At 34.2% G+C, this 144,179-nt stretch overlaps 5 protein-coding genes, 2 long non-coding RNA genes and 6 other non-coding genes across 13 annotated transcripts; 3 read left to right on the forward strand and 10 right to left on the reverse strand.

Annotated features, from left to right (window-relative positions):
- Positions 1–22,617: 22,617 nt before the first annotated feature.
- On the reverse strand, positions 22,618–22,705 carry LOC132315490 (small nucleolar RNA Z122). The gene has a single exon (XR_009483677.1). It is a non-coding gene; the product is annotated as a small nucleolar RNA Z122 (small nucleolar RNA).
- Positions 22,706–22,910: 205 nt separating this feature from the next.
- Positions 22,911–24,878, reverse strand: LOC132312324 (uncharacterized). Its single transcript, XM_059810662.1, has one exon. The coding sequence runs from the start codon at positions 24,491–24,493 to the stop codon at positions 23,237–23,239; it is 1,257 nt and encodes a 418-aa protein (XP_059666645.1). The 5' UTR covers positions 24,494–24,878; the 3' UTR covers positions 22,911–23,236.
- A 5,603-nt stretch (positions 24,879–30,481) lies between these two features.
- On the reverse strand, positions 30,482–30,563 carry LOC132315491 (small nucleolar RNA Z122). Its single transcript, XR_009483678.1, has one exon. It is a non-coding gene; the product is annotated as a small nucleolar RNA Z122 (small nucleolar RNA).
- Positions 30,564–30,669: 106 nt separating this feature from the next.
- On the reverse strand, positions 30,670–30,759 carry LOC132315479 (small nucleolar RNA Z196/R39/R59 family). Its single transcript, XR_009483667.1, has one exon. It is a non-coding gene; the product is annotated as a small nucleolar RNA Z196/R39/R59 family (small nucleolar RNA).
- An 83-nt stretch (positions 30,760–30,842) lies between these two features.
- On the reverse strand, positions 30,843–30,923 carry LOC132315478 (small nucleolar RNA Z195/SNORD33/SNORD32 family). The gene has a single exon (XR_009483666.1). It is a non-coding gene; the product is annotated as a small nucleolar RNA Z195/SNORD33/SNORD32 family (small nucleolar RNA).
- A 97-nt stretch (positions 30,924–31,020) lies between these two features.
- LOC132315528 (small nucleolar RNA U31b) lies at positions 31,021–31,102 on the reverse strand. The gene has a single exon (XR_009483711.1). It is a non-coding gene; the product is annotated as a small nucleolar RNA U31b (small nucleolar RNA).
- Positions 31,103–31,421: 319 nt separating this feature from the next.
- TRNAH-GUG (transfer RNA histidin (anticodon GUG)) lies at positions 31,422–31,493 on the reverse strand. Its single transcript has one exon. It is a non-coding gene; the product is annotated as a tRNA-His (tRNA).
- Positions 31,494–33,568: 2,075 nt separating this feature from the next.
- On the reverse strand, positions 33,569–39,486 carry LOC132312325 (uncharacterized). Its single transcript, XM_059810664.1, has 4 exons — positions 38,986–39,486; positions 37,687–37,851; positions 35,017–35,070; positions 33,569–34,031 (listed from the first exon to the last, which is right to left on the reverse strand). Exons 1-3 carry the CDS (start codon positions 39,299–39,301, stop codon positions 35,036–35,038), a joined length of 516 nt encoding a protein of 171 aa, XP_059666647.1. The 5' UTR covers positions 39,302–39,486; the 3' UTR covers positions 33,569–34,031; positions 35,017–35,035.
- A 1,701-nt stretch (positions 39,487–41,187) lies between these two features.
- LOC132312326 (uncharacterized) lies at positions 41,188–43,325 on the forward strand. Its single transcript, XR_009483244.1, has 2 exons — positions 41,188–41,536; positions 42,978–43,325. It is a non-coding gene; the product is annotated as an uncharacterized LOC132312326 (long non-coding RNA).
- Positions 43,326–47,556: 4,231 nt separating this feature from the next.
- LOC132314966 (uncharacterized) lies at positions 47,557–48,123 on the forward strand. The gene has a single exon (XM_059813729.1). It carries the CDS (start codon positions 47,681–47,683, stop codon positions 48,044–48,046), a length of 366 nt encoding a protein of 121 aa, XP_059669712.1. The 5' UTR covers positions 47,557–47,680; the 3' UTR covers positions 48,047–48,123.
- A 29,573-nt stretch (positions 48,124–77,696) lies between these two features.
- On the reverse strand, positions 77,697–80,053 carry LOC132314430 (beta-amyrin 28-monooxygenase-like). Its single transcript, XM_059813297.1, has 3 exons — positions 79,048–80,053; positions 78,755–78,942; positions 77,697–78,169 (listed from the first exon to the last, which is right to left on the reverse strand). Exons 1-3 carry the CDS (start codon positions 80,051–80,053, stop codon positions 77,876–77,878), a joined length of 1,488 nt encoding a protein of 495 aa, XP_059669280.1. The 3' UTR covers positions 77,697–77,875.
- A 7,112-nt stretch (positions 80,054–87,165) lies between these two features.
- Positions 87,166–97,596, reverse strand: LOC132314431 (beta-amyrin 28-monooxygenase-like). The gene is made up of 4 exons (XM_059813298.1): positions 97,269–97,596; positions 96,393–96,487; positions 87,466–87,481; positions 87,166–87,350 (listed from the first exon to the last, which is right to left on the reverse strand). The coding sequence occupies exons 1-4, from the start codon at positions 97,594–97,596 to the stop codon at positions 87,166–87,168; spliced, it is 624 nt and encodes a 207-aa protein (XP_059669281.1).
- Positions 97,597–115,052: 17,456 nt separating this feature from the next.
- Positions 115,053–117,159, forward strand: LOC132312327 (uncharacterized). Its single transcript, XR_009483245.1, has 2 exons — positions 115,053–116,204; positions 116,326–117,159. It is a non-coding gene; the product is annotated as an uncharacterized LOC132312327 (long non-coding RNA).
- The last annotated feature ends 27,020 nt before the right edge of the window (positions 117,160–144,179 follow it).

A 144,179-nucleotide genomic window follows, 5' to 3' on the forward strand; every position in this document is an offset into this window, starting at 1 on the left:
GTAATCATAAAAGGACCCACAAAACGAGGCGATAACTTACCCTTTGACCCAAACCGCATTACTCCCTTCAGGGGAGAAACCTTAAGCAAAACCTGATCACTAACCTTAAACTCCAAAACACGAGTTCGACGGTCAGCATAACTTTTCTGTCTGCTTTGGGCTGTACGCATCCGATCCCTAATGATAGCGATCTTTTCTGACGTGTCCTTAATAAATTCAGGACCCAAAAAGCTGTTCTCACCAACTCCAAGCCAACAGACAGGAGACCTACACGATCTACCATACAAAGCCTCAAATGGTGCCATACCAATAGTTTTCTGATAACTATTGTTATAAGCAAACTCTGACAGTGGCAAATATTCATCCCAATTTCCCCTTAAAATCAAGAACACATGCCCGCAACATGTCTTCTAAAATCTGATTAACTCGCTCAGTCTGTCCATCTGTTTGAGGATGATAAGCAGTGCTAAGATAAAGTTCTGTACCCAAAGCCTGCTGAAAGCTCCTCCAAAATCCTGATACAAACTTCGGATCTCTATCTGATAAAATGGACAATGGTACGCCATGAAGTTTCACCATTTCTGCAATATACAGCTTAGCATACTATTCTGACGTAAAGTTTGAACGAACAGGCAGAAAATGAGCGGACTTGGTCAATCTATCAACAATGACCCAAATAGAGTTATGATTATGATGTGAAGTAGGTAATCCCTCTATAAAGTCCATAGAAATACTCTCCCATTTCCACTCTGGTATAGGAAGTGGCTGTAACGATCCTGGCGGTCTTTGATGATCAATCTTAATCATCTGACAGGTGCTACATTTAGAGACAAAGATAGCTATATCTCTTTTCATGCCGGCCCACCAAAACTGGCGTTTCATGTCCTGATACATCTTGTCTCCCCCTGGATGTACAAAGAACTGAGAAGTGTGTGTCTCTCTCATCACAACATTTCTCAAATTGTCAGCTGAAGGCACAATAAAACGTCCCTTGTACCTCAATCCTCCATCAGTCCCTATAGAATAAAAAGGAACATCTCCGGAGGCTAACTCCGAAACCCGATCAATACACTGTTGATCTGAGAGTTGCGCTTGAATGACTTGATGAATGATAGAAGGAGTTACTACCACACATGCCATAAAAGCGTCTGCTAACTCATCAACAGTCTTCAAAGCATCCCACTCTGTTGCAAACAAAGCTAAAAGGCTGATATAGGGTCGGCGGCTGAGTGCGTCTGCTACAACATTCGCTTTCCCTGGATGATACTGAATAGAGAAATGATAGTCTTTCACGAACTCCAACCATCTGCGCTGTCTCATATTCAATTCCCTCTGTGTGAACAAATACTGTAGACTTTTATGATCACTAAACAATCGAAAAGTCTCCCCCAAAAGATAATGTCTCCAAATACGCAAGGCAAAAACCACTGCTGCGAGCTCTAGATCGTGAGTCGGGTAATTAAGCTCATGAGGCTTAAGCTTCCTAGACCCATAAGAAACTGGTCGCTCTTTTTGCATCAACACACAACCCAAACCCTTCAGAGAAGCGTCGGTAAATACTAAATACTCGATTCCACTCTGAGGTGTGGCTAAGACAGGTGCAGAAGTTAACTTACTCTTCAATTCAGCAAAAGCAGTCTGACAAGAATCATCCCATACAAATGGTACATTCTTCTTAGTCAGATGAGTAAGTGGACTCGTAATTTTGGAAAACCCCTGGATGAACCTGCGATAATACCCCGCCAATCCCAGAAAACTGTGAATCTCTGTCGGTGAGGTAGGCTGTCCCCACTCCATAACGGCCGCAACCTTGGTTGGATCTATTGCTAACCCTTCTTCTGACACTACATGACCCAGAAATTTGACCTCTTTCTGCCAAAATTCACACTTCTCAAACTTCGCAAACAACTGATGTTCTCGAAGTGTCTGCAACACTGTGCATAAATGTCTGGCATGGTCCTTCTCCGACTTAGAGTAAACCAGAATATCATCAATGAAAACAATGACAAACTAATCTAAGTACTCTCTGAATACTCTATTCATCAAGTCCATAAAGACAGCTGGAGCGTTCGTTAAACCGAAAGGCATAACACGAAACTCATAAGATCCGTACCTTGTGAGAAATGCTGTCTTTGGAACATCTTGTTCTCTGACTCGTAGCTGATGATAACCAGACCTCAAATCGATCTTTGAGAAGTAAGTAGCTCCCTTCAACTGATCAAGCAGGTCATCAATTCTGGGCAACGGGTACTTGTTGCGAATAGTGACCTTGTTCAGTTCTCTGTAATCAATACAAAGACGAAGAGATCCATCCTTCTTCTTTACAAACAGTACTGGTGCTCCCCATGGTGAAGTACTCCTGCGAATAAATCCCTGGCTGAGCAACTGCTAAATTTGATCCTTCAACTCTCGCATCTCCACTGGTGCCATTCTGTACGGCGCCTTAGCAATAGGCGTAGTGCCTGGAGCTAAATCAATAGCGAAGTCTATCTCTCGATTCGGTGGCAAGCCTGGAATTTCCTGGAATACATCCTGGAATTCCTGTACTACCGGGATGCTGTCAAGAGATACCGCAGTCGCTTCCTGTGAGTCCTCCTCAAGAACGAATAAATAAGTGCTAGGCCCTCTATCAGGTTGTGGTACAACAAGAAGATACATCTCCTGTCCTGGTATAGAAAATACAATAGACTTTTCGTAACAGTTAACCTGAGCATGGTACTGAGATAACCAGTCCATCCCAAGTATAACATCATACGAATGCATATCTAACACTAACAAATTTGCAAGAAATCGAAGCCGGCCCATATCTATAAGGATATCACCGCTACACTCTCGTAAAATTACGCCAACTCCCAATGGTGTATAAATATTAAGAGGTTGGTCACATAACTGAGTCGTCATACCAGATAAGATAACAAAAGATCTAGACACAAAAGAATGTGATGCACCAGTGTCAAACAGTATACGAGCAGTTCTACCATGTATAGAAAACATACCCTCAATAGCCTGAGGAGCCTGCGCATTATGTGGCATGAAGTTATAAACTCTGCCATGATACAACTGCTGTGGAGGTTGTCCCGGAGGAAATGGTGGTGCTGGAAGTGCCGGAAAATTCTGAACTTGCCCACGTGGCATCGGCGGGGCCGGTAGAGGTAACGGCTGATTAGGTCTCGGCTGCCCATACTGTCCCTGCTTAGCTTTGGGACACATCTTGGCCGGATGCCCAATCTTTCTACAGTGATAACAACGTCCCGTAAAAGGACCTGCCTGCCTTCTCTGTTGATTTCCCGACCACTGTTCCTGTCCGGTCTGAGGTACCCCACCTTGTCTACCCTGATTAGGGACTCCATCCCTCTGCACATCTGGGTTTCCTTTGTTTTTCTTCCAAGGTTGATGTCCTTGAAATCTGCCCCGATCATTGGACTTGGTACCACTGCTGCTTCCTTTCTCCACTGTCTGGTAGTCTCGGTTAGCCCGCTTCTCTCCCTTGGACTTCCGGTAATCACTCCTCATCTGGCAATGCTGTAAAGCGGCATTAACCACCTGGATATAAGTAGTATATGCAGGACTACCTATGATCACCACTTTAATCGGCCATATCAACCCCTTCACAAAGCAGTCTCTCTTCTTTTCTTCCGTATTGACCTCCTCTGGTGCAAATAATGACAAATTAATGAACTTCTGTTCATACTCAGCCACAGTCATATCCTCCTGTTGCAGATCCAGAAATTCAGTCTTCATCGCTGATCTTACTGACATAGGAAAATACTTGTCATCAAAGCGAGTCTGAAATTCAGCATACGTCAATCTGGTCCTCTCATCGGCAGTAGTAATAGACTCCCACCACTGCAATGCATTGCCTATCAGCATAAACGTAGCTAGCATCTGTTTCTGCACTTCGGTACAGATTACAATCCAAAGATGACGCTCGCTCTCCTGTTTCCACTGATATGCTAACAAGACATCTGTGGACCCCGCAAATGTTGGTGGATTCCCTCTGATAAACGAGTGACGAGTTTTGTCCCATGACATTGGCTGCGCCACTGGTTCAGGAACAGGTACTATCGGAGGAGGTTGCTGGTTTCGTAGAGCAGATGCTACTCCTGCTGCTACAGCTCGTGCAATAATATCAGCAACTTGAGGGGAAAATTCCTGATTCTCATTTTAAGTTGGGGAAATACTGCGATGACGGTTCGCATTCCTTGTCCCACGCCGAGACATCTTTCTTTTAAATTCAGAAAAATCTAACGTCAGTATATTATAACGGACCGACTAAAAGAATACAAAGAACCCTAATACTTAGGCTCTAATTATCAGAATACACAACGCGGAAGTATAGTAATCACAGATCCCTAAGACACCCGAACCTGGAATGCTCTGATACCAACTGTAACACCCCCACATTTTCCACGCATAAGTTGATCAGGCTTATACACGAAAAACGAGGGATATCAAAAACAATTGGCAATATACAAGCATGGAATACAAAATGATGATAATAAAAGAATTTAGACAGGAAAGGAACACTAAATAATACAACATCCATCCATCCTTTATTTAATACAGTACTCCATTACAACTTGGAAATCCTATGTCAAGGATCCCTAAATATAACCCTGAGAGTTCAACGTCAAAAGTAAATAAAAACTGAAACTGAAGTAATACATAAAACTTCTACCCTGAACTGGATCGTAAGAGTAGATGGTTCGGATGGTGGTCCCTCACTGCTAACCTCAACCTTGGAACGGGTACTGACCGTATCCTGAAATAACAACAATGGTGGGTCAACCCCACGAGCAAGTCCTCTCTACTATGACCCAAATCAGAGAATCAAATAAATTAATCATTAAGAATCGGATGAGTACTATATCTGTATACATCCTAAGGGAACTATCCAATGTATAACATGACCTCAACCAGAATAGACGGTAATCACTTAGACTCACACTAGGTGGTTAAGTGTCGCCTTTCCCTACCCGGGAAATCAGCTATTATACATGGTGCACGGTACTGACAACACAGACTGTAAAGACTACACAGTAGTAACACATCTCAATGTACTAATGAGGTACTGAGCATAACAATTAGGCAATACATGCCAATAATAATACTAAATAAACTGAGTATGTCAATTAGGCAACACATGCCAATAATATTAAACCACATACCCCGACAGCCACACATTTGTCTATAGCAACGAATGCATAAGGTATAAATGAGTCTAAACTTATTAGCAAGCTCATATGGTTCTATATGGCAACTCATCCATATAATATAAATGTGACATAATTAAACAGTCCATTTATTTCCTGAAATGCACACAGCATAATAATCATGGTTGATATATGATTAACAGTATAAATATCCCATAATATATATTGGATAATTTATATGACTAAAACATGGCATTATTTAATTTAACAGTAATGTTTGATACCATTTAATAAGATATTAACACTATTTATATTTAACAATGTCATTAAATAAATCACATTAATATCCGTACCGTAAACGAGCCAATAGATGCTTAGAAAAGATTAATTGGCCATAAGCATAATTAACGGGTATTAAAATAATAATTTCGTGGCCCGTTAAACCCGTAAATACCAACACAGTACATAAAAATCCAAGTTTAAGGTTCTGGAATTTACAAAACAGGCCCTAGGGGTATTCTGGTAATTTCCAGCAGCTGACAAGGCCCCTCACGCGCCCCCACGCGCCGCCCTAAGCTTCCCCACGCGCAGTCCAACCTTCCCCACTCTCCCACGTGCCTCCACGCGCGTCTGGCATCAGCCACGCGCGCGCACGCGCTCCCACGCGCGTCTGGAGAGTTCCACGCGAGCGTTGATGGCTTCCTGCTGACGTGGCGTCCTCCGGTTGGTTGGCCGCATCAGCTTTTCTACATGCGTGCCACACCGGATCATCTATCATCTCATCTCACCTAATCCAAGGGTCAATGATCCGGGTGTACCGCGGTAACATGGACCGCGATGCACCGGATCAATCAGCTTCATCTAAGGCCCAGGATGCGCGCGCGCACTAACCTACAATGCGCCGCATCACACCGGATCACTTCGGTCATCTTCTTCACTGCCGGTGGCCAGAAACCTCGCCGGAGGCTCGCCAGAAATTGCAGAAAAGCCCCGGAAAAATCTAGAAAATTCTAGAAAAATCCCTAAAGCCTTATTTAATTATTTTCAGCTATATTTTAATTACATAGGCTAATAAATAAATATCTAACCTCTTTAATAATTAAAAACACATTATTTTAATAAACTAAAAATAATTTATTGAAATTCCTAGCATGGTTTCTAGTCTCTAAAAACCCGAAATAAATTAAATGAATAATTTATGGATTCAAAGGGGAAAAGTAGATAATAACTTGCCTTTTTGGATTTAAAATAAATTCGCCGGTTGCGCGTAGTCGGGTAAATTTCTCCTACACCGGTCCAAGCTCCTTTCTTTCTTTCTCTTCCTTTCCACACTTTTACAATGGCTTACTAAAATTTATAATTTGTTTCTAACTCCCTTTCCTTCCTTCTACGGTAGGCTAGCTAATTTATATACAATTTATATAATATAAATATTACAAATATCTATTTTTGCATTTAATTAACCACATTCCCAACCATAAGGCTTTAAGGCAAGCAAGCCAAGTCAAGCAAGATGTCTTAAGGTAAATCCTATCCTAAGATTTAATTTCTTCATCATTACATTGATTTAATACTATTATTATTTATTATAAATATTATTATTATAATTAATAAACTATTATAATTATTATTATTATAAATATTATTATTATAATATTATTATTATTCAATACAAATTAAATACTTTAATTAAATAATAATAATTAATCTAAAACATAACCAATAAAAAATTTCAAAACTAATCATTATACTATATAGAACATAAAATCAATATTACATGCACACTTAAATGAATAAATTGACTACTTTAACATACAAAATTAATTCACATGCACAATTAAATGAACTTAATATAATAATGTAGCATGCACAATAATAGGTAGAGAAATCTACACATAAATGAAAATAAACTAAGCTCTTTAATTAAATATGGGGTATTACATACATTACATATTTTCTCACAATTACATAAATAAAATAAATAAAAAAGACATTACATATTTTCTCACAATTACATAAATAACATAAAAAAAGACATTACATATTTTCTCACAATTAAATAACTAAAATAAAAAAACATTGCATATTTTCTCACAAATATAAATAAATTACATATGACCACCAGCTTCATTTAATTTATTTAAGATTTGATTTTGTTGTTGAATGATCCATGCCTTTGATGCTTCTATTGGAGCCTTCGATGGATCTTGACGCATTATATCTCTTTCAAACTCCATTTCAGTCATCCTTTCTCTCGTTTTTATTTCTAGTTGTTCAGTCCGTTTTTTCTCCAAATTTGATTCTTTCGCCAATTACTTAATCCGTTGTCTCTCCATGGAAAGTTGAAGTCTCATTCGCTCTCCTTCCACACCTGCTTCACCAAAGATGACGCCTTATGCTGTTACAACTTCCAATTGTTTAAGAATACTTGTTTCAAGAGATTGCGTTTTCTTTTTACGAATCTTCCTTACTTTTTGTCCCTCGGGACGTGACATATTCGAGCCTTCGGTATCGACTGGTGTGTCGTCATCACCAAGATTTACCGACCCTAGAGTTAATACTGTAGGAGTTGATGAACCTGGTGTTGTTAGAGTCGATTTAGAACAATTTCTTGGCTCATTAATATCAAGATCAACACCTATTTTCATTAGTGGTCTGGTTGGATTTTCGTTAACGTTGCAATGCATCTGCCATTTTTCCGAATCCCGAAGAACATTCCAACAATGCTCGTATTTAAATTTATGTTTCTGTTAAAGTTTATATAGTTCTCTAACAACATTCATCTATAAAAAATAAATAATCATGAAATTAATAAGTTGGATTAAAATTAAGAATAAAAAAATATTGTACAAAGTAAAAACTTACCAAATCATACTTGTTATAACCATTGATTGAATTGTCATGGACATTTTTGTAGTATCCTGAAAATTTGTTTACTTCACGTTGAAAGTTTGAAAAACGGTTCATAAGAGCAACGTGTGATCTTTTTCCCTTTGTCATGTCTCCCAATTGTCTAACCCGATGAGCATGAATTTGTTCCCACAATGTACCCTTACTTTGATCTACACCCGTCACTGGATCTTCACCAATCATGATCCATGCTTTGCATAATGCTATATCTTCTTCTTCGGACCAATTCCCACCCTTTTTCTTTGAGGGTGGTTGTGATTGAGAAGGTTGAGATGAATTTTGGAATTGAGGTGTGTATAGGGGTTGTTGAGATGGATTTTGTAATTGAGATGTGTAAGGGTGATAAAATGGATTTTGAAACTGAGGTGTGTATTCTGGATAAATTTGGTTTTGTATTTTTACAATAAAATTAAATTACATATAAAAGGAAATGGTAAAGAAAAAAAAAATCATTTCTAACAATATTAATTTTTTTTTAAAAAAATTCATATATATTTGTTGACAAATTTTTTAAAAAAAATTTCAAAAGACAAAGAAATAGAAATCATACATATTTATTTCAAAATAAAATAATCAAAATCATAAATTTTTTTTTTACAATAAAAATAAATTACATATAAAAGGAAATAGTAAAGAAAAAAAAAGAAAAAAAAAGAAGGGAAATGAGCAGTTGCCGCAGTTATGGGCCCAGTTATGCTCTCAACACCATTGTTATATGTTGCTATGTCCTTTGCTATTCTTTCTCTGGGTCCCACAAATTGCTAGCCTTATACCAAGCCAAACACTAGCAATACTGACTTCCTAGCTAGCAACAAAGGCCTTATACTGGTTACTCTTAAGCCTCTTCAAACCTAGCAAGAAGAGAAGCCTCTTGTATTAAGTTAGCACTTGTTATATAATATAATTATTTAAATAGGTGTAATCAAGTTAAACATGTTAAGTTCCAAAACATCAATGCGACGTTTTTAATCAAGAGTTAAACGAGATGATACGTCAAATTCAAATATGTTAATTTTGTGTTCCATTATATTGCATTTTGACACCCCTCACTCACCTTACATACTTCATTATTAAAAGTTTGGAGCACACGAATTCATTTGAATCGTCATTGATTCAAACTTATCCGAAACATGAAATTCAATTCGGTAATATGTCTCAATAATTGCAAATGTGATTTCAAAAATGGTGAAATTGATGGATATATTTGATTCATGGTTTAGAAATAAAAACTAAACCACAAACTACTATATCTATTTATTTGTATATTTGTGTTTTTTTTTTTTTTTAAATTATCACTAAAGTATTGTTTGATAACCGAATTAAATACTTAATTCTTAATTGATTTAAGTGTTTTTTGTTTGATTGGGCATTTTGAGTATCACGTAAAAAAATTGCAATTTAGAATAATGTAAAATTTTAGGGGGTTAATTTTATTGACGCTACCTTAAATTTGGCTAAATATCATATTGAAATGCCTTTCGAAAATTACTATCACTTAAGTTTGATTTTATTTTTTTCGTTAATGACACCGTTAAAAGCATGCAAAAAGACAATTTTATCCTTATTTTTTTAAATACTCTTTATTTCAAAATATCAACAATCTAAAAGGACAACATAGCCCTCATTATGTACTTTATGTCTCTCTCTCCCAAACAACATTTCTCCACACACGTGTGTGTATACATTTGTTCCCATAAATAACTTTCTCTTTCCTTGTAAATATATTATATATATATAAACACGCACCAAAGGGATTATCCTCTTTCCTTTTCTTTTTTTCGCAGTTATCCTCCCCTTTCCTTGTAAATTTGCACCAATGGGATCTCCTCTTTCCTGTTTTTTTTTTTTTCCCCGTAGTTACTCGAGACCAGAAAGTCATGAAAGATTCAATGTGTAACTCTATGTTTGCTTTCTTTTATCTGTTGTAAGGTTCATGAAATTGTTAATACTGTTTTTAAAGATTATATGACAGAACTATGAAAGTATTAATTACTTTGAAAACATTGGAGTTATGGGTAGTTGACTGACATGGTCAAAAGAAACAAGCAATATGTCAGTACCACCTTTTTTTGCTAATTTCTTCATGCGTGTGTATATACCCCACACACACACACACACACACACACACACATCAGGGACGGCTTAATATAATTTGAGATCTTAGACAAAAAAAAAAAAAAATGATCTTTTAATAAAGTCTATCCATATGTTTATGTTAATAATATGCTCATTATTTGTTTTGTGATTTTTAAGCGTAATACTAAAAAAATTTCAATTTCTAGTTGTATCATTAGCTATTTGACTATATATTTTCTAGAAGACATATTCAACAATATAAATAAAAAATGATGATAACTTACAAACAAAATAAATAATTTTATGATAACAAAATTTAATAAAACTATAAACTAATTGAAGTTATAAAATAATAGAAACTGATTTTGAAGAATTTGGTCCAATACTCCAAAAAATTCTTTAATAGAATAAAAGTTCATTCAAACTATTGTGAGGAGAAATATGTGAGGAATAAGAAAAAAGGAGAAAATAAATTTTAATAGGTGTCTTAAAAAAATATAGAAAGTTTCACAAGTCCTACCACAATGGATAATATTTATGGTTGGTGTAATGATAACGAGGAGTAATATACATGTATATGTGTGTGTATACACTCATGTAATAAGGATGAGAGAGATAAAAATAAAAAAGTAATATAAATATAGAAATATTTTGGGCTTGATTGAGATTTAATAATAGAAGAAAATAAAATTTTTAGGTAGCTTATAATATATAAGGAAAAAATTTTAGGAGCCTTGAAAAAAAGAAAGAAGAAGGCTATAAACAATAGAAATCTTTTAGGCCACCGTCTGTAAATCCCTCTATTGGTCAATGTTTCATAATTAACATAATTATTTTAAGAAAGTTATAGTATATAAAGAAATGAAAAATTATGAGGCTTTCTTATTGACGAAAGTTATAATATATGAAAAAATGAAAAATTATGAGGCCTTCTTATTGGCTTGGGGCTTAAGCTACTGTCTAACTCGCCTAAGAGTAAGGATGTTAATTTTTACCGCCCCATCCCGCCCCGTTAATAACGGATATAGGAACACTTTTTATACCGTTGGGGCTGGTATGGATACAAATTTTGTACCCATCGCGGGTCACGGGGCGGGTAAGGGTTCAGTATACATATCCTAGGGGCCCCGCCCCGCCCCGCTAAGCGTATAACTATATTATATATATATATATATGTAAACTTGGTATTAAATTTGCTTTTGTTTTGGTTATGGTGAAAGTTGGAGCTTAGAACTTCTTGTGATTTGGTTGTATTAAACTTTTATTTTTGTTTATTATGTTATCCGAATTATGTTATGTGCATGTTATTTTTTTATTTTTGTTGGGATACATAATTTCATTTATGTTGTGCCATTCCCGGGCTTTCCACATTCAAATAGTAGGAGCTTAAGTTCCAAAAAGTAGGAGAAAAAAATTTGTTAGCGGAGCGGGCACAGGGGCACAGTATTTCCCAACGGGGCCGGGCTGGACATGAAAATCCAACCCGTTGAGGGTCTCGGGGCGGGCATGGACTTGATAAAAATTCAAGGAAAATCCTGCTCTAAACCCGCCCCGTTGCCATCCCTACCTAAGAGCATCTCTAGCGGTATGTTAAAAACTCTTTTGTGTAAAATATACACTATCACATATGATTTGTAATTTTTTTTCATCTTCAGTAGTCTGTTAAGATACACTGCCAGATCACCAATGTGTAAAAGGGTTGTATATTTAACACATCTCTTTTACAGTAAGCATATTTTCTCTCTCCTCGCCTTTTTCCACTCGCGGTTCTTTTTCTTCTCTATCATTCCTTTACACCTCTTTGTTTCCACTTTTCTAGAGTACCTATAGAAGAATTTGCAACTTGCAGTAAGGTAAGAACTACTCGACCATCTTTTATTTTTTTATTTTTTATTTTTAATAAACATAGTTTGATTCATCACTTTCGTTTGATCTTATCTTCTGCAATCATCGCCGTAGATTCTATGGTTTTTTTAGATTTCTTTATCCTTTTATATTCTATTCTAATGAGATAAATATGTACTAGCTAGCCAAATATTATATATATATATTTTAATCACGTTTTTATATAATTGTTGATATAAAACCTTTGATTATGTAATTTCTATATGCTTGAATCTTATTTTATTATTTGTTATTAAGTTAGAATTAAGGCGGCGGCAGGAAAGGTTCGATATTGGCGGGATGAGAAAGTGAAATGTAGGGGGAAATTATTATTATTTTTCTTAATTGAGGAGAATTAGGACAGATTTAATCATAAAAAGGTAAAGTGAATCAAGTAGGTTTGTAAAAGTTATATATGGCCTTAGGTATGACACGTAGTTGGTTGTTATTAGGGGGATTTTTTTTTTTACACAAAAGGTATAAAATAACCGCTAAAGCTAAAAATAGGTACTACAAATTTTTTGTGTAAATCTACTCTGACACATCAAATTACACAAAAATATATACACAACGGTTGGAGATGCTCTAAGGCTCCAGCCGCCCCTGATATACACACACTTAGTGAGAGAAGAATAAAAAGAAGAAGAACGAGGGGTTAATTTTTGGGCATTTTGGTCTCTTATGGGGGTAATTAAGTAATTTCAAATGTGAAACAATCTTTTTGCAAGTCAATAAAAAGTCAAAAGGTTATTAGTGTCATTTTATATGCAAAAAGTGATCTGACACCACTAAATAGTAACATTTGGGGTATGAATGAAAAACGGAACAAACGTTTGTAGTATACATAATAATTATTTTCAAAAGGTGTTTCAATGTGATATTTGGTTAAATCTAAGTTAAATGAAAATAACTTCATTTTTCACTAAATGTGGAACATTTAAAATTTTAAAATAATTTTTTAAAAAATTTAATTAACAATTGCCGCTTAAATTTTTAGAATGTAAATTTCTGCTATTAAAATTCTCTTAATTTTTTAGATTAAAAGACAAATAAATCCTACAAACTTTCTTTACAGTCAAAAAAATCCAATTCATTTATATATATATATATATATATATATATATATAAGTTTTAAATATGTAAATCCTTTATTTATACTCTAATTAATATAAATATAAAATTTTGGCTCCAACATTCGTTTATACCATTAGGAGATTAAATATAAATATTTTTTTTAAAAAAATGAAAAGATAATATTTTTCTAAAATATTTGTATTTGTAGCTCTATCAGTTTTTTTTGAGTGGGTAACCATTGATAATTCAATCAGCAGCTCATGAAAAGAGGGAGGGTGTTTGTCTAAAAAACATGCTAAGGGTTACTGTAATGAATGGGCATTTGCCTATTTATTAAAAAACACAAGCTGTTGGGTAGTGCTGCAAACCCACTCACTTATACCCAATCACTTTCTCATCTGGATTCGATGTGAGACAAATAACCCCTTGTAACATTTATCCCCCACCTGAACTCACAATGCCCTTGTTGAAGCTCGGGCCACCCTGTTTACCCGAGCTAGCTCACCCGTACGCCTTCTGGGCCGGGTGCTTGGCGTGATATCGGATCACGGATTAGGTTTGGCTCTAATATCAACTGTAATGGGTGATCGCTTGTCCATTTATCCAAAAACTCAAGCTGTTGGGTAGTATTGCATACCCACCAATTTATACCCAATCACTTTCTCATCCAGATCCGATGTGGGACAAATTGTAACAGTTATTGTGTGAGTTTCCTCGTTTGCGGGCGTGCTCGGATTGTGTTCGGTTTGACTCAGGATTACACATTATCGTTCTACAAAAAACTAATTGCTGACAATCTTTCGGTTTTGTGACGTCCCGATTAACAGCTCTTGACTCCAAACTTACTCTTGATCTCTGTAGAAGGATTACTGGTAGATCAAACAACATTCATCGAATGCTTTGACCATTTCAAAGTGTAATCGTTTCACCTCTTTTCTTCATGATATGAATTTCATGTAAAAGAAATATATATGCTTTTCAGAATATTTGAATCTTCAGTTATGCTCCAATTCCGATGAGATAGAGAACAACACAACTAAATCACTCGTGTATGTCTATGTGTGCTCTGAAAAAAATAAAATCAGAAATATCATATTTGATTTTCTGAAAAATATATCTCAAAAGGCTTTCTCAAAATAATGATTTTTTGTTCCTCAAAGCCATACCTCAATGTTGAATAAACAAGAGATTATATAAAAGTTTGGAAGACTTAAAAATACTTGGAAACCAAGCCAAATTCGTGCACAGGATTTAGGAATGAAGTCTAGACCAAATATGAATCAAAATAGACCAGGAAGGTAAGTTACCAAAAGCAATCGGGACATCTTGAACCGGTTTAGGAATTGCCTACCAGTTCAAGATGGCCAGTGAAGAATCCTTCGTGATTCTTGAATCGGTTCAGGATTCTCCTACCGGTTTAAGATGGCCAGTGTTGAATTTTCACAAAGTTGAACATATTCTTTGATTTTTCTACCAGTTTGAGTTGGGCAGAATGTAAACTTTCTAAAAAACTTCAAACTTCCAAAAATTCTTAAGTGTTCTCACACATTTACATACATTTCTAAAGCATTGTTCTCATCATCCCGATGTGTATTAAAGTATTAACGCTTGAACTTCTTGAAATCCGCTTCCGATCTTCAATCTTGAAATTCTAAACCGAAATTTTACAATTCGATCGGACTTATTTTGTCAACGAAATTAGTCAATTACAAAATATATATCTTACATTCTTTGTGGCTAGTTTCCGCTGCCCCCGCAGTGACTTATCTGGCCAAGGTGGGGAAGCACCCTTCCAGGTCCTCGAGAATTAGTCAGGTTGTTGAGGGATCCTTAGGTTCGTGCCTTTCAGGATACCCCGGGTTAAAAAAAAAAAAAAAAAAAAAAAAATAAGAAATTATCTACAAGAGGTGTCATGCTTTAATGGTGATCCTTAACTTGACCTGGAAAATGCCTGCAAGGTGAATCATCACAAATTCAAACTATTCTAATGTTATACTTGAAAACTCTGAATCGGTGGTTCGAATTTTAATTAAAATTTGAAACTATATTTATTCTTATTTTAAATAAAAAGAATCCATTTAGTGCTTCCAAACGTACCACAAGACTCATTCTTAGAGGTTAGATTCTTTGTGATAGATTGTATGGTGTGATCACTTATAAGTGTGGCACATTGAGAGTGATCACAACCATCCGTTTGATACATCAATGTGCCATTATTGTATCGGATCCATTCACTTCATTGTTAATGGAACCATGTAAACAATGCTTGCTTAGAGCATCTCCAATGCTCTCTCATTTGAGCTCTCAAATTCAAAATATGAGAGGTAGCTAAGAAGTGAGCTGTCCAATAGGCTCTCATTTGAGCTCTCAAAATTTGAAATTCTCAAATTTACTCTCAAATCTAGCAGCTGCCAATTTTTTTGGCAAATATCTTAATTCCTTTGTCGTCTCTCTCCCTCTAATCTGCAAGTTGCCATTTGCAAAATCTGAGCTCAATCTCTCTCTCTCTCTCTCTCTATATATATATATATATATATATATATATATGTATGTATGTATGTATATCTAACTCTCCAGAAAACAGAGCACCAAACCCAAATGGGTTTGATTATTGATGAGGAAGAAGAACGAAATCAGTGGTCTGAGCAGCAAGATTTTCATCACCGTCAGAGCAGGTGGATGGGAAGCTTATTTCCCAGAAGTTTCTCCCTGAAAATAGGGTCTTAAAACCCAACCACACCTCAAAAAATACGGATTACTTTGACTGTTTTTGACAGAACATTGAAGGCCCTATTGAGATGCAGTCCTTATTGGAAGACAGCAGGGGTTTGGCATATAATTAAGTTTCGTTCTGGTTCCACCCGCCAATTTTTCCATGGTCGAAGATGGCATTTACAGATCTGGTTTCGTCAATCCTCCAATTTCCCATTTCTTGAAACCCTCAATTTGAAATCAATCATGTAAGTGTTGTTATATATACAATATATATATATATATATATATATATATATATATATATATATGTATCTTAATGATTCACAATTTTCAAAACCCATACATACAAGTTAGCAGTTGCAGAGAGAGGAGAGAGAGAGAGGGGGGCAAGCTTGAGAGTTGAGAGAGAGCGGCTGAAGCTTGCGAACGGCAAACCCGAACTGGAACAGTAGTTGATTGAAACTGAAAGATATGGGTTTTGATTTTTTGAACAATCTGAAATGATATGCCGATATGGGTTTTGAACTTTTGATTCTTGCAAACAGATAGATAAACTGAAATATATGGGTTTTGAACTTTTGATTCTTGTAGATTTTGTAGTTTGCAGTTGCAGAGAGAAAGAAAGAGGGGGTGGGGGGGGGGGGGGGGGGGGAACTTCAGAGTCAAGAATGAGAATAAAGATGGAGGCGATTGGGGAGGATGAAATAATTTGCCCTAAAAATATTATGTGGGACATAATGCAATGAATGGTTAAAATGGAAAGGTAATTTGGAAATCAACGGTAAGAATTAAAATAGGATTGGGAAGCTATAAGTGCGTTGGACTTGGTTGAATGGAGGTTGAGAATTGCTAAAATATAGTATTTTGGATGAAAATGTATCATTGGAGCATAATTGCTAAAATATAGTATTTTGACACTGTAATTTCTTTCAAAATATAGATTTGGCAACCCGAAATGACATTTAGTATTGGAGATGCTCTTATAACCTGTTATTGGTACACACTTGACTTAAATACACATCTTAAAAAACTTTTTCTTCTTTTTAAATTTTTTTTTCATTCTTTATATTTTAATAAAACTTCTATGGTTCTATCTAATAAAATAAAATGTAAAAAAGTAAAAAGAGAAACTAAAAATTATAAAAAGAGTAATGATCGGGTCTGCTTGGTTTGTAACTTTTAAGACAGTTCTCAAGAGTTCAGATAACATAAAACTATTTTCAAAGAACAATCTTTTATAGTTTCTCTGAAAATAGAGGATCTGCTTGGTTTGTAACTATGTAAACAATTCTCAAAAACTCAGAAAATAAAAAACAATTTTCAGAGAACAAACCTTGTATAGTTATATGAAAACAGACATTTTTATAACTGAATTTTCAAAAAATAGTTTTCAGAAAACTGAACTAAGTATAGTTTTTTGTACAATTTTCTATTTCCAGTTTTCTGATAATAGAAAATTGTTTTCGTAATTACAAACCAAATAGACTCATACATTTTTATAACTGAGTTTTCAGAAAACAATTTTATAAAAACTAAACTAGAGTCACTAGACTTTGGCCCTGTTTAGATTGGCTTTTTAAACGCTGCTTTTGGCTTTTTGGACTAAAAAGTTATTTTGAACGGTGTTTGGTAAATTTTTTAGAAGAGCTTTGGGTCCTTGAAAGAGCGTTTTAAAGAAGCTGGGGACACCAGCTTTTTCAAAACGCTCTTTTAAAATAACACAAGAAGAGTTTTGATATTTTAATGAAACTTTTTAAATAACAAGCGTACCCTTTTTATTACCTAACAAAGAAATATAATTCCAAGCGTATCTCTATAAAAGTCCCTTTATTTTTCTTAACCCTAGTTTATAGATCTCGCTTCTACAATCTTGCATCTCCTCTTTCAAAAAGAAAAAAATATATCATTACATATCCCCTTCATACTCAAAAGACTGATCTGATAGAGCATTCAACCGGAGGGAAGCCAGAAGAAGATTCTTGTCTGGCTTCTCTTCTTTATTGTTCAAGCTCTAATAAATCATTAAATGGCAGAATCCTAAATAAGCCACTAAAGGATGAGAACAATATAGATATATATATATATATGCTTGTTGCAATCTGTATATATATATTTTTTTGGTGCTTATTCTCAGATTCATTATCATCCATCATATGTTTTTTTTCCTTCAATTTTATTTTGTCTCTATTTTGCTTCTATTGTGGGTGTATATACAGGTAATATATGTGTATATATATAATATGTGATTTACTTAATAATTGTTATGAAAAAAATCTCCAGGCTAAGCATAATAAAAGACGGACGATTACTGCCAACAAAATAAAGAAAATAAAATTCCTTTTTTATTTTTTTTTTCACCTCAAAATTGAATTGAGAAAAAGTGAACTTAAATGGAAAGCGTTGGTTTTATTTATTTATTTTTGGGTAAGTAAAGCGCTGTTTTTAGTTTCCTTCCATTTTTTAATTTATCAAAACACTATAGAAGAAAACAATTACAAAATAAGTTAAATATATATTATGTTGAAAAAAAATAAGGAAAGAAAAATAATTAAATAATTGACCTTAGGAATAATGTCTTTAGAGTAGAATTAATTTTGTTATTTAAATCATTTTATAAGCATCAACATGTGAATAAATTACTTGGTAAAAATAGTTTACATGGTACAAAATAACTTAATTTTGTTATTTAGACCATTGTTTTGGACTTGTTTTATTGGTTTACATGGTAAAAATGCTCATTTGATTGATTTTTTAATGGCATATTGAAACACTGTTACTAAATTTCTTAAAACGCAAAATAATTTTTGCAATTTTATTATTATTATTATTATGGCTTGTTATAGATAAATTTGATCAAATTGAATGAAGGACAAAATAGTTATGTTTGTAATAAAAGAGTTTTAGTAAACTTTTTGTCAAATAAATAAAAAAAACTCTTACAGTATTAAAAGCTCTTTTACAATACAGTTTTTAAATGCTAACACATAAGTCAAATAGAAGTGACGACTTGTATTTCTCTTTTTCTTTAGTGTAAAAACAGAAATAAAAGCTATGTCAAACTATCCAAAGTACCGTTTTCAGCTTCCATAGTTATAAACCAAGTTGGCTAACAGAATTGCGGAACCCTAAAACCCTAATTGAAGGCCGAACCTTTCATCTTTCTGCACGTGGATAGGTGATTCATTTTGAAATTCTTCTTCCAATTAACTGCAATTAATACTTTATCACTTGCTAGTTAAGAATAAGCCTTTGACTTTTGCGGAATTTACTGACATGTGCCATCAACTTTGTAAACGAAATTTTTGGGGTGGGGGGTAACACGTACTTTGCTAATTGGGTTTAACTGCTCTCAAAATTTATAAAATATAACAATAACTTTCATAAAAACTATAAAGATAAAAATTATTTTAAAGAAAAAGATACTTAAATAATAAACAAAAATAAAATGGACCGTTAAAACTAAAGAAGTAATTAATGAGATCTATTGATATCAATGAGAAAAAAAAAGTAAATTGCTAAATTCTGTGTGAATATCATTTCTGTAAATACTACTAAGAGTATTTTATTCCTAGGTTTTTTCAAAGTTTTATTATTTATTATAAAGGTCTCAGTTATAAGTTTTCTAACTAATCGTTCAATCATCATGTGTGATTTGTATGTTATGTATGGTTTGATTGTGCCTTGAGGCATATTAGTTGAACTAGATTATTCTTTTTCACCAATTCAAACCCCTTCTCGAATTGTACGAGCGAGTTTCTTTCTCTATATATTAAAAGTCTTTCTAAACTGTACTAACGAACTTTTTTCTCTAAATACAAAAAGTATTTCATTCATAATTTATTTATTATTTATTTATTATTATTATTGTAAACACAAATTTTGTATCTGTAAAATAAAGAACAAAATAGGGGCAAAATAATATTTTATTAATTTATAAAAACTTGGAGTACAATTCTTTGTAATAATATTCTTTACAGAGAATAAGGTCCTCTGATTCGATCTCCTTTGTTGGTTGGTTGGTTGGATCCAAGGGCTTTGTTGGTTGGTTGGTTAGATCCATGGGCTGCACGAGCTTGATCTTGAATCACCGTGGAATTTGATGAAAAACGACATGATTTGATGTGCTTGTTGTTGATCCACCGTGGAATTTGAATGAAAAACTGCACTATTTGATGTGCTTGGTGTTCTTCTTCTTTTGAATTTATGGACTTTGAATTTGTCTCTGAATTTCTGAGTCTCTGGATTTCTGAACTTCTGAATTTTGAATTTGTGTACCTCCTCCTTCTTCCTCCAGGATTCTTGGATCCATAGGATGATGACACGTGTCATCGCCTGATAAGAATAAAATCATAAGTGGGTCGGGCCGGATATATTATGATAATTTTCCTTAAAGACGAATATTCCAAATATATTTTATTAGGAATAATTATCCTTTTATTTAACCATATGGGCTGGACTAATTAAATAATTTAAGTGGACCAAGCTTGGGCCAATTAAATAACTTAGTTAAACATTGACCCATATTTAATGGGTTAATTTGTTAAAACTAAAACCTACTAAAATTTTAGTGTCTACAATTATTATTATAGATAGACTCATTTATAAGCTCTTAGTTAAATTAGAACTTGTATCAAGCAATTTCATTTGATATTGGTAGAATGATTATTTTTTTCCAGTTGTGATAGTTCTTATTAGTTAATTCTTTAGTTTTATCTGTCCTTTTTGTTTTAGTTTATATTTAAATATAATTTTTTTTGTAAAAAAATTACTTCACGATTTTTTAAAAAGTTATCATTCTATTTTATTAATCTCGAGTGTAATTAAATTCAATTAAAAAGTTTAAATGTAAACTTACAAAAAATAATAAAGGGAAAAAAAAGAGAAGAAAAATATATATACATATATAATGTCGCTGGGACATTCTTTTACAAAATTAGATATCTTATGTAGTAAATTTAATAAAAGTGAAAGGCTGTTTCTAAACTAACAAAATATACTGCATTAATGGGAGAGAGAAGAATTTCTATTTGAATAAGGTGGAGAAAGAAGAAGTATTATAAAAATGATCATAAAACTGACAAGTAGATCTCAAATCTTAAGTGGGTTAACGCTATTCAACATTTCAAGCCCAAGAAGAGTAATCGGTTAAATAATTTGAAAAGAATTTCACATAAACTATATTTATGATTGATTATTAATTTTATGAAATTGGGGTTGAATAATGGAATAAAAAAATTAATTGAATATCAATCATTTTCAATGAACAAGGTGCATTTTTGGTGATGGTGAATTATTAATTGGGCTAATCTGACAAAAGAGGTGGGTGCCACCCCACGCCACAGAATCTCTGGGGCTGCCAACTGTTGCTAAAGAGGACAAAAGAAGTAGACCCAACTCCCAAAGGAATTGACCGGTAGACCAATGGTCAAAATACCCACACCACTTCCATTCAATTTTTCATTTCATATCATATCATATCAAATGCGACACCTATAACCATCTGTGTTGTATACTCCACTGTGCTACTGTATATACAGTATGTATCTATACACTATATAAACAAAAATAAATAAAGAGGATCTAACGGTCTAGAGAGAAAGAAGACCGACCACCTTCGCACAAGATTCTCTCTCTATTATGAACATCAATATCAATATCAGTATCACCTGACTTACGTCTAATCTGATGGCTTTGCCCTTTGCCAGCTTTCTTTCTTTATTGGAAGCCTCCCAAAATAAACTACTGCAAAAATTGTTTGGCAACAACAACTATTCATCCGACCCACCCCCCACTCACACACATCACATGGTGCTGAGCTGCACCCTCTGCCTAACTTGGCCTGCCCTCATAAGGTAATCCATTCCTTTATTAGGAAAGGAATTCCGTCGCCTAGTTGGAAAAGCTTTCACTCATTTAATCCAGTATTTATATTTCAATGATCTAGTTAGTTCACGTCAGCTCTTAGCTCATCGTCTGAATGTACCCATGTTCAAGTCAATTCTGTAAACGACCGAATTAATCCTAAGGTTCTCTCACCCTAGTTTTTGATGGAGTTTGTTCAGTGTTGTTCAAACTTTCCTCGTTCAATAGTTAATTAAGAATTTAAAATTTGGACATTTTTTGAGGGATAATACTCACCCATAAATAGATTATTTCTACTCTGCGATCTAATCACAACCGTAAACATAATATATGACTATAAAGTAAAAAAAAATGATAAATAAAGATAATAATTTTTTATTAAAATAATTAATTTTTTAATTATAAAATATGTGTGTCAATTCAAATAACCTACCAGTGAGTAAACAAATGTTGGCCTAATTTGGGAAACCAAGGTGAATAATGAGTGGGATTCAACAAGTATCGTCCTTGTTTGAGTGACCAAAGTGAATAATGAGTGGAATTGATCATATGTTACCAAGGTTCAAAAAAAAACTTTCTAAAATGAGTTTTGCATTTCAAATCTCCGTAATGGTTTCCTACAAATGAATATCAAACTTAGTAGATTAATAATGTCAACAAGAAGTGAGACCGGCATCATTTGTCTCACTTGTAAGAACAAATTGATGCAATAAATAGCTTGTCCTATTGTCTTGAAACAACAATGTAATTATAGTAAATCAAGAAATGAACGCCCCGTGCCAATTTTGTGATTCGACATTGGCTAGAAGAGTGAAAAAGGAAACTTCCTAGAACCGTGTCATCCACCTACTCTCTCTATATACAGAATTTCATTTATTATTAACTAGTATAATTTAGTAAAAACTTAATATATATATAGTATATGATAATTAATAGAAATGAGTTTGGGATCAGACTGACGAGCAAATTAAAATACTCAGCAAAGCTGGAGCCTCTGATAATCTGTTTTTATGTTGGCATCATTTCCCAAACTCCAAAAAAAAATTAAAATAAACAATAATTTAAAAAATAAATAAATGTAAAAGCTGATGTGAAAACTGAGCTAACATGTTGGTTGTACAGATAGAATCCAAACCAGCCCAGCCCAATTGATTGTGAAAACACAGCACAGCACAGCAACCACAAACTTTGTCTTTGTCCAATACAAAAAGCACCTCTATAAAGCACAAGAACATATAGAGATAGAGCGATAGAGAGAGATTGATTCCATGTCTTATCTTTTCAATTTCAGGTAAACAAATGAGAATTGAAAACCCCAACAAACAAACCCTAAAAGATCTAACATTGGGTTTTCAGCATTAGGGTTAGCTCCTGCTGCATAACTAACAAGAAAAAAGAAAAAGAAAAAAGAAAAAGTAGACCCGCATATTTACAAAACCATCTAAATCGTCATGTGAGAATGCCTGAACAAAAAGACAAAAAAACGCATAACAGAACTTTCAAAAGCAAAGGACCACTAGTAATGTTAAAAACCTGTTACCAACTCTCTACTATGGATTGCATCAAGTTCGATCCGTGCGGTTCCTGCTATTACTATGTTGATGATTTCTACTTCCTCCTCCTCCGCCGCCGCCGCCGCCGCCAACTTCCCTTTTCTGCGGCGTGGAGAAGAGGGGAAATCCAAAAACACCAGACTTTGATGAACCTCGGAGTGAACAAACCGGAACGTTGAGAACAGGAGTGATCCTAACATTAGCTGAATACGATCTCTCCATTCCTCTATGCTTGAATCTTGGACCTCCATTGAAGCTACTTGGACTGCTTGAGCTCCTCTCCAGACCCTGGAACACAATCTTCCCCGACGAGTTCATGCGTGGGCTATCGACGGACGCGCCTCGGCCGGTGGTGGTAGTCGATTCCGGTGCTCGGCGCAATGGGCTCCGGCCCATTCTCGTCGCCGTCGGATTATCGGACGGTACTGCCCTCGGCTTCACCACTCTTACTCTAGGAGGATTACAGCTAGTGTTTTGAGTCTGGCTCTTTGTGATGAAAATCGGGTTCTGATTTGGATTGTGCTTCTCCGAATCGAGTGATAGCCGAGGAAGGTCGTCGTGCTCGTGACCGGAGGACGACGACGACAGCGATAACCGAGACGAGATCGAAACGGACTCGCTATCGGTGTCCTTGAGCAACGGAAGGCTCAGAGACGAATCGATTGCTGCGTTGGAGGATTTCGAGCTTCGATGAAGAAAGTGCTTTAGGGATTTTGGGGGATTGCTGTGCGACGATGACGTTTTGTGGCTCTCGTGCTTGGCATTCGTGTTCTGGTAGAGCTTCTTCAACCCAAGAAGCTCCTTCCACCGACTTGAACACCTCGGTGCCTTGGGAGAGAACAAGTATGGATCAGTGTTGGAGACGTCTGTTCTCCGTCGAGACTTCGCAGTTTCCGGCGATCTGATCTCCGAGGATCTCACCGGCATCACTGCAGGACGCATCACGGAGAGCTGCAGAGGCACGAGCTTCCCGTCGGAGAATAGCTCGTCGGCGGGGAGCATAGTGACCGGATCTTCGAGCCTGAACTCGAAATCACCTAAGGAAACTTCTGGATCTGATGTCTCCGGTGGATCTACACCCTTTTCAGCTGGACAAGGAGGTTTCGATCCGGCAATCTTCGACGGCTCTCCATCGCCAATTTCTCGGCTGAAAGAGATACGAGGACTCAACCATCCGTACGACGGGTACGTCGCCGGACAGTCCAGGAAATTTTCCGGCGACATTCCGATGTTGTTAACGCAAGCTGAAGCCATCTCTACGATCATGCAACACTTAGAATCTCTGATAAAATCTCCGATCAAGTATGATAAATGCTCAAGCAGTTAGTTGCAAACAAAAAAACCCTACATTCTCCGGAAAATGCCAAGCTATTCGAGATCTAGAGAGAGAAACTTCAGATATGAAAAATCTAGAGAGAGAACAGGCAGAGGGGTGGCGTGGAGATATTCCCGCTTAGCTAGGGTTTGCAAATGCTTTGTTTTGTAGCGTAGTGGAGTGTGTGCGCTCTTAGTAGTACAGTGAAGGTTGCATATATAAACATATACGTATACATATGTATGTAAATGTTCACATACATATATATATACACTATATACGTAACTAAGTGTATGACACATTGGTCTTATCCAATAGTGGCCCATTGAAGGGCAGTTCATGGGCTAAATTATTCATGTGTAGGGTTGATTTTGTTTAGTTATTAGGGGATATGTAGGGTTACCCTGGAATTATATTGGGTTTCATGTAATGTTGGAAGATAGACCCACCAAACATTTATTTTTGGGCCATGAAAAGATCAAATTTTCCGTAAAATAAGAACATTTGGTCCTTAAAAAGTCCACCTCTTTATTCATGGCTCTTTGATTACACTGTGTGAGGTAGGTTTACATGTCTGATTGTCTGAATGAGTACTAATTTAACTTCTATTTTATTTTCAGACAATCTGATTGTCTTTATGTATATTGTTTGATTGTTTGATCAGATCTTAAGTTTGGTAATATTAAAAAGCATCTGAGATTTAAAATCAAATAAAAATTAGATTAAAGCTTTTTAAAAAGATTTGTTGAAGTTTGAATTTAATTTTTTCGCATATTCCCGAAAGAAATTTTACTTTAATATGCTCGACTTTTGATTGATGGATGGTTAAAAAAAAAAAATTAAATACAGGCAATAAGCCTATGTTGACCAATTGATGGAAAAAAAAGCTTATGTCGACCAACCGTCAATTCTCTTCAACTTGCGTAATATAATGATCATTTACAATAGAAATGCCGCCATTCTTGATGACGATAATTGGAATCCATTGATGATAAACCAAATCTCTACAATCTATATATACTCAACCAACTAGATCCTAAAGAGGACCATAAATATGAGAGCGAGTCATTAAATGAGGTATGGAAAAATCTTCCTTTTTTCCTCTTAACCTCGCTAACTAGATTGTGAGAGGGTCTTCGATCGATACCAACTGAAGTGACTGCCATCATTGTTTTGAAACCCCCAACAACATCCACGAGAATATATGTAACGGGTGGGCGCTTGCCCATTTATCTAAAAACTCGAACTGTTAGGTAAGGCTGCATACCCACCCATTTATACCTAATCTTTTTCCCATCCGATTCCGATGTGGGACAAAATGACCCTTGTTACATTCTCCCCCACCCAAACTCGCAACGCCCTCGTTGCGGTTGGGCCACCTTGCCTACCCGGGATGACTCACCCGGACGCCTTCCGGACCGGGCGCTTGGCGTGGCACCGGATCAAGGACTGGGTCTGGCTCTGATACCAACTGTAACGGGTGGGCGCTTGCCCATTTACCCAAAAGGTCGAATTGTTAGGTAAGGCTGCATACCCACCCATTTATACCCAATCTCTTTCCCATCCGATTCCGATGTGGGACAAAATGACCCTTGTTACAATATACCAGTAAGGGCTCCAACTTCAATGATACTTTATTGTCTTCAAAAATAGAACATTACAAAATAAAATGGTTAGAGTTCAAATTCAAGCAAAATGGATATGTGAGTTTCTTGCCAATTTAAAAATAAAACATATTTATAAGAGTGTAGCTTGGGCGGGCTAATCCAAACCCAACCCAAAATGAGTCCAGCCCGTTTTTTCATAGGCTTCGGTAACAATGTTTTCAACTAAGGCTTTGTTCGAGTTGAAAAATATCAACTCGAACTTAATTAGGGTTACGTTTGTCAACTATTTTTACAATTAAGGTTATACCTGAATTAAAAATAACAACTTGAACTTAATTAAGGTTAGGCTTCGGTTGAGGTACCAGTAACCCAAGCCCAAACTGAACCTGAACCCAAACCCGAATTCTAATATTATTTTTATATATATTTACTATAATATTTAAATCATTTAACCTTTTTTTTCAACTTCCTTTTTAAAATCTTAATTTATTTCATGTTAACATTTTAGAATTAGTTTTCTTATAATTTGTTTGTAATTTTTAAAAATTTGCATTAAAAAAAAAAAAGAAAAAGAAAAAATTGTTATTAGGGGTAATCTAATACAAAACTAACCCAAGATTACATTAGTCGAGATTGACTTGACTTTTGAACTCGAAACCTTCTAAGTTAAACAATTTAAGTATGAGTTAAATTTGGAATGAGTAGTTACTAGACTATGATTAAACATTTTATATATTGGGTCGGCGGTACAACTCGAGTTGTATAGTTTTTATGACTAATTTACTAAATGTCCGTAATGTGTGACAAAATGACTTTGTTTGTTTGAGTGTATAATAGTTTTTGAGAAATATTTTTTTGTGTTTTTTGATCTTTGTTTGTCGTAAAATATTTGGGAAGAAAAAAAAAATTAAATCATAAAAATAAAAATTTTACCTAAAAAAATATATAGTATATGAGAAAAATATTTTACCTGAGCCTATATGTTAAATCCTTTCCATTCTGATTTTAAATGCTAGACAGCAAAAAAAAAAAAAAAAAAAAAAAAGGACGGCATGATAAAGGCTACAGATTTCAATTCCTGAGTTTGAGTGAATAATTACAAATACTCTAAATTTTAATTTACATAGCTTAATGGAATCTTTTTTAAGGTGAGAGGTGAGAGTTGAGTATGACATGAAAAATTAAAATAAAAATATCAAGTGACATGAAAATCACTGGAAAGTTCAAAGTAATGTTAATAGAATATTTAAATTATTTTAACTCTTTTTTTGCGTATTTGGAGGATTGGTAGTGAAAATTCTTGTATTTGGATGTTTCAATGATTGGTAATGAAAATTCTTGTATTTGGATGTTTCATTTAAATTATAGTATTTGGTAGCATGGACAACATTTTGTTTGTTTGGAATGGTTGTGTAGAATTATAAAATGTTAGGAAATATCAAATCAGTGTTTTGAATATAAGATTTAAAATTTTAATTAAATTTCTTTTAATCTAAATTCAAGTCACATCTACTGCAAACCTTGGGTAGGAGAAGAGAAGGCTTTTCGGGTCAAGTCGTCAGTCTTCACACAAAAAGAAAGAAGAGGGTAGGCCTAAAACCTTGACGACTTGACTGCATCGAGAAGGAAATCTCATGATCAATTGGTTATGTCTTTGCTTCTTAACTCGATGGAATCAAACATTACTTTTTCTCCTGAAGTGCTAGGGATCTTTGAGAATCTGTTAAGGTTGTGTGGTCACCAAAATCATGCCTCTTGGCCAATCAACCTTAAGAGGCCCAATATGTGTTTCACGTGCATATAATAACATACCCGGAGGCTTTAATGCTTGTTGGGTTTGGAATGAAGCATCAATTAACTACTCCCGAACATAGTTTAAATGAAGAAAAATGATACGTTTTTGGATCTTAATTATTGGCTCCTCCTCTGAATACAACGTGCTTGGAAATGAGTCGAAGAAAAAGAAATATTTACGGGATTTTTTTTAAGAATTCCAACGTGATCCAACCGCCCTGTATTTGAAGGAGGAGTCGGCAATTGAGGTCGAAAGACCTATCATTTCTCTTAAATAAAATGTCATATTCAATATTTGTGCTAATTGGTCATATAAATTTATTTATTCTTTTTTTTTTAAAATATAATTATCTAATGCGCCTTGATGATTCAAAATATACGCGTTAAAATTTCCTTATTTGTTTGATGAGAAATACGAAAGGAAAAAGGAGAAAAAAAAAGAATTAAGGGACGAATTTTTTATTGGATCCGGACTGACGGGGCAAGAACCGTAGCTTTGCCTTGACAGGGCGGAGATCTAACCAATTGAACTACAATCCCAGGAAAATATGGAATACAAACAGAAAATGCAATTCTTTTTTATTCCTCCGTATCAAATATTTCTGAAGGACATGGAGTTATACCAATTCATGGCAGATTTATTTCATTTTATCTCTAATATGTGCCATTTCAATCATGAAGTGACTCCGCATAACATCATTACGTGTCCAATGTTTTTTTATTCTTCTTGGCGTATGATATTCTAGATTCACGGTTTTTTCACTCTAGTTAGCCATTATATATGATCGAAAAAAAAATTTAATTATGAAAACGTTTTGATAGGGCCTTAACTATAACTTGAAATGAGACAAATAAAACCTTTGATATCTCGTTTATATACCAAATTGTGCAATGAAGAATAAATATATTTTAATAAAAACTCTTAAATGATATTTTAAAATTCACAATTATTATATTTTTTAAACTTTAAAAAACCTTCTTACCAAATATGTTATACTTGTATTTTTTTTTTGCTTTCTATCAAAGCACACATAAAAAAATATTCCCAAACATGCTTTTCAATTTTGAACAAACATACCAAACTTGAACACTTTTTTACCAAATATACAAAAGCAAAAGACAGAATACAAATATATGTAATTAGACTTGCTTTTCAATTTTGAAAACCCTTGTTTTGTTAGTGCCAAACACGTCCTAACCAAGTTTGCAACCCTGATATATTATAATTATTAGGGTAAAGTGCAAAAAAAAAACCCTTAACAATGTTTAAATTTGCATATAACCCCTCTAAACTATGTTTTGTACATAAAACCCCCTAAACTATCACATTTAATTACAAAATGCACCATTGTCTTTCCTATTTTTTATTAAATAACCATAATACCCTTTTTTATTGAATTACACTTAATATATATATTTTTTCGTATTCTCTATTAAATTTACATAAGTTTGCCCATAATTTTTTAAATTAATTAAATAAAAATCTTAAATAAATTTTTTTGAAACAATTTAAATAATTTTTTAATTTTGATAAATATATTACATTAAAAAGAAGATACTTTTTTATTTACGTAATTTATTAATTTTTTTAAAGCGAATATAATAAACTTTATTATAATAAGTTAATCATTTTAAAAAATGATAGCTATAAATTTATTTATTTATTTTTCTATTTTTATAATCATTAAAGTAAATGATATAATTAATATTTAAATAAAGAGAAAATATAATAAAAGTAATTTAGTAAGACATGATAAATTTAAATTTAATAACAAAAGGTAAAATAATATTTTGTGATAAATTTATCCTTAATTGCAACAAATTAATAATTTAGGAGGACAATCTTTAGTTGGAGGAAATTAGTTACAAAAAGCCAATAATTCACAAAATTTTTACACTTTACCCTAATTATTTTGAATAATTAAAAATGTTATAAAAAACTGCCTTATTATGCATAAACATGTACGCAAGCCAACTTATTGTTCTAGGTTATTTGAGATTCGCCCATTCAATGTATACATTCACCACTCAAACTCGTTTAAAGCCATATTTTCGGTTGCTCAATATTTTAGACAAAATCAAGCAAAAAGTAGATTTCTGTGTGTATTTTTAAAATTATATAATAGAAATTATTTTTAAAATTATATAATATTTTATTAAATAACCATAATATAATTTTTTTTCTTGTTAAAATAAATTATAAAAAAAATTCATACTAATTTGATGAAGTATTCTCCATTAAATTTACATAAGTTGTCATTAATTTTTTTAATTAATTATTTAAATAAAAATTTTAAATAGAAAATTTTGAAACAATTTAAGTAATTTTTTAATTTTAATGAATATATTAAATTAAAAAAGAGATATTTTTTATTTAGGTAACTTATCAATTTCTTTAAAGTGAATATAATAAACTTTATTATAATAAGTTAGCTACAAATTTATTTATTTTTTTTATTTTTATAATCATTAAAGTAAATAGTATAATTAATATTTAAATCATTATTCAAACAAAATTGATTACTATTTAAAAAAGAGTTTGAGATCAGACTGACGTGCAAATCAAATAATCAGCAGAGCTTGTGCCTCTGATAATCTGTTTTTAGCATCATTTCCAAAACTCTTTTATTTAAAAAAGAAAAAGAAAATTACAATAATGTGTAAAAGAGATTACAGATTTAACCGAAACTAATTAAATAAACTGTGTTCTGAAGTTGATCTATGCGTGCAATCTCAGTCGAAAGATGGTGAAATTTATTTTAATCAATCACTATAAAACAATTCAGTGTATTCGATAAAATTCATCATCAATTGCACCAAGACACAACAAAAAAATCAAAATTAAAAAAAAAAACTAAACTTATTTTATATAATTAAATTGGGGGAAAAAAAAATAAAAGAGAGATCAGATGGTAGTGCATGTATATAAATCATCATTGGATGTTACAGAATATACTGGATAAACATCATCACGCCTCTCCAGACTGGTAGCAATACAACAAAGTGTGTGTATGGATACAAATAATTACAGTACAATATATATAAAAAAAATAATATAGATGGTGTTTGGTCAGATGGAATCAGATAGAGTATGTCAATCACCATCAGGCATCTGAAGATGCCTATAAGACTGGGGCGACAACTAATATCATCATTCTCCTCAATACCCATATTATTGAATATATATATAGAGAGAGAATCAACATACTGCTCAATACCTAAATTATACAATATACATATACACATACAGAGAGAGAGATTTTCAGTGAATATACCAGAGAAATCGTTGGTGACATGAAGAACGGAGAAACTCAGATTATAAAGAAGAGGGCAGGGGGAAGAGGAGTATTTAAAGAGGGAATTAGGGTTTTGGTATGTGTAAGTTGGGCCATGCTAAATATACAAAGGGCTGATATTGGCCCATTGCGGAAAGGAAAAAAAACAAAAAGAGAAAAAGAGAAAAGAGAACAAAAGTAAATGTGGCTGCTGGGATTCGAGCCCAGGTCTCCACGGCCACAACGTGGAATTCTAACCACTAAACTACAGCCACATGTTTGTTTGTCGTCTGAATTCATGTATTATTAATAGTGAAGTAGTTTTTTTAATCAACGCAGAGTGTGTGTGAACGTGTGCAAGTGGCACCGATAAACTATCACACTGAACGAATTACAGTTGTACACTTGGGTGTGGATGGGGTAAGTTCTATATGTACATTCAACATCCTTTTATGACACGGCCATGAACTTATCAAAACTCTAGAGTTAAGCGGCTTAACCTTGAATAGTACCAGGATGGGTGACCCTTGCGAAATCTCTGGTCTTGGTGAGCCAAAAGCGGACAATATTGTGTCTGGTTAGAGTGACGGTTGTTACAATCAGGATTCTATGAAATCAAATGTTTTATATTTTTACTTTGTCTTAAAGGCATGTTTATGTATTTCAGCCTTTAAATTGAAAAAAATATCAATATTAAGTAAATTGAAAAAAATATAGGAGATTTTTTGAACAGGGGTATTTATTTTTTTACTTTTGTTGGACTTTACCTTTATTTTAAACTTCAAATAGAATTCCAATTTTTTTTTAAAAAACTATTTTCTACCAATTATATCAGAGTTTCACCACTCCTTTCGAGTTGTTGACATTATTAAGAACTCAGTTTAACTGTATGTTGTAGGGTTTCATTCTCCCTTTTAATGGGCTAGACCTTATCAACAAATTCGGTCTTATTCAATTTACCGTAGAGTTTCACCGTCCCGTCCAAGGTGATCCTTGTCAACAACTCAGTTTACTGTAAAGTTTCACCCCCTCGTCCAATGTGTTGGACCTTATCAACAACAACTCGGTTTACTGTAAAGTTTCACCATCTCTTCCAATGCGTCGGACCTTGTCAACAAGTTAGTTTGTTGTAGAGTTTTACCGCCCTTGATAATCCTTATTCTAATAAATTCAATTTACCAAAAAAGAAAAAAATGTGATTTGATGTGAAATAACCAAGTGCAATGCTTAATACAGATTCAGATTGTTATATAAAGAAGGCCTGATATAAATTGGCAAAAGCCAAGTATAAAGAACATACGGGACAAATATAAGCTCATGCAAAATGACTGGTGACCAAATAACCAAACTCAAAATTATAACACCACCAAGTCGATAACCCATTAAACGATAATAAAAGTAACAAATAGTCCCACAAAGGCAGCTCACAAGCGAAGAAGACAGTATTCTCTGCTTTAACCACCATATTCATTCATTCATGGCCTACTTTGAAGGTGGTGGAGACAAGAAAGGAATGGTTGGGATGGTGGAGAAAGGCAATGGCGGCAATGCGAGTTTAGGCACGGTTGGGATGGTTGGTATGGTGGGAAGAGTAGTTGGCAATGGCGGCAATGTGACTTTAGGCACAGTAGGAATGGTTGGTATGGTGGGAAGAGTTGCTGGCATTGGGGACAATGTTGGCTTCGGCAGAGATGGTATGGTCGGGAGGACTGGCGTTGGAGGCATCGCCAGCAGATTACGAGCAGCATGACACATTTCGTTGCTTGTGATGGACAAAAATGCTAGAACGAATACATAAACATAGCTGTTGGAAGCCATGGTTATGTGAAATGAACCTGAGAATTGAATGGTGAAAGAAAGCAAATGGATTGATGTTATATATATGTAGGGTTATGGTAATATAATATGTTAAAATAAGTTCATTTTGGTTATGACTTTTAGAAGGTAGTTGGAAAACTCTAGACGTTGCTGTTGAAGGTTGTCATTAGCTAAACTCCTTGTTAGCAAGGTCTGCGCAACACCAGAGTTCACAGAAGTCAGCTAGAAATCAAAACACAGATAAGGTCTACGGTTAGGTTGAATATCTCAGAGTTCTTAAATAACCTAAGTACACCAGGTCTCGAAGTAGATGACACCTGAGAGGTGTGAGAGGTCATTGACCTCAACAAATTATCGAGAGAGAGTACAGAGAAAGAAATTTATCGAGAGAGAGAGTAAAGAGAAAATTTAACAAAGCCCAGACCATCGAGATCTTTTGAATCCAGAGTAAATGGAATTCCTCCCTCCCTAAGCAGTTTCTCTTTTTCATTCCGAGCCAAGTAACAACATTGCAACCAATGCAAAAGCCCACTTGAATCCAGAACATATATGTTTGATTTATTGCACAATAAAAGACTAGATATGAGGAATGAAAGTTATCCCCCCAGAGAGAGAGATGGTTGCATTCCAGTAACAAAAACCTTCAAAGCAGGCTTACATTACGAATTTCATGTTGGCTGCTAAATTGAATTGAATCAATCGATAACAAAAAATTGTCCCTAGAGCTCTTTTCAATTTATATTTTCCATTCTTTAAGTCAGAAGTCTCTATCATACACGAGTCAGAAATGCAGCTTTGCAATCATGTCAAATTGCTTGTATTCCCATCTTTCATGAGCCAGTAGGAAAAAATTTCTTTCCAGCATAGTTTACAGTGTGACCGGACTGAAACTCTTCTTGCCCTAGCAGAAATATCTTCCCCAACTTTCTAGTGTTGCTTCTCAGAAATAGTTAATATGAAACATAGAGTGTATTCACATCTTCATCCAAAATAATCTGGTGGTAAAATTAGTTTCCAGAGATTAATCATTGACAGGGCATTCTAAATTTCTAAACAAAATAGATTTCATCTAATTACGTATTTGTTCTAATTCAAAACATTTGCATAAAAATCTCAGGCTCAATTTGACACCAAGATAAACACCCTTAAATGTTGCATCAGAGGGTTAAACCATGAAATAACAGCTTGATGACTTGCCCTCAATGACCAAAAACAAGAAAAAACCCGTTTTTATTTATTTTCTGTATATTTAGACGAATACATTTTCATTACACCAGAGATATTTTTCTCTCTTTTATATTTTAAGTAGTCTCATTACATAAAAGATATCGCAGGTTTAGAAATGATTTTAAAAACTTAAACATAATAGGAGACATGGACTGTAATAGAAAATAATAGAAAAAGAGAATTCAAGTGACAGACCCTATTCATTCATATGGTATAAAGGCAACAGTAGTGATAAAAAATAATTTCAATAGTAACAAAACATAAAGGGTAGTCAAATAAAAAGTTGCTGCTAAGCTATAGGATTTGAGAATTTTATTTACCAAGGGTAGCAACTCTGGGGAAAATAATGTCAATGGTAGGCCTACCTCTAATCATCCCTTCCAAATATCCCGCATAGGGGGCATACATTCCACGTAGGAGGGACATACACCGGGAAATACATTCAAAACTTGCATTCATTCAAGAGCATGGTTTCGAATACAAATTTTAAATTTTGTTCAGAATACAAAAAATTGTGTATAAAGGCTTTGCTTCATCACAATATATATACATATATATATATTACTCTCACATATTAACATATTGATATGAACACCACCAACATTTAGTTTGAGTCATATTCTCTAGCACTCCCAGTAAGATGCAGGGTTCACGTCCAGATTAGGAAGCGGGTGTGTATCTCATATTTATAAAAGTAATAAAACTTATAATAACAATAACATGTTAATATTGAAAATAAAGATGAGAATGTACCTCTGACACACAATTCGTCCTAATGTTGTCCTGCACTACCTGTGGTCTTTTTCTCTGGAAACACACGAGCAATATCTAGACTGAGGTTCTAAATTACAGTCCAAGATACAGTGCAAATATGAATGAGAAAATGGCAAGATCAACAGTTTCAATTAAGAAAACACATAGTAGTGCATGCTTGGTATACATTTCAAAAAGGTCAACGGGTCCATGAATGTCCTATCAAACAACACACACAGAGATAGAGAACAAAGCTTTTTATTTCTCATTCTTCTAGACCAGGTTACATCAATATGAGTATATGTGCAACATTTAACACCAGGCAAACAGGACATATATTTAATAAATCATTAATAATGGGCAAGAAAACTACTCAAGTAGCATGACACCATGCAGGTTAATCTATAGGATTGTGCAGATCAAACTATATATATGATGTATCTTAAACATGGCAGTTAGGTGCGCCTAGGTCCCAAAAAATCTCCAGGCCCATCAAAGGTCAAAGTCAAAGTCAAATGGAGCGCCTCAACCAACTCCACACCAAACCCTTTCAATCAAGCTCACAGAAATTCCTCAATCTTGCACTTTTATTAGGCTCCTAGCTAAAAGAAACATGCCTTCTATTTTTACATCATTTGTTATATATATATATATATATATATATATATATATATATATATATATATATATATATTTATAATGACCCTTAACGAACATGATTTATTTTATATCATGATTATGCTTTCTTTTTCGGTAAGTAAGCAACACACGCTACCCCATGTGGGACTCAAGCTGCTCACCTCCACTTTGGAGAGGAGAGTTCCTATGGACCAAATATAATATTCAATTGTTCATATCCTTCAATCTTATCAAATATTTGAATAATTACATTAATTGGTTTTAGTTCTCAATTCTGAATATTTATGATAATAGAATATACGTCTTTTTACTGTTTTACATTTATAATTACATTTTAGTTGGTACTTGGTACATAGACATATTGAACGGATTTATGCGTTATAATTTACCTAATTCTTTTAATTAATATGTCAAAATTTCCATTTTAAAAGAATTTCTTATAGTTGTGTTGCATATCTTAAATAGCTCCGAACGTACATTGATTTAATTGAATTCATACGGAAATTGAAAATATATGTCTATTGATTTAGCCAATCCATAAATTGATATGCTAAACAGTTCCTTTATTTCGATCTTAATTAGTTCATTTATTATTATTATTATTTTTTTTCTAAAATAGATTTATTATGTGTTTTTATTACATGCTCCTTATTTCAATTAGGCTAGTGCCTTAAATTACGTATTGTGCTTAGGCTCCAAGAAACCTTGACGCCTCAATGCACCTTTTTTTGTGTGTGTGTGGATAAGTTTACTGCACCTTGAGAGCATAATAGCTATGATCCACAAGCAGTTCAAGCGAAAAGTGGAAAACACATTCTTAAAAAAATGAAGTTTTAAGAATTGATTGGACTCCAAATATCCATTTAATACCTCTTGTAACCAATTTTTAATTTGAGTCAAGTCTATTTATGCTTTTCCAAGTTAACATTTTGTCAGACGTTCTTGGGTCATATTTTAGGTTAAGTTGTAATATCAGTTCCTTATCTGTACTAGTCAAAAACTCTAGATTCCTGAACATAAAATGTAACTCCCATTTGAGTTTTCATTGCCTGCCTCTAAATCGTCATGTGATGTTTTCTTTTAGAAAATAATAAGTTATACTCCGTAGCTCACAATTCAACTAATAACCAGTATCAAAGGAAATTTTCAGCAATTGTGCCCTTCATAAATCACATGATGCAATTCAAACATTAGGTGAAATGCCTAGCTTCTTGTTCTCTTTGCTTCTCTTATTTCACTGCTCTTAAGCCTTTAAAAAATCACACCAAGATTTTCACGATTCTTTCCAACCCTTGAAATCCAACTTTGATAAACCTAAACATTCCTTCCATCAAACTGATTGAAAACTCTAGGCTAATTATGAAAAATCACAAATACAAGCCTTAGTAGTTCACAGGTGCCTAGCTTCTTGTTCTCTTTGCTTCTCTTATTTCAGTGCTCTTAAGCCTTTAAAAAATCAAACCAAGATTTTTACGATTCTTTCCAACCCTTGAAATCCAATTTTAATAAACCCAAACATTCCTTCCATCAAACTGATCGAAAACTCTAGGCTAATTATGAAAAACCACAAATACAAGCCTTAGTAGTTCACAGGTACCTCCCACCCCCCACCCCCCCACAAAAACCAAAATAATAATAATAAAAAAATAATAATAAATTTGTATTTCTTGCCAGAATATTACAAAAAAAACTTCATTCTCTTGTTACTCCCATTATCCCATATAAACCTTACAACTTCATATTTTTCCCAACCTTTTGGTAAAAACATAAAAAATAAAAAAATACAATAATCAGCTCTAAAACCAATGTCCTACATTTCTTGGTATCATAAGTCAGTAAAAAAAAAAAAAAAATTTACCCCAATAAATGGATTATAACTACATTGATTGAACTGCTAAGAAGTAAGAACATCAAGTGTGCAGGGTACCATATTCTTTGTATATATCATTAAAAGACATAAAGAGATAATAAACAAGATTTAACTCGTGCACGCCAATGAATAGAAAATAGCTTACAGAGAAAGATAAATACCATGCACCAAGCCGGCAGAGAGCATCCGATCTATATTATCTACACGCCTTTGTATAGATTTTAAAACTGAATTCAATGATGAAACTCTTTTTCTAACACCAGAAATTTTGGCAGCATACTGCATGATGAATGGCAAGGGCGCGTCTTCCAGAAGTTGATCAAGCTCTGCCGAAGTACAAGAAATGAACCAAGCAAAAAAAATCAACTAAATTTTGTTAAGCAAAACTAGGACAAACCTAAGGCCATGAAAATAGTAATGCCGCAAAATTTCTATCCTAAGTGGAACATATGACTATTTAGAATATCACATATTTATCTCAATTGGTAAAGTGCCAACAAGTTATCGTGATTGAGTATGTATCATATTTGCAATATCAATGGAACAAACATCATATTAAGGGAGAATCCTTATCCTCTATACAGTTGCCATAGCCATTATTTAGAAATACAACTTATCCATTGATTGGCAAAGGGATATCAATTTTACATATACAAAAAATGCTTCCATTCAATGCCATTAAGCTTAGCCCACCAATTATGAGCCTCGAAGAATCCTTACCCCATATTTCATTGCTCTGCATGGATGGTTATTTTTAAAATTTAAAAAGAAAGAATGAACACTCTGAGATTGTTGATCTAAACACTTGGACTGAATAATAATCAGACTACGGTTTAAGACACACTAAATGGAGAAAACTGATTCTTGTAGCCATCCCTAAATAATTGGGACAAGGCTTTGTTGAGTAAATAAATCCTATGATTCTCAAGGGATTTTATTTTATTTTTCCTTTGGCAAGAAAACTCACAAGCCCACTTGCCCCTATGGGAACTTGAACCCTCACCTTCCACTTGGAGAGGTAGACCTTATGAAGTGTTCCTACTTTCTTTCATTTCTTTTTAACTTTGACAGGGGTTTCTGAATTCTGAAACAAGTAAATTGAAGTTTACTTCTCATAGTTCAACATAAAATGTATAACGTCGAGACAGTTGATCATCACAACACCACCATATGCTACTCACAAGTTAATAAACCAAGTGCCGCATTTCATGCATTTTAGAAAAATAAACGAATTAGATAGTCATTTCTACCTACAAATTATGTGTGTACGCATCTATGTACTTCGTATTTGACCTCAGTGGCTGTTTCATTACTTATGTCAGACCATTCAATTAGCTTAAATTTTAAGTTGAGATTAAAAATAACAACAAATAATCAAAACCCACAAATCAAGATGGAAAAAATAAATAAATAAAAATATATGAGGAAGTGAAAGAGCTGAAGGTAAATGATAAAGTTACCTCCGGTAAGACGATCGATGGCGGAGGAAAGCTGTTCTTGGCTGCGAGTGGTATCTTCAGCTCTGGAATCAAAATCCCTAATCGCGAAAGAGAGAATAGAAGAGAGCCCTTTGGCCAAAGAAGAATCGGAACTGTCGCTCACGCTATGATCTTCAACATTGTTGGTGGCTCTGGAGGGTTCGTGCGTTTCCTTCGCCGTCGACGCATCAGCACCATGTTCTGCGGCGGCGGCGGCATCCGATGGCTCACCGACGACGACACTGGCCTCCTCCTCAGTTGGATCATAGTGATGGTTTTCTAGGGTTTCATTGGACATGGTTGATGAAGTTCATGGAAATTAACAGAACACCTTGATATATTAATCGATTCTGGTTCGAGATTGACGGAGAGAGAATGGAGGGAGGTTTGGTTTGAAGATCGAGAGTTGAGACTTTACAGTCGGAAGAGTAGAAGAAATTACTTTTTGGCGGTGTTTGGTTGTAGGGTTTAGAGTATACGAATCCATGTTAAAATATCATGTACCGGAATAACCACTACCTATCTAGTTTATGATACAATAAGATTAGTGTCCTCATAAGGACCTGTCTCGTGCCGGATTCAAATGAAAAAAGTAAAATGAATATAAATAAGTGTTAGTACCACAAGACAATGGGGCCGAAACCCCATCCTTATCCCCGTTTACAATAGTTAACCTCATCCTCGCTCCAAAATTGTTTATAAATTGGGTGAGGTAAGGCGGGACGGGGACGAGACCGAAGTGAATTTTGTAAAGTATTTTTGTAATTGTAATAAAAATCTAGCGAAAATAAATTTTTAGCTATGATAATAAATATTTTTTATAGTGATAAAAAAATATTTAATAATATTTCGTGATTGGAATAGAGTAAATTATGATTTGTTTAATATATACCTAATATTATTGAATATAAATTAAATATAAAGACAAATTTGTAATTTATTATTATAAAGGAGGTTGGGCGGGGTGACCTTTCCCATCCGTACTTCATAACCATGCGATTTTCAATCTTAATTTTCATCCTCATCTCAAAATCATTTAACCATCTTTATAACTGTTCTAAAAGGGAAATGGTGGGGCGGGTACCTGACGGGGCTAAATATTTTATACTATTAATTTTGTTGCACAAACTTTCTAGTTTTACCAAGTGCAAATTAGTTCAATTAAACCCCTCAAATACTTTTATCTTTTAACTATATTTTAGTTTTTGCCCCAGTTGAGTGAGTAATACAAGAATCAACTTATTTTTGGTATTCTAATGTTTGGCATGTGTACAACACCAAAAATATGTAAAGCCTAATATCCAAATTCAAATTTAAGAAAAACAATTCAAACTTAAATAAATGTAAGATCAATTTTGTATTTCTTTTATAATATAATTAAATATTTAAAAATCATAATAACGAAATATTTTTAAAATTTAAAATTATAATTAGAAATGAAAAAAATAAAATTATAGCTAATAAAAGAAATTGTTCTTACAATTCAAAATTATCATAAGAAATAAAAAAATCAAAATTATAGAAAATAAAAAATATTTATTTATGTATTATGAAGTAATTATTAATCGGAGAAGGTTTGAATCTTTGTGGGTTTTAATCAGTTTCTCTTAGGGCATGTTTGGTATGGTGGAATGAATTGGAATGGAATAAGAATGGAGGTGGGAATGGAATGAGAATGGAATGGAATGAGAATAATGATTCTCATTCCACCATTTGGTTGTAAACATGAAATGTGTAAAAATGGAATCTCAATTTCATTTCTCTGTTTGGTAAGAAAGTTAGAATAGAATGAATTTATATTGTTTCTTTAAATTACATTTTATTATTAGTAAAAAAAATTAACTAAAAAAATTAATTTGCAAAAATAAAAGGGAAAGAGATAATAAAGAGAGAAAAATAAATGAGATAGAGAGAGGGGGAACAAATAGCATATAGATACATATTATATATATATATATATATATATATATATATATATATATTATATTTTATATAGTGTTTGTATGCGTGAATTATCTCTTTAAATTATTTTATTACTTTATTAATTCTTAGTGGGAATGGAATGGTCATTCCACCTCTCAAGAAGTGGAATGGGCATTCCACCTTTTTGAAGGAATGCCCATTCCACTTTTAATGTGGCACACTAAACAAGAGAATGAAAACAAATGCATTCCATTTCACCTTCATTTGATTTTATTCACTCACACTAAACATAGTCCTAACTTCATCTTAACCCGATTAGAAATATACCAAACCCATTCCGGGCGAGACGACCCGAAGTCTAATTTATTTATTTATCTTTTCCTAGATGACGCAAAAAAAAAAAATTCAACTTTCTAAAAAACTGAGTGAGAGAAAAGCCCATTGGGGTAGAAGGCCCACTAATATTAGGGTTTCCAACTCAGCCTATATATGTAATGGTGCCGCTTCCCCTCATTTTTCAGGGAAGGGTTCTGGTTTTCTCTGGAGAATTGGGCGAACTCAGGCCGAGAGGGGTTTTATTCAAGAAACTTGAGCCAACATGAGGGCTAAGGTTCGTGTTCCCTTGTATAATCTGCATAGCTTGTCGTTATTCTGTAGTTTATGATTTCATGAATTTATTTTTCTATATTCATTGTTTGATTTTTAATAAACTGTAGAATAATAAAAAAAAAGACTTTTGCGATTTGTTTTCAGTTCGTACAGATTGTTACGGTTTGATGTAGTAGTTTTTTATTGAGGATTTTCTTCGATTTCGACCCCTCTTGAAGATTGATGAAATATATATATTGCTATATTTCTTTCAAATTTGTTTGGTGTTTGATCAAGATTCAGTTCAAGTATAAGCAGGATTGAGACTTTAATAATCAGAAAATGCTTGAAATACTTTCAATGAATCGTTCATAGGCCTTCGTGTTATGTTCTATATAACCAGTTTATGCTGTATAGTGTCCGATTCAAGTACAAGGAGGATTTAGACCACCTTTATGAAATAATTTTGAATATTTACCAAAAACTTTTTGTGAACTTTTCTAAAGCCTGTTCATTTCTTCATGTTATGTTCTATATAACCAATTTACCAAAAGGTTTACCATTAGATAAGTTTGATGCATCTTAAGTTCTGAACGTTATCATGTTCCATGAATTGCAAAAGGTTAGGATGTAAGTAGATGGAGGATTGAGATCTTAATAGGAAATTTATGAAATACTTTTGAAGACAAATTTGATTCATAATAATTTTATAAAGTCGTCATGTTCCATGAATTGCTCAAGCTTGGGATGTAATTGCCCGCATTTCTTGGCTGATAAGTATTACTAATCTGATATATGTGGGTTATAGTAATTTGTGATGTTTGTTGAGTACTATTTTGTGGAAATACCAAGTTCACGGGATGGTTGCGACCTTTACACCATTGCATTGTGAATGTTGTATTTTGTTGGTTTCGGGCTGAAAATTATGTTGTAAATGGTATAATTCTTTCTGTTAACAACATGTGAAATTATTGGACTTTTAATTGCTTCATGTTCATTATGTACTGTAAAGATCTATGTTTCTGAGGGAATTTGGTTTTTTACTGGATAAGGGCAACAATTTAGTATCAAGCAATGTTGTTAAAGGCGCACCTAGGCATCTAGGCTAATGCAGATGCAATGCAACAATTGCGCCTTTTGTTTGTCTAGGCGCGCCTTTCACAACATTTGCTCCTTTAATATGGAGTATGAATATGCTTTAATATTAATTCAAATTTTCAATTGTTTCCCTCACTTCACTTAAGTGCATACCTTGCCTTGTGCCTAGACTCCAAAGGACATCTAGCTCCTTGGGCCTTTGATAATATTGGTATCAAGAGAATATAACATCATTAACTTGGTGGAAGATCATGACTGACTTTTGAAAGGGAAGTGCTATAGGGCAGAAATGTCGGTAAATTAATTTTTTGTACTTTACTAGTTTTGTTTCATTCAATATAGTGGTTTTCTTTTGCTCTTCACAGTGGAAGAAGAAGCGCATGAGGAGGTTGAAGAGGAAGCGCCGAAAGATGAGGCAAAGATCAAAGTAAACAATGGCTGTGGATAGCAAAATGACTTCTTTTAATAGTCTTTCATCTTTTTATCAGCTTCTGTGATGGACTGTGGCAGTTGTGATGTATGGTGGGAGATTTTAGCGGGAAGCTTAATCATGTTATCTATGCTGTTTCTACAAATTTTAATTTCAGGTTTTGTATTTCGATGAAGTAAGTTTTAGGGTTTATTGTTGAGCAGAATTTTTCTGATCTTGTTTTCTATTTTATTTGGATCTTAGTGTTTCTGAATCTTATATTAAGACATAATAAGTTCTTTAACTGCGTGGCTTATTATGAAGTAATGCACGTGTTGACTATCCACTATCCTATTGCATAATATATTTTTGCTTTGCGTACTGCATTGTTCTTGCAATGGATTTCAAGACACTCAGTTTAGGAGTATGTAGGTCCTTTTTCTACATACTTCTTAGTTATTCTTGATGTGAAATAGGAAGAAGCTAGTTAGGGGGTTCTCTAGCTAATTGACACTTATTGTGTTTATCCTCTAGTTGTCGTAGACAACTTGTTTCCAAGGGATGCCTTGTTGATGATTTGTAATTTTGTTTTATATCTATAGAAATTTTCCACTTTACCCAGGAAAAAAAAATGGAGTTTTTCTCATTCCAATGTGAGAGGGCCTTTAATAGACTTGATGATTAAATATGTAACATATGATCAATTTTGAGAGATTCACATATTGGCAATTGAAGATTTAAGTGCCTGATTGGATTTTGGAGGATACTTTATTAGACTTCTATTTTCTGAAGAGTTTTAAGGAATTATTTGGTTCTGGATTGTAAGTTTTGAGTCTGTTGTTTTTGTGTGTTTTTTTGATAGGATGGTTTGGTTTCGTCAAATTTTGTATGCACTTGTTTGGGATTTGCTTTTATTTTAAAAAATTAGGTGCGTTTGGTAACCGTTTTATGGATATATAGTGGATGCTAATTTTGGCTCAGAAGTGAGCTTTTTATACTGCGGTGCGATATTTTAGGGTCACTCTTTATTATTATTATTTTTTAAAATTGTTATTAATTATTAAAAGTTATATCATCACATATTTTTTAACTAATTGCAAACTTAGTGTACAAAGAACACTTCTTTTATTCTAATAGCAATATGGGTTTTGGGTTTTGGTTGATGCTATATTTCAGTTGAACCCCAAATGTAAAGCCCATTTGGTTGATGTTATATTTGAGTTCCATTTGGGGGTCTCTCTTCTCAGAGGTGGATTGATCATGAGCTCATTGGAAGAAAATTACATGACCGAACATCATTAGCTTTTTTTTTTTAAAGGCAAACAAGAGCGAAGCACAGGGCAGGGACAAACCCAGCCCAATAATTCAAGCATATAACCTCCATTAACGGCATGATTAACCGTTAATGGAGGTTGTAAATTAACTCTCATCCGAACTAAAAATAAATTATACACGAAGAGCATTGGGGGGCACTTTTATCATTGTTAAGAATTTTGTTGAAGAGGACTATAGAAGAGTATAGAATATTGTAGAAATTGTAAAGACATAAATATTTAAGTGTAGAGTTATAAAAACTACTATATTATAGGTCCTCCATCGGTGGAGAGGTTTGAAGAATTATTATATATATATATATATATAGGCTAGAGTCCAATTTGTAACATGAAACTTCAAGAATGAAAACACATGCGGTGTAAAACACCATCACAAAGCAAATCCTTCCCAACGTTGCAACGACAGACAGCTGTTACACTCGCAGTAAAACAAGTGTCACGTCTATTACAGGTGTCGGTAAAATAACTTCCACATACCTTTGCGCTGACACGTTACTATAACAGCTGTTACTTATGGTAAAAGAAAACCTTTGCTATGGCTATCATCTGAAATATATATACAATTATACATGGATATGTATACAGAGTTGAGATATGGCGAAAAATAAAGAAGATATAAAGTATGGAAGAACACATGGAGAAGGTGAAAGTTATCGGGTGAAATGCAAGGCAGGCAGTTCAAAGAAAATTTGGGAACCACTTGAACCCCTCGATGTCTTCCTCAGCACTCCCTTAACAGTTGATCGCTTCTTTAGGGATCCCATAATGAGGAAGGCGTTGCTCCATTCTCAAACATCTAACCCGCTTACGGTTGTTGATCGCTCCTGGCGGCGCATTGGTGGCGCTACCAATATCTCCATCGGTCGAGCTACCAACGTCTCCTGCGCAACTAGTACATCTAATGTTAACCCTATTCATCATCAATCCGAGCTGCCGGACGACACTGCCTCTACAGTAGGTCCCACCACCACCACATGTGGTTGATGAACTAGAGTAATGTATTAGGTGAAAAGTCAATAAAATGGTTAAATCTTTTTCAAATTTATTCTTTAGTTATTTAAAGAAAATTTAAAATTGACAATTTAGAGTGTGTTTGTTAAAAGAGATGGGAGGGAAGAAAGGATATTAATAGAGTAATAAATTAGAGGAATGAAAATTTGATGGATGAAGAATATCATTTTGGATTGCAGCTCGATCTCTTAATGAGAGAGAGAGAAAAGGATGAAGATTGTATAATATGTTAAGTGACATTATTATCTTTCATTAGTTTTTGTGAAATTATATTTATATATATATATACACACACACACTAAGTATAATTTATCATTCTTCCTCTCTTACATTAACCTCTTTATTATAGAGGAGAGAACTTTTACATATTTTACTTTATTTATTTACTTATTATTATTTTTTAATAAAGAAATAGTGGTACATTTCTAGATGTCCAGAGAGTCTCTCAGAGAAAGAACTGCTAGTTGGGGGGCGCTAGGCCCTATATTGCAACGGTGGATCCATAATTATAGCTCGTTTTTAGAATAGATGGCACAAACAATTGATTCTGATCAAATCGGATTGGTTGTTTTTGTTCGGTCCCAATTCAAAAAATATAAAGTCATTTATAAACATGCATTGTGATTCTGGATATATACTAAATCGAATCGAACTAAATTGTTATATAATATATATATATATATATATATATAATGTATAATACATATTTTATTTTAGTGATTCTTATACTTTTAATAATCTTTATCTAATTCAATCTCGTTGATGTAAGAACTTTGAAAGTTTATTTTTGAAACGATTGTGATGAACTTGTTTCAAATATTCAAGATTGAAGAAGGTTTGATTGAATTTTTTTTATTAAAGGTTAAAAAGTTTGATATCGAACAATAATTTAAGTTTGATATCAATGAGAATAAATACTTTCAAGTAAGAACGGCACTTGTCTTGTTGTTTTCCGTTTTTAAAATTTTTTTGAATGTTAAATACTTTGTGTGGGGAGCTGGACCATATGTTTTTCTATAAACTCACTCTTTCATTGTATGACATATATACAACCTTGTTTTTTTCTTCTTAAGGATTCATCTTGAGCTACGAAGGAATTGAAAATGTAAGGTTCCTAACTAGAGTTTTGTGTAAGAAATGTTTTTTGACCTCTATGTTGGTTTTTTTTTATAAACTTATGAAGAGTTTGCTCATCCAAACGAAAACGACCAGTCATCATCAGTGCATGTCTGTTTGCATGCAGAACAGGTTCACGAGGCACACAAGATCATCCCAGACTGAAAAAGTAAGGAGAGATATACAGGCATAAAAAAATATAAATAAGGAAGAGTTAGCAATAGAGAAAAGAAGGCCCGCAAAAGAATTTTCTTTTTCAGGTAAAATAAATTTTTTATTTTTATTTTTTTGGTGTTTGGCAAAAGTTTAGGTTCACATATATATACTTAAATAGGGTGAGTATGAATTATGAACTCTAAACTCATTGTAGGTACAGAACGAATATGAATTTGTTCATAATTAAACAAGGTGAGTATGGATTTAGTCAAACTCACTCCATACTCACCCCATTGCTATCCCTGCACTTATGAGCGCATTCTTTATAAATTCAAGAATTTTAACTTTGTTTTTATCGTTTTGGTAGCTAAAGATGTTAAATGCAAAAGTATATTTGTAAAGGTTATCTCTCCTCTTTTACCAACATTTTTGCGGGTGAACCTCAGGCTTAATGTAATTAGAATTGCTGTAGGAGTTTAAAAGGGCCTTAAATGTTAAGTAGTTAGATAATTATGAATCACAATTTTTAAAGTAGACAATTATTTTAGAACAGAAAAAATATAGAATGAGAAAATATTTAAATTATGTGTATTGTTATTATTCTATTTTTTTAATGACAATGGTATAATTCTATTTTTTTGTGAAAAAAATTGTGATCCCCTTTAAATTGTCTTATCCTGCATTAAATTGTGCACGAAAAGCTCAAACTCATTTACAATAGGAAAATTATATAAAAAAGGGTTGTGAGATAAATTCAATTTAGTCAAAAGACAAATCTTCCACCCGTCATAAAAATATTTTTCATTTCAATGAATTGTACGGAGTTGAAGGCAGGTGGCAAAACAAAAAAGACACCTGTAAGTCTTGTGCTAAAAACAACTTCCAGCTGTTGCTATATCGGATATATATAAACAAAGACACCTCTTGCTATACTGGACTCGTCATAAAAAAAAAAAAAAAAAAAAAGAAAAAAAAAAAGAAAAAAGAAAAAAGAAAAAAAGTGTTCCATAAATAATTTTTGGAGTGTGTGAGAAATATAAAAATGGCGAAGAGCAAGGATGATGTAAAGTATGGAACAGCACAAGCGAAGCTATCAGAAGATGAAAGTTTGAGGGTGAGATACAAGGCAGGCACCCCACTTGAAGGAGGGAAGATTGTGGACTCTGAACCGGTTGATCTCTTCTCCAGTGCTCGCAACACCGATCAAGGAGGGAAGATTGCGGACTCTGAACCTGTTGATCTTTTCTCCAGTGCTCGAACCTCGACACCTCCTCTAAACAAGGGGGCCAAACATCTGACCCCACCCCTCCACACGACCGTGCAACTCCAGGAGGAGACAACGCTGCTCCCACCACCACCACCACATCTGGTTGATGCATGCATGAGCAGGAACCAAAGGAGAGAGTAATTCGAGTGATTGTATTTATTTCTTTTTTCCGCAGTTAAGACTTAATTTAGAGTTAGTTTATACAAAATATACTGCATGTATCATGTTCTTGTTAATTTAGTGCAATATAACTAGTGCACTTAATTTGCCCTGTTGTCCTGCTACCTACCACTTGTGAGAGGTGGCATAAAGTGCTCAAAATATATATATATAAAATAAAATAAAATAAAAGAAACCGATTTGAATTGCTATCAAGAAAGAAAGAAAGATAAAAGATCGAGTTAATTTTGCAAAATAGAAATAGAAATTAAGAGAGATTTAACAGTTATTGTAAACAATATATCCTTTCAAATTTCACAATTGAACTGAGAATTCGTTGAGATCCATTGATTTGAAATTTAAATAAAAAGTATAGTAAAATGGAGTAGTGCTGAAGTTTAAGTCACACGTAAAAGTGAGTCCTACGGGAATTCGACGTGGTACAAATTTTTAAAATTTTAATATTATTTCTCGCTCAAACTTGTAATACTCTCGTTGTGAAATATTTTAAGAATATTTTTGATTGCAAGTCATCTGGCGCTGGGAGTATACGGGAAGAATAAAAGGTTTAGAGACTGCTTGCTTTGTGGAGAAGATATGACTGATGAGATGCTCTATGTGCTCTGAATGGGCATAACAGGTTGCCTCAATCATGGGCGGAGCTTTTAGCCTCAATAATGGGCGGAGTTTTTAATGGGCTAACCTGGACTATAACCCAAGTCTAATCTTTTTTTTTAAAAAAAATTTAATACTAGTATTTTTATTCGCTCAGTCCATATGTAATTAATTCTTAATACTGCTCGTTCTCTTCCTATCAGCTCAATCTATTGTACTATTCTTCTTCCTATCAGTCCATCCATAAGTGATATGTAATTAATCTCTTTAGCCACTTCCTCTCAACACACGGTGATATTTTCCCTCATAGGGTTTGGCCGATTTGGGGGTCTAGCAAGGAACTTGCAAAGACTTGAGAGGGATTCAATTTCTCATCTTTTTGAACAAATATAGATAAAAAATCAGTGAAGAGAATACATCGAAGAAGAAAAATCTCTCTGAGATCAGAAAACTCTATTTACATGGGATATGAGGCGATTGCAGGCCTTGAAGTTGATCTTGGCTCCTCCCCTAGGGTTCAGGGATACAATTTGTGGCTTGGGGTCATCAAAATGCCCACTGTGCAAGAGAGAGAAAGAGATCAAGAAAAAAGAGAGGTAGAAAACACAAAAGAGATAGAGAACTCAGTCTAGTGTGGTGATGAATTTGAATTTGAATTCTTTGTGGATATGATTTGAGGCTGGGGGTCTTGGTTGGTGAGGTGATGAAGGTAAAGAATTGGTAGAAAGAGAGATGAGATGAAGAGAGAACACAGAACTCAGAGTTTGCTTCTATATTGCTGGCCCGAAGGTTTGCTTCTGTATTGCTGGGCAATAAAATAGTACCTTCTGTTGGTGTTGTGCATTTCTTTTGTTATGCCCAGTTTGGCACAATGTCCGTCTTCCTAGTTGAGATCAAAATGGAACTTTTAATTCGTTTGTTCAAATGTCTTTCACATTTATGGGAGTCTCCTTCATTGGCATTGAATTTTTTTTTAGAGAAGTATAATGGACGTATTGTAATTTTACTCGCGCGTTATAACTAGTGTTTTGTTCCGTTAGTTACACATCAGTCGCACAATAACATTTGGAAATACTAGAGAGTTAAAAAAAAACATTGCGGTAGTACTACAAAAATTACAATATCTCTAGATCAACATCTCTATCTCTGCCACCTGATGGAGGAGGGAACTGAAAGTACAAAGAATTTTCCCCAATTCTAGAGAGAGAAACTTTACACTTCCGAAATATTTTCCAACCACTTTTCCTTCTCATTTCCGTCTATTTATAGACGGTTACAATCACTTCTGGCCTAGACCTATCTTCTTTCCTTTTGCTTGGGCCCAATTCCTTTCATCACAATGTGGGCTTCCTTAATGACTTCCTGGACCTGAGCCCATTTAGCGAGGACTTGCTCCATCTCGGTTGCCCCTACTCGACCCGTTCTTAGCAATATGAATCATACCAAGCCCAGGTCATTTTTGGTGTCTTTATTTGCCCCCATAATCTCTCTCTTAATTAATTAGGGTGAGATTATTGAAAAGACACAATCTTGGTCTGACGGCTCGGAGTGATGACATAGGGAATCGAACGGCTGGCACGAAGACCTAGCCTTCAAGATCTTCTACGCCACTTTTACCTCAACCATTCGAATTCTATGTCGCCTGCATTTATTCTCTTTAAAAACCTTAATCCTCTTAATCCTTGTATTCCTTTAACAAATTCTACTCTTATCCTCTGTTGTTGTCTTCTCGGGTCTCTTCTGTCGTCTTCTTGCATTTTCCGGCGAGCTTTCTTCAATTTCTCCGGCGAGTTTTTCTTTCGCGATTTGGCTCTTGTACTGTTGCAGAGTACTTCACAAACTCTTTCCTCAGGGTCAGTTCTTTTATTTATTTATTTTTTTTTGAAAGAAAAACCTTAATTATCAGAAATTTCTCCCCTTCTCCATGACTCCCCCTAATTTGAGTGCCATTCGTTCCAAAAATAACATTCCCAATGACGTTTCTCTCAGGATCTACCCCACAAACCTGGATGGGAGCTCTGGTAAGGGTTTCCTTCCTGGGGAGATTTTATTCTCTGTCGTCCACTTAAACATAATTAGGTTCCCCTTACGTCCATTTTTCTGCTATATCTTCAGCAAATTGGGGCTTTACCCTCTGCAAGTTAACCCTAACTTCCTTAGGGTAATTTCAGTCCTTCTGCTCTTGAACCGTGACAGGGGTCTCAATCTTGACGTCGTTAACCTTCTCCCCTGCTACTGAATTAACATAATCAAATATAGTGAGAAGTACTATCATTTCTTTCCTATTGAAAAACGATTGATCTGTACGGACAAGAACTCCTTTAAAAAAGGTTGGAGACAAAACTTGATTGGGGTCAGTAGGAATTGGCGGACTCCGTTCTACCAATCCTTCTCTATCCCCTCCTCCTTTGGAGTATGCTTTATCTCTGGTTATAAAAAACTAAAAATACATCCCACTGAATGCCACTGTGAAAGTTGCCTTCCCTGTTTTTGTACTTTTCTTTGTAGATGCCTTCAATTACCTCAAGACGAACTGATTTATAGTGTTTGCAGGGCCAGGCTAGACATCTTATAAGAGAGTGTGCTGAACAACGTCCCTTCAGCTACAAAATTGCTCACTCCTGGTAACCTCTTTGACATCTCTCTCTTAGGATCTATAATGGAGAGCATTCAGATTCTATCTTTCAGCAGGAGGAGGCATTCTGCTCCCATCCTTTTTGCTACTTCTGTTACCATATCTTCCTCTACATCTACAACCATATCATCCACTTTAGCTGTCTCAGTTCCGGAACAGGTTATGACTGTTCCAGTTATAACTCAAGTCGCAGATCATTATGCTGACGGGCCTTCTACATCCATCCCTGCTGAGACCCGTGTTGTGGATCATTCTGCTAAGGCCCATCCTGCTGCTCCCGCCACTGTGCCTTCAAATATCCTGTTTGACACTTCTTCAGAGAGCACTCAGGATGCTGGGGGATCTCAGAACAATGGAGGGTCTCCTTCAGTTAGATTTGGTATGTCAGAGAAAAGTCTGGGAAAAAGGCCAATGCCTGAGGGCGGTCATAACCAGAGTGACGTCCCACCAGCTCCGAGGACCAGGGTGGCTTCTTTCAGGATCACTGAACCCATGCCTCCACCTCAGCTTGTCATTGCAGAGGGTGAATTTGCCAGAACCTCTGGTCCAGCACCACCCGTTCTTTTATGGCGCCCTCTGCTCAGCCGTGAAGATGACTCAACCATTAGCCCTACAAATTCTTTATACCAGGATCCCCTCACTTCTTTTGCTTTCTATAAGGGTTTCTGGACTCCTAAGGATCTTGAAATCCAGAACAAGATGACCTTTGGTGAGATGTACCGGCGGTTCCCAGCAGCTGCCATTGAGGTAACTTTTCTTCTTATTGAGATACGTCTTTTTTCTATTTTAACTATTTAGTGGCTGAACTGACTAGAACCTCCCTTCTTCTGTTCAGACTCTATTCGGGATGTTCACCTTTCAGAAGACCATTGAGGTTCTGAACAAGAAGCTCAAGTCTCTCTCTGCTGGCCTTAAAAGATCCATTGAAGCGGAGAACCGGTTTGAGGCCAAAAACGCTGAGCTTGTGTCTAAGCTGAACGAGTCAGAGAAAGAAACTGCCGCCTTGAAAATTGAGAAGGACGCTTTGGCAAATGATAGGAACGCCCTGAAAACTGAACGGGAGGCCCTTAAGGCTGAACGGGACTTTCTTCAGGATAAAGTTGATGTCCTGAAGACTGAGAAGAACGTCGTCCTGACTGAAAGGGACTCACTGAGGGCTGAGAAGGGAGACCTTCAGCGTAAACTTATTGCTGAACGGTTGACCCATGCCAACTCAAAGGAAAAACTTTTAAATGAACGCTATTCTTTGCTGAATATGATTAGCAAAGTTGAGGGTGGTATGAGTGTGATACCCCTTGATTCTAGAGCCACGGGTGATCAAGTCCGAGCACAGATCCGAGGGATATCAGACAATCAATATATAAACAAGTAGGAATAAAAACTGAATTAAGAATAAAATAATAATGCGCTGAAAAGAATTCTAATTGTAAAAATCCTCCAATGTAAAAGATTGATATAATTTAAATCTTTAAATCTGTACAACTCGGGAATCCATCTAGTGGACCTCTAATAATCCCAACCGATAAATAAATTTACAGAAATAAAATCCAAAACTAAAATAAGAAAGAAAATCCTATGTAGTCGGAAGAGTGAGTATCTGTATCTGCATCAACACGATCAAGCTCTAAGCCTAGTACTAACGAACACCTGAAAAATAAGAGTGGGTCAGGCCCACATGCAAGTTCCAATCTACTACAATTCATACATAAACCCGATACGCCGATACATCCTAGATAGCTCAGCAATATCTAAATAGTCCGTAAATATAAATATACAGGACTTCCCCTGGACTACAGGCCTGTCTCAACCTGACTAGCAGACCTAGCAGGGCACACATCAAATCATCATAGCCAGTTATGCATCCCAATGCATATACACTCCCTAACCATCGATCCTGAGACTCAAGCTCATATTGTGGTAACATAAATATATATATAAATTCCATCCAAAACCAATGAAGTGCCGCTCAACTGTTCGTTGCCAAGACATGACATTTACTTAGGATTTAAATATTTCAATAAAATCCCTAACTCTCCTACTGCAGAAAAATATAGAGTAAACATCCATTATGTCGTTCAACTGTTTTAGTTGACAGGACATGCATCCATGTAAGATTTAACTGTTTTAGTTAATCTATTCCTTATGTATGAAGGGGTAGGACTTAACTTTTTGATCTAATCCATCCCTGATATGTCACCGTCCCATACCGGTACATATAATGCAAATGATCCTCAAGTAATGCACATTCATTAGAACATCAAATATATCCAGAAACCAGCATAATAGAATTCAGATAGTATTAAGACCCTATCATGCATCCAGTATATGATTATAATCATAAAAATTCCATTTAAATTATTAAAGCATTGATAGACAATTTAAACCATTCATATCCATCTAATTGATAAAACAGAAATTTCAACAGTTCATCAATTAACACCCACATCATGGTATAATGACTATCAGAAATAATACCTGAGCACATTATACTAGACATCCCTAACTATACTCTCATACTAGTTCATCTACATTATTAAAACAAAGACTAGTATTGAAAGTCCTCCTTAATCCCCGACGGCATGAAAATTATCATTTCATTACACGACGTCCTTTTTAATCCTCCATCTTAAAACCTGTGCCTGACATAATATGTCAACTAAGAAGTCTCACTGCACATTATATAAAACCCCAATGGTATTTTATACTTACCCAAATAAACTGGTTAAAACAAACCGACAAATAAAAGCTCATCTACTCTTGACAGCAAGCAGTCATGTATTTAAATTACATAACGTCCACAACCACACCCAACCAACCCTCATGGAACTTAAGTATATCATAAATATCTTTGATATAAAAGCCTAACAATACCTGTTATCTCAGTTCATTGATTTTGCTAAAACAGCTGGCAATACAGTCTTCCTTCCTTCCGACGGCATTCATAATTAATATTTTATAATTCATGCCGTCTTCTCCAGTTAACCCACCAACTTATACTAACTGTTCTAAGGATCTAACAGGTGAATTTTCAGTATTTACAACCTCCCATACTTTCCGAAAACTCCGTTCAAGCCCCTGAAGTCAGAAAAATTACCAAAAATACCCCCCGAAGGGGTTTCTGTTCAAGGGAGCCGGCTCCCCCCATGGTAATCAATTCAAGATATGTTCATACGTGGTAGGTTAGTAACTACCAAAGTAGTCTAACCATGATGATTGATGAATATTAATTTTAGTAGTGAACATAATTAATAATGAATTAGTCACTAGCTAATTCAATATTCATATTATGTAAAGGTTGGTAGCTACCAAAGTGGCCCAACCATAATGGTTGATGAATATTAATTTTAGTGGTAGACATAATTGCAATATTTCATGAATTATGATGCTTATGATTTTTTGTGATATTTATGAATATTGAGTTTATTTAATTATAAGAAATAATTCCCTAAAGGGAATTGATTTTCAAGTGATTAAATGAAAATTAAAGAGTTGTATGTATTTTTCAATTAGGTAGATATAAGATATCCAAAGGTAACTTATCTGTTTAATTAAATAATGCATCACCAATAAAAGTATACATATAAATACAAATAAGCATCATTATTAGTATTTTATAGTTGCTACCCAAAGGAGTACTGTAGTTATACATTATATTTATATTTGAAGTTATATATACGTGTTGTTAACTCAAAACATTATTATTGTGAGCATTTTATTTTATTATATTTGTTTTATTACATCCCTTAATTCGCATGCTACACCTGTTCTGATTCTCAATAGGACTAACTTCTTATAATGGAATGAGTAAATTAAGTTCAAAATTTAGGTGTGTTAGATCTTGATTTAGCATTTTAAATTGAGAAACCTACTGTTATTACTGATAAAGACAGTGAGGAAAAAAATATTCTCCATAAAGTTTGGGAGAGATTGAACAGATTAAGTATTATGGTTATGAGAATAATTGTTCCCCATAGTGATAGTGCTAAGGAATATTTGACTGTAAGAATGCTTTCGTATTATAGATGAATATCTAAAACGAAAATTATTGATTGATATCACTATTATGCAATTTTTTGTTGGTATTCGTACCACGTATGAACATATGGATGAAAATTTTCTTATTCAATTTATTTTTAATTTCTTGTCTACTCGGTATGGGTCATTTCAAATTAATACTATTAAGACAAGTGGAAAGTGAAAGAATTAACCATTATGTTAATTTAGGAGGAGACAAGGCTTAAGCAGCAAGGTAATCATTATGTTCATTTGATGACTCAAGAAATTAGAAAGAAATTTGGGACTAAGCTTGAAAAGGCATTAAGTGAGTAACACCAAAAATTAAATGATTTAGGTCAATCTACTAAAAGAAAGGAATGTAATAATGCAAAAATTAATAAATTAGAAAGAAATTTGGGAATAAGCCTGAAAAGGCATTAAGTGAGTGTAGGTGCAAAAATTCGCTCAACTTTGACAAGTCAACGAATTCTCTACAATTACTACACCCAAAATAATAATATAGAACAAACAATGAACTAGAGAAATTATATAGAGATGAGGGGGTATTTTGATGATATGACCGAACCTAAGATTACCTAGATTGCCTACGTATCCCGCATGGAGCAGGGAATCAGGTCGGAACGTAGTTCTGGCAATGAGAATTGGATCTCTCTTTTTTGTGGGCTTTGCCCTTTTTTTTGTCTGTCCCTCATATTGAGGGTCCTGAGCCCTTTTTATATAGAAAAAACCATAATAGATTCCTTTTAGGACTCGCATTGCTTATCCCTTAAGAATCTGAATTACATCATACTTTCCTTATAACAAGGATTTAAATTATTTGGTTTCCATAGATTATAATTATTCTTCTAATAGTACTGTTACTAAAAATGGGTTTAGTAACATGCATATTCGTAATTGGGCTTGGGGTTTTATCATCTCAGGCCTTGTTAATAAGTTCAGCCCATTATGCTTAGTTAACCTGACCCAAGCTTCTTGTAGAGGCCCAATTTGAAGGTTGAATAGTCTCAGTATTTGTGGTGGTCCCCTTATGTGCTGATGTGTCTTGTCGTAATTGGAAGGGGAGATTTTTGCCCCCACACCCCTAATCCCCTTTAGTTTGACGTGGTAGCCATAACTAGAGGGAATTGAAAAATTGAGACAGTATGCCTTAAAGGTAGTGACTTATATTTGTCTTCTTGGAAAGTATGAAAACCCAAAATCAAGGCTTTTGAGGAGGTTGTAGTTAAGGTGCCCCCATGCTTAAAGGTGGCGTCTTATGTTGAGCCTTCTTCTGTTTAAGCTATTGGTGCTTTTATTTTTTCAGATTGACGACGATCACTCTTGGCGATTAGCTTGGGTGACTAGCCTTAATGAATAATAATGGTGATCATTTTTAATGATCATCTTGGAGATCAACATAGTGTTTTTCTTGAGCAATTAGCTTCAACTTTCCTGATTAGCATTCCGAGGTAATTTATTTTTATCCTCAGCACTACTCTGTGCTTCAGAAGTTTTGATATAAAAATTTAAACCGTCGACTTCTTTGAGTTCGAGGTAATTTTCATGTCATTTTGTTCCACGGCACTTTTGTGCCTTAAAGAAATTTTGAGGTACTCAAACTCTTGAGGTCTGAAGGTAAATGTTTATTCCTCGGCAGCTTTTTGTGCCTTAGAGGAAACTTGAGCTCCTCGGACTCTTGAGGTCCGAAGGCATGTAGTTCCTCCCCATGAGCTTGAGAGGAACTGTATTGTACCGGACTCTGAAGAGCCGAGGCATGTAGTTCTTCGGCTATGAGCCTGAGAGGAACTGTAATGTGTCGGACTCTTGAGGTCCGAGGTAGTAAGTTCATCAACTATGAGCCTTAGAGGAATTGTAAAGTACCGGACTCTCAAAGTCCGAGGTATGTAGTTCCTCGGCTATGAGCCTGAGAGGAACTGTAATGTACCGGACTCTCGAAGTCCGAGGTATGTAGTTCCTTAGGTATGAGCCTGAGAGGAATTGTATTTTACCACACTCTCGAAGTCCGATGTATGTAATTCCTTGGCTATGAGCCTAAGAGGAATTATAATGTACCGGACTCTGGAGGTCCGAGGCATGTAGTTCCTCGGCAATGAGCCTGAGAGGAACTGTAATGCACCGGACTCTGGAGGTCCGAGGCATGTAGTTCTTTGGCAAATGAGCCTAAAAGGAACTGTAATGTACCAGACTCTGAAGGTCCGAGGCATGTAGTTCCTTAGCAATGAGCCTGAGAGGAATTGTATTGTATCGGACTCTTAAGGTCCGAGGTAGTAAGTTCCTCGGCTATGAGCCTGAGAGGAACTATAATGTATCGGACTCTTGAGGTCCAAGGTAGTAAGTTCCTCGGCTATGAGCCTGAGAGGAACTGTAATATAACGGACTCTTGAGGTTCGAGGTAGTAAGATCCTTTGCTATGAGCCTGAGAGGAACTATAATGTATCGGACTTTTAAGGTCAGAGGTAGTAAGTTCCTCGGTTATGAGCCTGAGAGGAACTGTAATGTAGCGGACTCTTAAGGTCCGAGGTAGTAAGTTCCTTGGCCATGGAGTTCCTTAGTCATGAGCCTGAGAGGAACTGTAATGTACCGGACTCTCGAAGTCTGAGGTATGTAGTTCCTCGGCTATGAGCCTGAGAGAAACTATATTATATCAGACTCTTAAGGTCCGAGGTAGTAAGTTCCTCGGCCATAAAGTTCCTTGGCCATGAGCCTGAGAAGAACTATAATGTAGCGGACTCTTGAGGTCCGAGGTAGTAAGTTCCTTGGCCATGAGCCTGAGAGGAACTGTATTGTACCGGACTCTGGAGAGCCAGGGCATGTAGTTCCTCGACTATGAGCCTGAGAGGAACTGTATTGTACCAAACTCTTGAGGTCCGAGGTATGTAGGTCCGAGGTATGTAGTTCCTCAGCCATGAGCCTGAGAGGAACTGTAATGTACCGGACTCTCGAGGTCCGAGGTATGTAGTTCCTCGGCTATGAGCCTGAGAGGAACTGTATTTAGGCCAAATAGTATGGGCTTAAAAAAGAGAGAATATATTTTCTTTTCTTAATATCTTTTTCCTCGGCTATGAGCCTGAGAGGAACTATATTGTACCAGACTCTTGAGGTCCGAGGTATATAGTTCCTCGGCCATGAGCTTGAGAGCAACTGTAATATACCAGACTCTCGAGGTCCGAGGTATGTAGTTCGGCTATGAGCCTGAGAGGAACTGTAATGTACCGGACTCTCGAGGTCTGAGATATGTAGTTCCTTGACTATGAGCCTGAGATGAACTGTATTTAGGCCAGATAGTCTGGGCTTAAAAAAGAGAGAATATATTTTCTTTTCTTAGTATCTTTTTAGGGCTGCTTATATTGCCCCCATTATGGAAGGTATTGCCCCCAAAAAGGAAAGAAAAAATATGTCTCGTTTGATGGCGGCGATGTAGATAATTTTCATGAAAGTGTATTCCTCGGCACTATTTTGTGCCTTAGAGGATTTTACATGAAAATCTAACCTTCGACTTATTTGAGTTTGAGATAATTTTTATATAATTTTATTCTTTGGCACTTTTTGGTGCCTTGGAGGAATTTTTGATGGTCGGACTCTTGAGGGCCGAGGCTTAATTTGTTGTTCCTCGGTATTGTGCCTTAGGGGAATTTTTGATGCCGTCGGACTCTTGAGGTTCGAGGTTTAATTTGTTGTTCCTCGGCATTGTGCCTTAGAGGAATTTTTGATGCCATCGGATTTTTGAGGTCCGAGGCTTAATATGTTGTTCCTTGACATTTTGCCTTAGAGGAATTTTTTATGCCACCAGACTCTTGAGGTCCGAGGCTTAATTTGTTGTTCCTCGGCTTTGTGCCTTAGAGGAATTTTTGATGCCGCCGAACTCTTGAGGTCCAAGACTTAATTTGTTGTTCCTCGGCATTGTGCCTTAGAGGAATTTTTGATGCCGTTAGACTCTTGAGGTCTGAGGCTTAATATGTTGCTCCTCGGCATTGTGCCTTAGAGGAATTTTTTATGCCGCTGGACTCTTGAGGTCCGAGGCTTAATTTGTGGTTAGGCTATTTGCCACTTTTTCCTTTTTAGACCAGGTGGCTCTTCGTGCCTTTTGCTTCCACGCATGCACATCTGCCTCAATTATGCTTGGTAGTTCCAGAGTTCGGTGATGCTTTGGTGATAGATCTAGGCAATCAATGAGACTTTATATGTTGAACTGATCAGTAGTCATAGTTATAGATAACATCGCCTAGATAAGCTCTGCCACTCTGTAATGACAAATAAATTATGGACCATAGATAGTGGTACCAAAGACAAGCATGGCATCATTATGAACAAGAGGGGAAATTTATATCATAAGAATAAATTAAACTTATGATTGCATGTATATATATTTATTCAAACAATATAATGAATAATTGTCTAAAGCTTAGAATATCAGTTGAGATATATTTGGCACCTCACACATATATATCATTGACAACCATATCTAAGCACAAGTTGTATGTTAACTCTTTGTGTGCATTCTAATATATGCTCTACAGTGCTTTGCGAAAACACTTTCCTGCTTATTATCAATTAATTGATCAATTGCAAATTTAAATGTACCTCCATAACTGAAATGAAGAGATGAGTGTAAAAGAATGCGTTCATGCTTATAATGTCAAGTTACATAATTTATGCTTATAGCAAAACAGAATTTATCTATTCTTTTGGAGATAAATCGGTAGGGGGAGTAGTTGTAGTGCCACTATGGCAACTCCTTGTGCTGATAATACCAATATATGGCATGATAAAAATTGTACTCCTTCACTATTATTTATGAGCAGCATAATAATGGACTTCTAGAGCAAGGTTACAGTTATCCTGCTAGCTTCATTAGAATTCTTCCCTAGAATTTTTCTAATGACATTCTATATTGGGAGAGAAAGAATGAAGAACCAATTGAATTATGCCATTCAATTAAATTAAAATCTTAATCAAAAGTAGCTAAATTAATAAATACTTGTCCAGAATAACTAATATCCCATATATGAATAGTTAGTTTCCCAAGTATGATAAAATCAATTCCTGCAACTGCTTTATTTTTATACCAACATCCACTATTATTTAAGGAAAAGAATAATGATCAAGGAAGTGGGGATTTGCAAGGGCTCATGGCAAATTAGATCTCATTTACTTACCAATAACTTTGTATTAGCAATGTGCGAAGACCGATTGCATCATCTGTGTATACATATTATATATATATATATATATATATATATATATATATATATATATCATATGTATTTAATTTTTAATAAAGATTTCTATCACAAAAAGCTTAGCCCTAACTGTAAAAATCAAGTTGGGAAACTTATCTGATTAGAGAGATTCGCGTCTGAAAAGGCCTGGGATGTTTGAAATACTGGGCCGATAAATTTGCTGAAGTTTGTAACGTCGAGCATCGATGCGGCATCTTTGATGGATCAAAGCACTCAAAGAAAGAATTTCGTGCAAACCAGAGCAATCCTCAATAGGAAAGAAGCGGTAAAAACTCGATTGAAGATTGAATCATTAGAATACCTTTAAGAATTTTCTAGAAACCTTTTCAGTATTTGCTGCAAAATTGTCCTCCATTGGGTTATTGCTGCAGGTTTAGTGATCAACCTTGGGCTTGTTGCCTCTGTAACTCTATCAATCCAAATTGTGTTGGATTTTTCTTTGTGTAGAGATTGCCAGTGGATCATCCAAGCTACAGATTGATTAGAAACCATCACTAATTTGTGTTCTGAAAAGGCTGGGTTGAAACCCCTTTGGATCCGGCACTTTCTCAGACTTCTAAAACTCCTCCTTTGCCTTTATTCCCTCGTGAATCAATAGCATGGCTTCGCCACCATCGTTGACAATGAGGTTAGGTCCACCACCAGGCCCTAATTGAGAGCACGCTCGGTATACCACTGGTTCTCCTGGACAGTCTCACCCTTTCAGGTGAACATGGTGGTGCCGTCGCGAGCGATGGTGGAGGCGGCGTGGTGAGGATGTTGCAAGAGCAGCAACGGACCTTGGCACCTAAGGCGGTTAGGTTTCGTTGAAGACAGCTGCCTGGATAGTCATGTGGAGCGAGTCGGTGAACCGAGCTTCGGGTTGGGCCAAACTCGATCCGGCAAGACATGAGGCGCTATATTTTCTTTTTCATTATTTTTCTTTTTATTTTTTAGTACCGAAGTAACCAACTATATTCATGCCGGATGGAAAGTGGATCGCACACGTCACTGAGCAAACTTTGCCTGGATGAATACCATGCATCACGTAACGTGATCTAAGCCAGATAACTAATCATTCATGGGGGTTTATTTTCTATACGTTTCCCACAGACGACGCCAAAGTGTAGGTGCAAAAATTCGCTCAACTTTGACAAGTTAACGAATTCTCTACAATTATTACACCCAAAATAATAATATAGAACAAACAATGAACTAGAGAAATTATATAGAGATAAGGGGGTATTTTGATGATATGACCAAACCTAGAATTACCTAGATTGCCTACGTATCCCGCATGGAGCGTGGGAATCAGGTCAGAACGTAGTTTTGGCAATGAGAATTGGATCTCTCTTTTTTTGGGGGCTTTACCCTTTTTTTTCTCTGTCCCTCCTATTGAGGGTCCTGAGCCCTTTTTATATAGAAAAAATCATAATAAATTCCTTTTAGGACTCGTATTGCTTGTCCCTTAAAAATCTGAATTACATTATACTTTCCTTATAACAAGGATTTACATTATTTGGTTTCTATAGATTATAATTATTCTTCTAATAGTACTGTTACTAAAAATGGGTTTAGTAACATGCATATTCATAATTGGGCTTGGGGTTTTATCAACTCAGGCCTTGTTAATAAGTTCAGCCTATTATGTTTAGTTAACCTGGCCCAAGCTTCTTGTAGAGGCCCAATTTGAAGGTTGAATAGTCTCAGTATTTGTGGTGGTCCCCTTATGTGCTGATGTGTCTTGTCTTAATTGGAAGGGGAGATTTTTGCCCCCACAGTAAGCAACACCAAAAATTAAAAGAATTTAGGTCAATTTATTAAAAGAAACGAATGTAATAATGCAAAAAGTGTCATTTATGTATTGAACATTTTTAGAAAGATTACATGAAACATAAAAAATTATTTGAAAAGAATGGCAAGTCTTTTGACTTTTGTATATTTCGAATCACTTATTGATATTCCTTCTAATACATGATAGATTGACTTAAATACTAATGTTTATATTTCTAATAGATACAAAGATTTTTTATAGCCTAAATCATAAATTCAAATGAGAATTTCTTATTTATGAAAATTGGGAAAAAGTTTTGTTGAAACCATTGAGACATTCTGTTTAGTCTTAGATAATGGATTTTATTTAAATTGTTTTAAATTATTTAAATTTATTCAATTTCTCATAATTTGATTTTATTTCAAAAACTTTATGTTAATGGTTTTTCTTTTAAATTTGATAATGATGTTTATTGAAGAAATTCTAATTTGTGAGTTATGGTATTCTTTTGATGATTTCTTTAAATTCAAACTTGATAGTTTATTTATTAAAACCATTTTGACCTTACATCATAATATTATAATTAAGCGTAGCTCAATTAATGAAAAATTCATTTATCTTGTGGCATAAAAGACTGGACAATATTCAGTGAAATGTTAGAAAATTTAGTAAATGATGTGATTCTTTTGAATCTAGACTTTACTGATTTTGTTGTATGTGTGGATTGTATTAAGAGTAAACAAACCAAACACATAAAAAAATGAGTCATAAGAAGTACAGAGTCTCTTGAAATTATTTACATAGACATTTATGAACCTTCCGATGTTCCATTTTTTGGTGGAGAAAAGTATTTATCGCTTTTATAGTTAATTTTTTACGTTATGGATATATCTATTTGTTGCATGAAAAATCTCAAGCAGTGGATACTCTTGAAGTATAAATAAATGAGGTTGAAAAACAACTAGATAGAAAAGTGAAAATCATAAGATTATATAGAGGCGGTTAATATTATGGAAAGTATGATGAAACGGGTTAAAACTCAAACCGTTTGCTAAACTTTTTGAAATGTATGACATTTGTGCTCAATACACTATATCAGGCATGCCACAACAGAAGCATGTAGTTGAAAGATGTAATCATACTCTTATGGATATAGTTAGGAGTATGTTAAATAATTTCTTATTACCCATAATCTAAAGGGTACAAGTTTTACTATCCTAAACATAATACGAGAATTGTTAAAACTAGAAATATCAAATTCATTGAGAGTGGTGAAGTAAGTGGGAGTGATAAAGATAAGAATGTGATCATTCAAGAAGTTAGGGTACAAATTCTTTTACCCATAACTTCTAAGGATATAATTATTTATTAAGTTGTTGAACCATTTAATAACGAAGAATAATTGAATGATCAACAACTCCATGATGAGATTGTCACTAATGAATAGATTGCAGAAGACCACAAGGAATAATATTAAGACGATATCAAAGAGAAATGGTATCTGTTATTTTGGATGACTGTAATACCCCTAATTTTAAAAGGATAGTCTCGATATTTATTTTATAGTTTTATTGCATTTTAAATTCATTTTTTGATTTTGATTGGTTATTTGTTTAATTGTTTAATTATTTACATGAATTATTTGATTATTTGGTTAATTGTTTAATTGTTTAATTATTTACGTGCATTATTTGTGTTTATTTAAATTATATGCTTATGTGGAAATTGAACTAATTGTTTTATGTGTTAAGTGTTTAGTTGTAATTAAATATTTAAATTAGGGTTTATTTTATTTTAAGGAGTTAGGCTTGGATAATAATAATAGACCAGCAATTTTTGGTCACATGGATTACTTGGATAGGAGGTTAAATGATACAGTTTATACCCATGAATGGTTATACAAATATATATGAGTATATATGTATATCAGGTTAGTATTATTAATGATTAAATTAGTATTATTATTCATTATATATGTATTATATAATTTTAGGGTTTTATATATTTTTATGAAGTCACGTTGTGGGATAGCCGACTTATATACATATATTTGTTTTATATTATATTTTCTTTTTCTTTTCGGTCTCCTCATATAATTAGAATTAGGGTTTGTTTTTTTTATAAGCCTATATATATAGCTTTATATGTCTGCCAAGGGTTAAAAACCATATTCATGTACACACAGAGGCTGAGTGATATACAGACAGGTTTGAGAGAAAATTGAGAGAACAAGTTAGGGTTTCGGCCATAGATTAAAGGTCGGACCAAGGAGGAAGGAAGAAGGTTGTTTGTGGGTTGAACCAGGAGCAATAGAGGAGTTGAGAATAGTGAAGGAATTGCCAAAAATCTAGGAAGACGACGTTGAGATTTTAGTCCGAAATCTCAAAGGTAAGTTTTATATCTTACTCATTCCCTTAGATTTGTGTTCTGTGCATGCCTAGGTAATCTCCAAGATTTAGTCAGATTTTAAAATTGATCTTGTATGCATATTAATTTAGAATTTTAACTGGATTATGTGTTGTTAATTAAAAATTGATGTATCGTATCAATTGTTTCATATTAGGTATTTTAAATTGTTATTAATGATGCATACTGTGTTTTATTAATTTTTGGGATTATTTGGGACATAGATTGAAGCCTAGGAACCTTAATAAAACATTATAAAGTGTTCTGCAACATCGCTGGAGGTGAAGAAGATGAAAGGTTTCAGTGATGGCTCTCTGGGAGAGAAAGAACCGGCTCTCCAAATGAGGGAGCCGGCTCTAGAAGAGAGAGAGCCGGATCTCCATCCACAAGGATTAGAGCCGGCTCCCCATAAGGGAGAGCCGGCTCCATAAAGGGAAGAGCTGGTTCCCTCTTTGGGAGAGGCGGCTCCCCTGCTGGCAGTGCACCTACGGGTATATATTTGATATTTTTGGAACTTCAGGGGCTGAAACGTGGTTCTGGACTTTGATGGGGGGTTTTAAATGATTTAGATTAACATGTTAAAATCCCAGGATTGTTAGTATATGCTGATATGCTAAAATATTGGACATCATTAAATTTTAAATACTTATTTGCATGCTGCAATAGATATGGAAGATTTAATTGCTGGTTGTTATTCTAGCTAGTTAAATGGATTAGTATGATTATACTCTTGGATAATTCAATATAATGTACTCAGTTAGTTATCTGATTTTTATTATATCATTCTCTGGATTTTAATTGATGAACTACTTATTTCTGTTTTATCAATTATTGGATTGTTTTGTAAATTATATTCACCGGTATGAGACGGTGGTATATTAGGGATAGATTAGTTCAAAATACTAAATCATGCCTATTCTGGAATAATGGAATGGATTAACTATAATGTTAAATCTTATTTATATTTATGTCAAATCAACGGAACAGTTGGATGACATATTGGATGTTTATTTTTATGTTCTGGATTAAGATGGATTTATATATGTATATATATACATATATATAGTTATGAACCATGACATGAACTTGAGTTTCAGGATCATGGTTAGGGTGCGTATATTGCCTAGGATGGATAACTGGACATAGTAGACATCTGGTCCCCTGGTAGGTCTAGTTATTCGTGCCTACTTTATGTGCGATTTTGCATGTTACCTTTTATTCAGGTTTAGACAGACATATAGTCCAGTGAGCGTCCTATAGTGTGTAATTATATATATATATATATGGACTAGTTAGTTATTGTTGAGTTGTTTAGGATGTATCTGCGTATCGAATCTCTATTTGGATTGTAGTAGAGTAGAACTTGTTCGTGAGCCTGACCCACTATTATTTTCAGGTATCGGACGGTTCCAGTCTTAGAGTTTGTTCGTGCTGAGTAGAGACAGACACTCATTTTTTCGACTACGTAGGACTATTATTTACATATTCACAAGCCATTGACAGTAATGATTTTACTAAATGGATTAGTACCATGAATGAAAAAATTATAAAGAAACCTTATCTACATTATTTAATAAGGATTCTCTTAAAATATCATGGCATTAGTAACTTATTATAATTTAGAGTTACATCAAATGGATATGAATATAACTTTTATGAATGGTAGTTTAGAAGAGGAAGTCCATATGGAACAATCTGAAGGCTTCACATTAGAGGGTAAAGAATATATGGTCTACAACCTTGAGATGTCAATATATGGAGTTAAACAAACTTCCCGACAATGGTATATTAAGTTCAATGATACCATTATTTTTTTTGATTTTAAAGAAAATATTGTTGATCGGTGTATATACCAGAAGGTTAGTGGGAGTAAGTTTATATTTATAATTCTATATATATTGATGGTATTTTGTTTGATAGTAGTGATCTTAATTTATTATATGAAACGAAAAGTTATTTATAAGAACTTTGAAATGAAATATATGGATGAGGCATCCTACGTGATAGGAATAGAAATATTCCATGATATATCACGTAGATTTTATGATTGTCTCAGAAATTATATATTGAAAGAGTTCTAGAAAGATTTGGTATGGAACATTATTTAACTAATATTGTTCCATACATAAAAGGGGATAAATTCAGCCTAATGTAATCCCAAAGAATGAGTTAGCTTGAAGGTAAATAAATGAAAAAAATTCCTTATGTATATTGTGGAGTTTGAGGTATAGACAAGTTGGTAGGGGATAAAAGATTATATGCTCACACTTAAGAAGACATTTTTATGAATATGTGGATAATAATTAATTCACAGTTGGTTATTTGTTTCCTTTGGTTGAAGAAACAATATTATGAAAAAGTGTAAAGTAATTTATTATTACTTTGTCTATTATGAATTTTTAATTTGTAACATACTTTGAAGCTACAATTTATAGTTGTATAATTTATTTCAGGACTTGAAGTTATGGGTACCATTTTTTTAGATTGTTGAAAATTTATACTGTAATTGTTGATCTTCTTGTATTAAAAATGATAGGTATTATAAAGTTGAAATACTTTACCATTAAAGAAGATGTTTAGAAACAACGAATGTCTATCGAACATGTAAGTACACGACTTATGATTATAATCCATTAACGAATGGACTACTACCCAAGACATTTATGTAACATGTTGAAAAAATGGGTCTTGAATGTAGTCAATGATAATTAATTTTTAATTGTGGATTGCTTAACAGTGCTTATATATATTTGACATTTTGCGTTCATTAAATGTGTTTATGATATTTCTTATTAATTCATATACATGTACGTATTACTTTGATAGGAATAGTTTTGGAAAAGACATTATTGTTAGATCATTATTGATACTTCTCATTTATAGACTATGTTGATTAGGTTACTAGTGTTGTGGTACTTGGAAATGACTGTGTTATATAGGGATATACAACCGCTATGACTCGCATTGGTAATTTATTTAGCATGGTATTTATGATGACCAACTTAAGAACTTAATCTGATTTATGGTGCACACTAATAATTATTTTACTAAACCACTATGAAAGTTATCATATGGATCAAGTGAGAAAATGTAAGATCATTTTTTAATTGTGTGGCCCACATGATTTGGACATGTGATATATTTCATTAATTAGTGGTTAAGTAAATAGATATCGGATTAAAATTATATTATGTGGTCAATTAATAAATTATCTTTATAGTAATTAATTATTGGAGAATTGCTTTCTTATTTATTCTTTACTTTGATGGAAAGTGGAATTAATGTTACTAAAAGAAAAATTGGTCTTATCTCTGCCTTTATAAAAGTGTATATATCCCATCAATTATGTATGCTAATGAACAATACATATAAACTTTTATGTGTGCAAAAGGTCAAGAGAGAGAAATCAGTTTTCACGCTTTGCCTATTATTTGGAGTTGCAGATTAGTTCATTATTAAATGATCTCGACGTTAGACTTGATCTCAACAAGATTTGCAATCACAGAACGATGTATTTATATTTAACTACTTTATTTATATATTATAGGTATGTGAGAACAATGAAGTTCTAAGATTTAAGAATTCCTGTTTATTTGTGATTAATGATTTGAACGAATAATTAAAGATTACAAAAAAAAGAAAAGAAACTACTCAAATAAATTTATTATTATACCCTTTTTCATAGATTTTGTCTTTCATAAAAGTGATGGTAAATTCAATATTAATAAAATTTCATTAAAAATGTTAACCTTTCTTTCCATTTCCTCCTTTTTTGGAAGGATTACAAAAATAACACTTCATCTTAATTTGTATCCTTCCAAATCCCTACATTGTCTTTCTTTTATTTTAAAAAACTATATTAAACACACTATTTCATTTCCCTTCAACCAAATTGGGCCTAAATCTGAAGGAGGCAACATCTGACACTCGAGACCACCCTTATCCATTTATAACTATCATAAAAAAATCTAACCCCCATGGTTCATGCATTCTTACATTAGAAAAAAAAAAAAAAAATAGTTGGAAGTGATGTTTCATGTGTGTCAATCTCCATTTGGAGTCTTGAAAGGATTGAAAAAGTAGTAAAAACTAAATTAGTTTGAGACCCAAATATAACATGATTGCCAATAATAATAAATAATAACAAAAAGAAGTAGAAGATACTATTAAAATTTTGGATACTTAAAGGATGTTGAATTAGTAAAGCAATACATAGAAAATACACAAACTTGTTGGCAACCCTCGGTAAAAAGATTCAGTGAAAAAAGAATTATTTTATTTTGAATGAGAAAGACAAAACTGGATTAAATTATCAAATTGATTTTTTTTTTTTTTTTTTTTTTTTTTTTTTTTTTTTTTTTTCTCAATTATTAAATTGAATTGAGTGTGTGGACTTTGGTTGGGCTTTCTACATCCAGACTTGTGCAGGTTAGAAAAGGCTGGTGTAGATCCATGAAACTCTAACCGACCTATATAGTCTAGGCCTTCAAGAACTTCATTTAGCTTAGGTACGCTTCTACATCCAGGCTTGTGGTTAGGTAGTAGGACTCCAGGTCCAATAAATGATCTATGCTCAGCCCTACATGGCATAAGCATGGTGGCCCATACAAGAGATGAAATACTTATAACACTTTCATGTATGCCATGTTTGAAGGATTTATATATTCTCCAACAACTTAAAATTTTATAGTAGATGATTGTTAATATAGGACCCGTTTGACAACTATAATTGTGTTGTGTTTTTGCTTTGATTCAAAATAGAAGTAATATTTCTGTTTTTAGGGTGTGTTCAACACTATTTAGAAGCATGTTTGGTAACGTAAATTTGTTACAAAATTTTTAGAAGTAAAAATATGTAAGCATGTTTGGTAAAAAGTGTTGCTAAGTTTGAAAATTTGAATAGTTATTTAAAAATGTTATTTTAAATTTTTTTTAAATTTTTTTATTTTTATGAACAATGCTTTGCTATGGAAGCAAATAAAAACATCATTTTGATCTTAATTTTGGAAGTGCTTTGGTATTCAAAAGCACAACAAATATTACCAAATATGCTTCGTGCTTTTGTTTCGCTATAGTATGTTAGGAAAAACAAAAAACACGAAATAAAAACACTAGCTAAACAGGCCCATAATATCATAGTCGAATGTTTTGAGTTCAAATCTCACTATCACCTTAATTAAAAATTTAAAAGACACATGTTGGATAAAAAAAACAAGGCCACGGTTCGTTAACATGCAAAGAGAAACGTCTTCAAATAATTCAAAAAGAGTGATTTATGTATATGATGTCATACTCAATCTGATTCAACCCAACTCAATAGTACTCACACACATTTTACAAATTGTGACATATTCTTGAAAGTTGGAATGCATTCCGAATTTTAATTCAATGCAGTGACAGTCGAATACTTCTACATGTTAAGTGCAAAGCAGATTAATTTACTGTCAAACTTGGCCTATGACTTTTTCATGTTAATAAAATGGAAGAAAAAAATTCAGCTCAAGCACATGACGTGGCTGACTGTGATTTTACCATTTTTTGTCAGCAATAAACGCCTAAATCACTATAACGGCCACATGATATAAAGATTAGTATATTATTATATCTATGTTGAACAAGAGTAATTCATGACGATAGTTACACAATGTGACATAATTTTGTATATTTTTTTAATACGAGTCAACGACTTTTTGAATCATATTCCCCGCGTGCGTAAGGTGCTTATGGTATTTTACCTATAAAAAAAAAAGGTGCTTATGGTAGTGGGAATACTTTATACTTGAAGTGCTTGTTTCTAGTAAATGAGTTGTCAAATTGGTTCGAGTGAAGCCTCTTTTGATCCCTCTCCCATGCGACTAGTTCGGAGTCAATCTGAGGAAGAAGAAGCGAAGTGCCGCTCAAAATGAACTTCGAAAGAAATACACCACAGTTCACGAATCCACTTCTAAGTCCCACGAGGTCGGTACTGTGGATAGCATTCAATGCTTACCGAATCCCCTTTCTCCTAAAAAAGTTTAAGCAATCCCTTCCTCACGGAAGTATATGTTAGATTTGTTGGCTGAAACCGATAGGTTTGGAGCTAAACTTATTGATATTCACTGATTTGATATTTTTACATGTGTTCCGCGTTGTAGCAACATATACTGTAACAATGAACAGTATCTATATATATATATATATATTTGAAAAGCCTCTTAAATAACGTTTTTAAACTAGTCATTATATTTATAAAAATTGCCAACTTTTTTTTACCAAATATATTTTTATATATTTATTTTTAAAAAATTGCAACAAATAGACATTACCAAATATGCTTATCATTACTATTCAAAATATTATACAACAAATCACTTATTTTGTTTAGGGTTGAAATAAAAATACAAAAATAAAATACTTACCAAACAGACCCTTCTTTTTTTTTTTCAAACATAACCGGAGCTTGTCCAAACAGACCATTCGACCATCGATTATGTAAACAAAGACAATGGTTGAACTAATTTACAAAGTTGATCAATAATATTCCACTTTCTTCCTGCTCTTTCAATTGAAGTGGTTAGAATATGAAGGATTATGATATCAAATCTATATCAGTATCGTAGTTTATCTGATATCAAGTCGGTCAAACTTCTCATGAGATTCTAAGTCCCCATATACATTTATTTTATTTTTAAACATGTGACTTTTGAATACTATAAGATAAGGTTAATATATTGAGTCGACCTCTAACTCCAAGTAGTAACCACCCTACCCCATCTCATTTGAGTAAGGGCGGCTCGATGTAACCCTAAGTCTTAGATGAAAAATAAAAAGTAATATTTTCATATCCTAATATGAAATATATTAATTATTAAGTAATAATTAATTAAAAATCATCATTCTTACTAATTAAATTCTTATATTCAAGTATAGTTAAAATATCTTTTTTAATAAACAATGTAGTCATCCATTTAATCTTTCTTATGAAATAGTTGATCGTAAATGTGATTTTATCAACTTTAATTTCGAAAAACTTCTTTCTGTTACCGCAACAGTTATAATATAACCTGATTTGGAAAGTCCCAATTCAATGTTACTGCAAATTCTTCAATAAAAAGAAAGTGCGTTCAAATTGAGATTTGAGACTAATGAATATTGAGTCGAGAAGAAAGAAAATTGTAAAGTTGTAATGAGAGAGGACTGAGAAGGGAGATGACTTGTAACTTGTAAGTAACTTGTTGAGTTTGCTGAGAGATTAGAGAAATCAGAATAAAGAGAATATGCAAAGTTTGTTCGCTTCTCCAAACAACGGCTAAATATTTATTATTTATTGTGGTGCAACTTACTGAAAAAATATTAAATATATATAGTGCTGGTGTGAAAAAAAAACATGTATAAGATAGAAAAAGAAAAAAAATATTAATGAGATATTTTAAGAGATAAATAGAAAAAAAATAAGATATTTTAGGAGATAAATAATTTCTCTCTTGGTAAAAAAAAGAAGACTTATTTAAGAAAATAAAATTTTTAGAATTAATGTTCAATAAGGAAACAATTACAATATATGATATATAAGACAATTATAATATTTTAGAATCTTTTTATTGACTGAGATTTTAGGCGGCCGCCTAACTCGCTTCAGGCTCGAGCCTCCCCACATAGACTCCATGAATGCTCTTGAATTCCTCTAATGTTCAAAACTAGATCCATCCAATAAGGAATGGACAAAGAAAAGTAAGACAAGAAGAAGATTTCATGGTACAATTGCGACCAAATACTAGTAGAATAAAGACAAGATGTGAAATTAATTATGGATAACCTAGTTGCTACTTGTCTTGAATTGGTCTCACTTTCATTTCATTGAATCTATGACAGCATTACATTAAAATCTTCCGTTTAGTCAATTCGTCAAGGCAAGTAAGCTATAAATTATTAACTTCATAAATCTAACACTATTTATAGCTTATGTAAGCCTTTTTGGCCGATGGCTTATGCTGTCGCCAATCAAATCCTTTGGCTAGGGTCTCTTCATTTGACAGAGCTCACATCATATTTCAGGCTTAACACAATTTGAAGTAACATTTACATTATAGACCAAAGACGAGAGAAGAATGCATATAAAAATAAAAACAATTTAAAAGAAAGTATCAAAAAGAAACAGTTAAAAAAAAGAGTGTAAAATCATGTCAACAAGTGACAAAAGTGAAAAATTAACATTTGGCGTTTACACGTCCTTAGCAATGAAACTCACGCATCACTCATTTATCTATTTTATTCCTTTAAAGACTTAAATCGTACTATTTATTTAAAAAGACAAAAAAAAAAATACCAATAAATCACAAAACTCTCACTACCAATGTAACAAGAAGACAAGTATACTCTAATAATATTAATTTTCAATTTTTATACTCTTTTAAGTCTCTAGCACACTTTAACTGCATTCTTTCACATGTGGTTGACTTGTCAAACATATTAAAATTTATTTTATATTCCAGCAACCTGAGTTTGACTCTCTGTGGGACCTTTGTTTCTTTCGATTATAAGAAGAAAAAAGAAAAAGAAAAAGAAAAAAAAGAAGGAACTAGGATATTTTTTTTATGAGTGGGTGTGTTTAAGCTCCCGATACAACAATTTTACATCAATGCAAAAACTTTAAATTAATAATGCAGTAATTATATAAATGTATTAAATTCACAATTTAATAATATAATAGCGTCGCAACACAATATAATATCTTGCATAGGTGTCGGAATGGATCACGCTAGTTAATGCCCACATGGATTTATTTATTTATTATATTATCTTTGTGTGTTCATATTTATAAAATTTTTCCTAATTTACAAAATTATTAATATGACTCATATATATATATATATATATATATATATATATATATATATATATATATTTGAAAGGTAGACAATTGTATAATGTATATATTGTAAATCATTACCTGCCTTATCATATAAAAAACTAAATTGAGAAATATGTTAAGAAATTAACAGTCCAAAATGGAAAAAAAATTGAAATATTATTAACGTATGTGTAAATATGCTACATTTATATATACTAAAGAAATTCTAAATGTAGAAGAAATCTTTAAAAACTCTGATTGACACTATTTCTAAAAACTAAGAAAAATAAGAATAATAACCTAATTATTAAATAAGGTAACTAATATTTTTTTTAACTAAATCGAAGACTCATTCGATCACTAACAAAAATTCTGAATAATTTGAATGTCGGAATTTTGCCCAAAAACGAGGTATGTCACAAGCAAAGCTAATAAATATTAATTGTTGGGTTTTAAGCTAGCCTTCACATATCAATTTTATACATTATAATTTAAGTTTCTATAGATTCTCTTGTTAGTTGAAAAAATTGTTATTTTATAATGTTTGATACACCCCTTTCTAAAACAAACCAACCATAGAGTGACAGAAATTTTCATATCAAAATTTGTTTACCGAGTTGTAATTTTATTTTAATTTTTAAATATTGAAATGAAGACATCATTTAGACGTGTGTACGAGGACACAATGTACAATAAATTTAGTTGGATTTGGACTTATATTTCAACTGTTATTTATTTATTTTTTTTCTCGAAGTCCAATCGATCAAAAAAACTTCAATCTGCTCAAATAATTTCACAATCTCATCTTCCAGAGACCAATGCGTTTGAGTTTCTCAAAATTTACAATATACTGTAAAAGTCCAAGGGTTGGTAAATTACCAACTAGTTTTACTTGCAGAGCCAATTGGTTGAAAAACTACCAACCGATTGGATTTTTCCTGACATACGTGCGACTTGGATTTCTTTTTCCATCAAAATTTTAGACATCCAGTGAGATTTTAAAATACATTTTTCTTAATTCTCTTGGAAATTTAAACTTCTCTTTTGCCATATACACCCAATATTTTTACACACCATTGGAGGAGGCTTGGGGCTTAGAGAGAAATTTTGTGATTTGAGTATATATTATATTTTGCAGAGCGCACGCAAACGCGCAAGTGTTTTAGGCTTAGGGTGATGTTTTTCATTTAATAAAAATATTTTTAAAGTTAGTTTGATCAGAGCATCAAATTTCTTTTTTATATTTTCATATTTTTGAGTGAAAGGAAGGGAAATCAATCGCTTCGATGAGAACATATTGTTCATGGAGCGATCATGTGCTTCTACCAACCTGTTTGTGAGAATTAAGGAATTCACAACAACAATTGAACAATGTTTAGCAACTGGTTATTAGTAGAGTGAGACAGTGTGAGACTAAGACAAAATTTACGTAATTCCGCTTCGAGATAGTTGATTGATTTGCCTGGGACAACTAGTCTTAGAAGTTTTTTTCCTTGCCGCGATTTTAGTGTATTCTTTCTTTTATTTTAACATTCGTTTTGTAGTTGGTATAGATTTAATTGTTAAAATAATGTGAGTAATTAATCAATCATAAATTTAGAGACCCTTGATCCAGTGATATCTTCTCTAATTTCAAATTAAAAGGAAGAAGGCAGGAGTCTGTTGAAAGGTAACTCCTTGAAGAAAGATGGTGGTATTGAAATCCATTTCTTTCAAGTATCCACAAGCGCCCCTCTTGATGAGAGCTCTTCCATGAAAAACTTTAAATATAGAAATGATAATCATGAAACTTGCATTTTTCATAATACGTATCTAAAAGAATTTTAACCACTCTATTTAATTTTATCTTGTCACATTTATGGATTGAAAATAGACTTATTGTTTCTAATTTATATAGTTTTAAAGTATTTGAACATTTGATTTGTACACTTGAATTTTAATTTTAACATTCAAACATCATAATTCAAGCTCGTTGATGATGTTCCGACTTACTTTCTTAAATCAAATGACATTTGACAGGATCTTAGTCCATGAAGTATTTTTTTTAATATATTAAATTTATGTGACACGAGGAAGTGAAATAAATTCACAATAAATTATTGTGATGAGTATTACGAAAAAATAAAAAATAGAGTTGTCTAGCATCGCTATTGAAAATGAGTTCTGAAAACCTTGACCCAAATAAAAAAAAAAACGAAAAAAATAAAATAAAAAAGAAAAAGGTTCGTAGCCGCACCCTTCACAAAAAAAAAAAAAAAAAACCTATTAATAACATATTACCTTTGACAATTTACCATAAAAAAGCTTGAGTAATAATTAAGATATCACACCTTCTAGAGACCAAACTACGTAACATTGTAATCTTAATTTAAACAAACGTGGCTTTACCTATGAAAACAAGCATACGGAATTATTATTATTTAAAGAATAATTCACATATCATGCTAGTTGGAGTCAAAATTAACTTATGATATAATAATACTAATTATTATTATTTATTCAATTTTATACTGCTCTTTCTAGAATTATGACTTTCAAGTTATACTCAATTGTGTATACAAATTATAATACCGATATATTCGGTCAATTTATTATTAACAAAATATATATCAAGTTGACCCATTAATTAGTTGTATTGGGGAGCGACTTTAACACTCCTTTTTTCCAAGTTCAAAGTTTGGACTTTGAATAATAATAATAATAATAATAATATTATTATTGTTATTATTATTGTTACAAAATATAATGCTTATTAGTAGTTTTACCATACTTACTCCTTTATGTGTTTCAATAAAAAAATAACACACCAAGTTTAAAAACAAAATCACTACAATTATAAAAAAATGAATAAAAAGTCGGATCAACCCGTTTTAATTGAATAATCACCCTTTTTCTTTTCTCTTTCTTTTTCATCGATTCCCAAAGCCACGCCCCCTCCTCTCTTAGTTCTTCTTCTTGATCACCATTTCTCTTTTATTTCTCCTCTTCATCGCTTCCCAAACCCATGCCCTCTTCTCTCCACTGTTCTTCTTCTTCACCAGAATGTAGGCGCCTTTGCAAAAATATATGGTTTAAATTCATTTTGAATTTCTATACTTTGTTTAGCTAAGAAATTTATTCCATAGCATTTTTTTTTTTACCAGGAAATTTATTTTGATCAATAAAATATAAAATAACAGTCTCTTATTTTATTAAAACTAAAATACTATTGATTTGTAGAATTGCCTTATAATAATTTGTATTTTGAATACTATATATTTCTAGTAATATTTTGTCATGTATTCGGACAATTTAACATCACACATAATCTTTCCTGTTTTATAAAACTCAATCTGGGCCATCAAGCACGGAAATTCAAAACCAAAAAAAAAAAAAAAAAAAAAAGCAAGAAAGAGAAAAAATTTGGGAATACTTATTAAATGATGATTGAAAGCCATTTTCTAAAAATTCAACCCTAAATGTACAAAACAAAGAATTAAATCATACCTCCACTACAAGATCTAGTTAAACGTACCCACAGTTGTTGCTTGCCTGTTGAATGATGATATTCAATGAAGCAGGAGAGGAAAAAGAAAAATAACCCAAACACGAATCAAACATGCTCGCTTATTGATTGATGATGTCCCATGGAGATGAGAAGTAGAAGAACAGTGGAGAGAGAGGAGGGTGTGGTTTTGGGAATCGATGAAAAATAGAGGGAAAAAAGAAATGGTGATTACCTAATTAAAACGGGTCGATCCGACATTCTTCTCATTTTTTTTATTTATTTATTTTTATTTTATTTTATAATTTTGCTGATTTTGTTATTAAAGTTAATGTATTGTTTTTTTAATTGAAACATATAAAGAAGTGAGTAAGGTGAAATTGCTCACCAATTAGTAGCTAAACATTGTCCTTATATTATTAGCTACTTAGTAAAAGGAACACAATTTTTACAAGTTAAATAACTCCACGGATCCTTTTTGTTTATTGGCACAATATTTTCTACTTTATATTTAAATCACGTACGCCCAAATGACAGCTGAATCAAAGTTGTAAGTTAATAATAATATGATTCTGAAATATAACCTGAATTTTTATTTCATATATATATATATGAAAATTATTACAAAAGCAATCTAGCTCATGTAGTTCAACAAGAACGGAATACATCATAACATAATTCTAACAAACAGAGACTTAGCCAGATACAGTACTGGACCATAACAACCGTGGTTACAATATTAAATCTGCACACACACACACACTACTAGGTTCATAAAAAGTACGAGCTAGCATAAACACCATTGCGTCGAAATTGTAGTTGTGGCTTTGCTTATGTTGACAGAGGATGGAGATGGATGGGGAACCCATTTTTCGGCACAGGGAGGACGGTGCCGATCATGTCCTCGTTAGGAGCCAACACCTCCCATTTGAAATATTTGACGACATTGTGGAGAAAAGTGAGCATCACTAGTCGAGTGTACTCTTTTCCGGGGCACATTCGAATTCCACCACCAAATGGGACGAAGGTGTAAGGTGGAAGACTCTCAAACCTCGTCGGAGAGAACTTTTCAGGTTCTGGAAAGCACTCCGGGTTATTGTTTGTGGTAGTAACAGTCCAATACACCTGAGCAAAATAATATTAATTTATTATCAAGCACGCACTTAAACCTTTATAATGTCACCAAATAAAAAATTAATAGCTGGATGATAATCTCAATCTCAATCACATAATTTGATGAATTGACACTAACGGTCATTTCACCATTTTATGTAGCACCAACAATCATGGATGTTGCCTTCCAAAATAATAATAATAATAATAAATCATGAATGTTTAAATCATAGTGCTAGTCATATATTCTGATTCTCTGTTCTGTTGTGTATTGTATTTGATTCTTTTACATAGTTCATTTAAATAACAACAAAGTTATGTCGTACTTTTATGCATTACACTTTATCACGTAAGTGTTATACTACAATATAGTGCGTTGCACTAAGTAATACAGAATCAAGGCACGGAATTTCCTTCAAAGAAAGGAATTCGTTTTCGACGGTAACATAAACTAATCTTTTGCAGGAGTTTAGGTTTATGTTGAAGAAAAGATTTTTTTAAAAGATGATTGTTACAGATGAGACAAGCTAGACTTAAAGAATCACGAATGTCTAAATCAACGTGGAGCAATTTTAATGCAGAATTAGTTTTACTTACTTTCCAACCCTTTGGGATGGTGTAACCTTCATAAGTGAAGTCGCTCAAGGCCTCTCTGAATGCTCCTTGAAATGGTGGTCGGAGTCTCATCACTTCGAGTGCTGTGTGCCATGTGTACTTCATCTTCTGAATGTCCTCCCAATTAAGCAACTCTCCTGGCTTCTTGGAGCTACTAATCTCCATTTGTTCTGATATTAATGACAATAAGTATTGAAATAAGATCATTATGTTTATCTATGATATTAGCAATTACATACTCTAAAAGCTTAAATTATGCATGGTTACTAGCATACCTTCACGGATTTTATTATAAATTTCAGGTCTTTCTCCAATGTATTTCATGATAATGGATAGACCAGTGGAAGGTGTGGTGAATCCGGACACGACCACGGCTGAGGACATGGTTGCGATTTCTGTCTCCGTCTTGAACCGGCCAGTCTCCGAGTTGCCGCTGAGCATCATATGTGACAAAATGTCATTCGTTTGGACTCCGCTGCACATGGCAGCTTTCTTCTCCTTAATGATCTGCAGAACCTCCTTCCTCATTGTCTCCGCAACTTTCTTCGCTCGGTAAAACCGAGTTCCCGGGAAATTGATGGGGATGCAATTGAGGCCCTGCGTCATGCCAAATGACAGCATAGCGAACTTCTCCATCCGAGGATCATTCTCCTCCAGGCCTAAAAAGAACCGGGACGATAGATTCGCCGCCATTCTGTGGAGGAGCTCGTAGGCCTTCACTTCTGGTTTTCCCCGCCAGTGCAACTTGAATTGTTGTTGAATCATGGAATCCATTTTTCCCGCGTACTCGATAAGGGCGTCGGTCTTGATGAAACCCGGTGCCTTGGTCACATGGACCAAGGTTTCGCGTGGGATGACGACCTTGGTGTCCGGGAGGAATGGGGCGCGGAAGAGCTTTTGGAGGGAGTACGGCCGCCACGTCCGGAAAAGCTTCTCCTCATTGACGGTGATGAATTTGTGGCCGGCCGGACCGCAGAGCACGACGGTAGGCTCACCGTGCAGTTTTGTCTTGAAGACTTTGGGAGAGTACTTCTTCATTCTGTCGCCTATGAATTTTTGGGAGTTTCCGTAGAGGAATTCATAGCTTTCGCCGATAATAGGCCATCCGAAACTTCCCGGAGGAAGTTTGGTTTTTCGCGGGGAAGTTAGGTGATGTATGAAATTATAAAGGAAAACTACAAGAACAAGAGTGAAGATAGTGATGTTAAGTGGAGAAGAATACGAGAGCTCCATAATACTCCCTGTAGTGATGTTAACTGGGGAAGAATATGAGAGCTCCATAATTCTCCCTATAGTACTTGTAAAAGTACTGAGGAGAAGGAGCTAGTTATGCAAGTAATGCTAACTGCAAATTTGCTCCTTTAAATAGAGACTACAGTGTGCCTGAAAGTCTTCTTCGACGGCATTTTATTATTAGCTACCTTGTCTTTCTATACAACATACCGTCTTTCATGTGAGAAAAGTATACAATATACAATAATACCTTGCCTTTTGTGAGAGAAAATATACAATATCTCATATAGAGACTGGTCAAGAGAATTGTATGAGTGGGTAACCTGAACACCAATAATAATGTACGGTAGAATATCACTACAAATTGAATTATAAGTAATTTTGTAAATAGTTTTTTTAGTGAGTAGGGCACTTATGGGTTTGTGCCTATCCCAAGATATTTACTTCATATTTCAGACGGTGCAAATTAAGATGGAAAGAAAAACAATTGGATAAAAGAAAGAATAAGAGATGAAAGAGAAGCCACCGTGGAAGAAATTATGTATTTTATTTTTTTTATTCAGTTGAATAGAAGAAAAGAAAATAAAATAATAATTTACTATATTAGTTAGGAGAGAAGGAAAGAAATTTTTTTAATTATTTTTACCATTATATATAATAATATTTATAATATTGTATTTAAAGCTTTTATAATAGTTCATTTATCTTCCCTCCTTATTTTTGAACTGATAGAAATTTATAAAGGAGGAAGTCATTCTTCATATTTTCCTTTCTTTTCTTATACTATCTATAACAACAAAGAAAATTCGTCATTTCTTTTCTATTTTCTCTTTACACCTCTTCTTTCCTTATTTTCTATTTTCTCTCCACACTTCTTTTTCCATTCCTACCAAGGACATACTTTTATTATTGTCATATCATTCTTGATATATATATCTCAAAAAGAATATTCGTGGTTTATAACTATTTTCTCTAATTAATAGTGTTGATGCTGCAATTTAGTCGTGGGTAGGTGTGTCTTCCGTGTACAACACACATCATTTTCCTTAGTATGTGGAGCGGGTCTGGCGTAGGTAATATCTTAATTTAAAGGAATATCTTGACTTTTTTATAAGGTTTAAGAAAGAAAATTTAGTTTACTCTGCAATTACAATATTCATCAAATTCATGAATATACTGATTTATATATATTTATATTGATACATAATTTATTGTGTACATATGCAACTATATTCATTTTTGGAAAGTGGTGCTCCCCTCCTGTTTGACTTCAATTATTTTAGCAATTATCATCAAAAATACATTACCAACTTATTGAGGTCATTTTTGGAGAGTGGTAGTCCCAACGTGTTTGACTTCGATTATCATCCAAACAACATACCAAATATATTTAACGACTCTACCTAGTATTTTCTCACTTGTTGGATTAAGATTTTATCTATTTTTTTGCATGATTATAGAGTGTTTCAGCATTCAGTTTCAAACATTTAATCATTAGAATTCTAGCTCGTTAATGAATTAGACTTATGTTAGAATTCAAGCTCGCTTATGGGTGCGTACATAGATATTTCCAACTCTTCTATAATTGTCGTTTTAAAATCAAAATGTGAAGGAGAGAAATTAAGTGTGACGTTTGTTTAGTGATAAAATAAGAAAAAGTAGATTTAGGTGGTATGAATATATACAAACAAGGCCTTATATACGCAACCTAATATATACAATAAGAAGAAGATTTAGGATGATTAATTTGCATATAAGGTTAGAGATGGATAGGGTTACCAAAATTAATATAGACTGAAATATTGAAAATGACTTTAAAAACTTAAAAATTATAGGATATGACTTGTAATAAAATAGAATGAAAAAATAATAGTCCACAAAGGTGAACTTAAAACAAGAATGTTGATGATGAAGTAGCTAAAATAATAGGAAGGTGATAATAACTCAACAATTTGCATCTAATCAAATCGTTAATTGAATTAGTTAAAGTTGAAGATGATACGACAGGGCGAGTCCAAATATGGTAATGTATATAAGAACAGAGGAGTATTGAAACCTTAATAATCAAATTAACAGGATTCTTTTCACGGACGAGGAATATTGAAACCTTAATAAATAATAATATAAAATGTTAGAAATACTTTTGACCATTATCAAATGTTGTGAAAATACTTTTGATGATTCGTTTAGGGGATTTTATTTAATTTTGATACATATATCACATATTGTAGCTACCTTATAGTCAGTGTTAATTGCTCTCATTGATTTTATTTATTTATTTATTATTATTATTTTTTATATACAATTAATTTTTCTTATTTTCAATTATATACTTATAAAATTTTCACTTTGTACCCCCTAAAATTATAAAAAATTCACTTTTTCCTCCCACAACTTTTTGGATCCGTCCCTGCATGTTGTAAACCTTGTCATGTCCCAAGGTTGCAAGTATTGCCTTGACTGGGAGGTGTACGATTTTTTAATAATTATTTATTTACTACAATTACAATTATAATTAATTTTATTTTTGGGCAATTCAGATTAATGTATTAAATATAAAAGTCTATGGGGGCAGTCAAACAATTTTTTTTTTTTTGAAAGGTAACTTGATTATATAAATGAAAAGTTAATGCACAGCTAGGCTAGCCCAATAAAGCAACAATACAAGAGAACCTCAAGTTCGAAGGCCAATTCCGGCCCAATATACAGCAGCCCTTATAAGAGCAAGAACCCCGAACCAAACTTGAGAGCTCAAGGCCCAAAACCAATAAACAAAACAAGCACACAGGCCCAAGCCTATAAGGGAGCACTGAATTGGCCCAAGCCTAGTCACCGTTAGCAACGACACTAAAAAGGCTTGATGCTGCAATTTTAGTCATGCGCAGTGTCTTTAAAACAACAATACTTTATAAGCAAACATTTTCCCTTAATTTCCTTTCTTTCAAAAACACAAATTGATTTTGACCAAAATGGTAGCCCATAGTCAATATTGTTCTCATTAAATTCTTTTTCAAGTGAAAATTACTATTTTTATTTTATTTTATGCACATTTTATATTATATTATATTTTTATTTTTATTAAAATAAAAAAAATATATTTTTTCTTTTTTAAAATATGAAAAATTACTGGTCATCACAAGACGTATTGCTAGTGAAATGGAACTACCTTACTCTGTCATTCGTCCACCAACCTGGGTTTCTGAGGAGACTATCTCTACAACTTGCTCTGTTACCGGATTGTGTAGCTTACTAGGAGGAGCCCAAGCCCATAACTTTTCAACTTACAAGGAGGAGCCCAAGCCCACAAGGTACTGTTACAACTTACAACTATTCTTTCCATTCTAAATGTTGATGGCTGGACCTTCAACCTTGTGGGCTTGGGCTCCTCCTCTGTGAGGTTTCTAATGTATTTTGTTTAGTTAGTCCTGCGCCAACTTTTTTCCTCATTTTATGGGCATGTACGTTATTTATACATTTATATAATGAAATTAACCTTTCAAAATTTTTTAAAAAAAATTTATGCGCTGTTAGGTAAGAAATAAAAAAATTGGATGGAAGTGAAAGAATGGGATGGATGTGACATAAAGAAGAGATTGTGTATTTCTTTCTTTTTTTTTTTTTTTTCAGTTAGATAGAAGAGAATAAAATAACTCATAATTTATTAAATTCGTTAAGAGAGAATGAAATAAATTTTTTTTAATTGTTTTTATCATTATAACCAATGATATTTATAATATTGTAATTTATAGAGGTAATACTGTAATTTAAAATTTGTATAATTTAGGATAACAATTAATTTAAAACTTCTATAATGTCTTCCCTCCTTTCTTTCTTCTATTTTTTGACGGATGAAAATTTGTAAAGAAGAAATGATAGATCATCCTATCCATTTTTATTTATTTATTTGTATCATCTCAATCGAATAAAGAAATTTGTTTATTTTTTCTTATTTTCTCTTTAAATATCTTTCTTCCTTTCTATCGAACACAACATTAAAAAGACTTAATTAAATTGAAAACGAAATACCAATCGGAGCAAAGGGGTGTCCAATGCAAGAGCACACTTTGACGACATTTCTCAGATGCTAAAATGATACAAATGAAATTTACTTTATTTTTGTAAGTAAAAGTAGGGTTGGAGCTTGACATCGGAATTTTAGCGAGAAAATCCTAATTGAAAAAAATCATCTGAAAAATCTCAAAGACCACGCGGCCAATTACAAAATATATACTTCACACAACCGTTAAAACTTCTGAGTTGCATTACAAATTCAAAGATCCATATTACACCGAGGTGGAGTTGTACTAGTTTAATGTGCCGATAGCCCCTTCAAATAGACATGGATATTGATCTAATCCCTGTGAAAGGTGTATCATCTTCTCAAAAGTTCAGATCATGGAGCAAATGCAATTGTATGCACCCCGTGATTTCTGCTACTGATCGCAGTGATAGTTGACCCCCTTTATCAAATAATATACTGTTTTCATAAAAATATAATGGTGAAAATTGATGGAGATTTTTGTGTCAAACCAACCCCACAAGGATTTAAAAAGATTCATTAGAATTAGTTCACAAGAAGTGCATGAAAGCGAGAGATAGATATATGGTCAGTGTAATTTTAGAAAAATGAATAATATTTTTCCATGTTTGCGTTTGAAGTTTGACTCTATAAACTAAAAAATTGCTTTCCGGAACTTCAAGTATTTGTAATCATCCCTAAAGCTAAACCAATTAAATATTTATTCCAACAGCAATTATGTAGTTCACCAAGAAAGGTACACATCAAATATTCTAACAAACAAACAAACAAACAAATAGAGACTTTAGCTTCCAACATTATTTTTATTTGGAGGATTAATGGGCTAGTGGCTTAACGGTATCGGCTTTTTACTTTTCAAAGAAAGGTCAGGGGTTCAAATTTCAAAAAAGACATGCGTATGTAAGTACCAACTAAAAAAAATAAATAAAAAATTCCTATTAGGAGGCATACCCAGATATCATTGAACCATAGCAACCGTATATATGGTTAAAACATTAAAGCTTCATACATATTATTAGCTTCATGAAAAGTACTAGGTACCATAAACACCATATTATTCCTTATGTTGACTGAGGATGGAGGAGGACGGGGAACCCTTTTTCCGGCACAGGGATGACGGTGCCAATCATGTTTTCGTTAGGAGCTAACACCTCCAATTTGAAATTTTTTACGAGAACTACGAGCATCACTAGTTGAGTACATACATATATGTGTAATACTCTTCCCCACATTTTTCGGATCTTTGTTAGAAAAAAAAAAAAACTTTGTACAATTGCAAACGATTTATCCTTCCTGACCCAAACTTGCACTCATTTTATTTTTATAAAATGTACTACCTTTGTCTCAAAAAAAGATGTTCTATTTGAAAAACCGTGACGCACAAACAAAATATCTTTTTTTAGAACAAATGGAATATAGGCATATCAACAAAGGGAATTCGTTTGGTCTCTTTCTTTCTATCAACATGAACATCTTATCAAAACTAATCTTCCTAAAGTAATGAACCAAATTTATGCGACAAAGAGCAAGCAGAAAGACTATTCATTTTATTTTAACGAATAAAAGTTCAATCCACCCAAATTTGAGAATTTTGCAATAGTAAAAAACAATGGTTCCAGTGCGGCAAAATATGGAGCAAACTTTACTAAATTTGGGGGGTTTTAAATAATTTTGAAGCTTATCTCATTTACAATGAGGTGATAAACAATTAGGAAAAAGAGATGGTATGGTTGGTTGGATAAAAAGAATTGGAGAGTACAACCATGAAACCCAGAAGATACGCGGCAGAGAAAGAAGACAACAAAGAAAAACGGGGAGATAAGATGCTATTTTATTACTTGTGATATAGGGTTACTTTGGTCATTTCATTTATATGGGAAAAAAGTGGACTATTTTGGAGCATTATCAGTACGGTGGCAATTGGTATTCATGGGTCATAATCGGATTGTGTCGATGTAAATATATATTATACTAAATAGGTAAATTTAAACTTGACCCATTTAATAAAATAAAATGTAAATATATATTATACTAATCATGGTAAATTTAAACCGACCCATTTAATTGGCAGCACTGTTCAAATGAAAAAAAAAAATGATACTCATGAAACTAATTTTTTCCCATGATGCATATCAAATAAAATAAAATGAAAATTTAATGGTACATAATTTTATCTTATCACATGAACGTGTGGATTGAAATAGACTTATTGAATCAAGATTTCACCCTTTTTTAATTTATTTACATGATTTAATTAAATTAAATCATGGCAGCTTTCTTCCCCTTAATCAGTTGCTGAACCCCCATCAATATCTCTTAGGATTGGACTCAAAATTGAAAAACACCCATCTCTAAAATAATGTCACATTCCATTTTTTAAAATTATTTCTCACCAATCAAAAAAATTAAAAGAATGTGACCGTCCAAATGGTCTAATATTATCGCCGCTCCAATGACATGCAACCTTTTCCATCTACCACACATCACCTCCACAACTTTAACTATATAATTATGGGTCAGGGTTACTTCTTATGGTCCATTTAATTGAGCTTACCTACCAAAAAATATTAAATTTTCTTTGTTGTCTTTCAATTTTTGTGTGGTCAAGTGTACAAACCATTCTTTACACCACTTATATATTGATTCTCCTAATTTGTGGACTAGAAAAAAAAAAAAAATTACTTGCTTCCGTTATTATTATGTCATTTTATTATTTGACGAATCTATATCATTTAGATTGATAATTTATATCAGAATAATCTATTTTAAAAATAGTTAAAATTAGATAGGCACGGATATTACGGTTCTAACAGCGACCTTATTATTATTATTATTAGTATTATTATTATTTTTCACCAAGGTTCAATACCTTAACATCTTTAAAAAAAAATAAGATAGGGTACCACTAGACCACTCAGCATGTTGGTCATCATAAAATACTTCAAACAAACAAAGACTTAGCTTTCACATTATTTTTAGTCGGAGGCTTACCTATATATGAGTACTGGATAATAACAACAATAGTTACAATATTAAATCTGCATGTATACCATTGTTGATCTAGATACATATATATTATAATGCGTTCACGAACAGTACTAGCTAGCATAAACACCATTGCTTATGTTGAGAGAGGTTGGAGAAGGATGGGGAACCCTTTTCCCGGAATAGGGATGACGGTGCCAGTAATGTTCTCGTTAGGAGCCAACACCTCCCATTTGAAATTTTTGACAAGATTGTGGAGAAAAATGAGCATCACTAGTCGACTGTACTCTTTTCCGGGACGAAGGTGTAAGGTGGAGGAGTCTCAAACCTCGTCGGAGAAAACTTTTCTGGTTCTGGAAAGCATTCCGGGTTCTTGTTTGTGGTAGTCATGGTCCAATACACCTTCATGTTAAAGAGAGACAGATTAATTTATTACCGCAAACACGCCCCAACTGTTCATAATTTATATATGTTAAAGAACCAAAGAGATTTTCCTGGGCAGGTAATTTCAATCACATGATGTGACGAACTGATGGTGATTATGATTCGACGGTAACATGGAATTGTTGGGAAACGTGCAAGTTTTAAAAACTTTTCGAGAGATTTTGATTCATAGATCTTGATTCATCACATAGAGACAAGTTTTATGCAAAAATAAAAATATGATGTATCATTCAATTAACAGATTGAATACTTACATCAAAGGTCTGAGTAAACCTTTAAAACTTTCCTCTAAAGTGAATGTTCTCACTTATTGTAGATCCCTTAGCAAGATGCCTTCTTCTTGGATCTCCATCTTCTTGGTAATTGTTTTGCCTTTAGGAATCACTCATAAGCCTCCATGAATGACCTTGGAAAACTAGGCTTGTGGGAGCCTCCATTAGATGAGAACATAAACCCTAATTTTCTAGAGAGAGAAAATTTATTCCTTTTTCCTTCTCATAAAAATCACCCCCCAAAATATACATAGACCATGTATATTTATAGGCAACATAAAAATAAAGAAAAGGAAACAACAAATCCTTCTCCATCTCTAATTCATATGTCTCAAATCTAATATGATTCCAATATCAAGTTGGGCTATGAGTGAGAATCCATTGGGCCTATTATTTTATTGGCTACAATGAATTAATAATTGGCCCGGTCCATGGACCCAATTCAATTAATTCATAAATTAATTTCTACTCCACTAAAAGAAATTAATTGAACTCCAATTAAATAATAAATAACCTCTAAGTCAATATTGCACTTTGACCCCTCTATGCATAATTAGTTATCGGATAAATATAGCCATCAATCCGACTACTTAATTAATATATTTATTTTGGTACCTTTGATTATTTCTGGCTCGATCACAAAAAAACATTTGTTTGACAAAAAATAATAATTTAAATAAATAAATATATAATAAATCATTTTGTCTAAAAACACACGAAGGCCTTCGAATTTACTTTGTGATCAACCATAATCAATACAAAATAAATACAAGTAGCAATGATGCAAATATTGAAAATATAACCCTCTAACTATTAATTACATAACTACCCAAAGTGTCGGTCTAAGGATCCCGAAGAATCCGCCGAACAAATCAAAGTAATTATTAATTAATAAAAGAGTCTATACTTTTCTCATGCTTAAGAGTCAAATGCCATGACGGTGATAGGGAGCAATTGCATACGACGGCTCTCGCAATATATCTCAACCTAACGCGGATCCAGTTCAAGTCTTAATTAATTATGAGTCCATCCATAATTACCGACTATGAACAATTTATAATTACTATTTATATATCATGCATTGATTGCCATCACATACATATATATAAATATTTCTTGTAATTACATGGACACTATCAATTTCATAGTGAATCGAAACATAATACATTGAATTCACCAATTATATAAATCATAAATATTTCAGATATGTCAGGAACATATGTCACTATAATCCAGATAGGAATTTGTTATGCCAGGGCATATAAATCCCAACAGTTCCCACTTGCCCTCATAGCCAATTCAAATTGCACCTAACTCCAATGTTATCCAGATGATGATCAAAATTATTGATCAATGACACCTTTGATAATGGATCAACAAAGTTGTGTTCCAATGCAATGTTCTAACTACAAGTACATTTTCTTGCCGGACAATATCATGTAGAACATGATACTTCCTATCAGTGTATTTTGTTCATCTATGGAACCTTGGGTAATTGGTTTGGACTACTTCTGCACTATTGTCGCAATATAGCTCGATAGGCAAGCTAGTATGCTCCACAACCTCTAAATCAGTGAGATCAAACCAATAGGCTTATATTGCCACTTTTAAGGCTGCAATATACACCACCTGCAGGTTTGAGTCAACAGTTGAAATCTGCTTGACAATCTACCAACTGATTTCCCTTCCATTAAGTGAACTTACACTGAGTCATGAACCTCATAGTATCTACTTCTGATTGAAAATCAGAACTAGCATACCTGACTAGGACCATATCATCACATCCATAAATGAATATGATATCATTGGTTCTCCTTAGGTACTTAATGATATTTTTCACAATAGACCAGTTGTCAAGTCCAGTATTGGACTGATCTCTACTGACTATCCCTACTATGTAGCGGATGTCCTGTTTGGTATAGACCATGGCATATATGAGACTCTCATATGCCGAATCATATTGTTCCAGTCTCATTTGCTCAATCTCCTCTGCTAGTCTTGAAAAACTAGTTACTAGAGAGAGCGATCCATATCAATAAAGCAAGAACTCATTCTTTGAGTTATGCATACCAAACCTGGTCAAAACTTTATCAATGTAGGATTATTAAGATAAGCCTATTTTCCTTTTAACCTGATCTTGCAAAAGCTTGATCCTAGGAATATAGCTTACATCTTGAAATTCCTTCATTTAAAAGTAATTGAACAACTACCTTTTAATTGATGACAAAACTTCCACGTCATTATAAATGAGTAGGATGTCATCAATATATAGAATTAAGAAAAATAATGACATTCCCTTGTACACTCATGATTTATTCACTAAGAAATCTTCTGGTATCTTTTTGTAGATTAACTTGCCTTCCATAGGAATCACCCTACTAGAAAGTTCTACAAGATCCCAGAATTTATTAGAATACATAGATTCCAACTCTGATTTCATAGTAACTCACCAAAACGATCTGTATCCACATCGGTTCACGCTTCCGTGTAGCTTACTGGGTCCAACTCATGTTTAACAGGGATGTCCATAATGGTCTCACCTAAAAACATGATTCTGTCGAATTGGATGATAATCCTCCCACTACATCAATGTACCGATGCAAGAATCCGTGTAGTAGATGATGCTAACGCATCAATAGGGAATTCATATATTATTCTCAATCTCTATAATAAGTGTGTTCACATGTGGTACATCTGGTACTCATACCAAATTCTCTAACAGTATGCTACTAGGTATGTGATTCATAATATGATTCTCCTATAGATAAACAGTGAGTGAAAACAATTAACTTTTATCTTTGAGATCATAAAATAATCTATCCTAGTGACATTTAGAGTAGCTATCAAATCTAGCATGCCTATGATCTGCTTCCAACTTACTTGTTCATATCAAGCGCACATGTGCAAGACTACCCCATATGTGCATATGATTCAAACTAATATTTAGTAAAAAAAACATAGCTCAACGGTACCCTTGAGACAGACTAAGATGGAATGCAGTTCATAATGTGCATCGATGTCATTAACGCTAAACTCTTAAATGAAAGAGATAATGTAGCATAGCTGATCATAGATCTACCCATGTTAAGTGAAATTCTGTTATTCCTATTTGACACCTAAATACATTTAGCGTCAATTGCGAAAAACTGGTACATAATACCCTCATTGACCATATAGTCTTTGCACTATCCCAAGAAATACTCATATCCTCGATCAGATCGAAGTGTCTTGACAAGTTTACCTAATTTGTGTTCCACATCAGTCTTAACCTTCTCAGAAAATACCAAGAGTTTAAGACTTGTGTTGCATCAGATAAACTTATCCAAAACGTGAGTAATCTTGCTTGGATGTTCATAAGAGCACACGTGTCAGTGTGTACCGACTCCAATTGTCCTTTATGTCTATTTCATCTGGCTGATTAAGCCCTAAGAGTTATCTATCCTTCAAAACAGGGTTCACAAGTTTGGTTTAGGCTCCCCTGCCTTACTAGGTAATAAACCTTCTTTGACCAATCTTTGAATCTTATTTTGATTGATAACAACCCAAAAATAGACATTAAAAATACAATGAGTCAGGAATAACAAATTTTCTCTTAACATTCAATCTAGAAGATGCAACATTAGTTTCTACATCCTGCAAATCTTAAGAGTTTGTGATTATAGTATATTAACCATCTTTCAATACACCAGAAGTAATCGCATATCTATTCAATTTTATAAAACCAGTTTTACAAAATAACAACACAGTTTTTATAAACCACAAGTGAAACAAGAATAAGATAGCGTCTAACTTCTGTGCATAAAAATAGTTCTCTAATACTAATATCCTCATACTCTCTATTTTCAGATGTAATACTCCGACTGACTTAGCTACAACCTTGACATCAGGTTAAGTACAAATATATTCCATATCATCGAGGCTTCTGGAATCCTGAAATCCTTACAATAAATTGCAAACATGTTTAGTGACTCCAGAATCTATCCATCAGGAATCAATAGATACAACCACATAACATGGCTCAATGATTAAATATATATTTTCCTATGCCACGTCATTGCTTAAACCGTTCGTCCTTTAGTGTTTTAGTTAGCGACAAAAGAAACAGTTTTCTTCGCCCTCAACATACACTGCCTTATTCCCTTTAACCTTTTTGAATACCCATGTTTTGTGCTAGTCTAGTCCTATTATCATCCTTCTTCTTTGCTTTGCCCGTCCACTTGGGCCTAGAAGAAGATGGTATAGACTAGGTTAGATTGATAGGAACGCCCATACTCTTGATTATCCCTTCATCTGTTACCAATTCTATAAGAATATCAGCGAGTGTGAACTCAAACTGATTCCTTATTTAGTTCACTCTAACAGAGTCGAATGAGTTTGGTAACAAGGCAATAATCATGTCAACTTGAAACTTACCACCCAAGTCAGCCTTATTGATCTCCAGCTAATTTTTAAATAACAAACAATCATTTTCCAAAATTTGATTTCAAACTGGAGTTCATGAGGCTATCTTGATGGTATTTAAATTTGACACAGTACTTAGGCATATGCTCTATCTAATCTCACCAAAATATCTCATTGACATTTAATATGATGCTTGAAGAAAATAAAATAATACAAATGTTAGCTTTGGAGTATATTCGAGCTAAACTCTAGAATATTGCACCAAGTCATATCATTTGCCTTATCTAATTTATTAAAAGCATTAATGTCAAATTTGGTATCTCAAAGTAAAAGAGATAGGTATAGGAGTAATAAACACATTTTGTACCCTTACGTTGTGAATAAAATATCTAAGTTCATTTTCCAGTCATTATAAATAAGGTCCAATATCATAGAATATGTAAGCAAGTAGATAAACTGGATTAGACATAATTAATCTGAATATAAATGCATTCATACAATATGCAAGGTGAATTATTAATTCTGTCATGCATATTTAAAATTAAAATGAGTTTGTTAACCACATAATATAATAAATCTCAATCGAACAAGAGATCATTATCATTATTGGTGAACAATCCCTTTTAATTAATGCGGGTCCCTCAACTCTGTAGCATAATAAATCAACCAATCAATATGTCAACAACTTATCCTGTTGGAGGAGTTCATTATTACTATTGTTGAGATTCATTTACTATAAGGTGAGCACTTCCATTAAAATAGTATGTGGGTCCCTTAACCACAGCATGAAAAATCGGATAACCAATACACCAATAACTTATTCGGTTGGCGAAGTTCATTATTGCTATTGGCGGGCAAATCCCATCATCTCCATATCTCTTAAGACAATGCCTTGTCTATCTATATGAAATGACTCCCGATTATGTTTAGCCTTTCTAAAATCACCTAGTGTAGACCACTCCGTTGGGGAGCTAACACGATTGATTTTAGATTGAGTGTATAACATTATTAATGCTCTAATGAAAAATAAAACATTAAATATGTTGTCATTATAATCTAGACTCTTTAAATCATGCGTAGGGCCTTATTTTTAAAGATCTAATTACAATGAACATTTAATATTTTTATTTTCATGAGACAACCATTCTTGTAATATTAAGACTCTTCAAATCATGCGTGGGGCCTTATTTTTGAAGATCTAATTACAATGGTTTTAATAACGAAGGCCATGGGGCAATGTATAAAAATCCCCGCTCCCACTCAATTTTTAATCATTCATAATCAGGGTTTTCATTTTATTCATTTACATGATATAATGCATGCAAAACGTCTTGATTTTAATCCAATTAAATTTAGAAAATATTTGGACTTTAAACGACTCACTAATATTTAACTTGAGGCACACTTCAAAAATAATTTATAAAAATAATTTTTCGTTTCCCAATAAGTGCCCTCTAATTAATTAGTAATCAAATCCAATTAATTTTCATAATTTAACTAATATAAATCAAGCCATTTAAATAAATATCATGGATCCAATGCATGAACAATAATAATTAGCAATTAATTATTTCATGCATCTCATACAACAATAAATGACAGATAAAGCAAATAAAATGGCCAATGGAATCAGCTTTTAACATTTAATTGCTCTAATCACTGCGCGAAGATCTTCCATCAGCTTGCAAACACCCACATAAGGTTGGTACGCACCAGGAGAAGCAAAACACGGCTTGGAACGCGACTGGAGGGCCCCACACGCGCTCACACGCGCCTGGGGCATGCTGCAGGTGAAGCCACGTGCCCCCACGCGCTGGCACGCGCCTGGGGCGCGTGGGACGCGCCCCCACGCGCTGGCACGCGCATGGGGCGCGTGGGACGCGCCTCCACGCGCCTGCACGCGCGTGGAGGCCATACACATTTGGCTGGCGCGTGCAATGCACGCGCCAGCAGATGTCACCTCCTGGCGCGTGTTCCTCACGCGCCAGGCTCACCCCAGATGCACTACACTTGATTCTAGCCTCCTCCGACGTCTCTTCTCGCCGCCGGTGATGCTCCGGCCACCGGAAAAACGCCGAAAAATCCAGAAAAATTAATAAAAATTTCCAGAAATTAAATTAGGCCTTAAAAAATTCCAAAAAAATTCCGGAAAATTGCTAAAAACTCCCAGAAAATTTCTGAAGCCTAATTTAACCCTCTTGGACCTTCTTGAAGCTTCATAGCATCCTTTGACGAAGATTACATGGCTTTAAAAATATTTACAATTTGAAATACAATAGAAAAAATTAAATTACATCATTGAACTTTCAAACGGCTAAATCAAAGCCTTAATTACATTCATCCAAAGATAAAATTACATTAATTTAACCTATAAGCTTCATCCATGGCCCAACCATACATCATCATTCATTCACAATCATTCATACATCATTATGTATCAATATATATCAACATATTAAATCATACATCAACATACATCAATAAAAATATATATGAATATAATTTTGGATCCATGAATGATGATTTTCATAAAATCATGATCTCTAATAATGAATCAAACCATGCTCTGATACCACTGTTGGGAAACGTGCAAGTTTTAAAAACTTTTCGAGGGATTTTGATTCATAGATCTTGATTCATCACATAGAGACAAGTTTTATGCAAAAATAAAAATATGATGTATCATTCAATTAACAGATTGAATACTTACATCAAAGGTCTGAGTAAACCTTTAAAATTTTCCTCTAAAGTGAATGTTCTCACTTATTGTAGATCCCTTAGCAAGATGCCTTCTTCTTGGATCTCCATCTTCTTGGTAATTGTTTTGCCTTTAGGAATCACTCATAAGCCTCCATGAATGACCTTGGAAAACTAGGCTTGTGGGAGCCTCCATTAGATGAGAACATAAACCCTAATTTTCTAGAGAGAGAAAATTTATTCCTTTTTCCTTCTCATAAAAATCACCCCCCAAAATATACATAGACCATGTATATTTATAGGCAACATAAAAATAAAGAAAAGGAAACAACAAATCCTTCTCCATCTCTAATTCATATGTCTCAAATCTAATATGATTCCAATATCAAGTTGGGCTATGAGTGAGAATCCATTGGGCCTATTATTTTATTGGCTACAATGAATTAATAATTGGCCCGGTCCATGGACCCAATTCAATTAATTCATAAATTAATTTCTACTCCACTAAAAGAAATTAATTGAACTCCAATTAAATAATAAATAACCTCTAAGTCAATATTGCACTTTGACCCCTCTATGCATAATTAGTTATCGGATAAATATAGCCATCAATCCGACTACTTAATTAATATATTTATTTTGGTACCTTTGATTATTTCTGGCTCGATCACAAAAAAACATTTGTTTGACAAAAAATAATAATTTAAATAAATAAATATATAATAAATCATTTTGTCTAAAAACACACGAAGGCCTTCGAATTTACTTTGTGATCAACCATAATCAATACAAAATAAATACAAGTAGCAATGATGCAAATATTGAAAATATAACCCTCTAACTATTAATTACATAACTACCCAAAGTGTCGGTCTAAGGATCCCGAAGAATCCGCCGAACAAATCAAAGTAATTATTAATTAATAAAAGAGTCTATACTTTTCTCATGCTTAAGAGTCAAATGCCATGACGGTGATAGGGAGCAATTGCATACGACGGCTCTCGCAATATATCTCAACCTAACGCGGATCCAGTTCAAGTCTTAATTAATTATGAGTCCATCCATAATTACCGACTATGAACAATTTATAATTACTATTTATATATCATGCATTGATTGCCATCACATACATATATATAAATATTTCTTGTAATTACATGGACACTATCAATTTCATAGTGAATCGAAACATAATACATTGAATTCACCAATTATATAAATCATAAATATTTCAGATATGTCAGGAACATATGTCACTATAATCCAGATAGGAATTTGTTATGCCAGGGCATATAAATCCCAACAGGAATAGCCATTACTATATACGAGATTAGGTTTATGTTGAAAAATAAATAAAAAATTCTTAAGATGATTGTTACCGAAAGAGACATGAACTGATCAAGAGTCCAGATGGGGTAAATAATAAATCACATGAAGAATTTTAATAACGGAAGTTTAGTTTTACTTTGCTTTCCAACCCTTTGGAATGGTGTAACCTTCATAAGGCCTCCCTGAATCCTCCTTGAAAAGTTGGTCTGGTTCTCATCACTTTCAGTGCTGCGTGCCACGTGTACTTCATCTTCTGTATGTCCTCCCAATTAAGCAACTCTCCTAATTTCTTGGAGCTGCTAATCTCCATTTGTTCTGATATTGAATATCAATATCAATATCAATATCAATGTCAATGTCAATTTGTAAAGGATAAAGAAAAGAACCAAGATTCTCTGCTGTTATTTTTGTCATATGTCTATTATGTGCCTAATACAAGAAATATGTAAATATGTTAAAATTTTAATTTAATAGTAATATAACAATGCAACAAAATGTGATTTGTTGCATCGTTCGGGTTTGAAATCAAGATCATTTCATTTATATATTATGGGTTGCTTAAAGGGATTATTACGAATACATGATATTATAGACTCATATTTACTCTTTAATGGAGTCAAAGTCATGATGTTTCAGAAAAATCAAGTTAACCAAAATGCTGACGTGGACATAGAAAAACATAGTTCAGTTGCCCAAACTACCCTTACTATTAATTTCATGTACGTACCACTCTTGTGCATGCAAGTACTACTTTTGCTCACAAGTTAAGGTACTACTTTTATGCATATAAATACTATTTTTGTTTTTTTTTTTTTTTTTTTTTTTTTTTGTATATACCTCTTTCTGTATACACAGACATGGTCTACACAAAAAATGGTACTTTCATGCACAAAAAGTGGTATTGAAAGTAGTAAGGGTAGTTTGGACAATGAATAATATTTTTCAATCTCCACATATTAGCATTTTAGTCAACTTTATTTTTTTCAAAAGAGCATAACTTTTCACTCCACCAAATAATAAATATAGATCCATAAGTCCATCTATTTGTAATAATAATCCCTACTTTAAAAACTTAAAATTTTTGTCAATGACATACCTGCATGAATTTTATCATATATGTCGGGTCTTTCTGCAAGGTATTTCATGATAATGGCTAGAGTAGTGGCGGGTGTGGTGAATCCGGACACGACTAAAGCGGATAAAAAGCTTGCGATTTCTTTCTCCAACTTGAACCGGCCGGCAACAGGGTTGCTGCTGAGGATCATATGTGACATAATGTCGTAAGATTGTATTCCAATGGACATGGCATCTTTCTTCTCCTTAATCAGTTGCTGAACCTCCTTCCTCATCGTGTCCGTGGCTTTCTTGGAGCCGTAAAACACAGTTCCAGGACTATTTATGGGGAAAGAATGGAGCCCGACCATCATTCCATTTGATAGCCTAGCAAACTTTTCGATACGAGGATCATTCTCTTCGAGCCCTAAGAAGAACCGGCTAGGCTTGCACTTTTTGTTTTCCCTCCCAATGCAAGTTGAATTATTGTTGAATCATGGTGTCCATTTTCCCCAAGTACCCGATAAGTGCCTCGGTCTTGATCAAACCAGGGGCACGGGTGACATTGACCAAGGTTTCCCGTAGGATGGAGGCCGATGCATTGGTGAGGAATAAGAGGTGGAAGAGCTTTTGGAGGGAATGTAGGCGCCACACCTGGAAAAGCTTTTCCTCGTTGGTGGTGATGAATTTGTGGCCCGCAACGCCACAGAGGATGATGGTGGGCTCACCGTGTAAACTATAATTATTCATGTAAATCATTAATCACAAATAAACATGAATCCCAAATCTTAGAACTTTATTATTCTCACATACCTATAGTGCATAAATAAATAGTTAGATAAAAATACCTCGATCTGTAATTGTAAAACTCGAAGAGATCAAGGCGAACATCGAGATCCTTTTTGTGGAACAAACAACATGCTAAACTGTAATAGTCAAAGCGTAGAAACCGGTTTCTCTCTCTTGACCTTTTGAACATATAAATATTATATGTGTTGTTTTCATTAGCATACATAATTGATGGGGAATATGCACTTTATAAAGGCAGAGAGAGGACTAATTTTCCTTTTTAGTAACCTTAATTCACTTTCCATCAAAGTAAGGAATAAATAGAAAAACACTTCTCTAATCATTAATTACCAAAAAGGTAATTTATAAATTGACCAAATAATATAATATTAATCTGACATCTATTTTATTTAACCACCAAATAATAGAAGTAAATCACGTGTCCAAATCATGTGGGCCATAAATATAAGAATTTTTTTTACAGTCTCTCACTTGGCCCATATGATAACTTTTGTAGTGGTTTAGTAAAATAGTCATTAGTGTGCACCATAAATCAGATTGACTCATTAAGTTAGTTATCATAAATACCATGGTAAATAAATGTAATACCTCGATATTTTAAAAAGGATTTATTAATTAAATTAATTTATATTATATTATTATTATTATTATTATTATTTTTAAATGATTTGTTTTAGTTAATTAGGTGCTTGATAGTTGTGATTTGTTTTATTTAATTAAGTGCATAGGTAAATTGTATTGTTTTAATTAAATTATATTTTTTACTTTTATTTGTTAAATTTATATGGTGTTTGATTTGTGGAATGCTAGTTAGTAAATTGTTTATTTGATTTGCGTGATTTTATGTTGGTGTAACTTTATTGTTAATTATTGGTAGCTATTAGATTTAATTTCATTATTTTAGGTATTTAAGTTATTTGGATTGGGATTAAAGGAAGTTGGACCAACGGATGTGGTATTGGGCTTGAAGGAAGCCTTGTTGTGTTAATTGGTAAAGGCCCGTGGTTGTGAGGATATTTAATAATTATCTTTGCATAATTATACCTATATAATTACATGTGTATATTAATTCATTATTAAATCATGTGGAGGGATATATATGTCAATATAATTATATATTGATATATATAGGTATATATAATTTATTTAACTAATGGTTATATATGGAAGGTAATATATATATATATATTTACATTAAAATATATGTATGTATATATATTATTTAAAAGATAAATATTATTTATTTTATATGATAATAATCCTAATGGGAAAATGATTTAGGTTTTTGGATGTGTATAAATAGACACATAAGACTTTAGGGTTAGGAGTTTTTCCACGTTAGAGAAATAAGAGAATTAGAGAGAGAAGAAGAAGGGCTAACGAAGAGGAGGCCGGATCAAAGAACGTAAGAGGAGACCGGATTTGGAAAAGAAAAGGCGAGTTCTTCTCTACTTCTCCTCTTAGAACTTATAAACTTATCACCTTGATTATCGAAATTATAATTTTATTTTATTAAATTAAATTATTATTCAGATTGGAGGAGCATATTTATTCTTTACAAAATTATAGAATTAAACATGTGAATATATGTATGCATTGTTCTGATAATTTAGATCTTGTATGTGAGGTTAGGTTAATTAAATTTTATTTTTTCTAAAATTTTTATATTTTGCGTTAACCTTGTGTAGCACGATTAATTAAATTAAATGGATTTTAATTTAATTGTATATGTTCATTTATGCCCAAAATAATAAATAAAGCTTTTGGAATTTTCTAAGTTTTTTTTTAAATTTTCTGGAATTAATTTATATTTTTAATGTTATTATAGAAATTATTTATATATACTGTTATATATAGAAATATGTTAAATTGTTTAACATATGACATTACTGGAGGTGGCTGTAACTTGCGCAGCAAATAGGGTGTGCAATCCAGTGTGGTGCGGCTTAGAGTAAGTTGGTGTAGCATTGATCTGGGCCATGGGTTAAGTTGATGAGTGACTAGAATAATCCTATGCTTTGCGGTGCATAGAGGGATGGTGCACTTGAGCATCTAGACCATTCCTTAGGTCTGGTCAAAGGAGGGATTATCCAGTGTAGCGCGGCGTACCAAAACAACCAACAGCAACCAATTAGGAGCTGCCAACACGCGCCGAGAGTGGCTCAGGCGAGTGAGGGCGCGTGCAGGCGCGTGGACGCGCCTGCCGGTAAGGGGAAGCGCGTGGAGACGCATGGGAGTAGTCTAGGGGTATGTGGCGGCGCGTGAAGGCGCGTGGGGATGCGTGTGAGGTCCTGGAAAGTTGCTTGAGACTCCGGTGAAGTTCCAGTATTTATCTTAAGCTTGTTAGGGTTAAAATTAATCATTAGAGGGTGTGTTCTTGATGTTCTGAGAGCCTCAGAGTGTTACTAAGATACCTAGTAGCATTTAGTGGTATAAATACAATTAATTAAATATTTTTGCAATGAAAGGAGGTGTATATATGTATATATATATGTAGATATGATTTTAAATAGTCAACGATTGGTATGGAATGTATGTTACACACATATATATATATTATAAAATATATGTGTATATATATATTATTTAAGATTATTAAATATTATAAATCTTGTTTGGTATGACTTGATTCGTGTATGGTATGGTTGATTTAAAATCGTAATAGATACACGGTTATTAAATTAAGGACATGCTTGTTATATGCATGTGAAGTCTATGTATAATTATACCTAGAGTTAAGTTTAAAGTTAGTACATGGTTGAATTGTAGGCATGGATGAGTTGCCAAAGGCTTTGATATATTGCCTTATTGGTTATGAATAAATTTCATATATGGGAAGCATGGTTGAATTGCTAATTAATTGTAAAAGTAAATATATTGAAGGAAGCATGGTTGAATTGCTAGTATATAAATAAATATATTTATAAATGGCATGGTTGATTTGCAGGTGCATATTTAAATTGCTATATGTTTAGATGGCTAGATTACTGTTTAGGATGGAGTTAAGGTGAGTGGGGTTTACTTTATGAGAAAATTATAAAAGGGGGGGCTTGGTCTAGGTATGACTAATAATCAATTATTGGTGAGTGGTTTTGACAATTTAATGCCCTATTAACAGATAGGATTCTTGTACTATATATATAAGTATTTATATATATTTGTAGCATCGTATATTAAAGTTAAAGCTTAATTAGGGATGGTTTTGGTAAAGATGATCTGTTTATTGGTTTTCAGAGGCTTGGTAGAGAGAACTTGCTCGTAGGGTTTAACCCGCGATTTATTTTTCAGGTTGTTAGAAGGTCAAGTCTCAAGGTTGAGGATCCGCAGCTGGAGGACTTATCCATTCCTTCTATTTGCTTAAAAGTAGGCTATTAGTTTTGTTTCAGTTGATATTAGTATTTATTTGGTTGAAATTCTAAATAGTAACTTTGGTTAAGGAGTCCTTGAGTTACGGGATTCCCGAGTTGTAACCATTTGGAAGTTATTAATGGATTTACTATTAATTGGATTTCTTCAGCGTTTTATTTTATTCTTTATTTCATTTTGTAATCCGTGCTTGTTTAAATATTATAATTGGTTTGACATTCCCTAATTTTGTGCGCGGATTTGATCAACCCGTGTTCCGAAATTAAGGGGTATCACAATAAACTACCAATGAGAGTCATGGTGGTTATATATCCCTAAATGACACAGTCCCTTCCATGTACCACAACACTAGTAACCTATTCAACATAGTCTATAAATGAGAAGTATCAATAATGATCTAACAATAATATCTTTTCCAAGACTATTCCTATTAACATTTATTAAAACAATACGTACATGTATATTAATTAATAGGAAATATTAGAAACACATTTAATCAGCGCAAAATGTCAAATATATATAAGCACTGTTAAGCAATCCACAATTAAAAATAATCATTGCTGACTATATTTAAGGCCCATTCTTTCAACATGTTCCATAAATGTCTTGAGTGGTAGTTCATTCGTTAATGAATTGTACTCATAAGTTGTGTACTTATATGTTCAATAGACATTCATTATTTCTAAATATCTTCTTTAATGATAAAATATTTCAACTTTAGAATATCTATTATTTTTCATACAAGAAGATCAATAATTGTAGGACAAATTTTTAGCAATCTGAAAATGGTACCCATGACTTCATATCCTGAAATAAATTATGCAACAATAAATTGTAACCCCAAAGCATGCTACAAATTAAAAAAATTCATAATAGGCAAAGAAATAATAAATTACTTTACACTTTTCATAATATTGTTCCTCCAGCCAAATGAAACAAATAACTAATTAAAAAATGTCTTCCTGAGTGTGAGCATATAATCTTTTATCCCATACTAACTTGTATATACATCAAATTCCACAATATATGCATACGAAATATTTTTCATTTCTTTACATTCTAGCTAACTCATTCTTTGGGATTGCATTAGGCTGAATTTATCCCCTTTTATATATGAAACAATATTGGTTGAACAATGTTCCATACCAAATCTTTCTAGAACTCTTTCAATATATGCTTTCTGAGACAATCCTAAAAATCCACGTGATCTATCATGAAATATTTCTATTCCTATCACGTAGGATGCCTCATTCATATCTTTCATTTCAAAGTTCTTAGAGATAACTTTTAGTTTCATATAATAAACTAAGATCACTACTAGTGAATAAAATATTATCAATATATAAATATAAACTTACTCCCACTAACTTTCTAGTATATACACTGATCAACAGTATTTTTCTTAAAACCAAAAGAAATAACGGTATCATAAAACTTAATATACTATTGTTAGGAAGCTTGTTTAAATCCATATATTAACATATTAAGTTTACAGGCAACGAATTATTTACCCTCTAATGTGAAGCCTTCAGGTTGTTCCATATAAACTTTCTTTTATAAATTCCCATTCATAAAAGTTGTATTCACATCCATTTGATGCAACTCTAAATCATAATAAGCTATTAATGCCATGATATTTTAAAAGATTCATTCTTAGATACTGGAGAGAAGGTTTCTTTATAATCTCTTCATTTATGGCACTAACCTATTTAGTAAAATCATTACTGTTAATGGCTTGTGAATATGTAACCGAATCTGTATTCAATATATATCAAAATCAGATTCTTGCAGATATATCACATAGTCATCCGGAATAGCAGATCTCCTTTCTCTTTGAGATCGTCTTAATGTTATTCCTTATGATTCATCTACAATATATTCATTGGTAACAATCTCTTTATGTAGTTGTTGATCATTTAACTATTCTTCGTTGTTATACGGTTCAACAACTGAAGGAATAATTATTTCCTTATAAGTTATGGTTAAATGAATTTATACCCCAACTTCTTGAATAACCACATTCTTATTTTTATCACTCCCACTGATTTCACCATTCTCAATGAATCTGACATTTTCGGTTTCAATAATTATTGTACTATGTTTAGGATAGTAAAACTTGTACCCTTTAGATTATTTAACATCCACAACATTATGGGTAATGAGGAATTACTTAACAAACTCCTAACTATATCCATAAGAGTACGATTACGCTTTTCAGCTATACATTTTTGCTGTGATATGTATAACAAAGTGTATTGAGCATAAATGCCATATATTTCAAGGAGTTTAGCAAACGGTTAGAGTATTAATCCGTTTCATCATACTTTCCATAATATTCACCACCTCTATATGACCTTATGATTTTTACTTTTCTATCTAGTTGTTTTTCAACCTCATTTATGTATACTTCAAGAGTACCCACTGCTTGAGATTTTTTATGCAACAAATAAATATATCCATAACGTAAAAATTTAACTATAAAGGCAATAAAATATTTTTCTCCACTAAAAGATGGAACATCAGAAGGTCTACAAATGTCTGTATGAATAATTTCAAGAAGCCTTATACTTCTTATGGCTCATTTCTTTATGTGTTTGGTTTATTTACCCTTAATACAATCCACACACACAACAAAATCAATAAAGTTTAGATTCAGAAGAATCACTTCATTTACTAATTTTCCTAATATTTCATTGGATATTGTCTAGTCTTTTATGCCATAAGATAAATAAATTTTCATTAATTGAGGTACGTTTAATTCTAACATTATTATGTAAGGTCAAAAGTGTTTTAATAAATAAACTATTAAGTTTGAATTTAAAGAAATCATCAAAAGGAATACTATAACTCACAAATTAGAATTTTTTGAATAAATATCATTATCAAATTTAAATGAAAAACCATTAACATAAAGTTTTGAAATAAAATTAAATTATAGGAAATTAAATAAACATAAAAAGTTTAAAATAATTTAAATAAAATCCACTGTCTAACATTAAACATAATATTACAATGGTTTCAACAAAACTTTTTTCCAATTATCATAAATAAGAAATTCTTATTTGAATTTGTGGTTTAGGCCATAAGAAATTCTTGCATCTATTAGAAACATAAACATTAGTACTTAAGTCAACTTATCATGTATCAGAAAGAATTTCAATAAGCAATTCGAAATCTACAAAAGCCAAAAGCTTACCATTTTTTTTCGAATCATTCTATATGTTTCATGCAATCTTTCTAAAAGTGTTCAGTACATAAATGACACTTTTACATTATTACATTCCTTTCTTTTAGTAGATTGACCTAAATATTTTAATTTTGGGGGTTGCTCACTTAATGCCCTTTCAGGCTTATTCCCAAATTTCTTTCTAACTTCTTGAGTCATAAGATGAACATAATGATTACCTACTGCTTAAGTCTTGTCTCCTCCTAAATTAACATAATGATCAATTCTTTTACTTTCCACTTGTCTTAATAGTGTTAATTCGAAATGACCCATACTGAGAAAACAAAAAAAATTGAGAATAAATTGAATAAAAAAATTCTTATCCACAATCATCCTTAAGGTTCTCAAATTTGTAGCAACATTAGTCATCTCGAAATTCGATGTATGTAAACCAAATAAATGACCAAACTGATTAAAACATAGGAACCCACGAATTGATCAAAAACACATACAACACGGATTCCAAATGAATAGATTATGCAATTATTTAATTTTATTTTTATTTATACATATTATTTATGCAACGTTAAAGGAAAATAATGAGTTCATAAACCGCAAGCTCTGATACCACATGTAAACTATAATTATTCGTATAAATCATTAATCACAAATAAACATAAATCCCAAATCTTAGAACTTTATTATTCTTATATACCTATAATGCATAAATAAATACTTAGATATAAATACCTCGATCTGTAATTATAAAACTCGAAGAGATCAAGGCGAATGTCTAGATCATTTTTGCGGAACGAACAACATGCTAAACTGCAATAGTCAAAGCGCAGAAACCGATTTATCTCTCTTGACCTTTTGCACACATAAATATTATACGTGTTGTTTTCATTAGCCTACATAATTGATGGGGAATATGCACTTTATAAAGGCAGAGAGATGACTAGTTTTTCTTCTTAATAACTTTAATTTCACTTTCCATCAAAGTAAGGAATAAATAGGAAAACACTTCTCCAATAATTAATTACCAAAAATGTAATTTATAAGTTGACCAAATAATATAATATTAATTTGACATCTATTTTATTTAACTACCAAATAATAGAAGTAAATCACATGTCCAAATCATGTGGGCCACAAATATAAGAAAATTTCTTACACACCGTACACTTTTGTCTTGAACACTTTGGGAGAGTACTTTATCATTCTGTCACCTATGCATTTTTCAGAGTTCCCAGAGAGGAATTCATAGGTTTTGCCAATAATTGGTCACCCAAAATTACCCTGTGGATGGTTCGTTTTTCGCCGTTTAGTTTGGTGATAGATCAAAATATAGAGGAAGACACTAACAACAAGAGTAAAGTCAGTGAGCAATATTTGTGGTGAAGAAAGGAAAGAGAGCTCCATGTTTGATGATAGTTATGCATGGAAGTAAGTTTGAGATTACTCCTTTTTATAGAGACTTCTGGTGGCATTTATGTCTTTTTTGTTGGGTTGAATTGGTGCTGCAATTTAGTCGATATATGATGCAACATATATATTTGATCATCTCTTAATATATAAAAGAATATTTTTGAATTTTATGCATTAAGAAAGAAAATTCAGAATATTGTTCAACCATTATAAATGCAAAATGTTTTTTCATCTCTTAAATCTTAATAATGTTGTGATGCAATTTTAAGATAGAAACTTCAGTTTATTTAAACTTTATAATATACATTACTGATTAATCTGCTGAATCATTTAGGTATATAAAACATGTCATTAATTCCTTTATTTAATTGGCACTCATGTCTTGTTGTAGTATGTTCTTTTTCTTTTACTCGCTAGCAAAAATTTTAGAAAGTGGCGCTCGCATGACATGTGCTCGCATGACATGTTTGATTGAAATTTATGGGAGGGGACGCCGGCCGGGCTAAAGAGAAAGAGTTATATATATATATATATGTGTGTGTGTGTATATATATATATATATATATATATTAAATATGATAGTATTTGTTTGGGTGCTTGATGAGTCCATGCAAATATAATTGAATACTTCTTCAATGATAATTGACACAAGTAGAAAATTGAATGGTTTTTGTACTATATTAGTTATTCACTTTTGTTATTGTACACGCAAATTTCATAGAATGCAAATTAAAGAACGAAATAGAGAACAAATAATACTTTATTAATTTGAGAAAATTTGAGTACAATCCTCTAAGATATTCTTTATAAAAGAAAGAACTTGTCTTCTGATTTGATCTCCTTTGTTTGTTGGATCCAAGGGCTATTGGAACTTGATCTTGAATCGGGTTGTTAACAATCTTCTTCAAGTATTTGTAGTTGAAGAAAACCACTGATGATTTCTGATCAAAGGCTGACGAAGCTTGATCTCGAACAATATTATTTGGTAATTCTTTAAACTTGTTGAATCGCAAGGAAAGAACGACACAACTTTGATGTGTTTATTGTTCTTTATTGGATTTGAGGAAGAACGACACAACTTTGGATCTGTTTGTTATTTTTCGTCTTCAGAGAATTTATTGAATTTGTGAAAGAACGTTTGTTGAATTTGTGGAAGAACAGCACGAGTTTTGATGTGCTTGTTGCTTTTCTTCTTCAAGGATTCGGTGTTAGGGAGGATTTCTGGATCCCTCTCAATTTTTGTACACCTTCCTCCTTCCTCCGTGCCCTTATTTATATACTTCTTGGATTAATAAAATGATGACATGTGTCCTCTCTTGATAAGGACATAATTATAACTGGATCGAACCGGTTATATTGTGATAATTATCCATAAAAATAATTATTCTAAATATATTTTATTAGGAATAATTATCTTTTTATTTAATCATCTGGGCTAAGCTAATTAAATAATTTAAGTGGACTAAGTTTGGGCTAATTAAATAATTTAATTAAATATGAGACCCATATTTGATAGTCAATTTGTCAAAACAAAAGTCCATTAAAATTTTAGCGTCTACAAATTACCCCCATTTCGAGTCCCACATTTGACCAGACTTGTCTCTTATTTCAAGTGGGACTTGAAGTATCTAACTTGGTCTTTGAATTTTAAAGTTAGTTAGTTAGTTGTTTTTTTTTTTTTTTTTTTTTTTTTTTCCATCCAACTTTGGATTGTAAAATTTTCTCTTTCGCTTTTCTTGTAAATTTGGATTGTAAGATTTTCCTTTCCAATTTGAATTGAATTATACAAATCCTAATACAAATAGAAGGTATTTTGTTGTCTATATATATCACTAATGTGATAGGGTTTGACATCAATTCCAATAGCCTTTGAAGAACCTCGGCTTGCCCCGAGCAAATGATCGGTAATTTTTTTTTCGTCTTTTACTGCTTTGTCTATTTCTACTTTTCATCTTTTTCTGCTTTGTTTTTTTCTTCTTTGTCTTTTCCGCTTTTCGTCTTTTTTTACTTTGTATTTTCTATTTTTCGTCTTTTTTTGCTTTGTCCTTTTTTTTTTTTTTTTTTTCACTAGATTCTGCGAATCATAAGATTGAGTCATTCTCTTAAACAACATAGATCGATTTCGAATTTTGTTTGTTACTCCATTATGGTGGTATTCAAGTGTTTTGCAAAGTAAAAATTGACAATCTTAGAGAGCGAAAGTGATCAAAGAGGTCAAGGAACCACATTAAGTGTATCTGAATCTATTCTCTGTCCTTATGCCATTCAAGTGCCTGATTCTGACAACGAATATTCTCCACCGCATTGGATATGCAAAGCCACTTGCGACTTTACCAACTTCAATCTTGATCAGATTAATGAAGAATCCATTGTCTCAGATGCCTTGATATTAAATTATCCACTTCATTGGACATGCAAAGCTACTTGCAACTTCACCAACTTTGGTCTTGATCAGATTAATGAAGAATCCATTGTCTCAGATGCCTTGATATTAAATTCTCCACTTCATTAGACATGAAAAGTCACTAATATTCTTTATGGTTTTATTGGTGAATTATCTTTATATAATCTCCCTAGAGATGTATTCAAAGCATTCCTCGAATGTTGGTGCCCACATAGACTCTCGGTGGTAAGCAGAATTTTTTTCTTCAATGACACCTCAGCGGAAAGTCAAATTTCTCTTTTAGTAATACTTTGGCGGCGAGCATAATTTTTTTTCTTCAACGACACCTCAACGGAAAGCCAAATTTCTTTTTCAACAATACCTCGGCGGCGAGCATAAATTTTTTTTTTTCCTTTAGTGACACCTTAATGGAAAGCCAAATTTCTCTTTCAGTAATACCTCAGCAGCGAGTAGAATTTTTTTTCTTTAACGACACCTTAGCGGAAAGCCAAATTTCTCTTTTAGCAATACCTCGGCGGCAAGTAGAATTTTTTTCTTTAACGACACCTCAACAGAAAGTCAAATTTCTCTTTTAGTAATACCTCGGTGGTGTGTCAAAATTTTGTTGCAGCAACACTTTGGCTATGAAACGGATTCTACAGCAACACCTTGGTGGCAAGTCAAATTTTTTAGTGACACCTTGACGTCGAACCGAAAATCTTTTCCTTTGCAACGACATTCTGGTAACAAAGCAAAATTATTCTTTGCAACTATAATTTGCTGGCGGATCAAATTTTCCTTTGCAACTACAACTCTGGCGACGAACCAAAGTTATTGTTTACAGCTACATTTTGGTGGCGGGCCTAATTTCTTTCTTGCAGCTATAATTCATCATGTAGGTCATAATTTTCAAGATGCCTAAATACCCTAAACAGGGATTAAGTCATCATGTAGTTCACAATTTTTATTTATTTTTTAAATTTAAAATTTTTTTTTTTCTTTTTAGGTAGACAGTTTCTACTCGTGTCAAGGAGTATCACCGACAGTTTATGCTTGTATTGAGGATCACTTCAATTTTAATTATTCTTCAACTTTGCAAAAATCAAACGACAATCCAAACTTATGCTGAAGGGCTGACTATCTCGTCGTTACTTTGATGATTTTCTTCTTAGTTTCCTTGACTTAATGCCCCATATGATTTAACACTTTCGGTTCAAGTCATTGTTGTAGCATGGTGCGTTTCTTGATGCAAGTCTTTCGAGATGATGCTACTTCATCATTCGAGTTAGGAAGTATATTGTATTCTTCTTCAGACTCACTTCCCTCTTCTTCTTAAAGGTCGTCAGGTATAGCAGGAACATTTTCCTTAGCACCATGATTTTCCATGCTATTCTTCATGTCGTGAGATCGAGTAACGAGCTCTTCAAATTTGCGAGGCTTAATCCCTTGTAGGATGTAAAAAATCTCCCAGTGCATGCCTTGTATACATGATTCAGTTGCAGAAATTTTAAACAAATGATCCTTGCAGTCAAGACTTAGAGCTCGCCAACGGTTGATGTAGTTAACTACGGGTTCACCCTTCATCTGTTTTGTGTTTGTAAGCTCCAGCATACTTACAGTACGACGATTGCTATAGAAACGATTGAGCAATTCTCGTTCCATCTACTCCCAACTGTCAATATCTCCAGCTTTGAGGCCTGTGTACCAATCAAATACATTCCCTTTGAGGGAACGAATGAATTGTTTGACAAGTAGATCTCCGCCTGTACCAGCATTGCCGCAACTTTTTACAAAGTATGCGACATGTTGCTTGGGATTGTCTTTTCCGTCAAACTGTAGAACCTTTGGAGGTTGATATCTAACCGGCATTTTTAAGATGTCAATTCTTTCTGTGTAAGAGTTTGAGTATATGCGAGCACTTTGAGGGATGCAATTGTATTGTTTTCTTATGATATTCACTATCATGTCTTGTATTTGTTGGACAGAAAGTAAGGTGACGAAGGTAGCTTCAATTGTTAGATTGGCGGACATGTCATTTTGATCATCAATTGTAGTGTTCTCTGACATGGAATTAGAATGAGGAATTTAATCTTTGCTTGACTTAGCATTGTCGTCATGCAATTTTAACTTTTCTGTTAGCGAGGTAATTTTCAAATCTTACTCCTTGAGAGTGTGTTGTAATCTTTCAATTGCACGGGCATACTCGTCAATTGCATTTCGTACGAAGTAGTACTCGTCATCATGACTGCCATAGTGACGGAGTCAGAAAAAATCTTTGGCCTTGGGTAGACTAGCCTTGAACTTGAACTTGTGACTGGAGTAACCCTTAAGTTTGTAGGAACCTTCCTTCTTGCCCCTAGTGAGGTGATGGCGGTATGAGTTTGAGTTGTTACTTTGACAGATTTGGCAAAATCGACTCTCATCACATCGTGCTGTCTTTTAGCAGGAACATATGACATCATTAAACTTGCAAAGATGTTTGTACCACTTAACGAAAGTTGCAACCTTCTTGCCACCGTTCGTGGTGGTAATGATGTTATTCGTCATGACTATGATGTCCTTAGGGGTTTTCTTACTTTTTGTTTAAATCTTCTTGAAAGCCATAATGTAATGACCGTGTCATTTTCTTTCCTTTTCTTTCCTCTATTTTTAAAGATAAAATTTTTTCCGTTGATGTTTTCTTTTCTGAGTCCAAGTTTTGACCCTTCGGATCATTGCGAGTGCTTGGGAATAGTTCCCGACACTTATTCTTTTGGGAGATTGGTATTGTTTCGGTGAAGACCGTGCCGTCTCCTATTTTCTTTTTCGAGCATTTTCCTTTTTCGTCTTTTTCCCATTTATCACTTCTTCTGCGTAACCTCGCTTTTTGTGCTCGGAGTTGATTTCTGACTTCACATACCTTCATTCTATGTGGTTTCCACGAAATAAGTGTCTTTACTTTTGTAGAAAAGTACTCTGGTTGCTCACTTTGTCTATATAGGCATGGATGCAAAGTTTCTTCAGAAACATTCTCCTTTATTGGGGTGTTTTTCATAAATATCTTTGAAGATATTTTATTTTGGGGGTTTTTAAGAAAATATTTTTGGAAGATATTTTCATTCTGGGTTATTCGTGCAGTTATCCCTTTTTGGAGGGGCCATTGTGCAATTAACGAAAGTTATTACAAAATGCCTCATTTTGAGCCTGGATCCTCGTGCAGGATTCATTTTCACATTTCGTCAAGTCGTGTACTCTTAGAATTGTCTCCCGGTCATTTTTCCCAGTTTTAGGGTTTCTGACCCTAATTGTTGTCGAACTTATTCGGGAGTTTTATTTTAGTCTGTATCGATATATTCTCTCTGGAGAACGAGAGAAGGGTGAGAAGAGAGGGAAGAGTGGAGGCACAAGGTTTGGGAAGAACATCTACACACTCATCTCTCTAGAGCTTCAAGGAAGAAGAAGAAGGAGCAAAGCATGTAGGAGGATCTTGTTGACACCTTGACCACCATAACCATGATGGGCTAGATCTCCACTTAGGGCTTGGTTGAGCCCTAAGTTTATGTATTTCTAAACCCTTGTATTTTTATTTTTGGGGAGATTAATATATTGTTGTAGTTGATGTTATAACCTTGTGATTCCTATTTACATGCTTGATTTGACAAATCATAGCTTGTGTTGGTTTAATTCTTCCATTAACTCTATATGTTAATTATATGTATATGTATAATTAATCTAGGTTATGCTTTTGATTAGATGTTAAAGATTAATTCTTTCATTAATTCTCTATGTAAGTGCATGTCTATGTGTGATTAGAGGATTATACTCAACACTCGATTCCATTGTTATTTGGGTTTAGTGATGGCCATGGCATGGGTTTTATTGGATGGGATTACTGATTAATTTGATGGGTTATACTTTATCTTGATGGGTTGTGCTACAAATTAGTTTACTTTTCAGTAGGTAGACAATTCATTGCTTGAATTGATATTCCATACTTATTATATGCAAATTCCATTATCCTCTTGATTAATGTATGTTCTCATTAGATGCAATTGTGGTTAGTTTGATGGAGTGTGCTTAGGCTTGATGGGTTGTTCTACACCCTAGTTTACATGTCATTAAGTAGACAATTCATACTTACATTTGATAATTCATGCATACTTGATTGCAAGTTGTTTTAGTGATTGAAGCTACATTTAAGTTGCAATAATGTTCTCCCCATTAATGAAAAACAAATGGTTAATTGCATGAGCTTAGTGGTGATTCCAATAAGAATTCTCTTCTATCTCTTAAACCCTTAACTCCAACTTAGTTTATTTTCATTGTATTTTAATTTAATTGTTCACTAGCTTAATTAACCAACCATCTCTTTTATTCTCTCTCTTATGGTAATCACTTGTTAAAACTAATTGTCTTATTTAAATCCAAGCCATAGGTCTCTTGGGTTCGATCCCTACTCACTATATACTTCATTATAGTAGTAGTGGTTTTTATAAATTTAAATTTGACTCTTTGATAATTCTTTGAAAAAGTCTTTTCCTAAACCACACATTAAAACATCTCATTTTGATTAAAGGAAAAACGACCCCCACAAAGGGGCTTGATTAAGTTTTGGCACCGTTGTCAGGGACCATTGGTTTAATTGGAGTTAAATTAGATGTTGGTTTTCATTTGATTATTTGTATATTCTTACTATTTTCTTATTTTTCTCTCTCTAATGTGCAATTAGGTATTTGATACGAGAAAGGCAAACATTGGAACTTAAAGCTATTATTGGAATTTGAAGTTGCTTAAGGACATTTGTGAGCAATTCTTACCCTAATTGTTCATTTTTCTATGCTTGCGAGATAGTCCTTGTTGAAGCTTTCATATTGCTTAAATATTTTATCCAAGCATAGGTCCTTGTCGAGGCCATTACTTTCATTGTTATATGCATGAGCCATTGTCGAGGCAATTATTTTATGGTTTTTGGATTGTGAATGTGAATGGAGCCCTTGTTTGATCCAAGTTTGGGGAAATTTTTTTACCCATTATCCTTATGCATCTCCATCATATCATGATCCTTATGAGAGTGAGTCCAATGCATTTCATGAATCATCATCATGTAATGGACTTGATCACTCTTATGATCCCTCTTATGACTACTACCCTCTCCTACCATTTTATGAAGAACCATCTCTATTACCTTACTCTCCCGGATTTGAAAATAAAATGTTAGCTCTAATTGATGAACTTAATGAAAGGAGACAACTCATTAATTCTCATTCTCATATGCTAGCAATGCTAGAAGCTCAAGTTGAGGAAATTGCAAGTACTCTTTTTCGTCAAGAAGAAGATGAAGAAGATACAAGTCAATTAATGACTAATCAAAGTGAGCAAAACATGATAATAGAAGAGAGTGAGGCAAGTGAGCTAGTGACTAATCCAATAGAGTATAAATTGAATTATGAGGACATTCCATGTAATCTTGAGCATGAGGAAATTGATACCTTAGAGAGTGAGGAGTTGTTGACCACTATAGAGGTAGGAGAGGAAAAGGAGGAACTTGTAAAGGAGAACATTCCTTTTATTATCTTGAACGACCCTCTTGAGGCGTGCCTTTTGAAAATGTATGAAGGATGTGGTTTTGACATCAAAAGCCCCACATATGAAGTGAACTTTCTAATGAACTCCATAGCTAACTTGGAAAGTGAAAAGATAGTGATCATTGAGGAAGAGAAAAGGGATGAAAAAAGTGCGTTTCCTAATAATTCAATTGAGTCTTTGAAAGACATTGCCTTGCCAAGTGCAAGGCTACCCATTATTGATTTCATTTTCAAGATCATGGATGAAAGAAAACAAATTGCATCTTACATCATTTCTTTTTAAGCCATTCTTTTGGGATATGAATTTGTTTTTATGAGAGAGGATCTACCTGGGAAGATAGACAAACGGATTAATGAGGATGTCTCATATCCCGTTTTTGATACTTTTGATTAGCATGTTGCCCCAATGTCTTGCTAGAGACGTTAAACATTAGTATTTTTCGTAGAGTTTCACAACTCTATTTTTCCCTTATTTCTTTTTGTTTTTCATTTGTATTTTTATTTCTTCGCATTTTTATTTTGTTTATACATACTTTGTTGTAGTTTACAAAAATATATAATAATAATAATAATAATACTAATAATAATAAATTTGCCAAAAGTATCAGGTGTCGGGCGATCATTCGCCTGGCATTGGGCGACCATCGCTCAGGGAAAAAAAAAAATTGCGTAAGGCGACCATCGCCCAGAAGAAAAAAATAAAAAAAGAAAGTGGGTAGTGTAGGCTAGTATTCGATTTTATTTCAATTTATTATTCTTTATTTATTATTATTTTTATATATTTTCTTTTATTTTAGAAGTTTTGTGTAAATAATAATAATAATAAATAAATAAATAAATAAATAAATAAAAACAATTGATCTCTCATTGTATATATTTTATTTAATTTTAGTATATATTTTTCTTTTTAGTTTAGTATATATTTTTTTTTGTTAAAAAAAAAATAAAAAATAAAAAAACACAACACTAACTAACAGTGGGTTGATCCCCACAATGGGAGATCAATCCCATGCTTTTGGCAGTAAGCAACAGAAAAATGACCCTAGTGGATTGATCCCCTAACTACGTGGATCGATCCATTTTTATTTGTGTTTCCACTTTCTTATTACATACTAAAGAGACAATTTTTTTGTCTAAAAATGTCGATCCCTCGTCAAAGGAGATCGAGCCCCTTAGCATTGCCCATTCACTGCCCCACCTTTCAATCCCCAAATAAATCTTCTTTTTCTCTCTGTGAATTCCTCAAGCGCGCTCAACCTCCCCTCCCAAGTTCTTCATCCAACTCTCACTGTTCTCTTCTTCTCTTCCGCGGCGCCATGGTGTTCGCTCTTCACTGTTTGAGACTCGACCTTCGCTTCGTTTAAGTAGCGGCGCCCTTTGCTTCACCCTTTATTTTTCAGACGTCGCGAGTAATGAAAAAGGAAACTGGTTATTCTCTGACGATGGGTTGAGGTTCGCCCTTTGCGTCGCCTCTTTGGGTTATTTTCCGGCGATTTTGGCTGAGTTGGGTGCGATTACAAGCTGGGTGGGGTTGCAGATTTGGTAGGTTTCAGGTCTGAAAAATAGCGATCGCGGCTGTTCGTCTTCCAGCATCGCATTTGTTCATTTTTTGGCGGTCGCAGCTGGATCGTTCAACGGCGTTGCGGCTGGTTCGCGGTTCTTCTCCGGTGAATTTGTGGGTCGCCGTTGGCTGGGTTGTTGTTCTCCGGCGATTTCGGATTGGTTTCGCCGGCGATTTTGGGCTGGGTTTTTCTCCAGCCTCGGTTTGAGACTCGGCGCCGCTGTTTTCTTCATCGTTTTGGGCTGGGTTTAAAACGCTGTAAAGGACGAAGCTTGTGGGTAGCAGGTCTTTCCGGCCGTGAGACTTTGCCCTTTATTTTTCCAGCGTGCGGTTGGTTCTTCTTCAGATCCGGCTTGTTCTTCTCTGATTCTGGCTGGATTCTCTCTGGCGATTTTGTCTTGGTCTCGCCGGCGATCAAGGCTGGTTCTTCTCCGGCCACGATTTCCGACAATTTGGGTTCTCACTTCTTGTTTTCTGGGTCACATCTGGGTTGTCTTTCTGGCGGCGCATCTGGGTTCTCTCTAGCGATCGCAGCTGGGTTCTTTTCCGGATCGCGGCCGTTCATCTTTCTGGTGTCGCGGCTGGGTTCTTCTCTGGTCGTGGCTGGGTCGTCGTTTTCTTCCGGCAAGTTTATGAATCGCCTTTTTCTCCGGCAATTTTGATTTGGCTGACGGTTTCTGAGTTTGTGAATCGCCGTTTTTGTGAGTTTATGATAAGCGCCGGATATTACATATTCAAGCGCCGTTATTTCCATTAGTTAAGTCCATTAATTGATAATGATGTATAGTTTAGCTTTATTTGTTTGTTTTCGTTTATTTTCAGGTCGGTTCCCCTGAATGTATCTAAAGGAACGGTTTTGACAATCTTTTGAAGAATCAAAGTAAGCCGTTGTTGGGGACTGTTACTTGAGCCAAGTTCCTTGAGCCATCATGTGTATGAATGTTGCGGCATTGTATTCAAAATGACGACCGCATCACTTGACCATCCAAGGAGGCTAAAGAGAAGGCTGAGAGCTTTTGGAAGTCAAGCCTTCGCGGGCGTCTGCCGCGCCACCTTGGGTGCCCGCCAATCATCACAGTAGCAGGCCCTCCTCCACGGGGCCCCGCAGCTCTCGCGGGCCCTCGTTGCGTACTCCCGTGGGCACCCGCCAAAACCCCCAGTACGCCACCTCCGGATGTAAGCACCCGCGGGCACCCGCCGATCTGCAGATAATAGCTTTCCTGCTCCTGCTTTTGTGCTAATCCTTGTTCCCTCTACATTTTGTGTGGTCCAAATGACTTATAGGGTGGTTGGAGCTCGTGATAGAGTGGATGGAAGTAGGTTTTTGCCTAGATAAGAGGCGGAAAGCTTGTATGGATCCATATCTCACATTTGGCTAAGTTCTAGAGAGAGAAATAGTGAGTTTGGAGGGTCTTGGGTGTTCTTGAGCTTAAGGTGCGAAAATGGAGAGGGATTCTTCATCTTCTTCTTCATTCTTTGTCTTCATGGGTAACTAACTCCCTATCTAGGGAGGTGATGAAGCTCCATTTTGTAAGCTTTGCTTTGTTTTGATTTATATTTGGGGGTTTAATGTATATATGTGACCTTTTCATGAACTAGAGCACTTTATTTGATGTAAAGAACTTCAATGTCTATTAATGATCATTTTGAGTTAAATATCTTGTCTTAGATTGTCTTTCTCTTATGATTACATTGCTACATTTTCATAGTGACAATGGAGATGAGTTTATGGAAGTGTTTTTATTGGCATGATAGTTAGGAAATTTGATAATCTATTACTTAGGGCCTTCCTTTGATAGATTATTCTTGATTTCTATTTCATGTGCTTTTATTATGAGATTAATGGTTTGATAATCTTTGACTTAGTGATTATGTCCAAGGTTGCATCTTAGTTAGGTAACCAAGACATGTAATACTTTGATAGGTTATTCTTGCCAATTGATTTCATAAATTTCTTGAAGGTAATGTAGCAATTTTGTGTGTTGCATTCCATGGTCATACATATATATGTTATTTCCTCAAGTAAATCATGTCCTAGCATGCTTATTGACAGGTAGTGGATTCACTTCCCTAGTCCTCTCTCTTTATTTTTTCTATCTCTTATTTCTTAGCACAATATTGTTTTATGCATTGTTCAATTCTTAATTTTCGTGACAAACCAACAAACCTCTTTACACCCCTTTCACCATTCTAAAAGTGGTTCTAAGTATCTTAGTTGCCATAACCTTGTAGTCCCAGTGGTTCGACTTACTCGACTAATAGCCCTATTTTACAATGATTTATACTATTGCAAAGGTTGATGTATAATTGTCATACCGATCAATTTTTGGCGCCATTGCCGGGGACTGCAAACAGTTTTACAACCGTGGTTCTAGGACTAACTTTGGTTTGATTGTGAATATTGTGTACTTGTGGATATTTTCTTGTTGGTTTCGTTTAATTTGTGTTTCAAGTTTTCTTGTGAGATTTTAGGTACTCAAGGCCTGTCGTGGGAAAGCTAGCGAATTTGTAAGTCTAAAAGACTCTCGGTATGTTTTCGAAGTCCTGGTCTCAAGTTTGTGGATATCTTACATGTGTATAAATTAGAGATACTTAGTTTATCTATATTGCAAAGCATCGGTCCTTGTTGTGGCCGTTTACTTTTCTGTCTTGATTGATAATTGAGGAGAACGGGAACATCGTATGTGGATGTGATGGTGAAGGGATATTATATTTGTTGTGAATTATGTAGTTGATGTTGGGTCGTAAGTCACTATCCTTGCCTACTCTTGAAGTACTAATTGATATAAATTCACTTGAAAGAACTCTTAGAAGAAACCTTAGGGAATCAGAAACTTTAAGAGGACTTGATCTTGAAATTAATACAATGGCCAACAATGAGGGAAATGTCAGGAATGCGGGGATCCATGATGATAAGGCTGAAGTTCCAAATGCTCCTATGACTCTTAGGGACCATTTCATCCCTACAACTTATGCCACTCCCTCTTACATAGTGATGCCAAACATTGAGGCAGCCCAATATGAGATCAAATCTAGTACCATCCAAATGCTTCCATTTTTTCATGGCTTTGAAAATAAGGACCCCTATAAGCGCTTTGATGAATTCCTCGAAATATGTTCTACCATCAAGCTGAGGGGCTTTCTTGACAATGCTCTTCATTTGCATCTTTTCCCATTCTCCTTAAAAGAAAGGGAAAAATATTGGTTGAACTCCCTTGCTGCAAACTCCATCAGTACATGGGCTCAATTTGCAACAAGAATTCTTAAAAAAGTACTATCCAGTGAGCAAAACCAACCTAATGAGGCGTTCTATTATTAGCTTTTCACAAAGCGAGGGGGAACAACTCCATGAGACTTGGGAAAGACTTCAAGATCTCCTTAGGAAATGCCCGCACCACTTAATTCCAAAATGGCAATTGGTGCAAGCCTTCTATGTTGGTTTAACTAATACCCATAGATTCATGGTTGACTCATCTTGTGGAGGGATGTTCATGTCTAAAAGTGCGGATAAAGCATGGACCATACTTAAGAATCTGAGTGAAAACTCACTGCAACATAATTCTCGTACTGCTCCAACCTCAACCAATACAAAGAACACCAACCCTTGTCAATCAAAGACAATGAGGGAAGAGTCTTCTCAAGTTGATGCCATAGCCCATAAATTCTATCAATTGATGGCACCACATCTCTTTCCTTCATTGTCTCAAAATTCAGCAAGTGCGGTGTGTGCATCATACACTAGTCCTTTCCATCTCTCAGAAGATTGTCCCACACCGGAACAATTTCCTAATCCCAATTAAGAGCAAGTAAATGCGATGTTCTCAAGGCTTGGAAATAATCCATATTCTAATACTTATAATCCGGGATGGAGAGATCATCCGAATTTCTCGTGGAGGCAACAAGCCCCACAAAATTCGAATTTCAAAATCAGCCCTCTTCTCAATTTCAAAATAGGCCATTTCAGGCCTCGTCAAGCTACTGTCCTCCGTATAACCCAAATGTCTCTAATTAACCTCCTACGTACCTAACTGATGAGATTTTGGCTGCAAACAAGTAAATGATGGAATCTCTAAACAAGCAAATGATGGAATTCAATAAGCAACTATTGACATCATTGCAGCCCACTCTCCAAATGGTTCATTCTCACACTCAGTCTATTGCTAAACTTGAGAATCAAGTAGGGCAAATAGCCACTTCAATGAACTAACTTCTTCAAAGAGATAAGGGGAAGCTTCCTACTCAACCATTTGAGAATCCTAGAGGGATTCATGTGATTGACGAAACCTCTCCTCCGAGTGGGCCAACTCATGAACAAGTCCAAGCAATCACCACCCTTAGGAGTGGTTGAGTTATGGATAACAAGGTTGATGGAAGTAACAATGACAAAGTTCTTCTTTCCAAAAATCCAAATCTCCTCTCTTCTAATCCAAAATTTACTCCTGAAAATCCAAAGTCTAATGCTGAAAATTCCAAACTTGTCCACCCAAATGTGGAGACGTCTTATGAGCCTAAGGCTCCGTTTCCTCAACGTCTCCAAGAGTCGACATATTTTGGGAACAAGAACTGCAAAATTCAAGACATGTGGGACAAGCAAGTAAAGATCAACTTGCCTCTCTTGGATGCTATAAAGCAAATCCCCCCCTATGCAAAATTTCTCAAGGATTTGTGCACTCAAAAGCACACTTCCAAAAATCATTTGCCAAAGAAAGTAAAATTGACTGAAAATGTGAGTGCAATCATTCAACACAGTGCTCCTCCAAAGTATAAGGATCCGGGCGCCCCAACTATCTCGTGTGTCATTGGCGACAACAAGATAGAAAGGGCCCTCCTTGACTTAGGAGCTAGTGTAAATTTGATTCCATATTCAGTTTACTTACAGCTTGGGTTGGGAGATCTAAAGCCAACCTCCGTGGTCTTGCAGTTTGCCGACAGATTGGTCAAGCACCCACGGGGTATTCTTGAAGATATCATAATCAAAGTGGACAAATTCTACTTCCCGGTAAACTTTGTGGTTCTTGACACGGAACCGGTCCATAATCCAAAGAAACATATTCCTGTGATCCTCGGTAGGCCATTCTTAGCCACGGCTAACACCTCAATTAATTGCCGAACCGGGGTCATGGACATCGCCTTTGGAAATATGCTAGTCAAACTCCACATTTTCTATGCCACTCAACATCCTTCCGAGGAAGATGATTGTTTCCTTATTGATGTGGTCGATGAAGTGGTTGAAGTATCTCTCCCTTTCATTCTAAGCAAAGATCCTTTGGAAACTTGCATGTCTCATTTTGACCTCTCGAACTTTGATATTGACCAAGCCATCCAAGAAGTAAATTCGTTGCTCGACATAGGTGTTATCATAGATTTTCCTCCTTGGAAGATGCCTAAAAAACCACTTCCTCAACTCTCTACTACTCCTCCTATCCCTTCCTTGAAATCTCCACCATAACTTGAGTTAAAGCCGCTCCCGGCCCACCTCAAGTATATGTTTCTTGGTGTCAATCAACCTATTCCGGTCATCATTGCATCGGACCTTTTAAAAGACCAAGAAAATAGCCTTTTAGCACTGCTTCAAGAGCACAAAGAAGCTATTGGCTGGGCAGTGGCTGATTTGAAAGGAATCGATCCTTCTATTTGTATGCACTGTATTCATTTGGAGGACGACGCTAAACCTTTTAGAGAGGTGCAGCGCCGGTTGAATCCCAACATGAAAGAAGTGGTCATGAAAGAAGTAATCAAATTGCTAGATGCGGGAATCATCTACCCCATCTCTGATAGCAAGTGGGTAAGCCCCACTCAAGTGGTCCCCAAGAAATCCGGCCTCACCGTTATTAAAAACTCAACGGGTGAGCTCGTGCCACAACGAACCACCACCGGGTGGCGTGTGTGCATTGACTACCAGAAACTCAATTCTACCACTAGGAAGGATCATTTTCCACTTTCATTCATTGATTAAATCCTAGAAAGGCTAGCTGGCCAAAGCTATTATTGTTTTCTTGACGATTATTCCGGCTATAACCAAGTGCAATCGCCCCCCAAGATTAAGAGAAAACAACCTTCACATGTCCCTTTGGAACTTTTGCCTATAGACGCATGCCCTTTGGGCTATGTAATACACCGGCAACATTTCAAAGGTGCATGATGTCCATATTATCTGATATGGTTGAAAAATTCTTGGAAGTTTTCATGGACGATTTTTTTGTCTTTGGTTCCTCCTTCGATTCATGTCTCCATAATCTATCTCTTGTACTTCAAAGATGCAAGGAGACAAATTTAATTCTAAGCTGGGAGAATAGTCACTTTATGGTCCAAGAGGGGATTGTTCTAGGACATATTATTTTAAGAAGAGGAATTAAGGTTGACAAAGCCAAAGTAGAGTTAATTTCTAATCTCCGTCCTTCAAATTCTGTCCATCAAATCAACTCATTCCTTGGTTATGTCGGATTTTATCGTCGCTTCATCAAGGATTTTAGTAAAATTTCTCGGCCCTTGTGTAATCTTCTTACCAAGGATGCTCCGTTTGATTTTGATGAAGCTTGTATGGAAGCTTTCATGACACTTCGCACTCTTCTCTCATCCGCCCCAATCATGAAACCGCCTAATTGGTCTCTTCCATTTGAGATCATGTGTGATGCATCCGATTATGCATTAGGCGCGGTTTTGGGCCAGCGTGTGGACAAACTTCCACATGTCATTTATTATGCTAGCAAAATTCTCTCTGATGCCCAACTCAATTACACCACCACTGAAAAAGAATTGCTAGCTGTGGTGTATGCCTTAGATAAATTCCGCTCTTATCTTCTTGGATCCAAGGTCATTGTCTTTTCGGATCATGCTGCCCTTAGGCACTTGCTCTCAAAAAAAGAGACCAAGCCGCGCCTAATTCGATGGATACTCTTACCCCAAGAGTTTGATATTGAAATCCAGGATAAAAAAGGGACCGACAATGTTATCGCCGACCATCTCTCTCGCCTACTCATTGAGAAATCCTCTGAATTTGCTGCAGTTCGAGACGCATTTCCGGAAGAGCAACTATTTCAGATCTCCCATTCAAGTCTCCCTTGGTTTGCGGATATTGTCAACTATCTTGCAGTAGGCAAAATTTGTAATACCCCTAATTTCAAAAGGATAGTCCTGGTATTTCCTTTATTGGTTAAATTTAATTTTTTTTAATTATTTATTTGTATATGTGTTTATTTAATTGCTTTCATTGTTGTTTTATTTACTTGTTTTAATTATTGATTTAGTTGTCGTAAATTTATTTAATTGCGTTACTGTTTTACTTAGTGATTTAATTGTATTAATTATTTAATTGTTATTTAATTATTTTGTGGTACTTCGTTGTTTTAATTTATTGCTTTAATGATATGTTTTATTTACATTTAATTAGTTTTATCATGACTGTAGGATTTGTTGCATATATAGGTTACACAGTTTAGAGCCGACATTGGTATTAACCTAGATTTCTGTATGGGCTGAGTAAATCCAGTTAGGGTTTAAGAGAGCCTAGGATTAGTGTGGCCTATAAATACTCACCTAGGATGTCTGCCTAGGGTTTTAGAGATATACTACGACATAGTAAGGCTGAGAGAAGTTTTGGAGACGGTTGGGAAATAATAGAGAGCAAACAGAGGATTTGCCGAAAAATTGAAACGAACGTCTGTGTAAGGCAAGTTCTATCCTTACTCTCTCCTTTAGGCTTCGTGTTCTTTGTATTCTTAAATAGTTCTAGGATTAATTGAATCAATTATAAATTTTCTCCGTTTATGCTTAAACTGAAACATATCAGTATGTGTTGCATGCTTGAAAAACCTGTTAAAACATGTTATTTGCTTGCTTAATTCTCTATTTAAACCTATGTATGGAATGTAATAAAGACTTAAACGTGGATTGGGAACATACTTGGATTGGGTTACAGGGTCTGGAAGCCATGGCAGTGAGGTTTAAAGGCTGTAGAAGTCATCGGAAGGAGAGGAGAGGAGGCAGAGAGGGAGAGAGCCGGCTCTCCCTTGGAGGGAGCCGGCTCCCTTTGATGTGGAGGCGGCTCCCAAGTGTGGGAGCCGGCTCCAAGGTCTAAAGGAGGTGGCTCCACATTTTGGGAGACGTCTCCTTTGGTGAATTTTTATTTTTCTTCGTTCTCAGTCAGTTTTTGCATGTAGTAGTTGATTCTGGAGCTTGCAGTTGAGTGCAGAGTTGAATATGGAAGGTCTAATTAATGTACATGGATAGATTAAAGCTTCAGACGTGGTGTTAATTAAGTCTACTTGCTTAGAAAAGCTTGGACAGTAGGGATTTAATCGGGTAGTCACACTGTGTTTAAATCTGTGAAGCTAGTAATGTTAACTCTCTTTGAATTAGTAATTTTCTGATCCGAATAATATAATTTTAACATGTTTCACTATATACCATGATCATGTATCTAAATTATACATGTGTAGGATGTGTTAGTGTTGGCGATGTTAAGTTTTAAATTTAACATTAACTGGATTTTGTGAAACAACCAAAATTGAGCATGTATATATACATACTGTAATTCTGTCTTGATGCTTGCCCTAATACTGTTAGTATCAACTGTTGGAGGAATGGACTTTGTTAATGTTTACTTTAAATGTCTGTAATATCAACTGCTGAGAGTTTAATGATAATTTGAAATAATCCTATCATTATATCAGATTTTATGGAACAACCTAAACTGAGTAGGTTTGTATATATACTGTGACTATGTTTCTTGATGCTTACATTATGACTGTTAGTATTAGTGATGGATATAAAACTGAACATGTTTACGTATATAGCTGATTTTGTTTATTGATGCTTACACTATGCCTGTTAGTATCAGTGATGGAGATATGGATTTAGTTGATGTTTACTTTAATTGTTGGTATTATCAACTGCTGGATGATTAGATAGTATACACCGGTATGGGACGGTGGTATACTAGGGACGGTTTGATTTCAAAATACCAAAACCTACCTACTCTGAATTAAGAATTGGATTAACTAAAAGTTAAATCCTATTAATTATAGTGTCATGGCAACGACTATTTGAGCGGCACTACCAGGATATAAGATGGATTTTAAATATATTGTTATGGTACCTCGATATGAGCTTGAGTCTCAGGATCGACGGTTAGGGAGCGTATATGCATTAGGATGCATAGCTGGATATGATGGTTGGAGGTGTACCCTTTTTAGGTTTAGGTACACATGCCCACTTCGTGTGTGTTTTAGCATGTTACCTCTATTCAGGTTGAGACCGGCCTGTAGTCCAGTGAGAGTCCTTTAGTGTGACTATATATATATATTTACGGACTATTAGCTATTGTTGAATTGTTTAGGGTGTACATGTGCATCGGGCTTCTGTTTGGATTGTCATAGTATAGAACTTGCATGTGGGCCTGACCCACTTCTATTTTTCAGGTATATGACAGTTCCAGACTTAGACGTGTTCGTACTGAGCAAAGGTTTCTACTCACTCTACCGACGATGTAGGATTTCTCTCCATAGCTTATATCAAGATGTTCTTTCAGTTGTTTTATTTCAGTTTGGATTTTTATTAGGGGTCCATTAGAGTTGGATTCCCGAGTTATTAAACTTATAGAGTTTTGGATTGTCAGATTTTTAGTATTCAATTTTTAAAAGATTTATATTTAGTTTCTTTCAGCTTAAATTTTATTTCTTAATTCAATTTGTATTCTGTGTTAGCATTAAATATTAATTGTTTGATATTTCCCTCGGGTTTGGGCCTGGGTTTGATCAACCCGTGTCTCGGATCCGAGGGGTATCACAAAATTCCATCCAGTTGGTCCAAACAAGAGAAAGACCGGTTCTTCTCCCAAGTCAAAAATTTCTTTTGGGAAGATCCGAAGTTGTTCAAATATTACCCGGATCAAATCATCCGGCAATGCGTTCCTGAAACCAAAACTACAAGTGTCCTAAATTTCTACCACACTCTTGCTTGTGGCGGACACTTCAGTGCCAAAAAGACCGCTGACAAAGTCCTTCAAAGCAGATTTTATTGGCCATCCTTGTTTCGGAATGCTTACAACTTCTGCAAGTCTTGTGAGCGTTACCAAAAGCTTGGCTCCATGTCTAAAAGAGACATGATGCCCCTCACCCCCATCTTAATCAAAGAAAATTTTAATGTGTGGGGGATTGACTTCATGGGACCATTTCTATCTTCTTATGGCTATGAGTATATCTTTGTAACAGTGGATTATGTTTCCAAATGGGTTGAGGCCGAGGTTACCAGAACCAATGATTATAAAGTCGTGATCAAGTTCATTCAATCCAATATTTTTAGTCATTTTGGTACGCCCCGAGCAATCATCAGTGACGGTGGATCTCATTTCAGAAATTGTTATCTTAAATCCGTCCTCTCTTCTGTCATTCACAAGGTTGCCACACCTTATCACCCTCAAACGAGTGGTCAAGTGGAAGTATCTAATCGGAAGATTAAGCATATCTTGGAAAAAATGGTTCGACCGGACTGCAAAGATTGGTCATTAAGACTAAACGATGCGCTTTGGGCCTATTGGACGGCTTACAAGACACCCATTGGCATGTCGCCATATCGGCTTGTTTTTGGTAAAGCATGCCATCTCCCAGTTGAACTCGAGTATCGTGCTTATTGGGCCATAAAAAGGCTCAACTTTAATCTCCAACAAGTCGGCTCTACTTGTAAATTGCAGCTTAATAAGCTTGAGGAAATTCATTATGATGCGTATGAAAGCGCCAAAATCTATAAGGCAAAGACTAAAGCTTTTCATGACAAGCACATTGTTCCCAAGTCTTTTGCCCCTGGACCAAAAGTTAGGCTTTTTAACTCTCGCTTGAAGCTCTTTCCCGGTAAACTCTGTTCACGATAGGATGTGCCATATATTATCACTTCCGTCTTTCCTTATAGTGCAGTTGAACTCCAAGATCCTACCGATGGATCTCTCTCTAAGGTTAATGGCCAACGGCTTAAGCCTTATGTTAACGGCATAGTCCCTATCCGCAAAGTGGAGAAAGTCCTATTAACGGACCTAATTTATGAGGACCGATGTGCGATCTTGGGTCGTCTAGCTATCGACGTAAAATTTAGCATTCATGGGAAGCAATTCTTTCATCTTCCGAACTTCCTTCTTCTAAGTGTCAATTGCCTAGAATTTTTCGGGAATTCACTAAGTTTAACCAAAATGTGCACTTTTTTGGAATTGTCTCATCTTGCATTCCGTGGTCACATTCAGTTTTCTTAGTCGTTTTCAGGTCTCCGTACCACTTCTGAAAGTATTCAAGGTCATTTAGGCATTTATCTCGTCTAATCCACAAATCAAATGAATCTCTGCCCTTTTGGCTGTCGCTTGTCTTGTGCAAATGGGCACCGACTCTAGTTTCGGCAGTTCTGCACCATAGTTAGGGTTCATCAAGTGCTTCTATTTTAAGCTTGGAATGTGTTGAGTCCTTCCCGGCTTTTGTAGGCCGTGCCTTACTGCAAAAAGTAGCCTCTGAAGTAGGCTTGCGGGCGCTCGTTAGATCACTGCGGGCGCCCACCAAAGCAAACAGTATGTGCGTAAATCCCGCAGGAGCCCGCCAGTGCCTCGCGGACCCCCACAGTAGATCCGTGGGCGCCGGCCAAAATGATCAGTATGCTTCTGTTGATCCGCAGGCGCCCGCCGTGCTCCCGCCGCCGTCGCTGAAGCATTTAAAATGGGCATTTCAAGCTTATTTTAAATCATACCTTCTCCCTCTCCCTCTCAACCCTAGTCCCCACCCTATTCAAACCTCAAACCCTTCACTCTGTCTCTCTCCATTTTTCATCTTAATCTATTTCATCTATCATCCTTCCATTATCCATCTCAATCTTCCCTCCAATCCTTCTCTCATCAAACAAAAGAGGATTTTGCTCCTCCAAAGAGGGTAAGTTTCTTCTCCTTTCTTTTTCTTTGAATTTTTACATCAAGGAGGATGGGAATCTATTGTTGGAGGATTGGTGATTGTTGGGTATTGAATGCATGTCATTTGCAGGTTGAAATTTTGGGAATTTTTCATATCTAACATCATTTTGTCCCTCTTCCCCATTCTTGGGCATGACAGGTGTTCGTAGAAATTCCTGAACCAAATTTCCTCACTCCAATGGCTCCCAAAGTTGCGTCTAAGCGTGCTCGCTCGTCTGAAGGCCCTTCTAATGTGCCTCCAACTCCAAATTGGGCTGAATGGCCAATTGTCCCCGAAGCAAAATTCAACATTGCCAATGATTTTGAGCATAATCAAGAAACCGCATGGTCAGTTCGTGAATTACGAGTACGTGGCCTCGCATCACTTTTCAAACCACGCGCTCATGCCTACTACCCACGCGTGGTCCGTCTATTTTACACAAACCTGTTCCATTCATATGAAGAACCTGACGTCATCAAAACCACCATTGATGGCGACATTTATGAATTTGGCCTGGATGACCTTGCTATGGCCATGGATTGTCCATTAGCTTTGCCCGTGGATGCGGCAGGCCTCACTCTTTATGTTGACCCATTGGCTCAGCTTCCTTTGGCAGACATTGTGGGCGAAATTTTTCACGGTCAATTTACCGGCAATCGAACCACAAGCACCAATAAATCCTTCTTACCATGCCGGCTGTGGTTTCTTGATTCGGTCCTGGCCAAAAACGTTCTTTTCGTACTAGGCCACTCCGAGCGTAAGGGGGATTTTCTAAAAGCCCTCTACGCTGCTGAAAAGGAGTACTGGTTTTGCGTCCCACAGCTTGTCTGGGACCAAATTCTTAAAATTTATAATGAGTTGATCTTGGTGAGGTCTAGTAGTGCCACCACCCGGGCATTTCCATTTCCATACCTTATCACCAGGTTGCTTAAAGATGCCGAGTTTAGAGCACCTCGTGGTGAGGCGAAAGAGAAGACAGTGGCTGACTTCAACCTCGAGGTCTGGAAGTCCAGCACAGTTCAGCTTAAGACGTCCCGACAGGCCCGAATTGGAGATAACTTGGATTGGGGTGCTTCAGCTCCTCCTATGGTTCCGGCCTCTGATGCCCCCGCTGCTCCAACTGCCCCTATTGCTCCGCCATTGGATGTCATGACCCGTGCTGATTATCTTGCCCTCAATGCTCATCTTGATGCGTTTGACATGCATTTTCGCAGCATAGAGGGCGCTATTCAGAAAACTCAGGAGAGCCAGGAGGTTTTGCAAGCTATGCTCTAGACTTTGCTTGACCGTGCACTCGGCGCACCTGGCGGTTCCTCCACCACTCCGATGATGGAGTGATTCTATGCTTCTAGTCTTATTTCCCTTTTCCGTAGTACTTTCTAGACTTCCTTTGGGCCGCGTTTGGTAATTGCTTTCTATCTTCTTTTGAACTTACAACTGCATTGGTTTTGCTACTTTGCATGGATTATAGTTTTTAGTTGAATAAATTGAAGTTATTTTCATTCATTTTGGATTCATATGATTCTTGCTGTGTATAGATGCTTTTGACAGGTTTTTGCAACCAAGTTTGGGGGTATGCTCATGGAATTCACGAAGTGGCCTATTTTTGCACCGCCACTCAATTCCTTTTCAACTTGGTACTAGTGCTCTTGTTGCACTCTTCTTTTTTCATTATTTATCCTTTGTCTTCTCACATTGAGGACAATGTGACATTTCAGTTTGGGGGTGCATTGCAATTGTTGCATTTTTGAGATAACATTTTTGCTTGCATGTCCATATCTTGATGCATGTAAGTTAGTAAAGTCATTTTGTTGGAAGCAATGATAGTGTAATCATGGAACTCATTGGAGATGGAAGCATATGTTTAAGACTTTGTGTATAGAGACAAATGATATTTTTGAAAATAAAGAAAAATTTGTAATGACCATGTTGATTCTTATCGGCTTGTATAACCGCTTCAATTAGATTTTTGTTGGATTTCAAACTCGTCTATGCTTCACATTGCACAGATGCACACCGGAAACCTAATTGTGAGGTATGCACCCCAATTGACCTTGATCATGACTCAGCTGACTTGAGGTGATGACCCTAATGAATGGATATCTTTGGCATGTTTTTGACTTAAAAAAAAAGGAAAAAAGAAAAAAGAAAAAGAGAAAAACAAAGAGAAAAGTAAGCAATGATAATGACCAGTTTGAGTTCGTAGCCTTTCCAACTCGAGTTATTAAGTCCTAGGAGTGTCTCTACACTTAACACCCTAAAGCCATCCGGTTTGGGAGTTGTTGGCCTAACACTTGCTACAAGGGTTGGTTAGAAAGCTTAATGGACTTAGACATTGCACGGTTATTCACAAAAGTTAAATAAATAAATATGGTTCGTTGGAGTTCGTAACCTTTCCAACTCGAGTTATTAAGCCTTGGGAGTGTCTCTACACTTAGCACCCTAAAGCCATCTGGTTTGGGAGTTGCTGGCCTAACATTTGATACAAGGGTTGGTTAGAAAGCTTAAGGGGCTTCAGCATTGCACAACCATAGTATGTATCATTTCGGGCTATTGAATAAATTTTTAACAAGTAACAAAAGTTGTATTGTGACTAAAGTCATGCCTTAGAAACCCTATTTAGAAGGAAATTCAATGATTTGAAGGCTTGTGTTTCTGAGATTGGAAAAAGAGGGTAAAAGCCATATATTGGGAATTCGGTTCACTTTCACTGAAGCTAGAGTTCAAATCTCTTTAAGAAATGACAATTGAAGTGTTTATATAGGGTATGATGATTGATGCATAAAAGTTGAAATGTGTTTTACCATTTTTGTTTATCAAGGCCTCATATATGCAAGGTAGTCTGCTGAATGAGTCTGTCTCCAATTTTCTGTTGTTCTAAGTTACATTTGAGCTTTGTAGGTAATTTCTCACTTTACGATTGTTGCATGTTGTTAGCATTTCATATGTTGTCATTTTTGTTAGGTTCTATATTTTGGTTTTGCTAAGGGACTAGTAAAATGTAAGTTTGGGGGTGTGATAAGCGCCGAATATTGCATATTCAAATGCCCTTATTTGCATTAGTTAAGTCTATTAGTTGATAATGATGTATAGTTTAGCTTTATTTATTTGTTTTCATTTATTTTCAGGTCGGTTCCCCCGAATGTAGCTAAAGGAACGGTTTTGACAATCTTTTGAAGAATCAAAGTAAGCCGTTGCTGGGCACTGTTACTTGAGCCAAGTTCCTTGAGCCATCATGTGTATGAATGTTGCGGCATTGTATTCAAAATGACAACCGCATCACTTGACCATCCAAGGAGGCTAAAGAGAAGGCTGAGAGCTTTTGGAAGTCAAGCCTCCGCGGGCGCCCGCCAATCATCACAGTAGCAGGCCCTCTTTCGCAGGGCCCCGTAGCTCTCGTAGGCCCTCGTTGTGTGTTCTCGCGGGTGCCCGCCGCCCCATCGCGGGCGCCTGCCAAAACCCCCAGTACGCCACCTCCGGATGCAAGCACCCACGGACGCCTACCGATCTGCAGAGAACAGCTTTCCTACTCCTGCTTTTGTGCTAATCCTTGTTCCCTCTACATTTTGTGTGGTCCAAATGACCTCTAGGGTGGTTGGAGCTTGTGATGGAGTGGATGGAAGTAGGTTTTTGCCTAGATAAGAGGGAAAAGGCTTGTATGGATCCATATCTCACATTTGGCTAAGTTCTAGAGTGAGAAATAGTGAGTTTGGAGGGTTTTGGGTGTTCTTGAGCTTAAAGTACGAAAATGGAGAGGGATTTTTCATCTTCTTCTTCATTCTTTGTCTTCATGGGTAACTAACTCCCTATCTAGGGAGGTGATGAAGTTCCATTTTGTAAGCTTTGCTTTGTTTTGATTTATATTTGGGGGTTTAATGTATATATGTGACCTTTCCATGAACTAGAGCACTTTATTTGATGTAAAGAACTTCAATGTCTATTAATGATCATTTTGAGTTAAATATCTTGTCTTAGATTGTCTTTCTCTCATGATTATATTGCTACATTTTCATAGTGACAATGGAGATGAGTTTATGGAAGTGTTTTTATTGGTATGATATTTAGGAAATTTGATAATCTATTGCTTAGGGCCTTCCTTTGATCGATTATTCTTGATTTCTATTTCATGTGCTTTTATTATGAGATTAATAGTTTGATAATCTTTGGCTTAGTGATCATGTCCAAGGTTGCATCTTAGTTTAGGTAACTAAGACATGTAATGCTTGATAGGTTATTCTTGCCAATTGATTTCATAAATTTCTTGAAGGTAATGTAGCAATTTTGTGTGTTGCATTCCATGGTCATACATATATATGTTATTTCCCCAAGTAAATCATGTCCTAACATGCTTATTGATAGGTAGTGGATTCACTTCCCTAGTCCTCTCTCTTTATTTTTTCTATCTTTTACTTCCTAGCACAATATTGTTTTATGCATTGTTCAATTCTTAGTTTTTGTGACAAACCTACAAACCTCTTTACACCCCTTTCATCATTCTAATAGTGGTTCTAAGTATCTTAGTTGCCATAACCTTGTAGTCCCAGTGGTTCGACTTACCCGACCAATAGCCATATTTTACAATGATTTGTGCTATTGGAAAGGTTGATGTATAATTGTCATACCGATCAAGAGCTATGATGAATGTGGCCAAGTTTTACATTTAGAAATTGCCACTACTACCTTTCACTAAAAATATAGTTAGGGCAAGTAGGGATCGTCCCAAGGGATTGGTAGGTCATACAAGGTTGTGGAATCGAGATTAGGGTTAGTAGGTCGAGTGATCAAAAGATTGCTTGGTGGTTGAATTACACTAAGATGCAATATAAACTAAAGTAGGCAATTAAATATAATGGAGAGAAAATAAGAGAGAGAGATCTTGGGGTTTAGAGATCACCTCTAAGCATAGTTTTTTTACACCCTTAATGAATGATTAATGAGGGGGAAAACATGTATTTCAACATAGTGTGTGTGTGTGGTTGTTTTAACAAGCATGGATGACAAATTAAGCATATATTGTTTAAGCAACATGGTGGATAGCACAATATATTAAACTAAGCCATTAATCCTTTCTTTAAGCTCACAATCCAAACACATCACAAGGTTAAAGATATGTGCTACTTGCTTTCATAAGTATGGAACATCAAACAACAAGTATGGATTGTCTTCCCATTTAACATTTAAACTACAACTACACTACAATTAAGCTAATGACATGAAATTAAATTAATTAAACTAAAGGAGAGGCACAATCCATCAAGAAATGAGTATGAACCATCAAATAAAACACAAGAACATTCCATTAAGCACTATATCTTGACAATCTCTAGATCTATAGCATTAATACACATAGACATGCATCAACAACATAAGAAATAGAGACAAACACATGAACATCTATTCTAGCATACATAGACATATGGAATAAAATGATTAATTGGAAACATTAAACCATACAAATCATTGAATAAACAAGATCTATATATATAAAAGTGTCAAAACATGTATCACAATACAAATCCCCTAAAAAATACATAAATCAAGATGTAGAAAGCATGCTTAGGGCCAACTCTAACCCCAAGAGGATGTCTAGCCACTCATGGATGGTGTCCTCCAACCCCAAAGGGCTAACTCCATGGTAGAGATTGCTCTTCTTCTTGGTTAATGAAAGAATTCCAAGCTTGTGTCTCTAGCCTCCTCATTTCTTTTCTTCTTCACTAAGAATATCAAAATTGTGTCTCCATCTACTCTCAAGCATATCAAGTATCTCCTCTCAAAAAGTAGCTCATATTCTTTATAGAGGTAGGTTAAATATCACCCCAAATGAGCTGGGCTCGTACACCAATATTCAGATATGAGACAAGTTTTAATAAGCTGGAATTTGGATTTTCTCAGGATTTAGGGAGTTCGATCGATCGAACTTGTGGTGAGATCGATCGAACATGGCTGAGATCTATTGAATTTAAGCTGGATCGATCCTCTATGGCGGCGTCTTTTTGGATAAATTCAAATCTGAGATATTTTAAAGATATTTTTGGGAAAGAGACAAATGTAGTAGGTAGGGTGGTACAAGTGGATAAGATGGAATCTTTTCGATCGATCGAAAGAAAGTTGGATCGATCAAACTTTGTGGGATCTTTAGTTAGGGACAAAAGAGCTTGGATCCATCTTGGAATGCTGAGATCGATGAACTTTCGATCGATCGAATATTTGTTGAGATCGATCAAACTTGCTGAATTTCCACCACTTGCTTCCTTTTGCTCCCACTTTGCTCCTTTCTTTGATTCATTTCAAGATTGCTTCAATTATGCTCTTATTTAGCTCAGTTAGCTTATTTTGGGGATAAGTACCTGAAAATGGAAATAATACAAATCAATCTAAAGTGGGAAAATAAGATAGATAAAGGTTCTAGAATACTTAAGCTTAAGAAGTTTAAATGCGCACTTTTCAGCGCTCATCAAGTAGCAATAAATCTGGGATAATTGTTCTATTAATCTTCATGTCGAGTATGTTCGACCGAAGTAGGTGACACTTGAACTCCCTAATGCAAGTGTCAACCAGAGCGGCACGATCAACAACTCTTATCTTAACAGAGGTTTCCATTCATTTCAACTATTGATATTGATGATTAAAATAAATAAATAAAAAAAAAATAAAATAAAATGGAATTGTTGATTAAAAAAAAAAAAACAGTGGCTGAATTGGTGATTGGGAAAGTTTGGTTGTTGAATTTTGTTGGTTGATTTGCAGATTTTACAATGCGATTATTAAAAATAAATAATAACAAAATAAATGAATAAATAAATAAAAAATAATTAAAAAAAAAACCAATTCAGTAGATTTTGCAATAGGGTTTTTATTTATTTATTTATTTCTTTTAAAATAAATAACAAAATAAAAATAAAAATAAAATTTCAAAGTTGCATTTCGTCTTGCTAGAGACGTTAAACTTAGCCCATTTTTTATTTTTTGTAGGTTGTATATATATGTTCTTTTTTTTTTTTGTTTCTTTTTTTTTAAAAAAAAAAAACAACAAAAAAATAAAAAATATATATTACCGGTATGCCCTTATGCTTAGTTATGCATGTTTTAATATTTTATACAGGGTTTCATCTCATATCTCTTTGTATCGTGTCATATTGTTGGACTGTATGCATTGCTTATCCCATGTGATATTTGATGTGAGTTTGCTAGTATGGTTTTATAGCTAGGTTTTTGCATCCAAGTTTGGGGGAGCCATCTTTCCTACTGGATCATTGCCGGATTTCATAGTCTTTGCCATCACGGTATACTCTTTCCATCATTTTTCATTGCACATTAAGGACAATGTACAGGTTAAGTTTGGGGGTAAGGTCATCATGATTCACTCTATTTTAAGTTGAGCTTTAAATACATGATGAGATTTGAGATGTGCTTGGCAATGATTTCGAACTTTTGAAGCATAGTGCCTTTGAAAAATAAGTTGTTAGAGTCTAATACTTCTTGTATACTCTAGGATGCCATTTAGGGGTAAATTTTTAATTTTTGATATCATGTTTGCTATTGTGGTACACATCATCTTGTTGGTTGAAAGTACTTTGAGAGTTGATTCTAGAATTCTACATTTGCACTTACGCACACTAGCATTCAATTTGTGGGGTACATGCTTAGTTGATTATTGTTTTGGTTTATTCCAATTGCACTAGTATGCTTTGAAAGCCTTCATTCTTGATAAAATGACATTGCAAAGAAAAGAAATAAAAGCACTCACCAAAGGGGAGGAATAAAAAAAAAAAAAAAAATGCATTCTTTGAACATGTCAACTGATTAAAAAGGAAGATAAGGAAAGAATGTAAGATGTATGATTAATTTGAGTTCATAGCCTAGTCATTCTGAGTCATTACGCCCTTAGGAGTGTCTTTACACTTAACGCCTTAAGACAATCTGGTTTGGGAGTCGTTGGCTCAACGCTTGTTACATGGGATGATTAGAGAGCTTAAGGAACTTAAACATTGCACATGGTCATACATAATAAAAAAAAAAAAAAATGAAATCAATTAAAAAAAAAAAAAAATTTGTTTGATTGAGTAACAAGATTCATTCAATGTCTTAAGGGTTGGTACTATATCTGTATGCTAGTTTGAGGGTAAGGCTATGCCAGTACTTTGATTTTGATGCCGATTCACTCAAAAAGGATGATAGAATTGATTCAATTTGCATGATTAATTGCTTGATGTGTGGATGCCCATTATTGCTTACATGATATTGAAATGTTGAGAATAACTTAGAAATGGTAGAAATTTGCAAACTTGAAGTAGTCTACTTTCAACACTTGTTTGATATGTGTCGTTGCTTCTCAAGTAAGAAAGAGCTGTTGATGTTTATGGGTATCATTTCTGGAAACCCTTACGAGACTTCACTAGTCTACTACGGGTAACCTAAGGGTTTAAAAGGCTTGTTGCATATGCTAAATGTAACCGTGATCCTTACGAAAGTGGTGTTATCTTTATTTGCTTTATTAGTTCATAGTTGTATATATGTTTGTTTCATTCTTATATACTGTAGTTCATTGCTAGGGACTAGCAATATCTAAGTTTGGGGGCATGATAAGTGCTTAAATGTTGCACATTTCAGCACCTAAACTAGGGTATTTTAGTCATTGCATCTATCTTATTTTCATGTTTTAGTTCTAATTTATGTTTTTGTTAATTTCAGGTCAATAAGGTTCAAACAGACTAATTTTGGTCCACTAAAGCCTTTTTAGAGTTAAGCAAAGACATTCAGAAAAAGTTCAGAAAATGGCAAAAAGAGGTCGCAGCCCATTGTTCGCATAGTGTGCATATTCTTCAAAAGGCGGTCAATTCTACCTTTCTCGGGCCTTTGATGATGTTCCCAAAGGTGAAAAAGTAAACCAATTATCCTGGGGCCAAAATGGAGCTAAATAAGGTGTAAAAGGAAATTCCAACTTTAGGGGATCGATCCCCAACTATTTACAGAACTAAAAATGCCCTTGGGGGATCGATCCCCAAGGCTGGGGGATCGATCCCCCAGCCCCTGGTAGCATTACGGGATTTTGTCTTTTGGGTTTATTTTTGTAACTTATGAGCTTTAATAAGGTTTGTTACTTAAGTCCCAGTGAGCCATTAGTTTAGGGTTAGTTTTTTATTATTTTAATTCGGTGAATATTATTATTTGGAATTATTAAGTTTTATTTTAGTCTGTATCGATATATTCTCTCTGGAGAACGAAAAGAGGGTGAGAAGAGAGGGAAGAGTGGAGGCACAAGGTTTGGGAAGAACATCAACACACTCATCTTTCTAGAGCTTCAAGGAAGAAGAAGAAGGAGCAAAGCATGGGGGGGGGGGGGGGGGGGATCTTGTTGACACCTTGACCACCACAACCATGATGGGCTAGATCTCCACTTAGGGCTTGGTTGAGCCTTAAGTTTATGTATTTCTAAACCCTTGTATTTATATTTTTGGGGAGATTAATATATTGTTGTAGTTGATGTTATGGCCTTGTGATTCCTATTTACATGCTTGATTTGACAAATCATGGCTTGTGTTGGTTTAATTCTTCCATTAACTCTATATCTTAATTATATGTCTATGTATAATTAATTTAGGGGTATACTCTTGATTAGATGTTAAAGATTAATTCTTTCATTAATTCTCTATGTAATTGCATGTCTATGTGTGATTAGAGGATTATACTCAACACTCGATTCCATTGTTATTTGGGTTTAGTGATGGCCATGACATGGGTTTTATTGGATGGGATTGCTAATTAATTTGATGGGTTATACTTTATCTTGATGGGTTGTGCTACAAATTAGTTTACTTGTCAGTAGGTAGATAATTCATTGCTTGAATTGATATTCCACACTTATTATATACAAATTCCATTATCCTCTTGATTAATGTATGTTCTCATTAGATGCAATTGTGGTTAGTTTAATGGAGTATGCTTAGGCTTGATGGGTTGTTCTACACCCTAGTTTACATGTCATTAAGTAGACAATTCATACTTACATTTGATAATTCATGCATACTTGATTGCAAGTTGTTTTAGTGATTGAAGCTACATTTAAGTTGCAATAATGTTCTCCCCATTAATGAAAAACAAATGGTTAATTATATGAGCTTAGTGGTGATTCCAATAAACCCTAAGAATTCTCTTCTATCTCTTAAACCCTTAACTCCAACTTAGCTTATTTTCATTGCATTTTAATTTAATTGCTCATTAGCTTAATCAACCAACCATCTCTTTTATTCTCTCTCTCTCTCTTATGGTAATCACTTGTTAAAACCAATTGTCTTATTTAAATCCAAGCCAAAGGTCTCTTGGGTTCGATCCTTACTCACTATATACTTCATTATAGTAGTAGTAGTTTTTATAAATTTAAATTTGACTCTTTGATAATTCTTTGAAAAAGTCTTTTCCTAAACCACACATTAAAACATCTCATTTTGATTAAAGGAAAAACGACCCCCATAAAGGGGCTTGATCAAGGACTAAATAGGAGTGAACGGTTGGTAGGGATTATCGATATTGAATTGGAATTTCAATTTCCATGTGGAATAAGAGTGGTGGATTGAGAAAATTCGCTTGGGGACATTAATTGGAGTAATGTTCATTTTAGAGTTTTATAGTAGTTGTATACTTCAGTGATAGTGGTGTTGTAGCACGTGGATGTCCATTATAGTGGATGCAAAGTACTATTTCGAAAGAGCTTTATAAAGATTTTGGAGCAACAGCTTTGCTTCATATCTTTAGACGGATGAGTTGATAGAGAGATTAAATGAGACCATAAAAGGATATGTTTGAGGCATATATCCTATGTTTTCATGGACAATTGGAAGCATTTACTTCGCTTTTCAGCTTTTGTCTATGGTATTGTTGGCACAAGGAGGTTGGGGTGACAACGTTTGAGGTTTTATATATTACTTCTTGCATACCTCTCATTTGTTGTTTAAAATGGAAGCAAGGGTTATACAATCAGACCTCGACCTCATTTAAAAATATGTCGGAGAAAGATACTCCCCTTTGTAATGGACTGCGCGCGGTTTGGAAGCGGCAGTGGGATGCTATAAATAGGCGAACTCGTATACTTGAGCTTTCTATTAGGGAGTAGTTTGCTCGTTTTGTTTTCCATATAGGAAGTAAGGCGATTTTTGGAGAAAGGTCAATTTTACTTATTACATTGACTTTTAGAGGATTGTGTTTAAAAATTGAGGTAGTTACCTCTGGATTAACGTTACCAAGTCATTAGCGCTGGATGCATAGGAGTTGTGTGCGTATATTCTGTGGAACTTGGAGGAATATTAATCATTAACTTGTCAAATTGGGAGGATTACATTGTTGTTTGATACAACCTATGAATTTTATGATTACTATGTTTCTTAAATATAGGAACTATGTATATTACTTGGTATATTGGAGTTAAGTGGAGACATCATAGTGAGGTTGCGCTTATTTGGGAGTAGGAGGATGTTTTTCGCTTACAGTTTCCAAACATAATGGAAGAAAGTAAGGGCAAATTCCGAGGACGGAATTCCTTTTGTTAGGGGGGAAGAATATAATACCCCTAATTTTAAAAGTATAGTCTTGATATTTATTAATTTGTTTTTATTGCATTTTTAATTATTTAATTAATTATTTGACTAATTGCTTATGTGTTTAATTGAATTAAGTATTACTTGATTAATTGGTTATTTGTCTATTTGTTATTTGTATTTTGTCTATGTGTTTTTTGTAATATTTGTTTAATTTGATTTTGTTCTTAAATTATGTATTTGATTAAATGTTTTGTTTTATTTTATTGTATTTTATTTTATGGTTATGGTTAGTAGTAATGGGCCAACCAATTAGGTCCCATGGACTACTTGGATAGGAGGTTTGATGGGTATGGATAATCACCCATAAATAATTGTATATGCATATATATAGATATATATGTATATACATATATAAAAGGGGAAAGTAATTTATTAATTACTTTTATGGTAACTTTAGTATTAATATTTAATCTAATGTATATATTTTATATTTATTTAATAAAGATATACATAGATTTTAAACGTATCATGTTTTAAGTTACCTTTTAATATTATGATAATTTAAGTGTTATTAAATCATCTGTTAATAAATAATCTGATGTATATATTTTATTTATTTAATAAGGATGTACTTAGATTATATACGTAATATATTTTAAGTTACCTTTTCAGTATTTTTATTTTATTTATTAAGTTAACTTGGATTGGGAAAAGGAATAGGTTATTATTTAGCCTATAAATATATAACTATAAGTTGTAAAAGGGGATTAAAAAAATATATCACGTAATATATTTTAGAGAGAGAGTTAGAGAGAGAAGAAGGAAGTGGAAGGAAGGAGGAGAAAAACCTTTAGAGAAGAAGATTAAAGAAGATGAAGTTTAACTTTTGATTCGAAAATTTAGGGTAAGTTCTTCTTCTATCTCTCTCCCTTAGATTTGTGTTTCTATACATGCCGAGGAGATTCCAGGATTCTTAAAACACATAAAGTTAAATAATTATGCATGTTTAATTGGATTAAAACATAGGTTTTATGAATTTAGTTCATATTTGCTCTTGATGTATAAATTGTTAAATTCATAGATTTGATCTGGTTTCTTTGTGAATTTTTACATGTTTTAAATGATGTAATTTTCATACCTGTGGATTGATGGAACGTAGAAACATGCCTAGGAATCCTTAAACAATAAAGATTGAGTTCACAGTAGAAATACTAGGCAGATTCGCATAATAGTGCTCGATCCGCTGTTACAGTGCTCGAGCCTTGGAGGCAAAGCTCGAGCCATGGTTGTAAAGTTCGAGCCTGAAAAGAAAAACTCAAGCCATAGGTGGTAAAGCTCGAGCTTGAAAAGAAAAACTCGAACTATTGGAGAAAAACTTGAGCTATAGTTAGGAAGCTCGAGCCTGAAATGAAAAGCTCGAGCCTAAAATGAAAAGCTCGAGCCTAGGATGTAAAGCTCGAGCCTGAAGCAGGAAGCCCAAGCCTTGGATAGGAAGCTCGAGCAATTAAAACAAAAGCTCGAGCCTTACCTGGGGAAGTTTCGTAAACAGCGTTAAATTAAGTTTAATTGATTTAGAGGGGTCCTAATTATTAAATAAGGACTAGGTATGAGTTTAAACAAATTCTAAACAGACTTAAACATAACAATGCAGTCTATTTGAATTCTTTGAGGAATGAATAGATTTAATCTATATTTTTTTCTAGCAATTAAGATTAAATGTGTAGCATGAATTGTATATGAAGAATGCTTACTTAACTGTGAATAAATATCAGCATGTTTAAGATTCAAATTTTGTGGGATCCATGATGTAGGAAGCTTAAAGAAATTTATAAGTTATTCCTTTTCTGTGATAGCATGATATCCTGTTATTATGTTTATTCTGGAGTATTTGATGTATTATTTTATTTGTTACATCAACTGTTGGATTATATGGATGTAATGCACCAGTATGGGATGGTGGCATTCTAGGAATGGATTAACTTATCAGTTAAGTCCTACCTATTTTGTATAAGGGAATAGATTAACTAAAATATTAAGTTATACTTATATTCAAGTCAGATCAGCTAAACAAGTTAAATAACTTATAGAGGATTACTTGTAGAGGATTAATTTATACTGGATATGATAGTTACTGGATTTATATATATATAATTATGGTGCCATGATATGAGCTTGAGTCTTAGGATCAGTGGTTAGGGCGCATATATCGTCAGGGATGTGTAGTTAGATATAGTGTAATTGTGTGCCCTGGTAGATCTAGATACTCATGCCCACTATATGTACGTTTTGCATGTTGCCTACTATTTAGGTTGAGACAACCCTATAGTCTAGTGAGGTTCCTTTAGCTTTAATGTGTATTTATATATATATATATGGACTACTAGTTATGGTTGGATTGAATAGGATGTATACGTGTATCTAATCTCTGCTTGGACTGTAGTAGAGTAAAACTTGTTTGCAGGTCTGACCCATTATTATTTTTTAGGTGTTCGTCAGGATTAAAGGTTGTTCTTGCTGAGCAGGGATCAGTCTACTTCATTCTTCCGATTCTATATAGGGGATTCTTTTATACTTCGTTCTTCAGTTGTAAATAGTTATTGCTGTCACTTGTTCCGATTGATTTTTAGGGGTCCACACAGTATGGATTCCCCGAGTTGTATTAATGGAGGACTTATTGTATCAAAATGATTTTATTATTAATGGAAATTTATTAAAAGGTTTTATTATTGGATTATTATTTTAGTTTTCTTTCAGCAAATTATTTATTCCTTTTTATTCTTTTGTACTCTGTGTTCGTTTATTGCCGATTTGTTTTGATATCCCTGGGCGTTCGGGCGTGGACCTGGCTAACCTGCATCCTAAAATCCAGGGGTATCACAGATGTTGTATTCGTGCTTAAGTTACAAGTTTGGAATTTGTGGTTTACTTACATGATAGTTTTTTATAAATTGATGTCATATTGTGGCTTGTTAGTATTCGCATTATATATTTGACATTTAATGTACCATTGTAGCATAAGGGCATAGGGCCTACCTTGTGTGATTTCCATAACTTGTTTGTGCATAGTAGTTGGCTAAGTGCATTGAGTATATATGATATATCTTGGTGCACAACTTGTTAATTTTGGAAAGACTTAGGACATTATATATATGATGGCTAAGGTTCGGCTTTAGTACGGGAGATAGGAGCTCTCCTTATTTCTAATGTGCACTAGGTGGTACTTTGAGGGCTAGTAACCCAAAAACACCAACAACTTGGCTTTAGTACGAGAAATAGGAGCTCTCCCTATTTATAGTGCGCATTAGGTGATACCTTGAGGGCTAGTAACCCAAAAACACCAACATCTCGGTAATATTCCAGATTCTAGGTCCAAGATATTTCTACTTTGGTTGATTTCACAATTTCGTTTCCAAGATGATAATATTGAGTATTTATATCTTGATGTGTTGTATTTGAAAATTCCAATGTTGGTTAAATTACATTTATATTGTAACGTGAGTTGAATTGTTCTAATGTAGCTTAGGAATGATCCTATAGACTCATTTGGAACATAGACGTTAGACGGCATGAACCACTTTAGTTGTTTTCGTATTTTAGATTACAAGTTGATAACTTTGATAATCTATATCTATTTGCGTTGCACTGGAAGTTCCAATTATGTTAAACTGTACCACTTTAGTCATTTTCGCATTTTAGAATATTTCAAGTTGATGACTTTGATAACCTAAATCTTGTTGCGTTGTATGGTATGCTCTTATATTGTTTAATTGCATGAATATTGTGGTTTATGCTAGAGATAGTTTAAGGTAGCTTAAGATGCTCCTTTGGTCTCATGTTGGACATAGATATTAGGTGGCATGAACCTTATGAATTGTTTCATATTAATTTAATAAACTTGTAAAACGTTAGGTCTATGCTTACTTATTCCCTACGAGGAATGTAAGTTAGTCACCCCACTGAATGTGATTTGTTTCATGCAAGAAGATATGGTTTTGGGATGTACAATATCCCTAGGTTGTCATGTTAAATTTGGAGTTCTTTTGATGTATTCTTGTAATACCCCTAATTTAACAAGGATAATTCTGAAATTTATTTAATTATTTAAATTCCGTTTTATTGATTTAGTTGTAAATTTGTTGATTTCATTATGAATTATTTAAATGACTTGTTTTTGTTTGATTATTTTATTTAATTGTTTATTTAATTGGGTTTTAATTATTGGATGTAATTGTTTTCTTTAAATAGAATTAATTATTTTTCTTGAAATTGAATTAATTGTTAAATGATTTAATTTAGTATAAATGGATTTTCTATAAATAAAGTTTTATGTTAGTAGGATTAATTAAGGGTTTTGGTTTTAGAAGTCACGTATGTAGCCGACATAATTAAGCATTAATTAGGTTTCATATGGGCCGACTGAGGATTTAGTTTAGGGTTTAAATTAAACTAGGGTTTTGTGTAAACTTATAAACCTATAAATATATCTGTATAAGGCTGTCAAGGGTTTAGAACCCTAACCATGTTGTGGAGACAGAAGAAACAGAGAGGAGGAAAACCAAAGGGGCGCTGGGAAAACTTAGAAGAAAGACGTTGAGATTTCTGAACCGAGTCTCACAGGCAAGTTTTATACTAGCTCTATATCTTTGGCCGGTGTTCTTTGCATCTCTAACACAATCTCAGGATGGGTAAAAACTAAATTAAACTGCTTGGTTGCATGGAATTTGTTCAAAACAGGTTGTGTTTCCGATTAAGTATTTTGCATGTTTTATTCTGTTTTGTGTAACTCTTGTTCCAATTGAATTTAAATAAATGAATGATGAATTTAAATTACTCTGGAATACCCTAGCACTTAGTTTTAAATCAACAAGAAACTTGGGTTAGAGGAACAAAGTTGCCGGAGTTGGAGAAGAAGTTAAACAGCGTGTTTTCTGTTAGGTGCATGTTAATCGTTTTTAAACTATTTTGTTTAATTCTTGTTCCCACTGAATGTGATTATTAATCAAGGAAGTTAATTAACTTTTGAACACCCAAGGACTTAATTTTAATAAGCAAGAAATTTGGTTTGGAGGATCAACACAGCCGAACACCGCCGGAATTGGAAAAACGATGCACAGGGGAAGGAGCCTGCTCTATTTCAAGTAGAGCAGGCTCAATTAAAAGATGGAGCAGGCTGTACTTTGTAGTAGAGCCGGCTCTACTTGGTGGTGGAGGCGGCTCCACTTTG

Source organism: Cornus florida, unplaced genomic scaffold (assembly GCF_030987335.1).
Source record: "Cornus florida cultivar Cherokee Brave unplaced genomic scaffold, ASM3098733v1 CherokeeBrave_3.0.0_Hap2_Chr06, whole genome shotgun sequence".
Taxonomy (NCBI): domain Eukaryota; kingdom Viridiplantae; phylum Streptophyta; class Magnoliopsida; order Cornales; family Cornaceae; genus Cornus; species Cornus florida.

Coding starts and splice junctions, on each gene's coding strand:
- LOC132312324 (XM_059810662.1), bottom strand. CDS start 24,493: ATGATCGTAGAGATGGCTTCAGCTTGCGTTAACAACATCGGAATGTCG.
- LOC132314430 (XM_059813297.1), bottom strand. CDS start 80,053: ATGGAGCTCTCATATTCTTCCCCAGTTAACATCACTACAGGGAGTATT. Junction 78,943..79,047: donor TTATAATAAAATCCGTGAAG/GTATGCTAGTAA, acceptor CATTAATATCAG/AACAAATGGAGATTAGTAGC. Junction 78,170..78,754: donor CCATCCCAAAGGGTTGGAAA/GTAAGTAAAACT, acceptor TATTTTGCTCAG/GTGTATTGGACTGTTACTAC.
- LOC132312325 (XM_059810664.1), bottom strand. CDS start 39,301: ATGTCCAATGAAACCCTAGAAAACCATCACTATGATCCAACTGAGGAG. Junction 37,852..38,985: donor CATCGATCGTCTTACCGGAG/GTAACTTTATCA, acceptor GTACTTCGGCAG/AGCTTGATCAACTTCTGGAA. Junction 35,071..37,686: donor CTCTGCCGGCTTGGTGCATG/GTATTTATCTTT, acceptor GTGTGTTTCCAG/AGAAAAAGACCACAGGTAGT.
- LOC132314431 (XM_059813298.1), bottom strand. CDS start 97,596: ATGGTCGGGCTCCATTCTTTCCCCATAAATAGTCCTGGAACTGTGTTT. Junction 96,488..97,268: donor ATATGATAAAATTCATGCAG/GTATGTCATTGA, acceptor ATTCAATATCAG/AACAAATGGAGATTAGCAGC.
- LOC132314966 (XM_059813729.1), top strand. CDS start 47,681: ATGGCGAAGAGCAAGGATGATGTAAAGTATGGAACAGCACAAGCGAAG.